The sequence below is a fragment of the Azolla caroliniana genome, unplaced genomic scaffold, assembly GCF_043228905.1.
Source record: "Azolla caroliniana isolate FFs.n. ecotype wild unplaced genomic scaffold, voAzoCaro1.0.p SCAF_8, whole genome shotgun sequence".
NCBI classification, from domain to species: Eukaryota; Viridiplantae; Streptophyta; class Polypodiopsida; order Salviniales; family Salviniaceae; genus Azolla; species Azolla caroliniana.
In genome coordinates this window covers 4,398,301-4,542,479 of record NW_028230443.1, presented here as the reverse complement: position 1 = coordinate 4,542,479, position 144,179 = coordinate 4,398,301, and the positions used below count along the sequence as shown (strand labels likewise).

The 144,179-nt window shown below is 41.9% G+C and overlaps 3 protein-coding genes and 2 long non-coding RNA genes across 5 annotated transcripts; 4 read left to right on the top strand and 1 right to left on the bottom strand.

Moving 5' to 3' along the window:
• Positions 1 to 29,386: 29,386 nt before the first annotated feature.
• CCR3 (CRINKLY4 related 3) lies at positions 29,387 to 32,299 on the top strand. The gene is made up of 2 exons (XM_087323885.1): positions 29,387 to 30,209; positions 30,294 to 32,299. Exons 1-2 carry the CDS (start codon positions 29,387 to 29,389, stop codon positions 32,039 to 32,041), a joined length of 2,571 nt encoding a protein of 856 aa, XP_087180011.1. The 3' UTR covers positions 32,042 to 32,299.
• Positions 32,300 to 50,441: 18,142 nt separating this feature from the next.
• LOC147860865 (uncharacterized) lies at positions 50,442 to 51,243 on the top strand. The gene is made up of 2 exons (XM_087323849.1): positions 50,442 to 50,445; positions 50,510 to 51,243. The coding sequence occupies exons 1-2, from the start codon at positions 50,442 to 50,444 to the stop codon at positions 51,136 to 51,138; spliced, it is 633 nt and encodes a 210-aa protein (XP_087179975.1). The 3' UTR covers positions 51,139 to 51,243.
• A 7,698-nt stretch (positions 51,244 to 58,941) lies between these two features.
• LOC147860862 (uncharacterized) lies at positions 58,942 to 134,044 on the bottom strand. The gene is made up of 2 exons (XR_015530154.1): positions 133,886 to 134,044; positions 58,942 to 59,424 (listed from the first exon to the last, which is right to left on the bottom strand). It is a non-coding gene; the product is annotated as an uncharacterized LOC147860862 (long non-coding RNA).
• Positions 123,590 to 124,947, top strand: LOC147860864 (uncharacterized). The gene has a single exon (XM_087323862.1). It carries the CDS (start codon positions 123,779 to 123,781, stop codon positions 124,568 to 124,570), a length of 792 nt encoding a protein of 263 aa, XP_087179988.1. The 5' UTR covers positions 123,590 to 123,778; the 3' UTR covers positions 124,571 to 124,947.
• On the top strand, positions 133,265 to 134,010 carry LOC147860863 (uncharacterized). Its single transcript, XR_015530153.1, has 2 exons — positions 133,265 to 133,420; positions 133,525 to 134,010. It is a non-coding gene; the product is annotated as an uncharacterized LOC147860863 (long non-coding RNA).
• Positions 134,045 to 144,179: the final 10,135 nt, after the last annotated feature.

The window sequence follows — 144,179 nt, the reverse complement described above, 5'->3', positions numbered from 1 at the left end:
TAGAACGAAGAGTCCAAGAAATGACAAGATGGGAGAACCCTATGGAGGAGAAGTCTAGCTTCGTCGAGGCCATGTGTCAAAATTACGACGTCCTAGTTGAAGAGAAATGAAAAAGAACAGATGACCAATCAAGCCCTTCAAAGAAACATGACACAAGAGAAGTTGTTCGAAGAAGGGAGGAATCATCACTGCCCCAAACGATAACCGAAAGAGGGAAGGAAAGAATCGGACCAACGTTCAAACTACGCTCGAAGATAGAGCAATCCACCGACCTTAAGCGTGTGATGGAAGAAAGAATCCTGGATAGCCGAATCGAGTTCACACTACGAGAGGTCTTAGGAATTGCAAAGAAAGAATTTCATGATGTCATCATTGACTTAATAAAAAGGAAGAGACTAATGACAAGTGAAGAAGGGACTAGACCAACAAATGTCTCGAAGAGCGCTATCACAACGGAAGGTCTCGAAATTGAACAAGAATTTGTCGATAGCCATTTTGCAAGGCCGCATTGGGCTAGGGCTACTACCGAGACACTGATGCAGATGGGTGATTTGAAAGATTCGGTGGTGGCGCTCATTGATCATGGCTCGGAGATCAACCTCATGTCTCTTGACTTCTATCGAAAGGGTCATTGGCCCATTAATACTAAGCATGGGTGGAAGATTCGAGCGGCAACTAGGGTGATGGAAGAGCTTCATGGGGCTTGCCCTAACGTTAAGGTAACTATTGGTGACATTGAGCACGATCAACACTTTTTTGTACAGGAATCGGCATCACATCCTGTCATCCTTGGCAAGCCTTACATAACAACATCCCGAATGGAGACAAATGTACTTGGTAATGGTTCAGCATATGTTGGGACAAGCTCAGTTCAATTCCTCACGGTGTCGCGAAAATACGACAAGGATACGTGAACGTTGAGGCAAGACCCCGGGGCCTTTGACTAGAGGATATCAAATTCATGTATTTATGTACTAAGAATTAACCGAAATGAGAAAGATTAACAAATTTCATTAACAAGTGGAAAGAAAAATTACAATCAATCCCAAGATTGGGATTACAAAAGTTTTATTTTAAGGAGATTACTAGAATAATAGATTAGAGGAAATTAAGATATGGATTCCATAGAGATTTAGGGTTCTTGGCTTTCATAAGAGATCATGGTTATATGAGTATTATGGCTTCCGTAGGGAAGATTAACGTTTTTGAGTGTTATGGCTTCCGTAGGGAAGATTAGGGTTTATGACAGATATGGCTTCCCTAAGATAAGGGAGTTGAGAAGGAAAAGAAAATTAAGATAATATAGAGAGTTTTTTATGTAAGAAAAAAAAATGGAATATATATAGAGTTCTCCCTTGATCATAGCCTTTCCACTTTTTATTGCATGGGCTCTACTTTTAGTTGCCTAGTTTTTTCTTTTAGTTGCATGTGACCATCCACATGACCTTTACTTTTTGCATGCACTCCAACTTTAGTTGCTTGCGTCCACATGGCCTTTACTTTAGTTCTCTTCACTTTACTTTAGTTTGTTGCTTGATCCCATCTTCCGTCCGTCCGCGTCCAACCTCGTCCGGTAGCCGGTTCCGCCCGATCGCCGAATCCCTCGCCGGCCGGTTCCTTTTTGCTTGTCGGTTCCGGTTCCGGTTTTACTTACCGTCAGTTTCCAGTTTTGCTTGCCGGACGGTTGCGGTTCCGGTTTTGCTTGCCAGCCGATTCCGGTTTGCTTGCCGGTTTCGGTTCCAGTTTTGCTTGCTGGCCGATTCCAGTTTTGCTTACCGGCCAATTTCCGGTTTGCTTGTCGATTCTGGTTCCGGTTTTGCTTGCCAACCGGTTCCGATTTGCTTGCCGGTTCTAGTTCCAGTTTTGCTTGCCGACCGGTTCCAGTGCCGGTCTTACCGGACTGGTTTCCGGATTTGCTTACCGGCCGGTTTCCGGATTTGTTTACCAGCCAGTTTCCGGTTTTAGGGAATTTGGCCACCATCATCCATTAAGACAAAGTGGCCAAAGTGCTCTTAGCACAAATGAAAAATGAGGGAGCTCAAGGTGCTTATATAGCTAGGGCCTTAACTTTCCTATCTATGTGGGATAGTTCTAATTTCCCTATCTTCTCAAAACTTTATTTTCACATAACTTGATATGTTTTCTCCATTTTGTATATTGTAAAATACATTTTGAAGCTCTTGAGTATATCCATCTTTCTACAGTAAGCTACTAATCTAATCTATAATAATTATTTCATTATTTTTTTACATAGTGTGTGAAGATTCACACGACAACGGTACGACCAAACCATGAAAGGAATAGGCATAGCTTAGGCAAAGAAGTTAGGGAGGATTTTTAATTCAGGCTATTAGGGAGAGGGACAACAATAGTTCGGGACATTTAACTATGTCCCCAATTCAGTGTAATAAAAGTTGTCACCCCATTAATGAAAATGAAGTCTTGTTTTCTGAAAATGGGGTGTGTAAATTTAACAACATAAATAGAGGAGATATTGAAATAGGAATCCTAGAGGAACAACTTAGAGAAATCGAGATTATGAGCGAGGAATAGGTAATAAACGAGTACATGGAGATGATATCAATTGATGATACTCTTGGGGAAATGGAGAAATTCATCATTGAATCGAAACTGCAAGTCAACAAAATGATTCCAATCAACTTTGTCGCCTTATACACCACCATTAACGAATACGAACAAGGTGTCACGACGGATGAAGTCAAAGTTAATACCAAATACAAGACTGTGGATAAGAAGGTCAAACCTATGGCTACTCCCTTGCCTGAAGACAATTGGCTGCGAATAAAGGAGGTAGCACGAGATCCGTGCCTTAGAGACCCAAAAGGAGTAGGGCATGTCTTCACAGACGAAACTCGACGGAAGCTCAAAGTTGGTGGGGGTGAGTTTTTGCTTCCCAAAGAAGAGTCCAAGTTCCGGGAAATTTTGGAGCAACACGGGAAAGCATTTACCTTTTCCCCGCAAGAAATTGGATATGTTGACCCAACGCTTGTGGAACCAATGGTTATCTTTACAATACCCCATGTGCCATGGAACTTGAAGCCAATTCCCGTTCCAAGAGCTCACATTCCAAGATTGTTGGAGTTGTTAAAAGAAAAGATTAGAATGGGAATCATTGAGCCATCTAATGCGCCTTATGCAAATAGGTGGTTCACAGTGCCGAAAAAGAATGGAGCGCTTCGATTTATCCAAGATCTGCAACCGGTAAACAAGATCATCATTCGTAATGTTGGTATTGGACCTAGTGTTGATGAGTTTGTTGAAGCTTTTGCAGGAAGGTCGATTTACTCGATTGGAGACTTGTATTCTGGATACGACCAAGACATCACAACGATACGGACTCCCATCTGGCTAGTAAGGATGTGTACATTACCGCAAGGGGTAACTAACTCAGTGGCCCACATGATGAATGCCATGAACAAAGTACTAATAGACTACATCCCATATATTACGATGCCTTTCCTCAATGATATCCCTATAAAGGGGTGCCCCGAATCAGAGAAGGATGAGTCTTTTGATCAAGATGGATGTCGAAGATTTGTCTCAAACCATATTAAAGACTGTGGAAGAGTGCTAGAAAGACTAGAAGGTGCAGGGCTCACATTCTCCGGAGAAAAATTAGCATTTGGCCAACGCGAGATCTTAGTGGTGGGACATCTTTGTGGACCATACGGACGAAAACCCTCTCCCGAGAAGGTGAATGCGATTCAAGAGATACGAGAGGAATGTGGAACGCAAACAGAGGTCCGAAGATTCTTAGGAGCATGTGCATTCTACCACATTTGGATTCCGCACTATGCTCATGTAGCTCAACCCTTGTATAGTTTACTGAAAAAAGGGAGAAAATTCAAATGGGAATCGATACACACAGAGGCGATGAAGAGATTAAAAGGGTTGCTAGTGGTAGCACCAACTTTAAGGAAAGTCGTCTATAAAGAAGGGATTCCCATCTACATCACGGTAGATACGAGTCCAACGGAAATTGGATGGGTCATCAACCAAGAAGGAGAAGATAGCACACGGTATGCCATCCGGTTCAGAGCAAAGGTCCTTAGCGAACGATAACGAGGATACACCCAAGTAAAGCGGGAACTCTAGGGTATTGTGTCTGCGGTGAAGGTAGACAAGGACTACTTGATCGGGTCAGAGGTGGTAATTAAAACGGATTGCCTCCCAATCCTTGTGATGATCTCCGGATGTGCGACACCAGATCTAGCTATGCTGAGGTGGATCACGTATATCAAGTCTTTCAACCCAGAGATCCGCCACATTGCTGGGAAGAACAACGTCGTGGTTGACATGATATCAAGAGCAAGATTCGAGGATGAAGGTGACATGATTTTGGAAGATGAAGACGTCGCCCTAGACTTCTTCAAGGCAGCCCGACTGTCAGCAGAAGACAGAGGCACGCCAACCCTCCACGCTTTCAACGAGAACGAGAATGAAGGGGAGTGGTTACTAATCAGCAAATTCTTGAGAACGATGATGGCAAATGCTTCATGGATGAAGGAGGAGGCTCTACAAATACGAAAGAAAGCTTACCAGTACTTTCTGAAGGGAGGATTCCTCTGGCAGCATCCAAAGAGAAGGACAGGGATGCCACGATGAGTAGTGGTGAAGAAAGATGATCAAACAACGTTGATGTCTAAATTCCACGAAAGTCCATGGGCAGGTCATAGAGGAATGTGGGCAACGTTTGAAAAACTAAATGAAAAGTACTAATGGCCGAGCATGTATAAAGATGTACTACATTTCGTGTCCACATGCGAAAGTTGTCAAGTACATTCGAACGTACATCACCGTGATGGGTTGCGACCAACATACCCACTCACCATACACTTTAAATGGATGGTGGATCTGGTGTTGATGCCAATGGGAGTGGAACAGATGAAGTACTTGGTACTAGCGAGGGAAGATCTGACAAACCAGGTAGAAGGACGAGCCTTAGCAAATAAGACGATGACAACTGTATGCAAATTTCTACTCGAAGAGGTCGTCTGCCGGTACGGATGTGTGGGAAAGATAGTGGCCGACCGAGGGGAGCTAGATGCACACGAAGCAATGGAGCTCTTCGAGAGACTAGGCGTAAACCTCTCCCTCACAACTGCCTATAATCCAGAAGCAAATGGGAAGATTGAGCAAGGGCATGGGCCGATAGTCAAAGCCATCGTACAAGCATGCGATGGTCGAGTTGGGAATTGGCCGCAATTATTTCCCTATGCATTGTGGGCCGATAGAACTACACACAGTTCCGTGACAGGATATATGCCAGCAGAGCTCATGTATGGACAGAAACCAGTAATGCCCATCAAGAGGACGATCACCTCATGGGTAGCAATACCATGGGAGAATGAGATGAACCGGGAAGAATTATTGGCGGCACGAATAAGGCAACTCGAAAGAAGACCCGAAGACCTAGAGAACGAACGAAAGATAATGGAGACAGACCGCGTGAAGAATAAGGTTCGGTTTGATAAGACACACCGACTGCGTCCCAAGAAGATCGAAGAAGGAGATTGGGTATTGGTCTACAACAACAACCTAGACAACCAACACAGGACAACAAGGAAGTTCGCAAGAAAACACCGGGTCATTTGAAACAGGTAATATGTCGCATTATGAGAACACTACGTCGAAAAAGGGCACAAAAGCACACAGTTTTCAAAAAGACACGACGCATGCGTAAAGCTTTTCAGAAAAGGTGGCAAAATATATTGAATTTCAACATGACTACCACTTTGAGGCATAAGTAAAATGCCTCCAAAAATACATCACCAAAATTACAAAATAATGTACAACATGTCTACCAGTTACAATTATACATATTCGTGAGTTTACATCCAAAACAAATTTACAAAGTTTCCGATCATGTAGTAAAACAATCCCCAGCTTGAACCAAACCAATATGTTAAGACATGTCTGATGGACTAGAAGAGCATTTTGACATCTCATCCTCATCATCAGTGGCAATCAAAGCATTATCCTCATCCAATTCCAACCCAACATCTTTGTGGTTATGAGAATTGCTTCCGGTTATTCTCTGTATTTTGTTTGACACCATGTTTGGGATTTTCTCCTTTATTATCTTGATAGTTGCTTGTCTTAGATGACCTGATTTTGTCAATGAGAAGTCATATACTAGTATGTCAACATGGTCTAGTGCGAGAGTAGCCGTGCTCGGTATATTCTTTCTTCTTCTCTTTCTGCTTGAACATCCGACATCCTTAACCATCTCTAAAGAATACTTTCCTGTAAATGCATCAGGTGAAGTTGTCTGATACCAGTGGACTACTATTGACTTTGTCTTACTACTTTCTTCATCCCTTACTAATTCAATAACTTTTGCAATCCAAAATGGATGGCCCAAGGTATCGTCCCTTGCTAATGTTGCAACCAACATTCCCACTTGTAGTTCTTGCAAATTACCTTGCCATCTTGCCTCAACAGTACGTGACTTTCTTGGTCCCACATAAATATCTCTTTGCAGTGGCTGAACTAAATCACGAAGCTCCATATTATTCGATTGTTGGTGATGAGTCTGCGATATCATTGATGTCATCCCAATGTTCCATGTGAATGGGATACGGATTGGCCATAAACCGGCGATGTATTTATCTAAAATGGTGCGTTGATGGGTGAAGAAAATCTCCCACCATTCAACATCCTCATCACCGGCATACTTCTTAGTCCGATCAATATTATTTTGTTTCTCTGCTAGACATCTCAACCAATATGCCCTTTGTTCATCAATAGTACTATTTGGTGCTACATTTTTACGATCATCATATGGCATTTGTTGTGCACCATGTAGAGGTTCATCTGGGATATGAAGAAGGAGCCTACAACCTTCTTGGGGCTCCCATTGTGCACTAGATGAGTATTGTTTCGCAAACAACACCGTCATCTTGAGGTGGGCCGATCTTTGTTTTATGAGGAAGACATGGTTGAAACTTATATTATTAAGAGGTGCAAGCACCCTACCTTTAGTCCCGTCACTATCCATGTAGAAACGTTTAAAGTCGTATACTTCTTCCAAGTGTTGTACTTCAAGCTTTGGTGTATATGCTTCACTAATCAATTTGGATAGCGTGGGAAGTGTGAAAGCATTACAGCGAGCAAGTTTCTTTGAGAACCTACTAAACATTTGATCTATGTGATCATGGGTATGACCAACCAACAAGAAGTTAACCTTTATCTTTTTAAATATGCCCCTCTCTACTAGCATGCTTAGATAGCCGAAGACAGTTGAACTCTTATTCTCTCTTGCTGTGTTGTCTAGTTGCACATATAGAACTGGCGGGAGTATACCTGACCATGATTGCAATACCCTGTGCATGACAGTGACAGTAAGATTAGGGTCGTTGTGGATATTGGGATAAGTTAAGAACAATTGCGGTCTTATAGTTTGACAATATGTCAAACAACCCACTAGATGCATTTGCACGAGACACTCATCTCCAATATCCTTGGGGAGTCTTTGAAAATGCGGCAAACAAGTTTTCTTTTGATCCATGCCGTCAATAATCATGCACATATACTTTTCGGGAGATTGAAACGCTTTTTGTCGGTGATGCATAGCCTTAGTACGTTCCAATGCCTGACTTTCACGATGTTCTTTTAACAGGTTCTTGTAATTCTTGATCTCTACATCTAATTTTCCACCCTTGGCCATACTTTTTAAACTCGCACATATTGAGCAGACTCCCATTCGCACCTTTCGTGGGATAACCACGTTGTCGTGAAGAAAACCGTCCACAAGCAGAATCGGTGCACCGGAGCGTAGGAACCGGCTCTTCATGCACGTACGTCTTATGTTGTACATAAGAGAGAATTAGGTACATAGAAGATCCTAGGTAGGTAGATTCGGTAGGTAGGAAGTTAATGGGAAACGGCTCCTTTCTTGCCTATAAAAGGAGGGAAACGGGGAAGAGGAAAGGGATCACGGATAGAGAGGACGAAGTGCTGTCGGGTTGTTGGCTGAAGGCTTCTCTCTCTTCCAAGCTCTGTAGCTTCGTTCTGTGCAGGTTTCGGGAGGCTCGCGCTGCTCTGAGGAATGCCCGAGTGCTTCCGGCAGCACCTCCAACCTACTTCTTCCTTTCCGTGCGTTTACGAACAGGCATCGGCATCTGTTCGCCGGCCTGTTCGGTCGTAACCAACGTCGTGCTTCTTATTGTTTGTCTTGTTAACATATATATATACATACATTCGCATCTCTCTGTGTCGGTGTCCCACTCGCGTCTTTGTGTTGAAGGGTCGTGTCCTTGTGAATCTACGCTCGCACGTAGTTGGTCCCTTCCCTTCTCCTTTCTCTCTTGCTCTTTGGTACAAGACCCCCGAGGTCTCGCCTCATTCCACGCATCCGCGAGGAATACCTCGACAACGTTATTAAATTGTAACCTCCATAGTCGATTAAAATGCCTGTACTGTAAGGCTCAACATCGGAAGACATGTCGTCCTTGTACGATTGGTAAACTTCCCTTCGAGTAAAGTTATCTGACAAATGAAGTCTTCCTGTCGTTGGCATAACTTCGCACTGTTTTGAGAAATATACCTCCATCCACCTAATTGCATGTTGCCCAATTTGACCCTTACATCCAGAACCATTTTGATCGAACTGTACCCAGGAGCCCTTCAGAAGTCGCTCTTGAACTCGTTGCAGCCGCATATTTCCAATGCTATGAGTGATTTTAAAAGCTACTCGACAACACTTGGTATTTAGTCCAAGGAAATATTCAACTTGCGTTGAATTAGGCCCTGCTTTGTGATCCAATTTAAGTTGCATATGCGAAAGAAGAAATGTATCTTGCTCTTCCCCATTAAGCGACAAGTATTTTTGTCGTGTTTCACGTAACCTTGACTTTCCATAAGTTGATAGATAGAGATTCGCACAACACGATTTTTTCAAGTCGCATAGAAGTTGACGATCAGAACATAAGAAATTAAATCTCTTTTCACTAACTTGCCGAGGAACTCTTTTAAATGCTAGAGGTTTAGTAATGCTATTGTTATCTATCGACGAAGAATCGTCCGCTTGTAAGCTTGCATGAAGAGGGCCATCAACAAGATCAATTGAAAACAAAGAATTTGAAGTACTAGGAGCCACACTTTTCTGTTTAAGCCGCGAATGTTTTTTGTGGTCGTACTCTTCTATTGAGAAATACGAGTTGTCTGACAATGAAAAGGGGGCAATAGAAAAAAGAGATGTTCTACTTGTAGAAGAAGACATTTGAGGGAGTCTAACTGTATTATAAAACCTTCTTTTGAGAAAATTAAGGAATGCTAAAGCCTAACTATATAACTACCCGAACACTTAGATTAACTATATTATTTTCCGACATTTTTCTAAAAAAAATTATTAAAAATTATTTTTTATTTTAAAAGGAATGCTAAAGTCTTCTATATAAGGAGGTTAGAAATTTCATTTTCATTATCACGTGAAAGAATCCATCGAGCTCAGAGCACAGGCCAATTTTCGAGCACTCAGAAGCACATCGTCGACAGCACTACCTCCGGCACGAATCATGAACAAGGGAAAGAAAATCGTCAGGTTAGTAATATTCTTTACAGTTTTTAAGATTCCTAAAGATTCCTTAAAGATTCCTTTCCTCAACACATAGAAATTTTATTTTTTTTTGTACAACGAACTTGGAAAGCAATTTTGAAAGGCAGGACCTTCAACGAAAATCCGTTGCACTGCATAGGATTTTGGTTGAAGGCAGGACCTTTCAACCAAAATCCGATGCAGTGCATCAGATTTTCGCTAAAGGTCCTGCCTTTCAACGAAAATCCGATGCACTGCATTGGATTTTGGTTGAAAGGCATGACTTTCAACGCAAATCCGATGCAGTGCAATGGATTTGCGTTGAAAAAAATGTTGTTTTTGCGATAAAAAACTATCGCATGGGACCATAAAATTGACGTAATTTAGATTATAATTTGCGTGATTTAGATAAAATTGTACATTGTTTCTATGTTTTCCCCAATGTTTTTAATTTCAGTGAACCCAGACAAAAAGTTCCTTCATTTAGATTGAAGATTTGATCTCCGACAAAACGAGATTCTGGCTCCTTCATCAAGGACACGAATAAAAAGATTTTATTTGACTCAACGGGGAAAGGAGGATCCAAGTCATCTGTGGCTACTACCAAAATCAACAAAGGTAGTACGCAAGAGGAGAAAACGGTTGAGGTGAAATATAAGGATTACCCCGAACTTGAATGGTGTCTCTCCTATGTCGAGGAGGATGGGGTGTTGTTATTGATAACAGCAAAATCGGACGGGGAAGGGAAACTTCAGCTTGGAAAAACATTTAATTACGGGCATGTAACCAAGCTAGAGTACAAAGACATTGACTCTACAAGTATTTTAATCGATATCTCGAGGTCATTTGGCAACAGGCGATTGCGACTTGACGAGGGAAACCTAGTACCCGAATCTTGCAATCCCAAGGCTTTGCGTAAAGACCTGCAAACGAAAAATAACTTGTTGGTAGCTCTTCGGCCATACGTGACAAGAGAGATGATGACCGGTGAAGTAGAAACTCCACCGAAAAAGTCTAGGAAGACAAATCCTGTTCAAAAGAAATATACTAAACGACCACGACCCGAAGAAGAAGAAGAAGAAATATTAGAGTTCGTGGAAGAAGAAGAAGACGACCAACAAGTCGACGTCGTGGCTCCAGGCGGACAACTATCTTCTGGTGTCCTGACGTCAGAACAAAGTAAAATAAGAGAAAATATTGTGAAGACTAAACTTGTGCGCAGAGGCCAGCTATTTCATTTGCCCATTACTTCTATCCAAAGGCCCCCCATTGACCCCATGACTGGAAGACGTCCCCTGGAAATTAGGGAGCCGCACTCCGTCCATGTGCAAAACCTAAAAAGCAAAATGAAAATCAATCCTCACGCTACTGTGGTGCCATTTTTGGTAATGGTTGATCAAGAACAATGCCCAACAGTAGCAGATTTCAAGTATAGCTCTACAGACGATTACACATACTATGTAATCGGAGGATCACATTCGGCCGAAGCTCGACGACAGCTTGTCAAAGAATATCCTCTCACGCCGTTCTTCAAGTACGCCGAATGTAAGGTATATGCAGGACTAACTCACGAGGAGGCGAAGCTGCTCGCATGGGACCATAACAATGACAACGATTATAGGCAAAAGATGTCATGTATAGAGAGGATAAGATTTTTTCATCATGAATACTTGGATGCCTTGAATCGTTTTGGTCCAAGATTGTGGCTTGGATTGCGACGCCAATGTTTATTGGAAGTAGGGATTGCAGTGGATGAGAGTACCAAATCCGAAGGTCTCCGAAAATATGATTCTTGGTTTCAACTACCTTTTCAGACCGGAGAGGTGTGGGATCTCCAAGACAAAATATTCTCTATGTGGGAGCGGAAAGAAGTCAAGGGGCAAAGATCAAAAAAGGGAAGAATTGATCCACAAGTTGAGATCAAATCAAAGACCAAGGGAAAAAGAGACTTGGTAATCGAGGAGTTAGCAGAGGACATGAAACTTTTACCGTGGAGATCATTACAAGGTATCAAAGATGATAGATTGTTAATATCTGTGCTATCTCGAGTGGTCGCCAAGGAATTTAGTTTGGACGAGATGGGAAGAAGTTGAACAAGCCTGCCCGATAACTTCTTCCTACAAGGCATTGGAGGAATATTTTATTGTATTTAGAGAATGGGTATGTGTATTTTGAATGTTGATATGTTAGAAACTAATGTTCCTTGCTAACAACATTGACACTTGCAGAAACCATCAAAATCGAAAAAGAACAACGACAATAATAACGGTATTCCAGCGGCCTTCATCACGCACTTAGAACGTGCGAAATATGAGAAGAGAATGACCAAAGGGAAGGAAATGGAACTGCCCGAGGATTCGGAGACTGTAAAGAGTTTTTTGCATAGGTCTGATCCTTTCAAACAGCTTCATTATAGTGTTTTCAATGGCGAAGTATCCCAGATGCTCGAACTGTTACCGAGAAGGCACTACACTTTGCTGATAGCTGACATACCATATGGTTTCCGTATTGCGGGATCAACATATGATGATGTGCCTTTCAAGTACCCTCAGATCGAGAAAATGGTAAAGGATTTCGCAGAACTGACATTGGCCCCCTTGTGGAGTCATATTTCATAGCATGGGGCAATCACTGTCAGTCACAACAGCTTTGAAGTCCCGTTGTCATGCCACTGAACACATGCATTGGTGCGTTATAGTTCACTTTTACTCATTACAGTACTTCTTATTATATGTACACATTTACACCTCTAATACTTGATTTTCTTTCTCTATAGGATCAAAACAAATATTACACGTAGCCCTGGCGATCGAATGGTTAGTGCGGTCGAACATTTTTGTGTGGGCTACTATGATTCAATTACAAAGAAGAAGGCTAGAGCACATGTCAATGACCGTAACGTGGTTAACTACATCATGTGCCCAGTTGTAACCAAAAAATTAAGACATGTGTTAGGGGATAAAAGTATGGTGAACCCTTATCAAAAACCTCAAAGATTGATCAACCGCCTCATAGAGCTCTTCTCGAATCCAGATGATTGGGTCCTAGACTTGTTCTCTGGCACAGGTATAATATATATATTTAATTTCAATCCTGTCGATCAAGTTTAAGACGGTACTTCTTATATATACTTGTTTGTGTTCATGCGACCATTAGGTACAACAACAGCTTGTGCATTGAAGATGTTTAGAAACTCTGTTGCATTGGAGAAGGACCCTGCTCAAGTTAACTTCATCAAAATGAGGATCACAGGAATCTGGGACTGTCCAGATCAGGATCAAGAAGTCGGAGCAAAACACATCAACGAGACAGAGATGTTCCAGATGACTTCACAAGAACCAATGGAACCAATTGATGAAGAAGCAAGGGAGCTGGTGGACCTGGAAGATGTAGCACAGTTTGACCATACATCAGATTCGGGAGAGCTTGGAGATGACACAAATGAAAACAGTCTAGAACAATCAGCGCCAGAGGAGCATGCTCTGCCTGATTTGCTTATAGATTGATGTAGATGGCGTAATGTAAAAATTGAGGATTTTGAGGCATAATGTTCACCATCACTTCATATTATATTTGTATATGAGAACATCTGTAATTGTTTATCGTTTAATTAAATTCACCTGTTCATAATTTCCCTTTTTAATCATTATTGGAACCGTAGTTTGTATTTACATATAATTGGCCACCATGCTCTTCTTCAGTTTAAGATATTAACATGATATTGTAATTTCTCATTTCCGTTAGCATGATTGTATATGAAAAGGCGAATGTTTTTTATAATAAGAGGTTTTTAGTTACCTACGGTTCAAGTCTACTGGTTCCACATAGTATAAATGAATGCCGTACGTAATTGTTACTCTTACCAATTACATTGTCATGAACTATATGACATTATACGATGAAACTATCGATATACCCGTCCAACAAGTGGGGTACTACTTTATTCCTAAACCCAAAACCACATATTTATAATTACGGTTTATGTAGTTTTACTCTACAATTTGAATATGGATACCAATTTTAGAACTTTATATTGAACCAAGTCTTCAATTGTGCTCCATGATATGCAAATTGACACGAATGTGGACACATATACAATTTAGTAATTGCTAGGTTTTTTTTGTTATATATTTAACCATCAAGTCGCAAAAGGGGTACGCATGCATCGTATATTTTCGATATCAGGCTAAAATAGGGTACTTTTCTACATCTGGCCAACTTTGCCAAAAGAGAATACGACATATTACCTGTTTCAAATGACACGGTGTTAGAAGGTGGTTCAGTCCGTATGTGGTGATGAGTGCCAACGACAATGCCACCTACAACCTCGCGGAGCTAGACGGATCAAGGTTGGCCATACCCATTGCGGGGAAAAGAGTAAAGATATTCAAGATGAGGGTCCTAACCTAGATGACCTCAACAATGAAGATAGTACGACGAGACTGACAAATGTGAGCGAGGTTGATGAGGACATGGAGGAAATTGATCGATCACCGTGGCCGAAATCTCACACTCACTTCTTGGCACGTATCGGAGGATGTGCAGTTTGGTGGGGGTGGATGTCGTGAAGATTTTCGGCAACAGTGTGAAAATCGTGTGGAACGAGGGAAATCGAGAAGATGCAATATGCACACGTATGGAAGGAGTGATGGTTAGACGCATATGTTAACACATGAATGTGCACGTGTAATGTGTGTTTTCATTACACAAATATATAAAATAAGCCTAACGCATACAATGAGGTGCAAGTAAGGGTTTGAACCTTACACCTCCAAGATAGGAGGCATTTGACATACCATTAAACTAGGTTATTTCCTTTAAAACTTATTTTCTTCATTATACTTTTCACACGAACTGTTGGTACATGAGAGCTTGGATGAGGTACATGGTCACCATGCATTGCATGCATTGTATGCATGTACTATACCCTCACATGCACATATGCATGGGGACATCTATATAAGGAGAGGAAGCGAAAGAAATCAAGTAATGTATGCAATCAATAATTAATAAATCCTAGTTATCTCCTTGGCAATGGGTCTTGTATCTCAACTTTGAAGTTAAAAGTTCAAACCGGGAATTGGAATTCTTGTCCATATCTATCTATCAATCTATCTTTAATACTTCTCGCATGCACTAGTCCTTCCACCGTTCCATTATCTTGAATGATCCTTTCGCTCCTCCATCACCACTTGCGGATAGAGGCTGGTGCTTGTCTGCGCACCTATAACGCGCACATCGCAACGTTTGGCACATGTGTCGTTTGCTTCACGACATCTTTGTGGTGCGGTAAATATTTTCACAATCTCTTTATTCTCTCTTTCTCTCTCTCTCTCAACCCACACAAGCATCTTAGACAACAAGAACGACCCGATTGTAAACCTAAACAATGGTCGATTCCTTACAAGCACAAGTCACCCGATCCATCCTCCTTGGTCAAAGACCCCAGTGGTCCCGTTCGACTAACCCGCAGGTGCAGATTTCCGTGACAGTGTGCACTACACAAGAACAAGACATGGGATCTCATTCCCCACTCACCGCATAAGAAGGCAATTGGTTGTAGATGGATCTACAATGTGAAGTATAATGTTGACGGCTCCGTCAACCACTACAAATCTTGACTCGTAGCGAAAGGATACACACAAACACATGGAGTCGACTATGAAGAAACCTTTGCCCCGGAGGCAAAAATGACGACAGTGCGGACCGTGATCGCACTTGCAACGGAAAAAGGGTGGCACCTCCACCAAATGGACATCAAGAACGCCTTTCTTCAAGGTGAATTAGAAGAGGAAGTGTACATGGTACAACCACCCAGCTTTGAATCGCGTACTCATCCGAAAGTCGTGTGCCGACTCAAGAAGCCACTCTACGGCTCAAGCAAGCACCGCATGCTTGGCATTCGAAGATTACGCAATATCTTCATCAAATCGACTTTCAAATGTCGAAATCTGACAACTCCCTCTACGTACGACATGACTCTAGACGCCTAATTGTCATCATCCTATACGTGGATGATCTGGTCATTGGAGGTGAAAGTCTAGTCAACATCAACAAGGTCAAGTCCCTCCTCTCCAGAAAATTCGAGATGACGGACATGAAGGAGCTCCATTACTTCGTTGGCATTGAAGTAATTCGGATTCCGACCAGCATTATGATCTTTCAACAACACTACATCCTCAACTTGTTATACAAGTTCGGGATGACTAAGTGAAAATCGGTCGCTACGCCTCTCAATCGAAACCTCAAACTAGATGCTGACTCTGGCACAGACGAGTGCGAGCCAACCCAATATCGTCAACTGATTGGGAGCCTCATCTATCTCACGATCACTCGACCCAACCTTAGCTATCCAGTCGGACTCCTTAGCCAATTCATGAAAACTCCGCGAGATATCCATTTCGATTGCGCTAAGCGAGTATTACGATACGTGAGCGGCACAATGGATTACGGCGTTCTCTACGCATCGGCCACACCAATACGACTCGAAGGGTACACAGATGCGGACTGGGCAGGCTACAAAGTTGATCGACGATCGACCTCCAGATTTGTCTTCTCGCTCGATAGTGGAGCAATATCTTGGAGTAGTAAGAAGCAACCTACCGTCACACTTTTGAGTACGGAGGCCGAATACAGGGGTGCAACTGTAGCTACATGTGAAGCCGTATGGCTCAAGAGTATTTTGAAGGATCTAGACATCCCCATCAAGGATCCGACTCCCATTTACTGTGACAACATGAGCAATATATATCTGGCTCGTAACCCGGTGTTCCACGCGCACACAAAGCACATCGAAGTGCACTATCACTTCATTCAAGAACGCGTACATGCCGGAGATGTCGACCTTCAACACATCAACACGAATCTTCAGGCGGTCGACATCTTCACCAAAGCCTTAGGAGCTGACAAGCTTTGGCAATTCATGTCAGACCTGGGATTGACAATCCCTGACTTGCCAAGCTTGAGGGGGAGTACACGCGAGAACCGGATACCGTTCGAACCGGGTACGAGCCGAAGCGGACACCGGAGATCGTCCGAACCGGATACCAACCGAAGCGGACATCAATCGAAAGGAACCAACCCAAGTTGAGCTTGAGGGGGCGTGTTGAGAATCAAGCTCAACATAGTACAATGTGTGAACACACCTTTGAGAATCTATGTGCACTCAAAGGTCAAGAGTCATACCACTCTCTACACATTAAACTATGTGTCATAGAATCATATTCTATGACACATAACTAATGAATTACATATTCCCCATGACTATGACTCTTCACATTCCCCAAGAGAGAGAGTGGTTGTTGTAGTTAGTTAATGAAGAGAGAGGGTGACTATATATAAAGCACTCCCCTGACACTTCATACTAAGTCGGTTGTGACTCCTTGTAATGCTACAGTTTTGTATCTCTATTCTACTTGGGAAATATACACCTTGTTCTTGAGTATTTTATTTCTCTTGCTTATCTATCTTGTGTTCTCTTCTCTCCTCTATTTTTCTCACACACAAACACACATATCTATTCCGTTGAACAAGAATCACCATCGATTCTTTACAGAAAGCGTCAGAGAAGTACTCTTTGACATTATCCGATTGAAGGCACTATACATGACGTATGGTTCCCTTTTCGACTTGGTTTTTGAATTTCTTGAAGTGCGAGAACACTTCACTCTTTTGTCGCATAGGGAATATCCAGGTGTGCCTGGAGAAGTTGTCGATGAACGTCACATAGTATTGATAACCACCGAATGTTGCCGTTTGGGATGGTCCCCATACGTCTGAATGTATTACATCTAGAGTTCCTTTGCCCACATTTGTCTCCTTTGGGAACAGTTGTCGGCGTTGTTTACTAAATTGGCAAGATTCGCATACGCTAGCAACCTCCTTCTCAGTAAGCCCAAAAATCTAATGACGACTCCTTTTGATTGCATTCCTTTGAGCTTCTAGAGATTTATGTGGCCTATTCTTTTGTGCCACAACTCTGTGTCGGTGTTGGCATTATAGCCCTTGGCAAACATTGCCGATTTCATCTCGTGAGAATCGAGGATGAATATCCAACCTTCCCTTCGACCGCAAGTGATAATTCAGCCTTCTTTTTCTATGAAGCATCTAAGTCCATCGTTGAGCTGAACTTGCATGCTCTGTTCCACAATTTGGACGACAGAGACCAGATTCTTCATTATTGTCGAAACATGCAAGACATTCTTGATGTAGGTCTGGTTGCCCTTTTCGCCGAATGGGACATTACCAACATGCTAAATGGGGTGAATTGTGTCATCCCTAGTTTCCACATAGCTGGGTCGTTTAGGCTTTCCTAGCTCTCGGAACCAATCTTCATGAGATGTCATTGTTGTCTCCTCCCTCAGAGATATACCTTTGATTACTCCCTGAGTAATCAGGTCAAGGAATCGTGGTTAGGTAGGAGAGTACGGTAGGACCAAACAGGCTGATTAACTATGAAATGGTCAGCCACAACCGGTCGTATGACTTATGTTTTATGAATAGGAATAGAACTCAATGTAAATATGAATATTGAAATGACACCAGAAATTGACTCGAACAAATTATGTATTATAGGATTACTGCATATATCGATTACACGACTACCCACCTAGGTAAGTATTGTCAATCTCTCTCTCTCTCTCTCTCTCTCTCTTATAACAGAAAATAGATATGCATCTAGGTCCTTTTCTCTCATATAGCAAGCACAAATATATTTCTCTCCTCCATGCTCTCTTTTCTATTGTTGCACCTTGCTTTATATAGCTATTGTGTCCCCTCGGCACACTCCAACCACTCCTCTGATTTTTGGCCCCTATTTTCGATTACGCATATTTCGCTCAGCTACTTCCTTCACGCTTGGGTCGATTCTACTTTTCACACTCGCCTATTTGTTTCCTTTATATGATTTTTTTCACACTGCTTGTTCTTTTGTCCCATGGCTAACACATGGCATGCTTGTGGGACAATGCCTTGCACGTCGAACCCAAAGCCAAAACTTCCAAAAAAAATCGAAATGATAGTTAGCCAAAAAATTTGTGATGGTACACTTAGTCTTCTTCCAAAATTGTGAGGATATTCTCTAGTTGTGATGATGTCGTTTCTTCGACTGTTGGCACTGTACTCACCGGTAGGTGGTTGTGTCGGCACTAGAGGTGGCTCTTCATTTGTGAGCTCATCAACTTGTAACTGAACCGATACATCGAGCTGTTGATCACGAGTCTCCGCCATGCAGACTGGATCCATGCCTCCTGTTGGGGGTCTGAGGTTTGTTCAGCACTTGCACCGTTTCTAGTCACGATCGTGTCTCCTCTTCTTCTGTTCGCGCTTGGGTTGTTTCCTCGGTTATGTGGGTTGTTGATGCTTGTGTGGTGGCTTCTACTTCCTTTTTAGCTCGGATGCGCTCTCATTCATAGCCTTCTATTTCTAGCATGAGCAACAGCTAATCATCGTTGAATTCTTCGAGGAGATTTCCGATGGTGGTGGTGTGGGTGCTAGCCAAGGTTTGGAATTCCTCGGTGAGGTCTTCACGGAGGATCTAAATGTTGTTCTGATCCATTTTGTAGAACCCGCGACCCTCTTTTTTCTGATTTTCCGCGTCTACTCGGAAGATCTGTAATTCAGCTACATGAGTTGACCATTCATCCATCCGTGAGCGAGTGCCAATGCTTTGCAACTATTTCCTTTACGTGGGTTTCTCCCATTTCATATTTGGCACGGATGGTATCCGGTTCGTCTTTATCTTTCGTGGCGTCCCTTTGGAATTTGACCTTGAGGATCTTGCACAACGTGGTAACTCCGAAGAGCTTTGCCTCCATCTCCTTCATATGTTGGTTGTAGCATCAGAGGAGGCAATCTGAATTTTCGGCTAATTCCTTCATATATTGATCGCGTTGCCGTTCGAGTTCTAAGGTCGTGGCGATTTCCAGATGGTGAAGGGACTCCATCAATTTGAATCTCTCTTGCTCAGTTTCTTCCCACATGTGAAGGTGTCGACTTGAGCAGACTTGGAGTTCCGTGAGTTCATTCTATGCCTGGGGGTGGGGAAGTGCATCCACAATGTGGTGATAACCACCCAGGCCATGCCTGTTTAACCAGGTGCTTTGGACACTTCAAGCGGCATGATTGCTTCGAAAGATGAAGAGAAATAGTGGGTATGGGGGTGAGGAGATAGGAAACGAGAGGAAGCTTCTGTGCAAAGAGTTTGAGAGCAGGAGAGCATTTGTGTGGAAGGTGAGAGAGATTGAGGGCTTTGTGTGTCTGTGCATGAGTTAGTGTTATGTGTTGACCGGCAAATACTTAAAAGCCGGATAAAGTCCAGAATGGGAAAGGGATAATTATTTTAGAACCAGGAGTTGTTATCTATAATTATTATATTTTGAGAAGTGAACGGACGGACCCGGAATCGGTATGCCGATTCAGATCCGGACCGGTTTGTGGCCGGTTGCCAGTTGGCACCGGTTTGTAACCCAGAGCCGGTGACCTATAAAAGGACCCGATTAGATTGTAATCAGATAGCGGTTTATTAATGAAAGTGTTGTTGTTCTACATCTTGTTTAATCTGTGAAGCTTTAGTTAATTACCGTTCTGTGCTTAATAGAATCTATCTTATGCGTGTATTACGATCATTAACCACACCGGTTAGTAGCCGGTTAGGAATATGTTGGTATCATGGTCTACGCCTACCCCACTTGCACCACCCCTTTGGTGAAGTGTCCTAGAGGGATACCCTGTGTTAAGGCTAGTCCTGCCCCAAGGAGTAACATTATGCATGTGGTGCCCTCCTTTTTGTAGGTACCTTGGTTCTCGAGATGTGGCCTTGTGCCCTAGATTCATAATCTTTCCTACCGTTATAAGGTTTTAAGACCACTGTCTCAAAACCGTTTGTACTTTCTTTTCTTATGGGGCGTGCATGCCCTTTAAATACTCCAGTTCGTTGTTCTCTCTTCTTCTTCTTCTTCTTTTTCATATATGGTGTCCCCCTAGAAAACACGGCCTACCCTCAGTCCTTCAGGGTACGGCTCAAGGGGATTGTGGTACAAGGAATAGAGAGCGCAGTATGCCTAGTCTTAGACAATTGCAAATAGGCGGTACGTCATGAGGTGCCCTCTGAGGTAGGGTGCTTAACATGAGATAGCTACAACCAAGCTCCTTCTTGTCGTGCATCGCTTTTTACACAGATGCGCTTACTTACCATATGTAACAAATACACTTCTGAATAAACACAGAGTTTAGAAAGACAGTACGATTATATTAAACGGGTTATAGAAAAACTACGCTAGCTCTTTACAATGTTCCTATGCCCTTTATATATATAGGGCATAGACGGTTACGCTTAGTGCGTGAACCATTACATGCATTTCTACTTTCTAACATTTCCATCATTACGAGGTTACGCTTATACACTAGTTCGCCTTAATTCCCGCCTTGTTTCTCACTAGTCTGTCTCCGGTGGACAACAATATAGTATACGATTTCGGGCGGTAGGTAGAGTAATTACCGGGATTGGGGCGAGTGACCCCCAAAATCCTCTATTTCACCTACCATGGCCAAGTCGCAACTGTGTTGTTGACCAATGAAAGGGTTGGATGGGGTATGGCCGAGGTATGGTTATAACCGAAACCCATTGACCCACTTTCTCAAGACGTCGCCGGCTAATGTACCGAGCTGGAATGTTCCGTTAAATTTGTCGATAATCCAGAAGGGCCTTGTCCACCGAAAACAGAGCTTTCGAAGCATCGAGCCAAACCAAGTTTGAAACACGAGGACTGGTTTGCCTATTTCAAATGATTTCTCTGAGCCTTTCTGATGGCGATCGACGAAGGCTTTCCATTGCCGTTGATCGTATTTTAATCGGCCCAGACTAGCGATCTGATGTTCGCCGAGTTCAAGTAATTGTTCGAGTCGTTTCTGCTCTGACTCGGACTCGAAAAGTCGTGCAGTGATCTGGACTTGTAAACTTGGTACTTGGAATTCAATAGGCATTACTGCCTCCAAACCGTAAGCCAGGCGAAAAGGGGTGGATTTGATGTTGATCTTGAACGTCATTCAATATGCCCATAGTGCATTGTGGAGCTTGTCATCCCAATTGCTCCTTGCCCATAGTTAAAGATGTCATCGTGCTTTTAAACCATGGAAGTAATTGTAGAAGCTTATGTAAGGGCATGGATATCTGGCAGCTTGTGAGTGCTTGCCAAATAGGTTCATCACCCGGTGACCCGATGAGCTGTGAGGAGGCCAAAGTGCCAACCATGATATCTTGCATCTCGGTATGCATGCGGTCGACGTTTGCGTTATTTGCTTCCTCGATCCATGCCTTGACGGACTTCATCCTAAATTTCCCATTGCGTATGCTAGGCCTTGCTTTGTGTCGTGACTTGTTGGACTTTGGCGATCATTGGTGGACAATGGGTGGCATAATGCCCCGGTTGATTATTGCCCAATTGTCGAAAACCTCGATTATTATGGGGAGGCCGCCGATCGTGTTGTTGATATCGTGACTCATGATGGTCGTCCCGATCGTAGTTGTATTGGTAGTAGTCATCGATTGGGCGATAGTGGTCGTCTCTATATCGGTAGCGGTTGTCCTCAGGTTGAGGCCTATTGTCCACAATAGTGATCTTCCTCGGGTCGTTATCGTAGACGCATGAACAAAACGAAACACACAATGGAGAGAACAAAGAACATTGTAGATTGCCTACCAATAATGAAATTATATTGAGTTGGGTGTATCAATTTAGGCAAATAATTTTGTATATTTGTCATGAACTTTGTAAATATAACAGCCCCCCATGAAAGGACTAGGTTGCAATAGATTACTTGGATGATGCCATCTTTGGGACGAATTTGTTGAAACCAACCTTCCATGCTTAAGGCTACAAGGAGGTCCAATAACATTAAAACTTGGCTTTAATATAAGTGTAAACTGTTTCTCTCTCTCTCTCTCTAAGTCATATTTGACCTCCAAAAGGTATAGTAAATCTATCTATTTATCCTATCTATCTATCTATCTAAATAGAAGAGAGTATCATGAAAACGAAGAAAATGATGATCATTAACAAAGATTGGTGTGGTTGTGCGCTAAGGCATGTCCTCCCAATCCATAGGACATGTCATTATTTAGTAGCCCCCATGCATAAGGACTATTATGCTTGCCCATCCCCTCATCCTCTCAACATTAAGGTTGTAGATCCACTCTCACACTCACAAACATCCAAGAATGGCCCCATGATAGTTTTGGTCACGAGAATGCTAGTGGCATAATGATCGAGTGAGGTTATAGTATTCTAAGACAAAATTTATTAGAGTGTGACTATATGTAGTATTATGAGATGCACATGTTCGACACTTAAGTGGTCATATCAATGCTAATATGAAACACAACATAAATTTTAAAGGAGAAATTGAGGCCAGAGGAGATATCAAGAAAGGGAAATTTTGTGCACATCATCATGACCTACGAACGTTATAACCCTCACAAACAAAGAAACACTAATATCATCATGAATCAATCATCTTATTAAAACACACACCAACACCAAGAACGACAAACATGACAAATTTTCTCTATTTTTGGAGAGCTAGAAATAATATGATGTTGGAAGTCTTTACATTGCTTTGCAACCATTGGTCTCATGATAGGGATAATTTTTGGATGTAACCACTCCTCTCAAAATGGTTTCCTAAATGCATACCTTCCTCAATTATTCTCAAAGTCTTTGACACTTGCATTTTCTTGTACTTTACCTTGATTTCACACATTGGACTCTTTTGCCCATTAGAGGAATACATTAATGAGAATAGAGAGAATGGTGCTCATCCTCGAGTTGGTGCCTCTCGTTCATACTCAACAAGAAGTGGTTTGGGAGACTCAATGCCCAATATTATATTGGTTGCGCCAACTCAATTGAAGGGAACTCAGATGAAGCAGAAAGGGCTCAGTCAAAGTTTTTGCTGAAATGGGGTCATTCTCCTATGATGGTAAAATCATCGCCAGGGCCCAAATGGAACTACCAAACACCGAGATGGTTGTTTCCGCCTATGGCTTCCATTAGTGGACAAGAGATGTAAATATGTGGTTACCATGTAAAAAGAGTTAGTGAGATACTTTGGTTGTAAATATCATGGTGGGGATTATGCTTAGTTTTGTGTGGAGTAATGTGAGTTTTGCAGATTATGGTTGAATTTGATGTACTTCGTTTGCTAACTATTGGGAAGTAGTGTTTTTTTTGGAATATATATATATATATATTATATGAAAATTCCAATAAGAAGGTGGATTGAAAGGCATCTCGAGACATTTTCAAATAATCACGATCATCTAAATCATATAAGAATATCTTGAGAGTAAATCACTAGTATACAACTTCTATGGTGAATGAAATACTTTGAATATTTCAAAACAACCTTCGGGTAATAATTTGAGTTAGGACTTTGTAATCAAACACTTTTTGAGGGATTAAAGTCATGTTCTTTTAGCATTGCAATTGTGGTATTTGTGTATTCAAGTGAGGTCATACTTTCAATGAAACATCCTCAATATTATTTCACATGTGTGGCAATTTTGGACTTCCATATTGTTCGTTGATGTCAAATGAGATTGGAGTTCTGATCCAAAAAAAATGTTTTCAATATTGTTGCACACACACATGTACCACAAAAACACATGCATAATGCAAATATGCAAAATTATATACTATAATGTTCAAAGATAAGTTTCATTGAATTGCTACATGAGATGGACAATCAAGGATAACCCAATGTGTGTGTATATGTGTTTATGTTTCTTTATAATTATGTATACTTAAATATAAAAGATATTGTTTTCTTTTTTCCAAAAACAAATTCCTTCCATTAGTTATAAAATTTTACAAATGAGAGCGTTATATACAAATCCATGTAGGGACGTGATAGTTCCATCTTATGTGGATGCCCACTTACTCAAGGGAGAGGATGTCCATTGTTGGATGAAGGCTAGTTGTTGTCTTTCAACTCTATCGAATCCGCCCTTCAGGCCATCGTATTGGCTCTTTAGAGTGGCTACAACGTCACTCCATATCTCTTGCAATAACATTATTTTATGCGTTGTTTGGTTGGAGAAGACCCGTCTACACATTTGTTTCCATAGAATCCAAAGAGTTATTAGGCTAACCAAATCCAACACAATTTAAAACTTGACATTATGAAATAAAAAAATAAATCACATTGAGCATTGAAATTTGAGAAAAATTAGTGTAATTTAAAATGCTCATAAGATATAAGTTAGATATATCATGTATAAGTTCTTGAGTTCGGATTTTGGATGACTTGTCATATTATGTTCGATTGTAATTAATTTGAATTATTCACATGTTATTAGCTAGAATGCAAGTAGTATCATGCATAACCATGGTTAAGCATATGAATCGAATCTTAGAATTATTGTACCACGAATTGGAATAGTCGTTGCAAATGCATGGAAAAATTTCGGTTTCGATACATGCACTCCATTAACAATGGCGATCTCAAAACATTATAAGTGTAATCATTAGCTCTTACCTTTGCTACAACAAATGGTGCCTTTTACGGGTTCATTGTTCACATTTACATCATCATCTTCTAACATTTCATTTACATTTTCAATTAAGGCATTCACATACAGCATCCTCGTCGGGTATAACATGAATGGGAATTGCCTCTCTTGCCAAATCAATTACATGTGCTCTTCGATGAACGGGTAAATATCCCATTTTTTGTTGTAAACCATTTGTCTCATGGGCCAATTTTGGCCTTAGTAGACGTTAATATATCTTTCTTTCTTTCTTCTTACCATGTCGACAATACCTAAAACTGAAATTTCACACATGTATCATGCACTACATCAATCTTGCCTACACCTAAAATACTTCTCCAAGTTACTGAAATGTGTACCTTGTTTGAAAATTCACATTATGTTTTAGCAATTTAGGCATACCATTGTAAATGCTGGAACTTCTAGCATATTTATGCTTATGTTGCGTTTTCAAATATAGTAACAAATTTTTATTGGCCCCTAAATTCTGATTTAAGGGTTGAACGTTGCCCAAATCTTTTTATATTGATTGTGATTTAATTTGGACCCTTGACATGTTATGAATTGGATTTTAGCTAATTCAAAAGTTAACATGTTTAAGTATGTGTATTGGATCCTAACATGCATGATTAGTAGGTTTGAATTATATGGAAATTAATTTGAATTATTCGAAAGGTTTCTACCACAATAGTGATGAGAAAAAAACCATAATGTCCATCAATCTAGTGTGAATCCAACCTAAGCCATGATGAACCCTTCCTACATATAGTATAGCTTCTAATTCTTGGTACATTTCATCAAGTCTTGTTAATTATGTCGAGGTTCTACTGTTAAACCTATATTTGAAACGCTCGTTGGATCCTTTCTTAGTATTATGTCATGTAAATTGTGACCCCTTCAACATTTCACAAAGACATTTCTAAGTAGAACACAGAAGTTACACATATTTGGTTGGTTTTGAGGTGAATGTCCCATCAAAGACTTTGAAACACGCTCATTGCTCACTATTCTAGAGTAAATGGCAAGACCTAAGTTTGCTTTGAAAGAAGGAAATATCCTGTCTATATAGCCTCATGTCCTCTATTTACATTTTTTAGGGATCACGGGGAATATCGATAGATTTTCATACTATTGAAAGTACATCTCTGAAGTTAGTAAGCTATTTTTAATTTGCAAATAACCTTAAACAAATCAAGATGTGACAGTTAATCACTACAACTGATAATAAACTATTTAGTTAAGCTATCAAATCTAAATGCATGTAATGTAAATAAAGGGTCTTTTATTAGGCTTTGAGAAATTCATTGATGTGTTATTTACTACTTCATCAAGCTATTTGGAAACCCTCAAAATTTAAACCTCGAGGTTCTGAAAGTGGGATTGTACTTTTGGAAACTTTGGCTTTGATTCTGAGCATGAAAGCATCGATGATGTGTTGAATTTTGTTTCATTTGTTGGGTGAAGTACAATATGAATGAATCTCCGAGGATATCTTCAATACTTGACAATGCTAATACTTGATTATACATTTGGGGTACATTTAGAAAAAACATATAGTGATTTAACGACGAAATCATTTTATGAATATTTGTGAGCTTTGTAAGGTAGTTGCCATGCTCTTGCTTGCGACAAGTTATGAAGAATTATGTGAAAAACTATGAATATGAACAAACAACAAACAACAAACTACACATTTTATGATTTAAATGAGATGTTTCACATGATGTGCAACTGTTGTTCATACTTTTATAATTGCAATTTGCTATTTGTCGATGGGGCAACTGGCACATGCTTGTTGAATGCATGTTTCTTGAGTAGAGGGTGTTTGAGAGAGAAATATTTCGTGTTTACACATATGTATCTAAAATATAGACGATGCTATGTGTATCATTGATCTTCGTATATAAAATAGACGAATGGCAAAGGTAAGTAGCATAGTAGCTGGCATGGTTTGTCAAAAAGTGCTCATAACCCATCATTGATCTTATAAGGATGAGGTACTACCTAACAGCTTGGAATGTGGATTGAGGGTTACTCATACAAGGTCATATGAAAATAAGATAGGAAATGAATTCAAGACATAAGAAAGAAAGGACACAATAAACAAATGCTAGATTACCATGGTATTGACAATGTAGGGCATGAATTGATTTTGTCTTCTTTGCATCTTGTATCCTTTCAATTAAAATGATATGAATGTTCTGAAACAACACGTATAATTCGTTGCACAAATCATTGACCTTCACAAACAATGCATGTCTTGTTTATGAAAACAGTGCATTGACCTTAACCAAAAAAACAATAACCAAAAAGGTTTCGTACTCAATTAGGACCTCCAACAAATGTGATTAACATTGTCATTTATCTTACATACATATATTCGAGTTTGTGTTGACATATGCTTGAGGCATGTCCACAAATTTTTGATGAGTGGTCCACCAAATAGTTGCCAACTAAGGCAAAAAAATGACGTACACATTGGGGGGGATATGTATTGTCTAGGATGAATGTGAGATATAACATTCTTGTACTCCATGGTGAATAAAATCAATCAAATTTGTGATATTTCATGTGCCCAAGGTAATAATAGATCATTTTATTAAATGATTATATATGTATTATATTGTTTATCTTGTGTTCATGCTTAGCAATCTATCTAGGAAAGAAAAAAATCACTATGATGGAAAGCAATGCCAATCGTATACACCTACCAAAGGGGCATCATGTTTGTATCGGTAAGTGCACACGTGTGTGAGAGGGAGATTAGATTGAGGTAATGGTGACATGCAAGATCCACTTTGTGACATTGATTATGATCCTTCGACTGATTTTTTCTCATATGTTGACATCACATAAGTAGACTAGTGATAATAACTAGGAAATAAGTGTGATTCATTTGAATGTGAACGATTACGAGTGTAGAATCGAGAGAAAATTTTCAAACTTACAATTCAACAATTCATGCAATAAGAGATGAACTTCAATCATAAGACACAATCACAAATCATGACACATTGCATCCTAGTTGATCCAGTTTGTGAAGGGACTCATATCAAGACATTGAAGCTACGCCCAACATAATAGTGTGAGTACATAAATATAGCGATGCTCTTGTAGATAGACAATCCCAATCTAATCACAAACACAACAACAACTTTGTGGGATGGGCAAGAATACCACGAAATCCATAATTGTGCATGTGATTCTGTCATGGACAATCCCAATCCCAATTCGTAGGAAAAATGAGCAACAACATATAGAAATCGAGGTTTTTTCTACAAGGTTACCGTACGGAACACATAGTGTTGGGGTTCTTTTGCAATCTAGCCTCAGAGATAAACAAAAGATCAAAGTTCCTACATCTCGAGGTCATCGAAAGTTTTAATCGAGAGCAACGATGTGAAACATCCGAATCACGGGATCGGTTCCATACTTGGATAGATTGTGGTATGTGGTGTTCGGAAGTATTGTTTCTCTTATTCTTCTTCTTCGAGAGTTGAATCGATCAGACACTCAAGAAATGGTCTGGTAAGAAGGCGAGAGAGGGAGGAGCAGGTGGCGAGAGAGGCAGGGGTCCTACAACACAGAGAGACTAGGCTATGAAATGAAGTGTTCTCATAGATAGATAGATAGAAGACCCATAAGGACCTTTCTTCCTTATACACACACACAAGAAAAGATTTGGTAGACCCAACACACACACACACACACACACACACACACATGTTAAGAAGTCCTTAATCACATGCAAAATCAAAGCCCAAGGAAATCTCTAATTTTCAAAACATTTAAAGAGAATAAAAAAACAAAAAAATAATAATAATAGAGGAAAAAAGAAAACAATGGAATTCAAATTTAAGATCACAATTTGTGTTGTTTTGTTTTGTTTTTTTATCTCATTCCAATTACAATTCTTCTTCTAATGTGATTCACAATCTTTCTCTCTCTCTCTCTGTCTTGTCTGTGTTTTTTTTTTGTTTTTGTTTTTAACCTTCAATATTTCCTCTGTTTTTCCTTTATATACATAATTCCTCTGTTTTTCCTTCATATTTTGCTCTGTTTTTCCCCTGTTTTTGCTCTGTTTCCCCCCTAGTTCCCCTGCTCCCCCTACCCACTCCTCAACCTTGAGTAATCCTTTTTGCCCATGGAATTAACACACACCACAATAGCTTTTGTTGGGCTCATCCCAAAAGCCTAATCTCTTCAAGGAGATAGGTAGCCTTAGCTATGCCCTCCCCTTGCTTCACCCCACCCATCTTCACTATTCCTCTGTTTTGCTCATGGAATTAACTCCCCACATTAGGTTTCTCTTCTGGATATGCATTTACTTTGCCTGTGCCCTCAATGTAGCAAGTGGGTTGGGATCCATGGCGACCATAGCCACAAGCTATGATGGGAATGGAGGAGCTTTTGTATGTGTGATAATCCAAGGTTCTATACAGAGAATACAATGTTGGAATTCATATGACATTTCATCATCATCATCATCATCATCATCATCATCATATGCATTGACACCATATAGTGAAGCATTTGGATCTCTTCCATTCATGGGCATTTCAGGTGGAAAAGGTTTTGTTGTATGTGGTCTTCAGCAGGTCTCTGGCAGGCCCTTGTGTTGGGATAACACCACATTAGGTGAAGAGCTCAACCCAAGGAGGCTAAGGGATGAAGCTTTCATGGATATAGTTGTGGGCTCATCACACATATGTGGTCTATCAACAGATGGCCTAGTGACATGTTGGAGGGATGAGGCCATACAGAGAGGGGCACCATCAGAGGAGAGGTTCTTGTTCCTTGCTTCAGGAAGTGATTTTGTGTGTGGGTTGAGGGCCTATGACAGAAGGGTGGAGTGTTGGGGTAACCCTAAAGTGGCCTTCCAAGTGCCTAATGCAACCTTTCAATCCATTCAAGCAGGTTCTTCTCATGCTTGTGGAATCACACTCACATTCAATGTGCAATGCTGGGGGGATGACACATACAATCAATTGGGTGTCCCTTCAGGGAAGCAGTTCTTGTCTCTCGCGCTCGGGGATCGCCATAGCTGCGGTATCGAAGCTTTTCTTCGGAATGTGGCATGCTGGGGTCATGGCGCGAAAAGAGATGGCACTATGAAATATGATGGCATTACAGAAGGTGGATTTAGAGATGATGATGATGATGATGATGATGATGATGGTGCTAGACCCATTTCTCCTTCTTCGGACCTCGCCTTCTCGACCATTGTTGCCGGGGATGCTTTCACATGTGGTGTCTTGTTCGACAACTTCTCGGTTGTTTGCTGGGGCGGGCCACAATTCGGGCACCTCAATCACAATAAGGGAGATGTGGTCATTTTGCCCATGAATGCTAGCCTTCCAAGCCCTTGCATTGCCACACCTTGTGCTAATGGAAGCTTCAAATCGAGCTCTAGAATGAGATCCTTTTGTTCTCGGGTTTCTTATCATGTGTGCACAAAATGCCGGATCGGATGCCAAGGTCTTTCTATTCAAACAACCCAATGTGAAGGCGAGAATGACCTTACTTGCAGCCCAATATTGGATACCCCTACATCTACTCAACTTACTCCATCTATTGCACCCTCTCCATCCATTGGAGATCAGTTAATGCCAACCAAAAGCATCACTAGGCCTAGCAAAGGCCACATTTCTCTCATTGTATTGAGCTCTTCGGGATTGCTTTCCGGCTTTCTAGCTCTTGCTTGGTGCGCGTGGATGAGATTCAGACACCTCTGTATCGAGTATCTCGGGTCCGAAAGGCAGGTCCGAGGTTCGATCTCGACCGTCGCTAAGCCGATATGCCGGCAAAGGAGCTCGGTGATCCGACGGCAACAACGAGAAGGCGGAGCGCAAGCATTCGGGATCACGGATCTTGAGGTGGCGACAAATGCGTTCTCGGAAGAGAAACGGATCGGCGCAGGAAGCTTCGGTATAGTTTATCGGGGTGTACTCATGGATGGAAGGGTTGTTGCCATCAAGAGGGGTGAGAAAGAGACCATCTTCAATGACAAGAAATTGAAGGAGAAGGAGAGTGCATTCCAATCTGAGCTAGAGTTCTTGTCTAGGCTTCACCACAAGCACTTGGTAAGCTTGGTGGGTTATTGTGATGAAGAAGATGAGAGAATGTTGGTCTATGATTATATGCCTAATGGGACTCTACATGATCATCTACATGGGAGAGGGAGAGTTAAAGGAGGTGGGCTTTTACCATGGTTAATGAGGATTAAAATAGCCTTAGAAGCTGCCAAAGGGGTGGAGTATCTACATAGCTATGTCTTCCCACCTATCATTCATAGAGACATTAAAAGCTCCAACATATTGCTAGATGCCCAATGGAATGCACGTGTCTCGGACTTCGGTCTATCCACGCATGGACCTATAGAGAGTTCTCATTTGTCTCTTATGGCTGCCGGAACATTAGGTTATATGGATCCCGAGTACTTCCGGTGCCAACACTTGACTATCAAGAGTGATGTCTATAGCTTCGGAGTTGTCCTCTTGGAGCTTCTCACAGGTGAGAGAGCCATCCACAAACAGAGCCATGGGCCAATCAATATCGTCGATTTCACACTACCCACCATACTTAACAATGGGCTAGCCACTTTGCTGGACCAAAGGCCTAACCCCCCTACTCCCCTTGAATTTAGAGCTTTGGACATGATTGCACAACTCGCGGTAAAATGTGTGAAGTTGGAGTTCAAGGAAAGACCCACTATGACTGAAATTGTCGTAGTTCTAGAAGAGGCCATGGTATGTGCCAAAAAAGGCCATGGCAATGATCTAGCATCAAGTGAATGTCCAAATGTAGCCATAGATATAGCCACACAAGCTTTTGGAGCTTTGGATACCGATGTTGATGCCGAGTCTGTGATTGATGAGACATCCCAAGCAATGAGTGTTATAGTTTCTCCAGCAGCTCCGGACTTGGAAGTATAATTCATTTTTTAGGTTAAAATCATTCAATATGCCATTCTCTCTTGATGACATCTTGCTTGTCATTGTATGCCCTTCATCATATACCTTCCTTTGCAAATGTATAGCAACCATAAATTAACAATTTGGTACCATGGCCTAGATTTAACATAACCAACAACATTCAAACATAGTGATTCTTATTATTCCTTCTCATAGATTTTGAGGGTTTGCCCAAAGATGACACTATCGTGAATAGAAGTTTTAGTCACATAGCTTTAGCAGTCCCTTGACATTTGATCCTTGTACAACAAAATCTTGATAATATCCTTGAAAGTTTAGTTATTATGAAGATGAAAGAAAGAGGTTATTTATTTTTACATTTGAATAAAGTCTAAATTGGACATGTTACAACTTACAACGGAGTTTCATAATATGTGATTGTAACAAAAAAGAGTATGCTTTTTCATTACTATTGATTGGGAGAAGCTTTGAAATTGTGATACATTTCATGTCATGTCGTAGAAGTGTTAGAGAAGTGCAAATTGTACTTTTGCCTTCTCTAGTTCATCACCTTCCACCCTAGTGATAAACACAATCTTATTCACATGATTAGTCATTGATATGGCCTCACAAATCACTCATTCACAAATTTGGAAGAATCATTCATTCACTTAATCCAAGGTCCCTTTGAATCATTTACATTTACATAATCTCACACGATCCTGTGAATCATTCAATCTAATCTCTCACAAAATCATTCATTTGCCATCTAGTCTCTTACACAATCACTCATTCGCATAATCCTCTAGTAGCCAATCATTCATGTACATGTTCTCTCTCATATAATCATTAGGAATGGGGCTAAATAGTTCATATCTTTAGTGCCTCTTATAAGTTCATGTACATTTTTATGAACCCAAATGCATGCACGCACATGAATGACTTTTGTAAATGGTTTTGTCGTGCACCTTGGCACACATGAGTGCACATGAACTCATCATCCAAGAAAGCACAAATAGTTTCTCGATGAGTTCACATCTGGGGTAGTAACTTGTTTTGCTAAAATTTTCAAACCGAAAAATCTAGCTCTTAGTTGTTTGACATGATTTAGGGCTTGTAACAAAGTAGGGATGATGAGGAACATGCATCCAAAATGCTAAGCACAATGCCAAGGATTGAATATTCGAATAGTGTGGAAATGTAGAATGACATGGAAGAGATGTGGAGGAACAAGGCTACTAGAACAACGATAAACGTTCACAGGAAAGACTTGGACGTCTAGAGAATCGAGGTTAGAAACATGGAGTGAGGACACCACAATCCAAACCTTAGCTCAGAATAAGGTTGCTTTCAACATGACCAGAAGACAAAGATATTACGCATCAACAAATGATGTGAAAGTGTTTCTTTATATGTTATAGTTTAAATGTTTATTAGCACTTATTAAAAATTTCAAATATGAAAAAATGATAGTGTGGCGGTAACTTGTAAGCCTTGTTCTATGGGGTCGTGTGAAGGTAAAACTTGTTCAATGCAACTTTAACGGTGTCAATCTATACCTTTGGCAATCATAGAGGGACCATAAAGAAAATGTCACAATAAGGAATACATAATCTAAAGTATCGCGAACATGGATATAAAGAACTATGGATGTATCATGTAGCCATTCTATTGGGAACTATGGATATAACCATTCAATAAGAGGTCACTTTCCTAAGGATTCTATGAAGAAATTTCCGTTTGGAAACATCTTTGAAGTGTCACTTCAAAAGAGTATTTAAGAAATAGAGTTCAAGACAAAGAAGAGTTGGTGGGGTTACCAATTGGGAAGCGAGAATTGTTGCAAATGAACTAATTCTCAAGACCCCGAGGGAATACAATTTTAAATCTTATCTAGTTTTAACTTTGGTAATTTGGTGCCTCGTATATGTACATATATTTATGTTGATGCAATGGAAAGTTTTCTTAATTAGATACATTTATTTAATTTAATACATTCAAGAGTTGATTTGTACAAGGGATTCACTTCATTAAGGGTTTTCTTTATTGTTGAACCAACGCCTGCATATTTTGTGCCATTTCAAGTTAAATTCCTACTCAAAATACATTTTGTTTGTTGAAGGGATTCATAACTAGCTTATGAGTTTCATTTGAGGGCAAGAACTTTGAGTAAGTTGTTCAAATTCAAATCATTCAAGGTTTAAATCCTCAAAATTTTAGAACTTTAACGCTTTGTCACTTTCTTGAAATATCATTATAAGGTTCTAAAACACTCAAGGATTTAATTATAAGCATAAGATATCATAGAAAACTCATCAACAAACTTGGTGCTTCTAAAGGCTCATCATTAATGGCGTAAAGTATTATCACAACATCATTACCACTTTGTCTTAAGATCAATTGCTATGCCGGTGTTTCGTGAAATTATGTCAAGTAAAAGTTGGCTCTCTAGCTTCTATTATTTCTCCTAGAATACATGCCACATCAATGTATCAAAGTAACATCCTTTGATTTGCAGCAGATTATCACAACCATCTCATACATGGCTTGATTGGCATAATCTTTTCAACAATTTTCGTGAGAAGAACAAAATCTCTCTCAGACAAGAGTAGCGAGTATCCAGTATCTTTTTAGAGCTCTCTTTTCTTGATCTATCTGTTTCGGAATAAGGAACCTTGTGTCGCCAATAAGATTAGTCCTCTATGACACCACCAGAAACAAGGAATCACCCTCATAACATACAAGCATGACCTAGCCTATCAAAATTGGATGTGCAAATGTCTAGCCAAAGACAACCATATTGTTTCAACAAGGATGAGGAACATTCCATCACATGTATTGATATAAGGGAATGATTATTGCGAATAGCCACTCACTGCAATGACCATGATGAGTTGTTGGCTCTTTGAATCAAGGAAACTGTTGACAGATTCAAATATCTTGGGCATGAGGTTCCCTTTAATCATAGATACAAGAATGTGATATCTACCATGTCTTGCTCAGAGTTAGACAAAAGTTAAGAATATGCCAAATCATACATTTCCACTTTTCCTTGGAGTGTTGGATTTAAGCCACAAAGGAATCACAAAGCAAACTTATCACATACGGTTGGGTTGTTAAACATAAAGAAATGAGGCGTGGAAGATCTCTTAGAGAATTCAAGAGATGCTATGTAATATGTAATTATTGAGGAAGGTTAATGGAAATATGTAAGAGCCCTATCCTGTTTCACATTCGATCATACAAGGTAGGTATTGACATTGCATTATGGCCTTAAAACATGTCAAATATAAAGGCATGTAAGGTATGTGATGTGAGGAAGGCCTAGCCAAGGATAAAATTCACTTGCTTTTTTACATGCTTAAAATATACTAAAATTCATGAAAGTTATGGTGACATATTAAGAGGGGTGATAGCTTTAGCGTCATACTTAAGACACAACCGAGAAGGTTGTGCTTAGATGTGTATGGTGATGCCTTTTTTTTTTCCAAAAAAAACTCCTTCCATTAGCTATAAAGATTTTACAGATGAGATTATTATATACAAATCCCTATAGGGACACGATAGGTCCATTCTATGTGGATGCCCACTACCTCAAGAAAGGTTGTGCTTAGATGTGTATGGTGATGCCTTTTTGTTTTCCAAAAAAAACTCCTTCCATTAGTTATAAAGATTTTACAATGAGATTATTATATACAAATCCCTATAGGGACACGATAGGTCCATTCTATGTGGATGCCCACTACCTCAAGAAAGGGAGAGGATGACCATTGTTAGATAAAGGCTAGTTGTTGTCTTTCAACTCTATCGAAGTCGCCCTTGAGGCCATCATATTGGCTCTTTAGAGTGGCTACAACTTCACTCTATATCTCTTGCATTAACATTATTGGTTGCACGCTTTGGTTGGAGAAGACCCATCTACACCGTTGTTTCCATAAAATCCAAAGAGTTATTGGGTTGACCAAGTCTAACACAACTTGAGATTTGGCACTAATAGGAGTTGAGTGGATATTACCGATGGTGGAGAAAAAAACCTCTTGTGCTTTTATAACCAAAGTCATCCCCTCTTCCTGATGCTCATATCTGTCAACTAGGACCTGCCATGATAGCCAACATACATTCCCCCACTTTTAAGCCTTGCACCTGGCATAATTGAAATAAGCGGCCAACCCCCCACCATATTCGATGGGACTCTAGGCAGTCCCATAGAGCGTGTCGTATTGATTCTACTACAGTTGGACACGCTACACAATTAGGAGAGTTGAGGATCCCACGTTGCCATGCACCAACCGGTAGTGACCTATGTATTAATAGCCATTGGAAAGTGGTGATTCGCCTCGCGTGTTGTTGTTTCTAGAGTTTCTGCCAAAACTTGGTGATAATTGTGTAAGGAACATGATATGTTTTCCAGACCTTTGCAGCAACCAGATCTCGGGCAAATTGAGCGCCTATAATATGACGATCCAATCTAGTTGTGAATTGAAAGAAAGGGATGGGTTTGCTTCCTTGACCCGCGTAAGGATCACACCATGTCCATTGCAAAGGGTCCCAATTGACCTTACGTAGCCATGTGTTTTCATGAGTACATATGTGCCAATCTGGTTGTACTTTGACTGGATCAGGATCTACAATCCATTTATGCCCAGTATATGCTAGTACTCGAAACTCCTTATGTTGTGTTGATGTCTCGTTGTCCGCAGTTTAGAGCCTTCAATCCTGTTCGATGTGTCCCTACCTCTTGGGAGCAAAGAGCCCTCCTCCTTGTAACCTATCCATTTCTCCGTTGTCGTCCTTTGATGAGCATCTTCCCTAATCAGTAGAGCGTTAATGATTTCAGATCTCATAGCCCATCCACCCCTGATTCCATGGAGGATATTGGCTTGGTCTTGTATTGGCAATGACATAAACCATCTCCAACATTCTATACTTTTTCCTGGACCTTCCAACATGTATCTCCATGACAACCCCTTGCTTGATCCAATTAGTTGATTAGATTCATCCCTAATACATGGGTTCCAAAGGATATGTTTACTGAGCCAGGCAGGTTCGGAATTGGGTTGATCGCACTTGAGTCCTCATCTAATGTCACACCACGACTTCCACATGGATGCACTAAATTTATCCTCTAGTTGGCGGGAGAAACTAGTTTTGAGATCCATGTTTAGAATCCATCCAGTTTGGGGGGCCTAATTGGTCCCTTTTCGTGGCCTAAAGTAAGCAAAGCGTAACCGCAATAGCATTTTCCAGCAGCCATTCCCTGGTTGGAGTCCTCGCACCACAAATTTGGCGAGTAGGGCTTTTGATTGTGAGAGGGGATCAATAAGACCCAATCCTCCTCTTGACTTAGGTGATGTGAGTATAGGCCACGCCACCTTGGCCCGAGCTGCATGATCTTCCTTACCAGACCAAATGTATGGTGATGCCTTATTCACACATAGAGATTGTGTGCTTTGATCTGTAGATATCCCTTTGTAGGAAGGATATGCACATCAAGGAAACTTGCATCCTCAAGGTCCCATGAGTCAATATTTGCCTCTTTATGGATGCTTAACACACACATTCTCTTTCTTTCTCTTTCTCTCTCTCTCTAACAAAATAAAGACCAATACCTCATGTGCTAGTGATTACAACAAGAATGCACATGTCCCCTCAAGGTTTCTGTTGAATACGGGCTTCTAATGGATGTATCCACACAGTCTCCTTTGTACACACTAGGCTTAGGCTACTTAAGTAAATAGTGAGAAGGGCAGTTGCCCTAAGTTAGTTAGTATATAAACTGACTCTGTAACCTAGTTATACGTTGGTTGTTCCTTGTGGCAATTGCAATATATTCCGACCTGTGCCTAGCTATTTCTCTCCCTCTAACGCACCAGTTGCATTTCTATTTTTCTGACTTGTTGCCATCAATCCATTGTGATCTTGTATCTACTCAAGATCTTCCACTTGAGGATTGTTGATCGTGTTCCGCATTAGATGATAACGCTCCCAACAATTTCTACATATACATTTGTTCCACATTCTACTAGGCTAAGATCCTCACCATCATTAAAGGATATGCCACAACTAACACTTTATTTGTGCCTCTATTACATGGTTAATGGCTTTGGATTGGATACTAAATGTGGTAAGAGGAATTTTGAGGAATCATGCCTTTACTTGATTTTGTAAGCAACAATCGGCAATGGTTCGGTTTGAACCGAACCGAACCGTGAAACCGCAACTTAACGGTTTAAATGGTTAGGATCAGTTTCAACTGTTAAAAACCGTGGTTTAAACAGTTTAATAGGTTTTCTTTTTAAAATTTAAAAAAAATCTAAAAAAATTTTAAAAAATTGCTTTTAAATAATCTTTTCATTTTCATGCCTTATTCTCACATTTTCTGAAAATTTTTAAAATTTAAAATTTGACCCAAGTTGAAAACCGAAACCAAACCACAAAACCGCGGCTTTGCCGGTTTAATGGCTTAACAGTTTGAATTTTTTTAATGGTTTGGTTTAATGGTTTCATGGTTCGGTTTGGACCCTCTCAAACCGGACCGAACCGTTGCTAATTGTTGTTTGTAAGTGCTTCTTGTATATTCTCTAGGATTCTTTAGGCACAAAAACAAAACAAACTATGAATGCGAAGGACCATTTACCATAATATTATCATCATACGTTTTAATCATATATAACTAGTCTAGTGGTCATGTAAGAGAATGTCATGATGATGGCTTCCACACACTTATGATTAACTTGATGTTCAAACACTCAATTTGGCAATATTTTGCGCATTCCCAAATTAATTGAGATCATATACTGACCAACTTTGAATATGAACAAAGGTTTCACTAGTACATAAAATACTCAAGATTGAACATGGAGCTAATGATATGTTTTTTACAATAACATTCTCTTAACACAATACATCGAAGCCAATAAATTGAATTTTATTTCCAAGTAATATTTTTTTTCTTGGGTTCTTCAAGGGTTTCTTTTACCAACATCAATAATATATGTACACGTAAGGTAGCAGTAAAAGCTTTTTAATATCTAAATAATACATCTTTTCAATCTAGACTTAGGTTTTTACTATTATATCTACTAGTTAGCTCTACCTTTCCTAACGAAAAGGATGATATTGTGGATGATTCCCGAACTTGTCTTTCTAGAACTTTTGAAGGCCCAAAACTCCAATAATCAAATTGTGTTGTCCAAAGCTCTTTAAAAAAGTTCATCACACTAAAGTATAGTGTAAGTGGATTGTTGATTATTATTGATGGACATAGTAACTACTCTTTCTTCAAATGATTATCATTAAGAAATAAAAACATTTTTTTTACATGAAAAGTAAAGTTATATAAAGACATTAGCTAGAAAATAACATGAAAGTTATGTACAAAAGATTAATTTTATGGTAGTGACGAAGTTTATGTCTTCGGCTAAATGCGAGCTACGTTGTTGCACAATTATATAATTTGTTGACACACTTTGATTTGGACAAGTAAATACTTATCTTAGTTAAAACATCCATATTATATTTCTCTTCATATATAGGAATTAAAATGTTAATATTGTTTTACATGTTTCAATTGATCCAACCAAATCCTTATTCACTTTCTATATTGCATTTATGAATGATCTCATATACCTAATTCACATTTTAAGTGTAAAAACAATCAATTAATATTCTTCTTTTTTTCATACGCATCATATTCCTATGGCATCTTCATAGGAAAAATTGTTGATGCCTCTATATAGCAGAGTAAAAAAATTCTAGACTAAATAAAGTTTAAATTTGATTAAAGATCACTTATCGTTCCCGTTGAACTTTTAGTGTTTAAATATTGAACTTTTAGTGTTTAAACATTGAAATGTTTAACTATTGAACTTTTGTTAATTACAAATTGTTGTCATCCTAAACTTTCTAAGTCCGTTTAAGGACAAGAGATAACACAACTCTTCCTCTAATTTATATGCAACCGCAAAAACAATGCATATTTATTCCACGCTTGGATACTCTTTTCAAGATTTTCTTTTGATGGTTTGAAAAAAAACATAATGGAATCATCGACCAAGGCTTGTGCCACTACTTATATTCTAGAAGGAAGATTCAAACTCATAATATCACTACATTTTGCAACATACGATATTGTTAACAAAGGATGAGAGACAATATAAAGTAACAATGGACTAACTGGGCATCCTTGTTGCATTAATGTAATGAGTGGGTATTCTTCCGTGCCTCTACTATTAAGCATCACATGAGATGTTGCATGATAAGTCTAGACATGTGAGTTCCAAAACTCATACTATGCACATATGTTCTTTGCTTAACTTGCACAACATTAGAATGAGGATAAGATGGTTTTAAGGCTTGAAAAATCATGTATGATTGAGATTGATTATTTATAAGCCCGTATTGTCATTGCTATACCTTTGAACTTTGATAACTATGATCGTGTAATTGCTTGATAATGTCTTGGAACTAACTTTGTACATCCAAATGCTTTTCATCATGTGCTAAATCCATAAATAATGAATTACATCTTATAAGGACATTTGAAAAATTAACCAATCAAATATCTATGTGTTTGAGCATTAGACAATCCGTACATACAATGAATATATTTAATGTTATTTAAACTAACTTTCCATGCCTCCCATCCTTGCGTACTCAACAGACACATGTTTTAAAACGGTAACTCAAATTTGTTCCATACAGGAACCAAAGGATGGAGAAGAATTCAGGAACCCTTTAAAACAATGTTTCATAAGTATCTATCGCACAAGAGAGTAATGCAGTATGTGAGTGCCACTGCAAATCGGAGCATCTTCTATGAATTTGAAGTTGTCATTGAGCTAGAGGCTACATGGATGCCAATTGGGTTGGTAGATCAATAGATGGACAAGCAACACCATCCATTGGAGTAGTAAGAAACAACCTTTGTTGGCTATATTGAGCAAATTGGTGGTCGTTGTTGCTTCCAAAGACTTGTAGCTCAAGTGGATCCACAAATACCTCAACATCCCAATCAACACATAATATGATTCTATTAGGATAATCTTAGTAACATCCCATTGGCACTAGACCTAGTCCCATGTTAACACAAAACTTATTGAGGTGCATTACCCAATGCTTCCAAAAGTGGACTATAGAAAAAGACATCAATCTTCAACATATCCAAAACGACAGGCAAACAACACAATTTTTTACCACAACTTTTGGAGTGGACAAACTAAGACACTTTTTGACTGTCCTCAACTTACGTTCACTTTTTCCCCCCAAAAAAGAATATCCTTCCATTAAATAAGAAAAACCAAATTGGCTACAAGATACAAGTTATATGGAAAGGAAACCAAAAACCTTCCAAAACCATCACGTGAATGCCAGTGACCAACCACATATCCTTCCCTTAATCGATGGAAGGAGATGACTCTATATTCATCCAAAGTAGTGGAGAACAACCAACAAGGGGTACACAATTGCCAAGTCATCCTATGCCAATCTTCCATTGTTTTTTTTTCCTTAGCTTGTTATAGATGAACCACATACCACTTGTTGGAGTAAGGGTAACCTTTAGTTTGATTTGATCCCTCAAGAGCTAACGATCATACATCACCACTAAAAGAAAGAAGAGAAACAATGTCAACATCACAACACCAAAACACACAAAAGTAATAGGTGGTTCGAAGGCCCGAGGAATGGCATGAATTACTATAAACAATAATGAGATAATGAAGAAATTCATCAAAATACCGGAGATGGCAGCTTCACTATTCACAATAATAGACCTATACAAGATCATGTGTAAGATTCTCTGTCAATATACAAGGCTCCCAAAACATTATTCCTACCAACACAATGCCCTAAATGTCTTTGCTATATACTTGGGCGTGGAGTAGGTTGTTCATATTAGCTTTTCCCTCAAGAATTTCCTTAGATATGTGAACATGGATCTCCAATATCTACTCTCTTATGATCATGTATTCCATCACTCCATGCTTCCAATGTATTTTGCTTAGTTATTTTATGATCATCTCAATCTTCAACATTCCCTATATTAAAAGGCACATTGTAGAAATTTTCTACTATTTTCCCTTAATACATTTTTCTTCTTTGATTTCAACCGGTTTGAGATGTTCCAGTATTGTTAGTTGGCTTCAATGAACTCTCTTATGACACTTAAATCATGAGACCTTGCACTTCTAAGGAGTTTTCTTTAAGGTGGATGGGGCGTTTAGCATTCCAAAGGGGGATTTGTGAGGTACACACTTGTCATATCATTCCAAATAGGCTCTACAAGGGTTCTAAGTAACCTGATTACAAATATTGTATACACGAGGAATATGTGGTAGGAGTTTTGATACATATTGGTAGAGAATCCCAGTGTCACGATCATATATGACAATTATAGATTGGCATGTTCAAAGTCTTTGAGGAGACAGCCACAAGTTCTTAATTCATGGTCTTTTGAGCAGCACACCCACAAGTTCATATGTGACAATTATAAGTTGGCATGTTCAAGGTCTTTGAGGAGGCCCACGAGCTGGTGGACGGACGGACGCTTCGTGGGGGATTGGGCAGTGCAAAGGTAGGCCATGTGCAAAAGGTGAAGGGCATACCCATGACAAGAGGTTGGGAGGGAGGCATCAATAGGGCACACATGAAGGCTTTTGTCTTTCATCACATGGTGTACCCATCCCACAAGGCTAGTGAAAGGTTGTGGGTATGTCCCACCCAATGATGGGGTCCCAGACACAAGCTCCATCATGATTACCCCAATGCTATACACATCACACTTGTCGGTACACGTGGCGGTACCGTGGGTCTCGTGCCCACGGGATTGGGGGCCGGGGTCGGACCCGCCGCGTCCCCGGCACTCGGGTGCCACGTAAGCCGATCGGGAGCTCTTCCTAGCTGAAGTGTCGGGCCCGCCACCAATACCTCGGCCACCGTAGCCAGCCACCTGGACATTGACCACCAATGTTTGTTTGGGCACGGCTTCCGTTTCACACCCGGCCATTGCATCGGCACAGGCGGGTGGAGGTTCCCGCATTACGATGATCACGCACCTCGAGCTCAACGTGCCATGCGTGTCCCGCCTCGCGTGCAAATACGCCGCAGCCCGTGCCACTCCGAGAGCTATCTTCACCCTCTCATCCCACCCAAGCTGGCTTATCTTCCTCCTCCTCCTCCTCCTCCTCATGTCATCATTATGAATTAGATCTTGTGGCCTCCATGTGTCCATGGTGCTCCAATCGTCGAGATTCGAATCATCATAAACTCCATTCGCCTTCTTCTTCGATTCAATCATCAACATGTCAAGGATCCCGCCTCCGCCTTCGCCTCCACCTTCTTCTTCTTCTTCTTCGCCGGGTTCCTCTTCCTCTACTTCTTCTTCTAGGAGATCTTCCAAGCTCCTCCCCCCATCTATATACCTATATATCAAGAGCTTGATGTCTCCCCCAACTAAGCAGTACCCAAGCAATGGCACCAAATTCTCATGCCTCACCTCAGCCATGGCAGTAAGGAGTTTGACAACAGTCTCCTCCTCCTCCTCTTCGTCCTCCTCCCGATCCGAAGAAGCTGCCTGCGATGCCGATGCCGATGTCTTCATGAATCCTCGATTCACCAGGACCTCGATCGCCAGTTCCGCGGATCCATCTTCCGAAACTCCGGGAAGAAGGCATTTGTACGTGGCGGCGCACCACCACCGGCAATCTGATCCGGGGCCCGAGATCCGGATCGAATCGATCTCGTACTCTTGGCCGAACGATTCGGTTGCTTGGAGGAGATCGGCGAGCGAGAGATCTAGGAGGGGCTTCCGGAAGATTACGACCGGAATGGATGCCGGATCCTTGGACATGACCACATCCGGAAGAGATGCCGCCGGATCCTTCTTCGCGGCGGCCACATTCGGTTCGGGCATCCACATCATCGTGGCGGTCGATCCTCCATCAAAAGAAGATCCTCCGAGATTCCCTAGATTCCTCGATACATTATAATAGAAGGGAATAAGTGTCGACGATGGCATCGACGATGCCGCCATTGTTGTCTTCTTCTTCTTCTTCTTCTTCTTCTTGGCCGAAGAAACACTGGCGAATGTCGGCCTGCTCGATCGGTGTTTCCTGCGAAGGAGAAGGAGATGAAGAAGGAGAATGGCTATGGCTATGAGCACGAGCACGGAGACGGCTCCGATGATGCCCAAGATCATGGCGCCAGAGCGATGGAGAAGTATGAAGTGGTCGAATCGGGGCTTCCTTGGTGCGGCGGGATAGTAGTGGCTATAATGGGGACTGCTTGGGGCCATGCCAAGCCCTTCTAGCTTGGGGTTATGGTGATTCTGAGGAGCAGGAGATGGCGATGGCGATGGTGTAATGGTGTCATTGGCACCACACCAGCCTGTGCAATTGAGATTTGGCAAGAAAGAAGAGAGGCCATTGAATCTAATCACAAGGGACTGGTTCAGATTCATCAGTTGAAGCCCATTGTGGGACACATTCAGCTCTTTCAAATGCATCTGAACAGCTTCATCATCCCTCATATGGAATGGCCCACTCAAGTTATTGCTAGAAAGGTCTAGAGATTCAAGCCTGTTATAGTTATAGCTAGAATTAGAAGAAGATTGCCTCCCACTACTACTAGAATTAGTAAGATTACTATTTTGGGAAACCTTATCATCATCATCATCATCATAAGGTTCAATGGTACCTTGCAATCTATTTGATGAAAGATTGAGATATGTGAGGCTTTGCATGCTGCTCCACATCTGGGCAGGGATTTGGCCAACGAATTTGTTCTGAGAGAGATCAATGTAAACCAAATCATTCATGAAATTGCTGCTGGTGATCATCCATGTTAGGTTGCCACTCAAATTCTTGTTATTCATATGGAGCTCTTTTATATAAACTCCATAACCAAGTCTACCACTAATCCTCCTGCTACTACACTTCACATTGTAGCTAGAATTAGATGTGGTTATGTTGAGATGGTGTAGAGTGTTTGGTTGGTGATCCTGATTAGGGTTCTTCTTGTAAGTGCAGTTACAATTGGTGGTGAGGTTTATGTTAGAATTTGAATGGAGGAGGGCTTGAAAGGGAGAGCAATCTACACTTTGCTCCACATGGTTAGCACTAATGGCATAACAGACATCATTAGAGATGTGATTAGTGAGGCTAATCATGAGGATTAGGAGTAGGGCATATCGATGATCAAAACTAGGCTTAATTCTTTTCATCATCATCGTGAGGATCATGAGAGTGAAGCCCAATAACTCATGCATGGTGGTGAAAATGATTCTAGGATTAAGTTGATGATTAAGAAAATGATCAAGGGTGAAGCTTGTGATTAGGAAAATGATGCATGATTAAGTAAAACTTGATTAGGGCAATCTAATTACATCCTATTAAGATGAGAAAGAGACACACAAGAGATTTAGAGATGTTTGTGTGTGATTTTTTATAAGGGACTTTTTTACTTGTCAACTTTAGTTGCAATGTGCACTACCTACATAAAGTGTGGGTTTGAACTTTGTATTCAACTCTTGAAGAAAATTCATCTATATTATAAAGGTAAGTGGAAATCCATATAAACACATGTCTTACCATATCCTCATATGCAATCATGTGTGCGTGTTGGTGCCGGTGCTCATGTGTGTGCGTGCGTGCTGGTGCCAATGTTGGTGCCAATTCTGGCGCCTATGCCCTATTACATGAGTCCGTGTCTCTAAATATGTAGCTTTAGACACTCAGATATACATCAACAAGGGCATTGCTTGCTCTAGATGTATATATCGACAATGGTAATACATGTATATCTACATACGCACCACCTCTGCTTATGCGTCCTGTTTACATGTGTTATTGTATGTGTTAGTCTAGATGTATATTTACTAGGACATTACATGATCTAGATATATATTTACTAGGACAATGGTAATACATGTATATCTACGTACGTGCCTCTGCCTATGCGTGATGTTTACATGTGTTATTATTGTATGTGTTAGTCTAGATGTATATTTACTAGGACATTACATGATCTAGATATATATTTACTAGGACATTACATGATCTAGATATATATTTACTAGGACATTACATGATGTAGATGTATTTTCAACAAGGGCATTTTATGTAGATAAAATATGTAACCACGTTGTGGAAAGACACGATAACATGTATCTTCAAAGTATTAAATGTTGTTTTGAGCTAGGACTCGAGCTTCTGCCAACAATTAACTACCACTATGACGATTGGGCAATGCTTAGCAGATATTATGCATCATGAAGATTGATTTAAAGACATAGAGGGCACATATGAGCTTTGATGAGGCCAGCCATGTATTCATGAAGGATTTATGTCTATGAACACTATATCCATGTCAATACGAATTATACATATGAGTAAGTTTGGGTATATGTGATGTGTGATGTATACACAGGGTATTTGTATGAGATTGACTGATTGATCATTATTACACGCACTAACCAATGAATTCATATGCTCGTGGCCTATCCCCGGGCCCACTAGATTCGCTTCCCAATTTCACTTTGTTTTGTCATGTGTCCCCACATATAATCGAGAGTATACCTTGTTTTGACATGTATTAATCCCCATACATAATGGAAGTAGGCCTAGCAGTATTACTTTTCCTAAGAACTTTTTCGGAATCCCACCATCAAAGGAAGTCTTTTGATCATCACCATCTTCTTCTTGCGCCCCCCCCCCCCACCCCCCCCCCCCCCCATATCACATGGCCCCATTTAATCTAATGGTCACATTCTTCCTTTTCGTACGATTCATAAGAGGTGAGACGATTCTTGCGCATGTTTTCACATGCAATGCAAGTGTAATACTGTCGGAAAGCATTAAGACTTTTCATGTAAGTTAATTATTCTTTTTCGGATTTAATGGGTATTATATAATTGAGAATGCATTTTCTTTTGTCAATATTATCTTTTCCAAGACTAGGTGCTCTATACTCCTTGTCATGATATGAGTTTCTATCAAGTGATTTAAAGTTATTGGATAACTCACGCTCATGGTCACATTAATCACAATATAGATTATCTTGAAAATTGAGAACATAGTACACTTTGTAAGTATTGATCTTTGTCCTCATGGTTAGATTAACTGTAGCTTATGTATTATCTCAAAAAAAGAGAAAACAAACTTTGTAAGTACATATTCACCTTCACATGTATGATGGCTCTGTATAAAAGTAGTAACTTATTTAATGTGAGATCTGTATTAACCCCTAATGTGTGATTCATGTAAAAATGCCATCAAAAGGAAGCATTGCATATAGATTGTATACAATATCTTGAAATGAGGTACTCAGGTATAACTTTGTCATGAATAAGCATATTGTTACAAAAATATCTTTCGCATAATGAAAATATGACATCCATGATGGATTAAAAAAACGTAACAAAATGACTCTCTTGTTCCTAAAGGCCCAATGCGCACAAATAATCACATAATGAAAACAACCAAACGTTGCAACAATTTACATTTGTAAATTAGTGTTGTGCATTCACACCCTTTGAGTTAAACCATATTGCATTCAAAGGTTAAACAATGTCTATGGAAAGTAATTTTATCGATTTATATGTACTGTACAAGTTTCTTAAGCTGTACAATATGGTATGCTAGGCAAGTTTAAGACTTATATGAATAAACATGTTGAAACATAATCTAGTCCCTACTATCCCAAACATTAAGATGCAATCAATGTGGAAGAGAGAGAAATTATGAGGTGATATATTAACACCATTGCAAGACCAAAAGGACTAATAAGTAGACTAGCCAGAGTGTGAGAAATGAAATATTAACATATTAAAAAGGAGAAATGTGACATTAAAGAAAGGCAAAAATGATCCGCACCACAAGAAAACAAGTGTGGAATTACGAGGGGAAAATTATGTATGATATCAATATGTATGTAGAGAGAGAGAGAGAGAGAGAGAGAGAGAGAGAGAGAGAGAGAACATTATTATGTACCCATGCACATTGAGTAAGTATATGCATGAACAATGTTGTGTCGAAAATGGTATGTACCATGCACAATGAGGAAGTATATGTATGAATTGGTTACTGTGAGAGAGAGAGAGAGAGAGAGAGAGAGAGAGAGAGAGAGAGAGAGAGAGAGATACTTCATGCATATGATGGTGGTGTCCAATTGTGGATGTAGGACATCAATATCATCTTCCATTCTGTTTGAAAGTGTTTGAAAGGCCTTAAAATGATGACTCATTTTAGATGGGACATATTTTTTCAAAATAAGTATTCAAGAGGACACTAGACATAGATTAACCTACATTTTGGTTGCTACCTCACAACTTTGGGCATTATGTTAACAAGGAAAACTCTGCCGACCTTTCAATGGGTTCTCATATAAGAATCTATAACTTTACCCACCCCAATCGTATAATGAGGGATTTGGTGATGTGGTGTAGTTGTGGTGTGAGATGAATTACTATATGGTTGTCTCTTTACAATACCACAACAATTATATAGGTTGAAAGGAAGATTAATTTTGCAATTATCGCAACCAAGTTCTCTAGGCACCGTCTCTTCGGAAGGGAGTTGCCTTTATGTCACTTTGTCCTGAAATAGGTTTAATAGGTTTACCTTACCATATAGCCCTACAGTAGTAAACTAGTAATCATAGTGATATAATGGAGTAAGATTACAATGATAAGAAAATCATAATCAAAATTTAATGATCTATATATAATAAACACTTGGGGGGCTTGGTTTATATAGAATTACTATGCAAGTACATATAGATGTTAGACTATTTAAGAAGTCCACATATCTGAGAATTGAGAGTGATTGGGATATCTAAGGTATTCACTTCATTCAATGCAAAGGATCTTTTATTCATTAAGACAATGTTGGAATTACACGTGGCCCAAGGAATGTGTGATTGAGGAGTTATCTCATCTTGTCCCTTCAAGCTCAAACGAGTTGTACTATAAAGTGAATAAATGGTTATAATTTACACCCTCCATCAAGCTTGGAGGATCAAGTGGAGATAGAATAGGCCCACGATGAACAAGGCACCAAGGCCTATGGTCGACTTGCTATGTCCCCTTGGGGATTTCTCCAACTTTATTTTTTCTTTGTTTCTTTCCCTCAAATCATGCTAAATGTAGGTTGATTGTAAATACACATTTTATAATAGCATGCTTCTTTAATTTTCCTTTCTACAATTACTTCTTTGATCGCTTCATGTAATTGCTCCACCAATATATAAACCATTGCTTGACACTTAGCATGGGTCCTAATTCCTTTTTTAAAATAACTAAACTATTTGTAATCACGCTTGATGAGAAATCTTGCACTTCTCCCTGCAAACATTCCATGAGCGTGTGCATATGACCCAAAAATTTAAGTAGTTAGCTCACGATAGCAAATCTAGACTCTTATAGGAGCTCAACTACAAAGCCATCATTACTTACAAAGTGTGCAATGAAATCATGGAAATTGTGAATGTGTGCATGAAACCTATGCTCAACGTCAACAACAAAAAGGGTTTGTGTGATGCTTCTACAAATGAGGCATCTTAGAATGAAGCATATGAGCTAACGAGGCTTAAACAAGTACACATTCAAGCTATTTGTGAAGGCTCCATGCAAATGGAGGTCATCTAGGAGGCATACTATGAATGAACCTTTGCTTCATGCATACCATGCCTCACACATAGCTAGCTAAGAACAAAGCCTTGTTTCATAACATATCGTAATAAATCAGATGATTACAAGGAGCAATGAAGAAATGACACACACACACACACGCACGCACGCACACACACACTCACTCACACACACAACTCTCTCTCTCTCTCTCTCTCTTGTCGTTGTAACCGTTGCCGTTGCGTGTAACGGGTCTCTCTACCGTTGCCATTGCCGTCGCTTGTTGTCACCGCCGTCTGCTACCACTGTCACTACTGCTATCGCCGCCGTCTGCTACCACTGTCGCTGCTGCTATTGCCGCCATCTGCTGTCGCTGTCGCCGCTGTCGCTATCGCTGTCACCGTCGTCGTTGTCGTCGAACGTTTGTTGCCGTCGCCGTCTACCACCGTCGCCGTAGTCTTCGTTTACTGTTGTTGGTTCTTGGCCGTCGCCGTTGTCATTGTTGTCGTGTGTAGTCAGTCGTTGCCACTGTCGTTGTTGTCGGTCGCCACTATTACCTACGCTTCTGACGATGTCATCGGTTGAGTAAACGAGAGAGCACACATGTGCTTCTACACTCGTACCTAGCGCGCAAGGCATCGATGCTCGGCTAAGTTTTTCTGTCCTTTTTGTCTTTTCTTTCTTCTGTCTTTTGAATTACAACATGACTTCTAAACGAAACCATAAGGAAACACACGAAGAAATTATAAGTAAGGAAGAATTTTTAGATGTCCTTAATCGATTAGTTAAAATAGAAAAATGGGCGAAAGAGATTGAAACCGAAAAACAAAAAGATAAGGAAGAAAGAGAATTGCTTGTTGCTGAAGTAGCGAAACTTAAAGTAGCCAATGAGAACCTTCAAAAACAAATTAAGGACCTTGAGACATCTAGGGAAGATGGTGAAATATCTTCCCTAGAGGATATTAAGGACGAGATCAAAAAGTATAAGGAAGAGGTTAAAAGCGATATGGAATTAGCAAAAACTGGGTGGGTTGATGTAGTAAAACGCAACATTAAAAAAGAACTAAAGGATGAAAACATTGTAAACACTACCCTTGAGGAGGAAAAAATGCGTCAAGCTCGACGCCTAAATGTACGAGTTACTGGGCTCAAGGAAGGGGCATCTCCCAACGCAGATGCACAAACATTAGGGAAAATGTTGGGGTACGAAACCCTACCAATCACTAAAACTTGGAGGGTAGGACGTGACACCACTAGGAAAAGAGCTTTAGTCCTTCAGTTTAAGGACTCAGAATCTAGAATTGCCTTTTTTAAAAAGAGGCCAATTCTTCGAGGATTGGGCGGGGACCCTATCTACCTCGATGAAGACCTGACCAAGATGCAAATTGAGCATTGTAAAACTTGTATGCCACGAGTCATACAAGCTCGTAAAGAGGGGCATCGTGCTTTCTATCAAGACGGACGCGTGATAATAAATGATCGCACCGCCAATTGACGGCATGTGGCCCATGTGATAGATAATAAACTTAGGATGACTTTATGGAACTGTAACGGTGCACTTTGGACACACCCTGGCCGTCTAGAGGAGATTTTGAAGGTATCTGATATATATTTTTTAGTAGAAACACCCATTGAGGATCCCAATATTTGGCACACATATATCGAGAGACTCTACCATGTCCCGGACCAACCACCCATTCCAATGCCATCCACACCTCGACCATGGGGACACTTATCACGACCTCTAGGGTCACAAAGGTCATAAAAAAATTACAACATAGGAAATCCATGAACCACACAAGATTGCAAGCCGAGCACATCATATATGCTCGAGAATGCCTAGCCCCCTTCTCACTCTAATCTTCAACCGCGCCCTCGCCGAGGGTTTTCCACCACAATGGGCCATGAACATAACTGTGGCCCCTATACATAAAGGAGGGGACCCAATGGACCCAAATACATATAGGACCATTATGATAGGTCATACGCGCACTAAACTATATGGTGCAGTATTGGAAGTGGAGCTCAATGATTATATGGAAACATTAAGCCTTTGGGCACTTGAGCAGACTGGCTTCAGACGAGCCTTCTCCACTATTGACCATATCTTCACACTTAGGTGCTTAATTGACCAGACGAAGGCTCATAAGAAGAAACTATATTGTTGCTTTGTGGACTTCCATAAAGCCTTTGACACAGTTCCTAGGGAGAGGTTTTTTGATAGACTTAAGAGCTTGGAGATACCAAATGACATGATCTGGGCCATTTATGCCCTATATGAGCAAGTCTCTGGGTGCGTAAGATGCCTAGGTGGCCTATCTGATTGTTTCACTAGCACCATTGGTGTAAAATAGGGTTGCCCCCTATCACCGACTCTTTTTGGGATCTACATTGATGAAATCACTGATTTTATTGCTCGTAAGGGAGGCAAGGGAGTAGCTATTGGGGATACGCAAGTTAGTCTCTTACTCTACGCAGACGACATTGTCTTGCTCTCGGAGTCGGAACACGACCTGCAAAAGCATCTTAATGCCCTAGATTACTTTTGTACACAACGAGGACTAGTAGTGAATCTAACGAAAACTAAAGTCCTTGTCTTTCATACATCATCCCGAGTTAGGAGTAAATGTCACCTAATCCTCTCTCATAAACTAGTTGAGGTCGTGGGATCATATGTATACTTGGGAGTCACTTTTAGTGCTCGCTCAGGTAAATTCTCGATGACCCAGGCAACCAAAGATAGGCTAACAAGAGGGTATGCACCCCTCTCACTCTTAGAGAGACAATGCCACTAGGCATACTTTCAAGAACCACAGACTAAGGGATGGCTCTTTGACTAATTAGTGACCCCTTCCCTCATGTATGCATCAATAGTATGGGCTCCAGGTCTACCATCTTTCATGTGGACACAATTAGAGAGACCTTTGGTGATGATGTTATTGACGGGAACTTGTCGTTCCTTATGCGCAAGACTCGGCCACAGCCGAGATTCTTTTCATACACAGAAAACGGGAAGTAGAACACGACACAAAGAAGAGAAATGGTACACAGGAGGTTAATGTGGAAAACCCCAAACTAGGGGAAAAAACCACGGCAGCCCACAGGCTGCAAACTGTCACTATGTATGAATGTACAAAACAGTGAGTACACGGAGGCAATGACCTCGGACTCACAATCTTCGCCACAGGCGGCGGTTACAACAGAGGCAACGACCTCGTCTCTCTCTCTCTCTCTGTACAGTTACGCACTCTCTCTTTTTCTTGCACCAACAAGAAAAATGACAACAACAACAGTTAAAAGTTTGCCCTAAGTCATATTTATACTAATATGACTTTTCGGCTATTTACAAATGTAGCCTCGATGGGCTCTCAGAAACATATTTACGAATATGTCTCTTCCTCCGGTTCACACCGGGCCTGTATCATCCGGCTCTCCGTAGCCGGGTACTCCTCATCCGGTTCACACCGGGCCTGTATCATCCGGCTCTCCGTAGCCGGGTACTCCTCATCCGGTTCACACCGGGCCTGTATCATCCGGCTCTCCGTAGCCGGGTACTCCTCATCCGGTTCACACCAGGCTTGTATCATCCGGCTCTCCGTAGCCGGGTACTCATCATACCGTTTTGGCCTCGGCCTATCGGCCTCAGCCAAGTTTGTTCGTCGGCATTGTTCTTCTCCCTTCCCATCCGGAGGGACCTGTCTCCCAACAAACTCCCCCTTCACTCCGGCATGGGGTGTCTTACCAGCCCGATCTTCTTACGACATGCGTTCAGCTTGTCGGGTGTCAACACTTTGGTCAGCATATCTGACCCGTTCTTGGTCGTGTGGATCTTCGTCAGTGCGAACTCCTGGTCATCTACTCTTTCCCGGATCCAGTGATACCTCCGCTGGATATGCTTCCTCCGGGAATGGTAGGCCGCATTCTTAGCAAGGTTGATGGCACTTTGACTATCGCAGTAGAGTCGATATTCCTCTTGCCGGATACCGAGCTCTCCGATGAAGTCCTCCATCCATAATATTTCCTTGCCGGCTTCCACAACCGCCATGTACTCCGCCTCTGTGGTTGACAATGCAACCGTCTTCTGCAGCCTCGACTGCCACGAAACAGCTCCCCCTGCATATGTCATCACATACCCGGATGTAGACCGGCTGGTATCCACATCAGCCGACATGTCCAAATCGGTGAAACCGTCCAGTTGAGGTTTTCCGGAGCCGAATCGGAGACACATATTTGAAGTGCCCTTCAAATACCGGAGTATCCATTTGACTGCGTTCCAGTGCTCCTTGTTGGGATTACTCATGAACCGGCTCACCACTCCGACTGCGTGTCCAATATCCGGTCGAGTACAAACCATTGCGTACATCAAGCTCCCAACGGCAGAGGCATATGGGATCTTCATCATATCCGCCTTCTCTGCTTTCGTCTTCGGGCTTTGCTTGCCGGATAGCCTGCAGTTTGCCAGAAGTGTCGATCCGACTGGTTTCGCTTCTGACATGTTGAACCGGTGAAGCACCTTTGTCACATACTTCTCCTGTGACAGCCATAGTTGCTTCTTTAACCGGTCCCGAATGATGTGCATCCCCAACATCTGTCTTTCCGGACCCAAGTCTTTCATTGAGAAGGTCCGGTTGAGAGCCTTCTTCAACATCCGTATTTTGACTTGGTCACGTCCGACGATCAACATGTCATCCACGTATAGGAGGAGTATCAAGAAGTCGCCTCCTTCGAACTTCTTCACAAACACGCAGTGATCAGCCTGTGTCTTGTGGTACCCTTGATCGGTCATGAAGGAGTCGAACTTCCGGTACCATTGCCGGGGAGCCTGCTTAAGTTCGTACAGGCTCTTCTTCAACCGACATACCAGGTGCTCCTTCCCTTTCTCCACAAATCCTTCCGGTTGCTGCATGTAGATCTCCTCTTCGAGGTCGCCGTGAAGGAATGCCGTCTTCACGTCCAACTGCTCTACCTCGAGGTCCATGCTTGCTGCTATACTCAGCACTGTCCGGATGGAGGTCATCTTTACTACCGGGGCAAATATCTCGTCGAAGTCCACGCCCTTCTTCTGCTGGAACCCCTTCACCACGATCTTGGCTTTGTATCTCGGGGGGTTTCCGGCATCTCCCGGTTTCAACTTGTACACCCACTTATTTCGGAGTGCCCGCTTTCCTTTCGGCAACTCCACTAATTCGTATGTATGGTTCTCATGCAGGGAATCCATCTCGTCCTGCATGGCACTTAACCATTTTTGTCTGTGGGTGTCATCCTTCACTTCTTCGAAGCTTTCCGGCTCCCCCTCATCGGTCAGCAGAACATGCTCTGCATCCGGAAATCTCCGGGCAGCCCTTCTCTCTCTGAGAGGATATCTCCGTCTTCGGGCTTTGGTAACCAGCTCCTCCATTTGCTCTTCATCCGAATCCGATTCGGAGTCTTGGCCGGTTCCGGTCTCAGCTTCCTCTACCTCTTCATCTGCCGGTTCGGTATACTCACCGTAACCGGTTGGTTCCTCGAGTTCTAACCGGTGTCTTGCCGGTTGGGTCTGCTCATCGTAGAGTCTATCCTTACCGGTCGACTCGGAGTTCATTATCTTCTTCTCCGACTCCCAGTCGGCGAGCGTCTTGTCCTCCATGAAGATAATATCTCGACTCCGGAATACCTTCTTGTCGATCGGGTCCCACACTCGGTAGCCGAACTCATCGTCACCGTAACCGAGGAATATGCATGGCCGGGTCTTTGGATCTAGCTTTCCTCTCCGGTCCTTAGCTACATGCACGTACGCAAGACACCCGAACACCTTCAGATGCCGGTAGGATACTTCCTTACCGGTCCACACTCTCTGTGGCGTGTCTCCGTCCAAGGGTACTGAGGGTGATCTATTTATCACGTATGTCGCCGTCGACAGTGCCTCAGCCCAAAACTTCTTGGGTAGTTTTGCATGCGCTAGCATACTCCGGACCCTCTCCATTATGGTCCGGTTCATCCTCTCGGCCATTCCGTTTAGTTCCGGTGTCTTCGGCATGGTAAATTCGAGCCGGATTCCCTTCGAGCGACAGTACTCCTCGAACTACCCCCGGTATTCTCCTCCGTTGTTTGCTCGAACCGCCTTCAGCTACCGGCCGATTTCTCTTTCCACTCTCGCGTGGAGCTCTTTGAAGAAGGATAACACCTGATCCTTCGTCTTCAGCGGTGTGGCCCACAGCTTCCGGCTGTGGTCATCTATGAACGTCACGAAGTACTGCGCTCCGGCATGTGACTTCGTGTCTACTTGACACACATCCGTATGCACCAACTCCAGTGGTGCATTACGTCTCATTGGTGGCCTTGGTCGGAAGGAGGTTCGGTTCTGCTTACCGGCCAGACAATCAGTGCACTTCTCTAAGTGCGCGTTCTTCACTGGAATGAGGTTGTCGTCTGCAAGCCTCTTCATCCCCTTCTGGCTCATATGACACAACCTCTTGTGCCACAACTCACCGGCAGTGTCGGATGCTACGTTCACTTCTTCTGGACATAACCGGGCATTCATCAGGTACAACGTGTTTACCTTCCGGGCCCGAGCCACAATCAGGCTCCCTTTGCTGAACTTCATGACACCGTTCCGGATGCTACCCGTGTAGCCTTCATCATCTAGCCGACCGGCTGATATCAGGTTCAGACGAACTTCCGGAACGTGTCGGACATCCTTCAGCAGCAACTTGCATCCGGTTGGTGTTGTCAGCCACACGTCTCCTATGCCGACAATTCGGCATGTACCTTCGTTCCCCATCCGGACACAGCCGTGATCACCAGCTGAGTAGGATGAGAAGCATTTCCGGTCTGGGGTAAGGTGGAACGATGCTCCAGAGTCTACCACCCAGGTCATCTCGTCGCCGGCAAGGTTTATCTCACACTCCTCGGTGATGAGCATCAACTCTTCTTCACTTGCCGCGATTGCCGTCGTTCCCTTCCGGTCCGGCCCCCTCCGGTCTTTACCGTTTCGGTCTTTACCATTCCGGTCCGGGGTTTGCTTCGAATCGGTACCGTCGGTTTCCTTGTCTTTACGGAAATGCCGATAGTTCTTTTGGAAGTGTCCCGGCTTGCCGCAATAGAAGCAAGTAGGCCTCCCCCTTGACTTTGACCGTGTCCCCGACTTCTCCCGGTTCTGAGGACTACGGTTTCTATGTCTTCCGCGTTCCGATTCGGTAAGGAGCGCTTTGGAGTTGGAGCTCGTATCTTTATCCTTCCGACGCGCCTCCTCATCTAGCAAGCTCGACTTTACTCTTGCTAGGGATAACCGTTTTCCTTCCGGCCCGACGTTGCCCAAAGTGACAACCAACGTCTCCCAGCTATCCGGGAGGGAACCGAGCAGGAGTAGCGCTAGTACCTCGTCGGCAAGAGGTACTTCCAATGATGTTGCCTGGTGTATCAGCCCCTAGAAGGCATTCATGTGCTCCGCCATGCTGGAGCCATCTTGGTACCGGAGTCTTACTAGCTTCCGGAATACCGACACCTGATTGACAACATTTTTGTTCTGGAACATTATGCCGATCTTCTCCCAGAGCTCATGAGCCTTGCTCTCTTCATTGAAGTTGTTGTATAGGCTCATGTCGATGAAGCACCGTATGTACGCTGTTGTCTTCATGTGCATCACCTCCCATATCGCGGCGTCGATTTTGTCCGGTCTCTTGTCCCCGAACTGAACCGGCAGCCAGAGGTCTTTAACCACGAGCATGTCCCTCATCTTCGACTTCCACACTGAATAGTTGGAGCCGGTGAGCTTGAACATGCCGCCAAACGATTCGTCCATTTTCTGTGTCGATTTCGCTCTGATACCACTTGACGGGAACTTTTCATTCCTTATGCGCAAGACTCGGCCACAGCCGAGATTCTTTTCATACACAGAAAACGGGAAGTTGAACACGACACAAAGAAGAGAAATGGTACACAGGAGGTTAACGTGGAAAACCCCAAACTAGGGGAAAAAACTATGGCAACCCACAGGCTGCAAACTGTCACTATGTATGAATGTACAAAACAGTGAGTACACGGAGGCAACGACCTCGGACTCACGATCTTCGCCATAGGCGGCGGTTACAACAGAGGCAACAACCTCGTCTCTCTCTCTCTCTCTGTACAGTTACGCACTCTCTCTTTTCTTGCACCAACAAGAAAAATGACAACAACCTACTACTTAGTTTGCCCTAAGTCATATTTATACTAATATGACTTTTCGGCTATTTACAAATGTAGCCTCGATGGACTCTCAGAAACATATTTACGAATATGTCTCTTCCTCCGGTTCATACTGGGCCTGTATCATCCGGCTCTCCGTAGCCGGGTACTCCTCATCCGGTTCACACCGGGCCTGTATCATCCGGCTCTCCGTAGTCGGGTACTCATCATACCGTTTCGGCCTCGGCCGAGTTTGTTCGTCGGCACTGTTCTTCTCCCTTCCCATCCGGAGGGACCTGTCTCCCAATAGTTATCACGTCAACTCTGAAGCAAATTGACAGTACCACATGACATTATTAGAGCAGAGTTCAGTCTACCCCCGATGTTAGTAGAAGCACTCTTTCAAGTGGTAGTTTTTATTCATAGGATACATAGTCAACTACAAGATAGGATATCCCATCGAGCCTTTGAGGCATCCCGATCCCTACATGCGTCTAGAGACACTAGCTCTTGGTATAGCATTGTGGTGAGTTGGTTACTTGCAAATGGCATAGACAATAATAACCAACCTCCTCTTAAGTACAACCATGGGACTGGTCAAACTCTAATCTCTCATGAAGATCGTAATAAAGTGATACGCCAAGAAATATGGCAAATTTACACTCGATATAAATGGATCACCTCACGAGAGCCACTCCCATCGAAAATGTTGTACTATAAGGAACACTTCTTGCACTTCTCTAAGTTAGGTTTTATTACACGACCAAGATATCTAGATACATTCTTATCAAATGCACTAAGGGTGGCCATTGGACAACTTAGGATATCATCTCACCAACTTGAGATTGAGAATGGTTGGGCTAATAGAGTCCCTAGAGAGGAAAGGCTATGTAGGTTATGCCATATAGAGATAGATGATGAGTATCACTTCACATGCAAGTGCCCAACTTATGCCGAGATACAGGCGGAATACCAAGACATATTAGGACCCTCTCCCACCCTCTCCAAACTATTAGATACCCTGAGTGTAAAGAGACTAGGTAGGTATATCTTAGAACTAAAACAATATAGGGAGAATAAATTACAAAGTGTTAACCATAACCCTTTTACTATTCATCAACATGTAACTAGTGTAATTTTTTAGGAACAAGGGGAGCCGATGAATGTGGATACACTTACGCCGCTCGGTCTCTCCCTTGAGGAAGCAGAAATGCAAAGAACAACCAAATGCCCTCGGATGTTGGGCTTCAAAACAAGTCGACGTGGAGTAGAAAAGATTAAGAAGATAAGGGAATGTGAGCTACGTCGACTAGAAGCTATGGTTGGGGTATCTTTTACATTGGGACCACGGGCCACATTCACATCACAACCCTTTGACCTCTCGCTTCTCTTCGAGAGACTTGGATGGAAATGAAATTAGGCCTAGTTTAACATCATTTTCATTGTAGAACATGTTTTTTTATATAGAACAGTTTTGTTATTTTCTTAGAACTATTTAGCTTAAACTCTATTTTTATCTTATTTTTATTTTTACTTTCGGTGAATGGGTAAATATCCCATTTTTTTGTAAACCATTTGTCTTATGGGCCAATTTTGGCCTTAGAAGACGTTAATATATCTTTCTTTCTCTCTCTCTCTCTTGGTAAAAGCACACAATTATATTAATTGTATGTAAAATCCACTTAGTTACAACACTTCTTAGTCTCCTCTACCTAGCATATGCATATGTAGGGAGAGGGACGTTCTGTAATGCTATTAAAAAACCTGAATATGCATTTGAGGAAATGATCCCCACACGCTCTAACATCCAAAAATTCCACATGAGAATACCTTTAAGCTTCTTTATATAGGCTTTCACCCCATGTCTATTATCAAACATGAAAGCATTACGCATATTCCAATTGTGTTGTAGACCCCAATAACGTAAAAATTGGAACAATATCTCCATCTCATCATTTGAACCATTTTGAACATATTGAGAAAAAACCCATTGTTGAGGTCTCAAACAACAACGGGTTAAAACTTGCCAAATGTCTGATAAGTAATTCCAAATGGTACATGCTATAGGACATTTAATGAACCTATGTGTACTATCCTCTAATGGAACGGTGCAAAAGAAACAAGTGCCGGACCCTAGTCCTTGTCTCTTTAAGGCTGAACGTAATGGGAGCCCACCAATCATGACTCTCCATATGAATACCTTTGCACAAAATGGTAGATGGGAATGCCAACTATGTTGTAATATTTTCTACCACCTTGCATCTGACTTACATACATTCCACAACTTTGTTGCTTTTGGAAATAGCCAAGGTAATGATGCCATCACATGATGATACAATATATTTGTAGTGACCTGTAACAAGGGTGTACCATCTTGTAACCACCAATCCACCCAAGGTGCAAAATTTGTTTTCAATGGCAAAGATCCTTGCAACAATGGTATATCTTGTAATTTCTCCTAAATAAATCCATAATTTGGGAGAATACATAACCATCGCTTGACATCTTCAAAATCTGACCACCATTGAGATTCGTTATCAACCACATCTTCCAAATGTACAATCCCCAATCAAAATAAACGATTGAATTGGGATCTCAACTTCTCTTTCCCATGCCAAAACAACACTCGAGAAGAAACAAGCAATTCATTTTGTAATGAATTACAATATTCTCGATCACTTGATGGTCCCCATTCAAAAAGAGATAATGCAACTTGCCACGATCTTACCAAATGTTTCCCACATACAGAATGTTGAATCTTTAGAGGAATACTTCCATTGACTAATGACCACCAGGATGCTTGAATCTTTGGTTTCCCGTGCACTAATCCTTCATGCTCAATAAAATATTGCATCATACATATCCATGGTTGATCTTGTTGACATACATCTTGTAATAATGCAAATTTACGAGCCATCAAATGTCTTTCCAAATCCAATATTGCTGCACCACCGAACCTTTTAAGAGTAGCCAAACGGTCCCATGAAATCCATGTAACTCCCATCATTTATCCCTTCCGCCATAACATGAACTGAATAGGTTGTAAAATGTTTTGTACTGCCTTTTTAGTCCAAGGTAGTAAAGACAAAAAATATAATAACATGGGTATTGTTACCGTACGAGATGTACGGGTGATTGATAATTGTGATAAGTGAGAGTGAAAGATGTAATGTGTTGATATGTAATGCTTCTCAATGCACATCCCGCACCGATCACCATCTCCATTGCTATCATCACACTCACCATGTCTATCTTTATAATAATTATCACTAACCCTAACCCTAAAACCTACAACAGGTATCAAGATACATTGCACCACTTTGAGTCGTACATGAAAGGGCCATAATTGAGACTTCCAATACATAAATTTGTCCTTCAATTTAATACCAATCCAATCAATCAATTGAACATTTGTAACATCAACACACAATGGATAACCCAAATGTCGATAAATTGATCCTCGTGTAATCACTAACCCTCGCCATCCCAAACATTTCAAATCACTCTCTGTACAAGAAATAAGGCGAGACTTCCTCCAATTTATATACGACCCTGAAGCCAAAGTAAATTGATCCAAACTCGCATACTCCTTTCAAGATTTCCTTTTGAGGCTTGTAAAAACATAAAAGAATCATCAGCCAATGCTTGTGCCACCAATTGTCTACCAGAAGGAAGATGCAAACCCACAATATCACCATTAGCCGCAAGATTTGACAACATTACTAACAAAGGATGTGTAACAATAGCAAATAACAATGGGCTTCGTGGACATTCTTGCCGCACGGATCTAGTAAGAAACACTTTTGGAGTAACTCCGCCATTAAGCATCACACGCGAGGTCGCATTTGGCCCTAGCAAAAAGATAAGTCGACACATACGAGGACCAAACCCCATATTATACATCACACCTGAGAGGAAAGACCAATTAACATGATCATATGCTTTTTCCAAATCTAATTGCACCATAACCATTTCTTGATGTGTATGTCGAGCATAATCGGTAGCCATTTGATCATTCAAAACTGTTACCGTATGAGATGTACGGGTGATTGATAACTGTGATAAGTGAGTGTGAAAGATGTAATGTGTTGATATGTATGTGTAATGTTATACGATTATGAGTGTGAATGTAAGTGTGCGTGTGGTGGATACAAAGAGGTGTGAGTGAGTGGTTAGGTGTGAAGGCCAAAGGTCTTACACCCTTGTGTATCTAACCCTTTGTACCTATTTAAGTTCCCCTTATGGGGAATGAATGAATACAATGATCATTTCTCTCTCCTTACGTTGAACCCCCTTGGGAGGGGGGTGGAGCCATTCTAGGCACAACCCCCTACCCCACAATGCTTCTCAATGCACATTCCGCACCGATCACCATCTCCATTGCTATCATCACACTCACCATGTCTATCTTTATCATAAATATTAACCCTAACCCTAAAAACGTATAACACCTTTTGGTGACCACTAAGGCGATCCCCCTTTGGAGATGGAGTTGATGAATGATCCATGGCAGTATGATGTGCGAGAGGAACTCACGGAATGATATGCGGTAGAAGTATGTGCGAGAGAGCAATAAATAAAACCGACAATGTACAAGAAATGTGCGAGAAATGATGAAAATGGTAGATTGATGATGTCTCCGAGCATTATCATCATCATTATCATCATTTTTTGTCTTTGGATAATCACTACTCCTGTAACCCTAAACCCATTTTTTGTTCATGTTTTCCTAACCCTAACTCCTCTACCATTCCTTGCACTAGATACCCTAGCCCTAGTTTCTCCTACACCCATGGGCCTTATAAGTTTAGCCCAAACTCTTTGTGTACTAACCCCAAGTGCGTGCCTCTGGCCCTTATACTAACCCTGATACTAACACCTACATTAACCGCCATAACGCATGTGAGCATGATTCATATCATGGTGGCACTCATAATAAACATCGTTTGTTCATAAACCATGATCTCCAAGATGATGCATATGAAGGAATTAGAATGTGCGGTCATTCTTCATTGTAATCATAATCATTAGGGTCACCATTGCTAAAATCATCAACAACAAATAGAAGGAGATGGGAGAACACCAAAGAAGAACAAGGAGCATCAGACAACAAGACGGAAAAACGAAGGGTTCGCCAGAGATGATGGTGACAAAGAGAAAGGGCGGTAGATAGAATGACCAATGGCCAGAAAAATGAACCAACAGTGGGAGCGGTCGGAGTGCGGTTGGAATGGCCAGATAACAACTGAAGAGCGGCCGAAATGGCTGGACAACGGTTGAAGAGTAGCCGGACAACAGTTAGAGCGGTTGGAGTGGCTAGATAGTGTGGCTAAACAAAAACCGACGGCCAGACAAATGCTAGTACAAAAGCCGGACAACGATGGAGATGACAGCCGAAATGCACAGTCATGGAAAACAGAGACGGCCAGACAAGGACGACAACAGCGGTCGGAGTGGCTAGACGGGCTGGACAGAGAACTGCCTAATGATGAACGGAATGAACCCAACAGAGAAGGACGACGACGACCGTAACAACAGCCAAAACAGACGAATCAAAACGACCATATAGGATGGCCGAAGAGACATCTGAATAGGCGAATGGAAGACAACACACAATGTCAAACAAGGGGAGCAGAAGAAGAAAGAAGATGGAGATGGAGACGATAATGGCGCCGGAGACAGAGATGGAGTGGTAGGAGGAACTGAACAGAGAGACAGAGACCATGGACAGAGGCGACAACCACCAAAGGCGGACTTAGAAAAGAAAGAAGAAGAAAATAAGAAAATAAGAAGAAACTGATAGAGGAGGAAGAACGACCGAAGAAGAGAAGAAAGACAAGGCGTAAGAAGAAAGCAAGGAGAAGAAAGAAAGGAATATGAAAGAACAGAGATGGAAGGAGAGAGATAGACAGACAAGAAGATGGAGTCAAAGAGAAAGACAGAGGAAAAGAAGAAGAAAACACAATTTGACACAAGCAGGTAGAAAAAGACCAACAGACACGAAAAGAAAAGAAATGAGGAAAGAGAGGAAGATGAAATAGAAAAGAGAGAGGGAAAAAGAGAACCATACGGAGCATCCTAGGAATTTGGAAACTAAGGACATCCAAGAAATTTTGAAAAACAAACCTAAGGGCACTGTTGGAATTCTAGATACATGAGGGTATAACGAGCAGATTTCATAAACATAAGGGTACATAATTAAAAATTTAAAAATCAAAGGGCACCTACGGAATTTCAAAAATGCATGAATCTAAAAGAAATGAACGCGATCCACACACGACTCACAAGATACAAAGAAGAACACGCATACATACAAATGATGTTACCGAAGTTCGTGAACCGACAGAACGGGAATGTTTGTGTCAATGAAGATTCGCTGACCGACGGAGATGTTCGAGTCAAGTGCTCCGATCGAGGGAGTCGATCATTGATGTTACTGAAGTTTGTGAACGACAAAACGAGAATGTTCGTGTCGATGAAGATTCGCTGACCAACACAGATGTTTGAGTCAAGCGCTCCGATCGAGGGAGTCGATCGTTGAGAGGACCAATGGAAGTTCCGGTCAAAGAAAGATTATGATCATAGATTGACACATGCGTGATATTCGTGATATTCTCCATGCGCAATATTCGAGAATACAAAATGGCCCCAAGAATATTAAAAAACCATTCGTTTTGTAAAATAAATATAAAAAATTATTTATTTATTTAAATAAATGTATTTAACTAAAAAAAAACAATTATTCATTAATAGATTATAGTGTCAAGAGAGTTTATGAAACTTATTTTAATTAATTAATTTTTTTAAAACGAATACTTTTATATTTATTATACAAATATGATTAGTATGAACTTTGAAGATATGATTAGTTTGAAGTACCATTTTTAATGTCAAGATAAAATTATCCATAAATTTTGAGGAAATAAAAAGTGAGAGATTAATGAGCCTTTATTTTATTTTATTTATTTATTTATTAAAAATAAAACGACTATACATTTATTATAAAAATTTAGTAGTGTCAAGTTCCCAAAGTCCCTCTTTTATTATACCTATTTATTGTTAAGTTCCTTTTTTTTATCTTAGTAATTTTTTTAAAAAAATCGTTTTTTTTGGGGGGGGAGGGGGTAAAACGAATACTTGATTACCCATTCGTATTCGTATTCGTTTGCATTTGAATGGGAATCCCCATGAATGCGAATATGTCAATCTATGATTATGATTAAGGCATGTGGGATTGATGTGCAAGGCACTCTCCCACGGGCGTGCCATATTGTGTTACTGTACAAGATGTACGAGTGATTGATAACTATGATAAGTGAGGGTGAAAGATGTAACGTGTTGATATGTATGTGTAATGTTATATGATTATGAGTGTGAATGTAAGTGTGAGTGTAGTGGATACAAAGAGGTGTGAGTGAGTGGTTAGGTGTGAAGGCCAAAGGTCTTACACCCTTGTGTATCTAACCCTTTGTACCTATTTAACCCCTTATGGGGAATGAATGAATACAATGATCATTTCTCTCTCTCTCTCTCTCTCTCTCTCTCTCTCTCTCTCTCTCCCCTTACGTTGAACCCCCTTCGGAGGGGGTGGAGCCTGCACCGATCACCATCTCCATTGCTATCATCACACTCACCATGTCTATCTTTATCATAATTATCACTAAGGTCCTAACCCTAAAACCTACAACAAAAACATTATGCAATATATTTTTACCTGTAATAAAACCATATTGAGATGGATGAATAAGTTGCGGTAAGAACTTCTGAAGTCTGTTGGATAATATCTTTGTAAACACTTTGTATAACCCTTCCATCAATGAAATAGGCCTCCATTGATGAAATGACTCCGGAGATGGTACCTTTGGTATCAATTTGATTAAGCCCACCTTCTAGCTCTCAAGCATGAAACTAGAATCCCAACATTGTTGAAACATTTGTGTGAATGGACTCTTAAGCATGCCAACATACTTCTTAAAAACTTCATTTGTAACACCATCCCAACCAGGGCTTTTACCATTTGGAAGGTGTAACAATACCTTTTCCACCTCAGCTTCTTCAAAATCAACATCCAATTCTTGACAAATATTTGTATTCACGACACTCCCAATTACATTATAAAACTCTTGTCGTGCTTTCAACACATCCTCATTAATAATCAACTCTAGCCTAATCAAATTCTTAAAATGTGTAATACATAACTCAATAACCTTGATTGGGTCTACAACAACGTCATCCCCTATCTTAATTTGTACCACATTTGAAGGAGCATATGGTGATCTTAATCCTTGAAAAAATATATGAGATTGTGATTGATTATCTATAAATCTCTCCTTTAATTGACATACTCTTGTCTGTTGATAACTTTGACAAGAAAAGTTCTTCACAATGTCCTGTACTTGAACTTGAACACCCAAAAACTCTTCATCATGCGGATTATTCATCAATAGTACATTGTATCGCGTAAGAATATATGAAAACTTATCAATCAATTTCTTACGTCTTTTAGCATTAGCCATACCATACAGACGGTGAATATCATTGATGTTTTGTAGTGTTGTATCCCATGCATGCCATCCTTTTGAAATAACTTGTTCTGAAAACATGCCAAAATTTTGTTGCACATAGGCACTAAATAAGGAATGTAATAATAAAGAAGAATTAAACCTCAAAGGAACTCAATCACGCAATGTTTTGTACATATCTACCCCATGTTTATTGAACTCAAAACATATGGGAAAATGATTCGATGCCACAACCTCTTGCATAATTGACATATTAAGAATCTTTGGCAAAAAGGACTCATCATGCATAACGTACATTCTATCTAACCTACTCCATGTTTCCTTATATTGCATAGACTGAAATGTAAACCCAACCACATCTTGATGCAACCATTTCCATACATCCAACTTCAAAACCTCTGATGCCAATTTGTCCCAGGAGAATCCATCAATGAGAATCGTGAAGTAGATTGTGAAGCATCAACACACATATTAAAATCACCCATTAACAAACCAACACGACCCATTAATAATCGTGAATACATTGAATACATTTCTACCAACCATATCAAATCCTAAAAATACTTGACTTCCATCACCAAAAAACATCCATATGGATCATTATAGAGTATATGTGGACAAAATAAATCATGAATAATCATGACAACCCTTGAGTAATGATGTGATACTTGTCCTGCATAATATGCGGAATATCCACGCAAATGTAACACAGATCCTGCTAAATCATGACACTTATGTTCAAATGCACATAGAATATCCCATTCTTTATCAAATAAAGTTTTCCATGATATATAGTTCTTATGAGGAGAAGACGCCCCTCGCACATTCCATGATACCACTTTCATTTAACACCTTTGGTAAGAACTTACTCTTTATGAGCAAGTGTATTCATGAATGTACTAACTACTTGTTCAAGAGCTGCATGAGGATTCATGTGTACTATATCCCCTCCAACAATATTAGGTTTTTGTTGTCTGGCTCCACGAGAACGAAGTCCTTGATTTAATTGAGGTCGTACCACCCTTCCTGAAGAATCAAAATTTAATTGGTTGGATAATCTCTGATTTCGCACTTGTTTTTGCCAAGGATTTTTCTTAAACCCCTCATTCAATCTCAAATTATCTTTTGGTAATGCCTTACCATTAGTATTTTTTATGTCCCTTTGTATGGCAACACCCTTCCCTCTTATCTTATGCTTCACTTGATGCCACTCTCTATCTTCAACATCTGGGTCATCATTAATGCATACTCCATTCTCCTCCCCAACACCTCTAACATGACCATGAACTTTAAGATCTCGCTCTAACCCATGAGATGTTCCCTCATCCATGACCATATCAACCATTGAGACAATATCTTTCTCAACATCTTCCGTATTTTTCCCTTTGACATTATTTTCTGGGGATAGTTCACCATGAGATTGGCATTCTGCCATAAAATGCCCCAGTTTACCACATTTAAAACAATGTCCTACAAAGGTCTCCCATTGAAGCTTAAAACGAAATTGACCAAATCAGGATGTATCTATACTCAACCATCCTGGAAGTTTACAACCTGTATCCCATAACATGCAAAATCTACATTTGTTCAACGAATTAACATGAGGAGCAACCAAAACTTTACCAATTTGAGACATCAATCCTGGTAGTAAATCTCAAAAGAATGAGTTACTGCAATCAACGGTCACCCAAATTGGACATTGTTGTTTTAATAAATCTTTATAATCCACCACCGGAACCCATTCCATCACATGCACTAATCTTTTATAAAAAAAGATCGGTACCTTTGCCATCAAAGTCATACAATGTTCTGACGATCGAAAAACCACATCATAGAAACCTCTTGGACCCACATAGACATCCTCAACACAATTAGGCATTATGAATGAATTCAACCACTGCTTAATCCATGATACCAAAGGAATTTTGCTAGTGAAATACCAGATAACACCACAATCATAGAACTTGTGAAAAGTTGCTAAACATAGACTTGGTCTCCATCACCACCTCTACAACATCCTCCTCCACACAATCTTTAGCATCTTTCTCATTTTTTCCATAAAATCTAAAAGCAAATCACAATGACTGTCAATATTATAATCATGTCCAACAACATCTTTCCCACCAAGAATAGCAACATATGATGTTTTTTCATGTTCTGTAGAATCGATACACTTTTTCCTCTTGTAATTTTCACAATCATCATTACTACCACATCCATCAACAATCATCAACTCACTTCCTGTTATTGTGTCAACCCTCCTAACAGAGATTGAGAGAACTAACTTGAGACGATGCCGATTTTTCTTGTAGCTTCTTGTAACGATAACGAAACTTAGTATCCAAATAATCCCTGTAAAGCACTCTAAAAGAGCTTCGCAATGAACCCACAATCATAAAATTCGGAGTTCTAAGTACAAAGTTACATCAGAAACATGTTTTAACACTATTCTTGGAACGCCATCGCTTTTTTTCCTCTCTCTCTCTCTCCTAACTCTTATTTCCATAATGTTCATGCTTCTGATTTCCAAAAGTCCAAAAGTTTTATTTCCTATGATTAATTCCCTCAACATCCAAAGTACACACAATTAATCTTACATACAAAACTACATATACATAAGTATATCTAGATACACCTAGACACACTTTTGGATAGACTTGGTACATACTCATATTTTATGGCCTCATTTATTTAAAAATATTACGAGCTTATTGTAAATAGCTAGATAATAAATTATATGAGTAATTAATACTATCTGGTTAATTAGGCAATTGCAACACTTAGTGTATGTAGATATGTATACGTGAGATCAAGTACGTAAAATTTGTGTTCGTCTGCCATATCGTTCGCTTTCATATGTTGGAAAACGAACACAAATATTATTCAAATATTTGTGTTTTTTTTTTATAGTTTCCCCCCCCTCTTTTTTCCATTTTTCCTCTACACATCAACGCTACGCTCTCCTCTCCTCTCCCATCTAGCGTTGAACGATATGTTGTTTGAGCCTTGAGCCTACATAGTGCTGCCACACTAGTGAGTCAGTGACTATACATCTTCTCACGACCATTAATTTCTACATAGCAAGTTTCACTCCTCTCGCATTCAGGTATGTTTAAGGTTAGTAATAAGGTTTAAAGTTCTTTAAACTTTAGGTCATAGTATGTAGTATGTGCTATGTAATACAAATTGTTTTGTAATTTTTCAAGATTTTTTGTAATTTAAATAATTTTTCTGTAATTTCTGTCATTTTTTTTGTTATTAATAAGGCAATGTGTTTTTTGAAATTTTCTTAAATTTTTTACCTTGAAAAACTATTTATCACCATTCTCGAATGATTAAAACATTCTCGAACACGAACGCACGTATGGTATGTATGGTTCATACTATGCGTAACATAGACTAAGAGAAGGGGTGTGAATATAAATATAATAAACACTTGAGAGAGTAAGAGAAGTGGATAAACATAATAGTAATAAGATATGGTTAAATTAACATGTACGTAGTCTCATATTCTTGAACTCGGTCAGAGGGTGATTCCCCGATTTATGTATAAGCCACATTGTATAGTCTTTCTATAATAATCTTTCCTAACTAATGGGAAAGTAGCTTCTTTTTGGAAAAAAAACATTAATGCACCATTATAACATGTAAATAAATTAATCATGATGGATGATGGAGCATAATGATAACACTATTCCATTATGCCCAACAACTTTAACATTAGGAAGGAGGGGCTTTATATAGCCTCCTACAAGTAGTGGTCCATCCATCTACTTCGTACACCAATTTTTACAATATCTATGAACTTCAAAATTCTATTACACATATTCTAGAGTGAACTCATAAAGAGTAGTGTTACACTTCCTAATCAATAGAATAGCCAAATTTGATCTATGGGACCAAATCAACATATTATCTTGTATGTAATTGCTTCGTAATAAAGTTTTTTTTAAAGAGACGCCTTGGTATTATAAGATCACAAGGAACATGTACAGATGTTGGAGAAATGGACATAATAACATTCGATTCCCATAGACCCATATCATGGCCAATTTGATCTATATATGCAACAACCAAACAAATTTGTATTTTTTACTCTATAGTAAAAACTAATGCATGCATCTATATTCTCCCCCTTCTTGGTGGACATTTGAGTATGACACTTAAATTATCATGCATCCTCCACCATGTTTTCATTGCATACTTTGTAGATTTTCCTGATACCATGATGCTACCTCAACAACTAACTTGTTTGAGTGAGTTCCAAGATGTGTTAACGGCTTTTCGAGAGCTACATCTCATGGGGGTAGAGAGATGTGATTGGATACATTTTGGCATTTTTACTTCATATGGGGCTAAAGTTGGGGGTTAATATTTGCAATATAATATTCCAATTTTGGACATTTTAGCATCTTTCCACTTTATCCTTAGTGTCACTAGTAATATTTCCTCAATGTACACATGCTTCAATAACGTCACCTACGAATGCAATAGATCTTTTACTCCCCATCTCTTAAACTATTTGTAATGTCAAGCACCCAACTAGATGATAGGAATTTACTCTTAGTTTTTTGTACCTTGCATCCTATGTTCCAAGATTGTTTTGGCAATCTATTATCAAACATATTCTTGACTTTTGTGACATACTAGTATAGTCTTTGCAAGGCAAATCCCTCTACAGGCTAAGCAACTGTTTCTAATAGCATGATAGGATAGGGTGTTAAAACTTTTACCCCCAATTTCTACGTAACTTTTTTTTGGGTCCAATTTTCTCTATTTCATTCCATGCAGTAAATGAGATGATGCCACAAAGCAACACAACCACGGTCATAACATCAAATAATATCAATCACTTCCCATCCTCGAGTATCACTTTAGTTGCTTTGATTCTCAAGTATATAATAACTATTCTAACTTGCATGAAGTTTAGACTCATACCATATGTTCCACCTATTTGTTGATGGGATATTAATACCAAGATATTTAAAGCTTTGCACAACTTGTCTTGATTCCTACTTATACGTAAAAGTGGGCGTAGTATCTTGGTTGATTGCCTTTATTGCCACCATTTTTGTTTTGTCCATGTTGACAATTAGCTCATTGATTTTATAGAATAAGTCTAATACATGAAGTAAGTGTTGCATGCCATCGAAATTTTAAGATAAAACAACATAATTGGCATATAGTAGGATAAAATAAGCTTATTTATGAGTTTTGAGCCATCCAATTGTTCCTCTTTTAGCAATCGGCTCGGTTTGGTTTGGTTTCTTTGCCTTAAAACCAAACCAAACCAAACCATTTATATAAAACAAAAATTAAACCAAACCGTTTAGGAACTCTCAAGCGATTTAAACCAAACCATTTAAACCAAAACTGTTTATATAAAAGTTGAAACCAAACTAAACCATTGAATAAAAAATTTAAACCTAACCACTTAAGCCAAACTAATAAAAAACTAAATAAACATTTAAGTTAAATTTATTAAATCAATAAAAAAGCATTGTTAAAAACCATTAAATGAAATGATCATTTAAGTTAAATTAATTAAATCAATAAAAAAACACTAATTAAACCATTAAATTAATAAACCATTATGGGGGAAAAAAAGTTCACCAAAAACCTATAAACTAAACCAAACTAAAGCCGAATCATTTATTTATAACCCAAACCAAACCATTCCACATTTTTGGAACCAATAAACCATTAAACCATGGCCTAACGGTTTGGTTTGGTTTGAGCCGAAACCGGGCCCATTGCTATCCTCTTTTGCAACCTTGTTTACTATTTCTTCAAGTTTATCATCACATAGGCCAAAGAGTATGGGAGAGAGTGGGAACCCTTGTTTGAACCCCATGTTACTTAAAAAGTAATTCAAGAAACCACTATCCAATTTCCATTGGCACCTAACTTAATTTAACAATCATGCTACAATTGCTCTATATCCTAATGGCATTCCAATCTCTATTATTCTTTTCCAAAGATCACTGCTTGATATAGTGTCAAATGCTTTCTTGAAGTCCACAAACAACAACATAGTGTAATCCCTTGAAATTGACTTTCTTCCATAACTCTTAGTGTAACCAAATGATCTATAGTTCAATGTTGTGTTCAGATAAAGTCTTCTTGACCAAGTGCTAGTTTTTGATGATCATCAGCCCATGACCTAAACTTTTGTTCCATGATAATACTATATACCTTAACCATAACTTAGCTAAACCATGATAGTTTGATAATTGGATAGCAATTTTTAATCTCCTTCTTTATGGATTGGTTTAAACAAATTCATGAGCAAATCTTTTGGGAAACCTTGCTTGATAGCTTGATCCATAAATACAATTGTTATCCATTGTCCATTTCAAGATCTTCTTCCTTCCCACCGTTCTTTGATGTTGATACAATGATAGAGCTCTCATGTTTATCTTTTCCAACTTGAACATTTTGAGATGAGCCTTACATTCTTCATCAAACCAAGAATTGCATAGGAAACTAAGGATTCAATGTCCACCTACACATGCACAAAAATATTTATACCCTATTGAATAAGTGTTGCAGAATTTTGTTGAGGACCTGTATAATTGTGTATAGTAAACAACACAGATGAGTCGAAGAAGAAAGTTGTAAGCAAGAATCAAGTTACACAATTGAAGCTCTAATGGAAACTATATTTCTCTTCTATAAAACTCTGTGTGTGTGTGTAAGACTAACTATACAATGTTAGGGTTGAGCATATATACTCAAGCCCTAACTTGAGAAGGTGTTCACACTTAAGGTTACAATGTGGAAGGAGTTGGCCTGTTATGCCAACAAACTCCCCCGTAAAAGGACTACTTTGTGTGGGAACAATCTGTTGGGATTATCTCCCTCGTAAACCTAGGATTACAATTCATATCTACATTACAATTGTATGAATACAAGTTGATTGGTCTCATGGCCAAATCGGCATATTTCGGTTAATTTCCCGGATCATGTGTTGTCCGGATGGCTTTCTCTGGGTTGGCCGGATTGGCTAGTTCATCTGGATCGGATCGAATATGATTCGGCTTTTGGCATCTAGTCGTCCTTTGACTTCTCGTTTGCGCTCACTCTTGTGCTCCTTCCTGAATCCTTGATCGATCTTTGGCTCTGCTTACCCCTCGATCACCTCCTTTCCAGTCACCTTCTTTGCACTCGGTTGTGTCATTAGCCTCTCGACTTTCCTGCTCTTTTGATTTTGCCTTTTCGACCACCTTGGTTGGGTCGACCTTGACTAGCTTGCTGCATCTATTCGTTTGGCACTTTTCTACTCGGTCTCTTGTTGTAGTCTCATCGTGTTCCGTAGTGCTCCGAAGCGTTGTTCTGGGAGTGGCTTGTTCACATCGGTATCAATGTTCCAGACTTCAAGCTTCTTCTCCATCACAAGCTCCCAGATATGATGAAACCGCAACTCAATATGTTTTGTCTTCACATGATAGACTAGGTTCTGAATGAGGTGTATTGCACTCTGTGAGTCGCAATAGATGTTTGGCGCTGGATGATCGATTCAGCTTGTCACCGAAAATTCGGTGGAAAGTCGATGCAACCAAATGAACACCGGGTCATTTGAAACAGGTAATATGTCGCATTCTCTTTTTCATATCTTAGTGAGATGTTAAAAAATGTCTTATTTAAGCAGAATTTCAACAAGGCACGACGCATGTGTATGTGGTTTATGAAAACATAGCGAAAAAAAGAACTAACTAATATCACGTCAACAAAATTATCCGACGTATATTCTATCTACCATGTTTTTGTCCAAATCTTAGACAGGGGTGTATTTGTCAACACAAGTATAATAGTAACACGGGTCCTTGTGCATATTCTAAAAAGCATGCCCCATTGAATAAGTGACTTCTTCTAATTATGTGTGTATATTTAAATATAATACATCTTAAAGCAAATTGTCAACCTTGCAATTAAGAGATACTACTATGTCAAGAGAAAATTTCCATTGACACGTGATACATGACACTGTCAATGTATAAATAAACTAGTCTACAATAACATTCCAATCATACGAGTAAATGATAGAGTATAAACTTATCTCCGATATACCCCAAATGATAAAGGAGAGTTTAGATAACATGTACACATACAAGTATACTTAATTTCTAAGTTCAATGATTGTTACACGAAAATGATAAGTAAGCTCAACTTATATATTACGTCAAAATTTAACAATTCATATTGTTCAAAATTTACAATAAGCCATAACCATTCAATCGAATAATAAGTCTGGTAAAGCCGTCTACTTAGGATTAGCTCTTTCATCAGGATTTTCCTCATTGGCTTCGTCAGTACGCTAAGTTGAATTGTTAGTATGTGCAGACTCTGAAACGTCTTCTAATTCAACAAGTTGCCCTGCGTCTTCATCTATAGTTCCACAAGTTTTCTAAAAGTCATCTGGAACATCTAAGTTTTATTGATATCCTTTGCCCCAACTTCTTGGTCTTGATCAGGACAACCCCAGATACCTTGGATCCTCATTTTGATGACATTAACTTGCTCAAGGTCCTTCTCTAATGCAACAGAGTTCCTGATAATCTTTAAGGCGTATGTTTTAGTAGTACATGACAGTAGAATGAAATTGCACACGTAACATCAAATTGAAGAATAGAATATAACGTTAATCTAAATTGATGTAAGTTTTATATTATATACCTGTGTCAGAAAACTAATCTAAAACCCATTGAAAATTTGAAACAATAAAATTTGAAAAAATAAAAAATCTTGGATTTTTAATTGGAATCCAATACGATGCACTAGATTTCACTTGAAAATCCAAGTTTTTTTTTTTTGTAATTTTTAAAATTTTTTCCATTAAAAAATAAAAAATGGATTTTCAGCTAAAATACTATGCACTACATTATATTTTAGTATATATAGCTAGAATCTAATGCAATGCGTTGGATTAGAGTCGAAAATCCATTTTTCTTTTTTCTTTTTCCAATGTTATTTATTTAGTTATTTTCCATATAAAAAAATAATAAACGGCTTTTCAATTGAAATCCGATACATTACATCAGATCGTAGTCTATACAGCTAGACATTGATGCATTGCATCAGATTTTAGCTGGCAATCCTCTTTCTTTTCAATTGTTTTTCATTTTTTCAAAAAATAAATAAAAATATATTAAAAAAGTGGATTTCGAACTGAAATCTAATGCACTACATCGAATTTCAATTAAAAATCCAAATTTCTTTTAGGTTTTTCATAAAACAATGAGATAATAAAAAAATATTACATTTTCAACAAAATCTGAACCATTGAGTCGGATTTCAATTGCAAATTAATGTTTTATGAAAAAACATAAGAAAAATATTGGACTTTCAACGGAAATCCGATGCACTGCATCGGATTTCTGTTGAAACTCAGTGATTTTGAACGGAAATCTGATGTAGTGCATCGGATTTCCATTGAAAATCTTGTTGAAAATGATCTGTTTTCCATCGGATTCCCGTTGAAAACACATCATTTAAATGGAGAAAATCACAATTTGTTTATTTTTAACACTTTTTTAGAGAAAAATATAAACAAATAAGAAAATTTGTAAACAAACAAGAAAAAGTGGACTTTCAATGGAAATCCGATGTAGTGCATCGGATTTCCGTTGAAAATCCATTTTTTTCAATTCCTATATATTTATTTATGATAAAAACAAAAACAATTAAAAAAAAATACAAAAACAAATTCAAAATATCTGAAAAATTGGAAACAAATAAGACAATTGAAAACCCATTTTTTGCAATTTTTATTTATTTATTTATGGGAAAAAATTTAAAAAATACAAAAAAATATTTTAAAATATGAAAATTTGGTAACAAATAGCAAAAAGTGGAGTTTCAATAGAAATCCAATGCATTGCATCGGATTTCCTTTGAAAATTCATTTTTTCAATTTCTATATAGTTATTTATGAGAAAATAGACAAAAAAAATACCAAAAAAATTCTAAAAACTATGAAAATTTAGAAAAAAATAAGAAAAAGTGGATTTTCTACGGAAATCCGATGCAGTGCATCGGATTTCGATTGAAAATCTATTTTTTCAATATTTATTTATTTTTTATAGAAAAAATTCAAAAAAATTCAAAAAAATTAGCAAATTTGGAAAAAAATACGTAAAAGTGGAATTTCAACCAAAATCCAATGCAGTGCATTGGATTTCCGTTGAAAATCCATTTTTTCAATTATTATTTATTTTTTTATGGGGAAAATAAAAAAAAATTCAAAAACAATTCAAAAAATAAGAAAATTTTCAAAAAAATAAGAGAAATTGGATTTTTAATTGAATCCGATGCACGGAATTGGATTTCCATTGAAATCTAATTTTTCAATTTTTATTTATTTATTTACGAGTAAAATAAAAAAATGTTTATTTATTTATTTATGGGAAAATGTTTTATTTTTTCAATTTGTATTTATTTATGTATTTTCGGGAAATCCATGCAATGTATCATATTTTAGTCTATGTAGCTAGAATTCAATGCAATGCATTAAAATGCAAGAGTATTTTTCTAATGGAAATTTTAAAAAAAATTCCAAGACTTACAGGAATCTGATGCATTATATCCAATTCTAGATGTATAGAGTAAAATTCGACATGTTGCGTCAAATCTAGATGGAATGAATCGGATTTCTCTACGACGTCAAAGGCTTACTATGAGAATCTAAGAAAAATGGAAAACATCTTTAAGACATTTTTTAGATTCTAATGATTTTGGTAGAAAGCTTCTCTCACATAATCTAATCTTGTAAATGGAAAGTACATAATGAAATATCATAACCAAAAAGTGAGGAGGAAAGATGCATCAAGCACATGTACTCTTACATTGGATAATGTTTATATATTAGTGTATGACTTATATTTGACCAAAACAAGTTATCTGTGACAGACCACAATGAAGATACTAAAAGAGGATCTGGAATGTGGCTTCAGACACAACACAAAGACAAACAAGAAGCATGACTCATAAACTCGATGAGGTTGGATTGCAATTGGATCAACACAATGCATTAGTTGCCATTGATGATGAGGATGAGACCTCATAAACTCGTACTAGTTCATCTAATGGGTATGAAGATGATGACATAAACTTGAAAAATGATTGTCCTGATACGTTAACTATAAATATTGTATTGCACATCAAGATTTGGATTCAGAATTTCTGTAAATATTGGGGTTAGTCATTTTGGACATTCATTTGTAAGTTTGGCATGTCCATTATTTAGGCATTTTTTTGAACACCTAAATTTCCGTACATGTTAAAAATCAATATATTTTTGGGTCATTTTTAAAATTCCTTTACGCATGCAGCACCCCTTTTTGTGAATCACCCTAATTTGTGTCATTTTTTGATGGACAATTCTCAAAATGCGACATATTACCTGTTTCAAATGTCCCGGTGTTAATGGCTTCCTTGGTTGCTTCCAATTGGGTTATGTACTCGGCCTCTATTGTCGAGAGTGTAGTGCACTCTTGCAATTTCGACCTCCATGATATGACACCGCCGCCATAGGTGAATATGTAGCCAGATGTCGACTTCTGATTGTCCGGTTGTCGGCATAGTCGAAGTCTGTATAGCCTTCGACTTCGGTTAGATTTGCAGATTTGAAAGTCAACTGTACATCTTTGGTTCCTCTTAGATACCCGAAGATGTGCTTGCCGGTCTCCCAATGCTTCCATCTTGGGTTTGACATGTACCGGTTGACAACCCCTACGGCATATGCAAGGTCAGGTCGGGTCACCACCATTGTGTACATGATATTTCCTACAACCGATGCATAGGGTATCTTCCCATTGGGCTCTTTCTCCTTGTTGGTCGAAGGAGAGTCCTTATCTGTTAGTCGTGTTGACATTAGGTGCGGAGTTGGTGCCCACTTAGCGTTCTCCATGTTGAACCTTATAAGCATCTTTCAGATATAATCGGACTGGGAGAGCTGGAGAGTCTTCGTCATCTGATTTCGCTCGATCCTCATGCCCAAGATATGTCGGGTTTGTTCGAGTTCCTTCATCAAAAATTTATTGTGAAGGTTCCGCTTTAGTCTTCTTATTTCGGCTTCATTGCTTCTTGCAACCAACACATTGTCGACATATATGATCAAGTTGATCAGGGACTCCTTGGCCAATTGCCGGATGTATATGCATGGGTCGGAATCTGATTGGCTGTAGCCGAGCTGCCGGATGTTGGTATCGAACTTTTGATACCACTTTCGCGACGCTTGCTTGAGGCCATATAGACTCAAATGAGGTGACCTTGCTCCCCCGTCGCCGTGAAGCTTGCTAGTTGAGACATGTAAATGTCTTCGTCGAGATCTCCATGTAGGAAGGCCGTTTTGACGTCTTGTTGTTCAAACTCTACGTCTCTTGTCGCCACAACCCCGAGAAGGAGCCAAAGAGTGGTCATTTTGACTACGGTGAGAAGATCTCATCGTAGTCGACCCCATGTTACTGTTTGAAATCTATTGTGATGAGCCGAGCTTTTTATTTGCACTTCTCCGAATTGGGTATATATTTGTATCCCAAGACCCATTTGCAGGGTAGTGGCTTCCTTCCAACTGGTAGTTCGACGAGCTCCCATGTCTTCTTCGCATGTATTGAGTCCATTTTGGATCTCATGGCTTGTAGCCATGTTTTGGTATCTAGTGCGGCTATAGTTTCCTCGTAAGAGCTTGGTTCGCCTGCATCCATGTAGTTGATGTAGTCGAGGACCGGTTTATAAAACTCTGTTAGCCTTCGAAATCGTCCAGATCTCTTGGGTGCCAAGTTGATTGCTTTGGATCCTTCGATTAACGTTGTCACTTTATCGACATTACTTGAACCATTTTCAGGAGTCTTTTTGGATGACTCACCCTTGCAATAAGATTTCAGCGACGTCGAATCATCCTCCCCTTCTTCGAGATCGATTGACAAAGGGGTTCGTGTCTTGGCCGGTTCGGCTCGGTCTTTTGGCACCTTAACTTGTTTGGGATATTTGGTCATTTCGACTCTTGTCTTTTCCGACTCTGCCCTTTTTGGCTTTGCCTTGGTTGAACGATTTGGCTCTTCCCAATCATCGCCCTTTGGTGTTGTTGGCTCTTGCTGATTTTCCCTCTTTTGCCCTTTTGGCTATCTTTGTCGATTTGGCTCGTGCCAATCTTTTAGTTGAATCAAAGTCCATTGATGAACCATTTGTTGATTCGGATTTGACAAGGGGTTCATTGGCTCGGTCGATTGGACTGGATGTCGAATTTCTGATTTGGCTTGTTTAGTCGGCTCTTCTATGACCAATCTATCAAGGTCAAATGAGACCTTTTTGCAGACTTTCATAGGCTGAGTCGGGTTGGAGAGTATTGAGTCTTCATTGAACCTTGCTGCTCCGGATCAATTACCGGTTCTCTGGATCCCATAGTTGATAACCGAAGTCCCGATCGGTTCCATAACTGAGAAATATATAGTTGAGTGCACGGGGTGCCAACTTGGCCCATTTATCCGTAGGTATGAAGGCATAGGCTTCACATTCGAATGTATGGAGCTTGTCATAGGTCGGTGTTTTGCCGGATCATAGTGCTTGTGGCACTTCAAGTTGTATTGCTCTCAATGGTGACAGATTTATCAAGTATACTACTATCTGCAATGTTTTTGATAGGAATACGGTCTCCTAAGCTATGCTCGGCCACAACCAAGACGTTGGATCAATCACAAAAAATAGCGATGTGGTGAGATGTATCTACACACGAAACAATAAAGAAGAGAGTGCACAGGATGTTAAAGTGGAAAACCCAAATCTGGGAAAAAACCACGGCAGCCCTCAGATTGCAAAATATCACTATATTAAGATTACAATGATGGGGCACAGAGGCAACGGCCTCTTGCTTCCTCGCTTTGCCACCAAGTGGTTACGACAGAGGCAACAACCTCTTCCTCTCTCTCTCTCTTCTTTGTACGCAGTTGTGCTTTGAATTATCGCCACAACGATAATCACACAACCAACTCTACATCATCACTATTAAGTTTGCCCTAGGTCATATTTATATTAATATGAATTTCGGGCTATTTACAAATATAGCCCCGGTGGGCTCTCTAGAACATATTTACATATATGTCCCTTCCATCCGATGAGAGGTTCTCACCGGGCCTGCAACATCCGGTTCTCGTTGTGTCTTCCTTGCCGGGTACTCGTCATCTGGTTCTCATTGGGTCTTCCTTGCCGGGTACTCCACATCTGGATTTGGCCTCGGCCGAGTTGCTCATCAACACGGTTCTTCTCACTTCCCATCCAGAGGGACTTATTTCCTAACAAACTCCCCCTTCACTCCGGCATGGGATGTCTTACTAGTCCGATCCGCTTCCGACATGCATCCAGCTTGTCGATTATCAGAACTTTGGTCAACATATCTAACCCGTTCTCGGCCGTGTGGATCTTCGTCAGCGCGAACTCTCGATCTTCTACTCGCTCGCGGATCCAGTGATACCTACGTTGGATGTGCTTCGTCCTGGAATGGTACGCTGCGTTCTTAGCAAGGTGGATGGCACTTTGACTGTCGCAATAGAGCCGGTATTCATCTTTCCGGATACCGAGCTCTCTGATGAAGTCCTTCATCCATAATATTTCCTTGCCGGCTTCAACAGCCGCCATGTAGTCCGCCTCTGTGGTTGACAACGCAACCGTCTTCTACAGCCTTGATTGCCACGAAATAGCTCCCCCTGCATATGTCATTACATACCTGGATGTAGACCGGCTAGTATCCACATCAGCCGACATATCCGAATCGGAAAAACCGTCAAGTTGAGGTTTACCATAGCCGAATCAGAGACACATATTCGAAGTGCCCTTCAAGTACCGGAGTATCCATTTGACCGCGTTCCAATGCTCCTTGTCGGGATTGCTCATAAACCGGTTCACCACTCCGACTGCGTATCCAATATCCGGTCGAGTCCACACCATTGCGTACATTAAGCTCCCGACGGTAGAGACATATGGAACCTTCATCATATCCGCTTTCTCTGCTTTCGTCTTCGGGCTTTGCTTACCGGATAATCTGCAGTTTGCAGGGAGTGTCGATCCGACCAGTTTTGCTTCTAACATGTTGAACCGCTGAAGCACCTTTGTTACGTATTTCTCCTGTGACAACCACAATCGCTTCTTTGACCGGTCCCGGATGATGTGCATCCCTAGTATCTGTCTTGCCGGGCCCAAGTCTTTCATTGAGAAAGTTCGATTGAGAGACTTCTTCAACATCCATATTTTGGCTTGGTCTCGTCCGACGATCAACATGTTGTCCACGTACAGAAGGAGTATCAGGAAGTCGCCTCCTTCGAACTTCTTCACAAACACGCAGTGATGGGTTTGCGTTTTGTGATACCCTTGGTCGGTCATGAAGGAGTCGAACTTCCGGTACCATTGTCGGGGAGCCTGCTTCAGTCTATACAGGCTCTTCTTCAACCGGCAAACCAAGTGCTCCTTCCCTTTCTCCACGAATCCTTCCGGTTGCTACATGTAGATCTCCTCTTCGAGGTCATCGTGAAGGAATGCCGTCTTCACGTCCAGCTGCTCTACCTCAAGGTCCATGCTTGCCGCTATACTCAGCACCATCCAGATGGAAGTCATCTTTACTACCGGGGCAAATATCTCGTCGAAGTCCACGCCCTTCTTCTGCTGAAACCCCTTCACCACGATCCTGGCTTTGTATCTCGGGGGTTTGCTGGCATCTCCCGGTTTCAACTTGTACACCCACTTGTTTCGGAGAGCCCGTTTTCCTTTTCGGCAACTCCACCAATTCGTACATATGGTTCTCATGCAGGGAATCCATCTCATCCTGCATGGCACTTAACCATTTGCGGCTACGGGTGTCACTTTTAGCTTCCTCGAAGCTTTCTGGCTCCCCCTCATCGGTTAGTAGCACATGCTCTACATTTGGAAATCTCATGGGGGCCTTCTCTCTGAGAGGATATCTACGTCCTTGGGCTTCGGTAACCGGCTCCTCCATTTGTTCTTCATCCAAATCCGATTCAAGGTTTTGGCCGATTCCGGTTTAAGCTTCCTCTACTTCTTCTTCTGCCGGTTCGGTATCCACACCGTAACCGGCTGGTTCATCGAGTGCTAACCGGCTTCTTGCCGGTTGGAACTGCATTTCATCAAATCGGAATTTTTCCTTACCGGTCGACTTAGAGTTCATTATCTTCTTCTCCAACTCCCAGTCGGCGAGCGTCTTGTCCTCCATGAAGATAATATCTCGACTCCAGAATACTTTCTGGTCGACCGGGTCCCAGACTTGGTAGCCGAACTCATTGTCGCCGTAACCGAGGAATATGCATGGCCGGGTCTTCAGATCTAACTTTCCTCTCTAGTCCTTAGCTACATGCACATACGCAAGACACCCGAATACCTTCAGATGCCGGTAGGACACTTCCTTACCAGTCCAGACTCTCTGTGGCGTGTCTCCGTCCAAGGGTATTGAGGGTGATCTGTTTATCACATATGTCGCTGTCGATAGTGCCTCAGCCCAAAACTTCTTGGGTAATTTTGCATGCGCCAACATACTCCGAACCCTGTCCATTATGGTCTGGTTCATCCTCTCAGCTAGCCCGTTTAGTTTCGGCGTCTTCGGCACGGTAAATTCGAGCCGGATTCCCTTCGAGCGACAGTACTCCTCAAACTGCCCCTGATATTCTCCTTCGTTATTTGCTCGAACCGCCTTCCGATTCCAGCCGGTTTCTCTTTCAACTCTTGCGTGGAGCTCCTTCAAGACTGATAACACCTGATCCTTCGTCTGCAACAGTGTGGCCCACAGCCTCCTGCTATGGTCATCTATGAACGTCACGAAGTACAACGCTCCGGCATGGGACTTCGTGTCCACTTGACACACATCTGTATGCACCAACTCCAATGGTGCAATACGTCTCATCGGTGGCCTTGATCGGAAAGAGGTCCGGTTTTGCTTACCGGTTAGGCAATCGGTGCACCTCTCAAGATGCACGTTCTTCACCGGAATGAGGTTGTCATCGGCAAGCCTTTTCATCCCCTTCTCGCTCATGTGACACAGTCTCTTGTGCCACACCTCACTGGTAGTGTCAGAAACGACGTTCACTTCTTCTGGGCATAACCGGGCATTCATTAGGTACAACGTGTTGACCTTCCGGGCCCGAGCCACTATCAGGCTCCATTTGCTGAATTTCATGACTCCGTTCTGGATGCTACCCATGTAGCCTTCATCATCTAGCCGACCGACTGATATCAGGTTCAGTTGAACCTCCGGAACGTGTGAGACATCCTTCAACAGCTGCTTGCATCCGGTTGGTGTTGTCAACCACACGTTTCCTATGCCGACAATTCGGCATATACCTTCATTCCCCATCCAGACACTACCATGATCACCGGCTATGTAGGATGAGAAGTATTTACGGTCCGGGGTAAGGTGGAATGACGCTCCGGAATCAACAACCCACGTTGTCTCGTCGTCAACAAGGTTCAAATCACTCTCCTCGGTGATGAACATCAACTCTTCTTCACTTGCCGCAATTGCCGTCGTTCCCTTCCGGTCCGTTCCCCTCTGGTCTTTACCGTTCCGGTCCGATTTCCGCTTCGAATCAATACCATCTGTTTCCTTTCTTTTCGGAAGTGTCGACAGTTCTTCTGGAAGTGTCCCGGCTTGCCACAATAGAAGCAGGTAGGCCTCACCCTTGACTTTGACCGTGTCCCCGACTTCTCCCGGTTCTGGGGACTACGGTTCCTTTGTCTTCCGCGTTCCGATTCGGTAATGAGCACTTTGGAGTCGGAGTTCGTATCGTTGTCTTTCCGACACGCATCCTCATCTAGCAAGCTCGACTTCTCTCTTGCTAGGGATAACCGTTTCCCTTCTGTTGGCCGGTCAGAGAAGGCAAATGGGAAAGCAAGGTCGGATCGGATAAATATAGAAATAGGAATAGAATTATTAGGAGGGACGGATTCGGTAGTGTAACCGATCCGGATCCGAACCGATTCGGTTTCGGTTAATGGTTGCCTAAGAGCACCGATTGTAATCTGGCCGGATGCCTATAAAAGGATCCGATGTTTTGTAATGAAGGGACGAAGAATGAATATAGTCTTGCTTAAGTTTATTGATCTTGTCTTCGTCTGTGCTTAAGTGTAATTATCATACGCGTGTATTAACATCCTATCCCTACCACCCCTTTGGAGAAGTGTCGGATAGACACATGTGTTGTGGCTAGTCCAGCCAGACATACAACACTATTTTGGCGACCACGATTCCTGCAGACTGCAGAGGACAACCGGGGGATGGATGTCTAGACAAAACAACGACCACATCACCGAAAGAGGGAGACGCCACGCCGAACGGCAGCGACGACGGGAAGCCCTGCAGCAAGCCGTCGACGAAATCCGGCGCGATCGGTCATTCTCAAAAACGCTTCGGCAAATCGCAGAAGAAGCACTGCAGTTCCAGGTTCTACAAGCTTCCGACGAAGGCAGTAGCATAACCAGCCTCCAAGAAGCGGAGACACTACTACAGACTCTCGCCGGCGGCGACGGGGACGCAGCGGCATTTGCAACATTAGAGGCGGATTCGGATAGCGGGGAAAGCGTGGGATCCCGTTATAAAAGCAGCCACGAGAACAACCCCTTGGAGTCGGATTACTCAGCAACATCGGAGCCAGAGGAGGAAATAACTCTGGAGTCCGGTGACCGGCAATCGCCGAGGAGGGAGGAGCGGTTATCAACACCACCCGCGGAGGACCCGCAGGACCGGATATCAATACCACCCGCGGAGGAACCGCAGGAGCGGATACCAATACCACCCGCGAAGGAACCGCAGGAGCGGATACCAACACCACCCGCGGAGGAACCGCAGGAGCGGTTATCAACACCACCCGCGGAGGAACCGCAAGAACGGATACCGACTTCGGAGGAACCAGCGCAGGAGAATCAGTGGGACGACACGATGCCGTATCCGTACCCAAAGTATCGGGATGACCCCGACGGAGAGGCACATGTGTATGCATTCCTGCGAACATGGGAAGCCAACCACGTGTCCCAGAGACTGACGGAGCCCGAGGCCGACCGATCCAAAGTCGCCGAATTCGGCATGACATTAGAAGGACCGGCGGCCCGGTGGCACGCAAAGCACTTACCAGGCAGCTTCACCACGTTCGAGGCATTGAAAACCCAGTTTTTACGCCTGTTTCATAGACGAGTGGAACAAAGGGAATTGGTCGGACAATTCTACACCACCCGGCAGGGAGAAAACGAGACGGTCCCACAATTTATCATTCGTTTCCAGACCTTGCACAGTCAATTAGCAAGAGCACCACCCGAAGAGGAGGCCAAAGCAGTCTTTTTGGCTGCGTTGAAAGAGCCACTTCGAGCGATGTGTGGAATCCTCGATTTCAGCACCAGCACAATGGACCAAGTTATTGATCGGGTCCTGGAAATGGACAAGACGAGCCCCTTCTTGCCGATGGGGGCGTTACACCAGGCGCTTCCGAAGGAGGAGGACCTCCGGTTCCGACAAGCCCTACAATGCACAACATGCCTAAATTCGGGGCACTCGACCGTCGACTGCACCCTGCGTACACAGTGCATGATATGCAATTCTCGCGCCCACACAACGAACCGATGCGAGTATAACCTGTTAACTCGACAAGCGGCACCGGTCCGACACATAGAACCGCGCAATCGGGACCCGGAAGAGGATCGATTCCGGAGGGACGACCGCTACCGACGAGAACGCGGCGACAGATACCCCGATAGAAGACGCGACAGCTATGACCGAGAGGAGAACCGCAGGGATAGCTACCCCCGGGACCTGTACGACCGAGACGAATCCCCGGAATACGAGCGACGCAGAGAAGAAAGGCGGCCAGGGAACCGGAATTTCCGACGGAACCAAAGGCGTGGATTCTTCCGTAGAGAGGAGCGCCGGGAGGCAGCAAGGAATGACAAACCAGTAGCGGCACCGGAGAACCGACAAACCAAGGACAACCGCCAGGGAATGCCCCTTCCCCAAACAGGGGAAAAAGGAGAATCCAGCAACACGCACAGGGTGTACTGTTATTACTGCCGAAAAGAGGGGCATTACAGTAATCAATGCCCAAGCAAAACAGCCGACAAGCAGCCGGCAGTCAACATGGTGACAACCGAAGTACAGCAGGTTACCACGCGATCGAAGGGGAAGGCCGCCGAATGGGAAGCCCAGGAAGCAATCAGAAAACAAGCGGCACAATGGATCAAAGAAGCCAACGAACAAGGTGCGGCGGAAGTAAGAGACCAAAATAGGCCAAGGGATGAGGAAATCGTACAGCAAGGAGAAAACCCGACATGGCAAGCACTACAAGATTGTCAGATCGTGCTGCCGTTGGCACGGTTACTACAGTTGGTACCGCGGTTTACAGCAGACTTACAAGCCGCCGTGAGCAAACCGACGCCGACGCCAGCACCGGCATTTTTCTCCAACCCGGAGGAAGGCCCAGCGGTGGTCGATACCAGTAGCCCAGCAATCACAACAATCGTCAAAGGAAAGGAGATTCCAGGAACAATTATTGACGGAGGCTCCGGGGTGAACGTCATTAGTCGACAGACATGCGACGACCTAGGCATCCAGGAGTGGGAACCATGCCCCTTCTGGTTACGCATGGCGGATACAAGCTCAGTCCGACCAACCGGTCTTATCCGGGACTTGGAAGTAACAATAGGAGGCCACGTATTCCGGATATCGGCCGTGGTACTAGAGCTGAATGTACAAGGTGCATATCCCCTACTGTTAGGACGACCATGGCTGCGAACGGCGCATATCAAGCAAAACTGGCAAAAGAATATGATCACGTTCCGACGAGGGAAAACAAAGGTACGGGTAGCCACGCAACCACGGGTGCTCACTAGCAAGGAGGCAACCCCTTTATATGCCGAAAGCATCAACATGTTGGAGGGCTTACCGGATGAGGAAGTTGATCGGTACCTCGAGGAACACCCACAGATCGTCCCACTTTTTGAGGTGGATATCACGGCAGCAGTAGAGCCGTACATCACAATGCCGGACGAGCCGGACAAAGTGGCGATCCGGGAACTACGCCAAGCACAGGAAGCCCTAGAAAGAGAAATGACGATATCCCAAAGGGTGAAAGCATCCCAGCTGGAAGAGGTGGACCTCGGCACAACAGAACAACCCCGACCGGTAAAAGTCGCGAAGGAATTGCCGAAGGAGGAAAAACAGGCAATGGTAGCACTGTTAACGGATTTCAAGGACGTGTTCGCATGGTCATACGAGGACATGCGAGGGTTGGACCCCTAGCTCTACCAGCACCAAATTCATCTAAGTACTGACGCGAAACCCATCGCTCAACGTCGGTACCGGATGAATCCAAACTATGCGGCAAAGGTGAAGGAGGAAATTGACAAGCTTCTCCGGGTCGGATTTATCCGACCAGTCAAGCAGGCAACCTGGCTAAGCCCGATAGTGGTGGTCCCGGAAAAGAACGGCAAAATCCGGGTATGTGTGGATTACAGGAAACTAAATGCCGCGACAGTGACCGACGCTTTTCCACTACCATTCACGGACGGAGTGCTAGATGCGGTGGCCGGCCACGAAGTTTACAGCTTCCTGGATGGATTCAGCGGCTACAACCAAATCCGAATGAACCCGGCCGACCAAGAGAAAACAGCGTTCGTAACGGAATGGGGAGTGTTCGTCGCGGTCGTAATGATGTTCGGATTAAAGACAGCCCCTGCAACATTTCAAAGGATAATTATGGAAATCTTCGGAGATTTTATTCCCGGTTTTATGCAGGTTTTCCTAGACGATTTCGCCGTCTACAGCCGACACGGAGAGCATCTCGATCACCTACGACTATGCTTAGAAAAGTGCCGCGAGTACCGATTAAGTCTGAACCCGGCTAAGTGCGTCTTTGGAGTCGCAAGCGGCAACTTGTTAGGCCACGTGGTGAGTCGGGAAGGAATCGCGGTAGATCCGGATAAGGTAAAAGCAATTCTCGACGCACCGGCACCGAATAGCGCAAAGGCTTTAAGCCGATTCCTTGGTCAAATAAGGTGGCATAGTCGGATGATACGGCACCTTGCCGACTTTGCTACACCATTGCACGCTGCTGTACATAGAGTACCTTTCCAATGGACAGAAACGGAGGAGAAAGCCTACCAAGCGTTGAAGGTAATGCTGTCACAAGCTCCGGTGGTGCCGCCGCCGGACTGGAGTAAAAGCTTTCACGTGTTCGTCGACGCGTCGGACGTAGCAATCGGCAGCGTTTTGATGCAACTCACGGAACCGAAATGGTATCGGCCGGTGTACTACGCAAGCAGGAAACTCTCGAAAGCCGAACGGAACTACTCTACAACGGAATGAGAGGCATTAGGAATGGTGTACAGTGTCACAAAGTACAGGCACTATCTGCTCGGACGAAAGTTCTCCTTCCACGTTGACCACTCGGCACTACTCTACCTGGTCTCAAAGGCAGCCCTGACAGGAAAACTCGCACGGTGGACGCTGCTATTACAGGAATTCGAATTCGACATTTTCCACCGACCCGGGGTGCAGCATGCGGTAGCAGACTACCTGAGCAGACTAGAATCCGGAAAATCAGGGGACGGCATACAGGACGAATTTCCCGACGCCGAGCTGTTTAGGGTCACGACGGCACCGGCAACGGAGGCCATTATAGCGGACGAAGACAAATGGTTAACCGAAATGCATCAGTTCCTGAGCACCGGAGTTCCCCCGGAAAACCTGGACCGAGACGAACGGAAAAGGATGGCAGTACGGAGCAGACATTTCTGCTTGGTAGGAGACACCCTCTATCACAAGGGGGCAGATGGCGTATGGAGGCGAGCAGTGCGGAGCGATGAAAAGGATCTGATCCTGAGGGAAGCCCACTGTGGAATTGCAGGCGGGCATTATGCCGGCGAAACAACAGCCCGGAAGATATGGCAGAGCGGACTATGGTGGCCGACTACCATGAGAGATGCCGTTAAGTATAGCAGGGAATGCGACCTGTGTCAACGACTGGGCCAACCCACGGAGCAGGCCCGGATGCCACATCACCCGGTCTTGCCATTAGAACCATTCCAAAAGTGGGGCTTGGACTTTGTCGGTCCATTCAAGCCACCGGCAATGCGGACCGGAAATCGGTACATAATAGTGGCTACCGACTACTGCACGAAATGGGTAGAAGCAAAGGCATTACGGGACAACACGGCGGCGTCCACGGCCAAATTTTTATACGAATGCATATGGTGTCGGTACGGATGCCCGATTGAGCTGATCAGTGACCAGGGAGGACATTTCCTCGGGCAGGTGGTGGAAAGTTTGACATCATTCTATGCGGTAGTACACAAACGAAGCACTCCCTACTACCCTCAAGCCAACGGATTAGCGGAATCAACAAACAAAACGCTACAGAACATCCTTAGAAAAATCGTCAATGAGAACCGGACCGACTGGGACACGAAGTTGCAGAGCGTGCTGTGGGCGTACCGAACGGCGTACAAGACTAGCATCCGGACGACCCCGTTCCGACTGGCATTCGGCTTGGAAGCAGTCATGCCAGTAGAATTCCAAATTCCTAGCTTAAGAATACAAGTTAAGGAGCGGATAAGCGAGAAGGAATCTGAACGAATCCGGATGGAGATGCTGTTGGAACTGGAGGAAAACCGAATGACCAGCCTGCTACAGCTAGAACTAGAGCAAAGGAGGAGGAAAGCCTTTGTAGACCGACACCGGCGCGGTAACGAAAAGGAATTCGAGGTCAGGAAACCTGTATTACTGTTCCAGACAAGGATGGGGAGCATGCCAGGGAAATTGCGATTTCGGTGGACCGGACCATTCTGGATCACAAAGGAGTACAATGGGTCTTACCAGCTCGGGACGTTGTCAGGAGAAGTTGTGGGCAAATGGGCAAATGGGTTTCGCCTAAAACCGTATAAGGGGCACATGCCAGCTAACCCCTTCAAGCAAGACCCGGACATCCTGAATGGCGAGGAACCGACACAGATCCAGAGGACCGAGGAGCCAACACCGAGGCGGAACAACGAGGAACCGACAACAGTACGCACCGACCCGAACACATCGGGGGAAACCGAACAATGATGAGGCACATGTTAAAAAAAAAAAAAAAAAAAAAAAAAAAAAAAAGATGACGTGGTGCTACGGTTAGAAATCAATGTAATGAAGGAAGTAGTTACAACCGTCACACGGGTGCACGAGCTATTTAAAGCGCAGAACGTGGGTGGCCGGTGTACAAGATTTAACACGCGCGGCAATCAAGGAGTCATAATGACAGACACGTAGGAGATTCGACACACGCGGCAAAGAAGCGCAGGCATGACACGCGGCAGCAAAGGACAGACATGCTATTCATGACAGAGCATGCGCAGGCGCCAAAAATAGGACATGCTATTCATGACAGAGCATGCGCAGGCGCCAAAAATAGGACATGCTATTCGAGGCAGAGGACGTGCAGACGCCAAAATTAAAGAGTGACATGCTAATTATGGCAGAAGATACGCACGCGCGAAAAAGAGGAAAAGGCGGCTCCAGGGAAACGCCACTATATAAAGGAAGAACCGGAGAAGGGTTCACTTTTTACGAATTTTCTCACAAGCAAACGCAGGCTCAAGACAGCGAGATCCGACGCGCAGAACACCCACACCCCGACCTCAGACCACAGGCAGCAGCAGAGGAAGAAGAAGCGATGGCACTGTCGGAAGGAGCGCGCCAATGGCTGACAGAGAACGGATTAGGAGGGCTGCTGCGGGTCGCTGACGCTCCACCGCACAAGGAACCAGAGCAGGCGGCAACAGCAGTGGACCTGGCAGAAGTCACCGAGGGAGTGGTACATGCGCTCACCGGGATTGCGGAGGGTGGACTTCAAACAATAGAGCTACCCTCGAGCCAAATATTCTTCGAGTATTTCGGCGAATATTCCCTCAGCAGCAAGGCGTATCGCACACAGGGCGGAGAGAACCTGCTGTTCGGAGAGGTGGCCCGCGCCCTGATGGAGTATGGGTTCGTGAACCCTCGTCCGGCAGCCATAGCCAAATACCGAGCAGCGATCGTCATCGCGACATTCGAAGGCCTGCAGGTGGACTGGCTCCACTTCATCACCGAAGGACTGAAAGAGGCGATCAAGCACTTGGTGGAAGGGAAGAAGCCATGGTCCGGAATATCCCAATGGTTAACAGTGTTGGTCCCACCGGTGTCCCCCATCAAGCACAAGCAAAGAAGTCGGCAGGAGACTACCCCGAAGCAAACCATGAAACGCCGACGAATCCTAGAGAAACACACTCCAGGATGGACACAGGAAGAAGAAGCGCCGCGGGAAGAGGGATTATCCCGACAGCCGCGGAAAGAAGGCTCATCTCGACAACCGCGGGAAGAGGGATTATCCCGACAGCCGCGGAAAGAAGGCTCATCTCGACAACCGCGGGAAGAAGACTCCTCCCGACAGCAACGGGAGGAAGGCCCATCACGACAGCCACAGAAACAGCAACAGCAACCGACCACGAAGAAGAAAAAGGCGGAAAAAGGCAAGGAGAAGCTGGCGAAGAAAACCAGCAAGAGGCAAACCGACACCGAACCAGTAACGCTCGAATCGGAACCGGTACCAGTAAAGGAACCGATAGTCGCAGCGACGGAGGACGCTGAAACAGAGGAAGACTCATCCGAACCGATGTTAATACTACCACCCAGGCAAGGAAAGGAGAAACGGGCGACAAGACCGACCCCAACAGCGGTCGGAACTCAACAACGGGCGGAAGAACCAGTAACCGGAACAGAAGCAACACAGGATGAAGGTCCGTCTGCACCGAAGACGGCAGTACCGGAACCGACGGCGGCGGAGTTCGAAGAACCAAGAAAGGAACAAGCGCCGGAGCAAGATAAGAGGCCGGAGAAACAGCCGGAAAAACAGTCGGAGCTAGGTACGCCGGCTCACACCAACGAAGGCAGAACAAAGACACAATGGCTAAGGTGGGTGTCAGGGCAGTTGTCGGGAGTGGCAGACCAGATGGAGAAAGAGGAGGAGCAAAGGGAACAAGTGACTAGGACGACGACTAACGATATGGTCATGCTCCGGGCACAATTACATGAGCTGCAAGAAGAGCTAGCACAGGCAAAAGAAGGCAGCCGACAAGCGCAAGATGGCACCGAGCCGGTCGGGACATCAGAAAAGCAAGCCGAACCAGAAACGGAGAAGGCCTTGCAAACCGGCCCTGAGACCGAGAAGTTAATAGCAACTTTGAAAGAAGAATTACAGGCTCAGGAGGCATTGAGAGATAACGAAAGAGAGCAGCGGAAGTTGGTAGAAGACGACAGACGGCGAATGGAGGAAGGCCTTCGCCGAAGCAAAGCCACCAATGACCGACTACAAGAAGAAAACGGGACACTGCAAAAGGAAAAAGATAGGCTGCGCCGACGAATGGAGCAGGAAATCGAGCGGTTGCGAGAGGAACTCCGACAACAAAAGGACCGGGATGATCGGTTGCGAGATCAGGCGAACTGACGCCTAAAACAGAAGACGGAGGAATTCGACCGACTATGTAAGGATTATAAACAGGCCACGTCGGACATCAAGAATCAGGCAGCAACGTACGACCGACAGATAGAAAAGCTGAAAGAGCAGCTCAAGGAAAACCGCTTGGAATTGTCCAAAGCAAGGGAGGAAGTATCGGTGGAGAAGACCTTGACGTCGGAACAAAGAAAAGAGATGGAAGTACTTCGGCAGAAAGTAGGGGAGCTGACAAAGAGTTGGAACGAGGAAAAAGTGAAGTCGACTTTCGAAATCAACAAATGGCGGAGTACCTGTGACAAGCAAAAAGTCGACTCTGAAGCTCAAGCTCAGTTAATGGCCGACATCATCAAACGGATAAGGAAGGAAAAACAAGCAGCTTCGGAACAGGCTAAAGCAGGGGTTGGCCGAATTAAGTTCATCATGTCAAGTTGGAGTACCCGAGCTCAGGCCAGCATAAATGAAAGCACGGAGAAGCTCTGGAGGGAATGGGCACAACAGGCAGCTGAACTGCAGATACTCCGAGCTGACGCAGAGAATCAGAAGAAAACCGGAGATGGGTTCTATAAAATGGACGAAGAAAGTATCGTCAACATCCGGGAAGAACTGTCGGAGGATTTCTATGCTCTAGCAGAAGAGCATCTCAAGGAAATCCGAGGGTTAGTAGAGAGGTTGGATGACGGACAACTCGAAACCCAACTAGAATTGGAAGGGTACGAGAAGGACCGACTGCGACAGGAAGTCGAGGGACACACAACGCCGATCTCCATCAGTGAGGGCGAGCGATCGGCTGAAGAGGACCCAACCGACAACGCACCCCGACAAGAATTACCCGAGGAAGAACTTCCGGAGCAAGAACAGGTTGATGCCGGGGATGATGCAGAGTGGAGACTGGGAAGTACCGAATCCGGGGAGGAAAGGACACAACCAGTGGAAACCGGAGAAAGCGATACCGGGAACAGAACGGAGGTAGAGCAGGACAGACCCGGACAGGATACAGAAGAAACACCGGTACCACCGGTACAAGCAGAGTCGGAGCAGCAAGATGCGAAAAGGCAGCCAATCCAATCGGAAGTCAGAGACGGCACAGGCGAGACAACACTTGAAACCTCTGAGCGGAGTTAGCTGGATAATTTGGAGGAAGACTGAAGCCGGCTGTGGGTTCGAAGTGCAATGCACTTTCCCACGGGCGTGCCATGTGTTGGCCGGTCAGAGAAGGCAAATGGGAAAGCAAGGTCGGATCGGATAAATATAGAAATAGGAATAGAATTATTAGGAGGGACGGATTCGGTAGTGTAACCGATCCGGATCCGAACCGATTCGGTTTCGGTTAATGGTTGCCTAAGAGCACCGATTGTAATCTGGTCGGATGCCTATAAAAGGATCCGATGTTTTGTAATGAAGGGACGAAGAATGAATATAGTCTTGCTTATGTTTATTGATCTTGTCTTCGTCTGTGCTTAAGTGTAATTATCATACGCGTGTATTAACATCCTATCCCTACCACCCCTTTGGAGAAGTGTCGGATAGACACATGTGTTGTGGCTAGTCCAGCCAGACATACAACACCTTCCGGCCCGGCGTTGCCCAAAGTGACAACCAATGTCTCCCAACTATCTGGGAGGGAACCGAGCAGGAGTAGTGCTAGTACCTCATCGGCGAGAGGTACTTCCATTGATGTTGCCTGGTGGATCAGCCCCTGGAAGGCATTCATGTGCTCTGCCATGCTGGAGCCATCTTGGTACCAGAGTCTTACTAGCTTCCAAAATACTGAAACCTGATTAACAACATTTTTGTTTTGAAACATAATGTCGATCTTCTCCCAGAGCTCATGAGCCTTGCTCTCTTCATTGAAGTTGTTGTATAGACTCATGTTGATGAAGCACCGTATGTACGCCGTCGTCTTCATGTGCATCACCTCCCATATCGTGGCATCGATTCTATCCAGTCTCTTGTCCCCGAACTGAACCGGCAACCAAAGATCTTTAACCACGAGCATGTCCCTCATCTTCGACTTCCACACTGAATAGTTGGAGCCGGTGAGCTTGAACATGCCTCCCAACGAATCGTACATTTTTCTGTGTCGTTTCGCTCTGATACCACTTTGATAGGATACTTGTCTCCACCTATGCTCGGCCGCAATAGAGACGTCGGATCAATCACAGAAAACAGGGATGTGGAGAGATGTATCTACGCACGAAAGAGTAAAGAAGAGAGTGCACAGGATGTTAACGTGGAAAACCCAAATATGGGAAAAAACCACGGCAGCCCTCAGACTGCAAAATAGCACTATATCAAGATTACAACAATGGGGCACAGAGGCAACGACCTCTTGCTCCCTCGCTTCACCACCAGGCGGTTACGATAGAGGCAACAACCTCTTCCTCTCTCTCTCTCTTCTCTGTATGCAATTGCGCTCTGAATTATCGCCACAACGATAATCACACAACCAACTCTACATCATCACTATTAAGTTTGCCCTAGGTCATATTTATATTAATATGAATTTCGGGCTATTTACAAATATAGCCCCGTTAGGCTCTCTGGAACATATTTACATATATGTCCCTTCCATCCGATGAGAGGTTCTCACCAGGCTTGCAACATCCGGTTCTCACCGGGTCTTCCTTGCCGGGTACTCCACATCTGGATTCGACCTTGGTCGAGTTGCTCATCAACAGTTTTGGCCCAGAATTCTAGCTTTAGTCTGCATTGTTGGAGCATTGCCGTTGTCATGAAAATACGACGAAGACATGTGAACATGAGGCAGGACCCCGGGGCCTCCAACCAGAGGATATCAATTTCGTGCGTTTTTGTATTAAGAATTAACCGATATGACAAAGTTTGATAATTTTTATCAGTAAAGAAAGAGAAACATTACAATCTATCCCGAGATTGGGATTATAAAAGTTAAGGAATTATGAGGCTTCGATAAGAAAAACAAAATAGGGTTAGGGTTTTCCAAGATATGGCTTAGATAAGAAATTTAGGGCTTTTGAGAGATATAGCTTCCACATGGAAAATTAGGGTTATACATGAGATATGGCTTCTGTTGAGAATCAAGCTCAACTTGGTCTAGTGTGTGAACTCACCTTGAGAGTGAATAGACACTCCAACGATCAAGAGTTACCATTAAGTCACCTCTTTGTATTCTAGCATTTAGTATGAGTCATAGAATCATATTCTATGACACATAACTTATGAGCTTTCACATTCCCCATGCTACATGAGCCTTGTAGTTAATGAAGAGAGAGGGTGACTACATAAAGCACCCTCCTCCCACCTTGTATAATGTTGTGTCTTTCTCCTTTGCTAATATACTTAACCTTGCATATACTCAGTCTCAGTCTCAGTCTCTCTATCTCATACACACACACACACACACACACACACACACACATACACACACACACACACACACACAGTTCACACCTATTCCGCTTCACAAGAATCCATCTCTTGATTCTTTACATGGTATCAGAGCAATTTGGTAGCTCGATCTAGCCCATTCGCCTCATCATGATCGTGTGTTGAGCTCTACGCCGACAATCAAGAACTGGCTCATAGCTATCGTAGCTTCGCTACATAGCTCACAATCGAAGAGAGAAGAAGAAGAAGAAGAATCGACATAATGAATACTCAAATGGGGAGTGCTCTCCCTACCGAGAAGTTGGATCGAAACAACTTCGCATCTTGGGAGTACAAAATGCACCAATACCTTGTCGGACAAGGCTATTGGAGCTACATCAAAGGAGCACATGAAGAACAACCCGCCGAAGCGGCTCCCGGATACGTGACATGGGAGCAAGCCGCAAGCCGCGTGATGTATTGTTTGGTGACATGTGTTCACGATCACATGCTCGGTTACATTCGAGAAGCCAAGACGCTGAAGGAAGCGTGGGAAAATCTACAAAAGATTTTCGCCGCCAACAAGACCACGAGGAAGCTTCAACTTTCGCCAAGAGTTGAACAACATTCAACAAAGGGACATGTCCATCATGACATACACCTTGAAGATCAAGGAGCTTTGCAACTCGCTCGGCTCAATAAACGTAAGTATAGATGATGATGAGATGGTGCAAATATGCCTCGGCAGCCTCGCACCACGGTTTGGCGCGATGCGAACCGCCGTTCTAGCACGGGAGAAATCTCCCTCCTTCGTCGAGCTCCAATCAATGCTATTGGTCGAAGAAAACCACGTGCGTACAAGGAGCAATGGGTCAGAAGGCCACATACTCTACACGCACTCTAATGGAGGAAGAGGACGCGGACGAGCGAGAGGCCGATTCGGCCAAGGACAAGGCGGACAAGGTCCGACCTACGACAACAACTCCCAATTTCGGCCGCAAAACGGAGGCCAACGAGGAACCTTCGCAAGAAGGGGGAGCTTCCACTCCGGCCCGAGCCGTCAAAACGCAACTGAATGCGGATATTGCGGAAAGCTCGACCACCATGAAGAAGAGTGCCGAAAGAAGATGCGTGAATCGGCTTCCACAAGCCAACAACTCACGAATTACGCTGTCATATTGTATTTCGTACACTACGTGAAAAACTTATAAAGTACCGATTTAATAAATATGAATAAATAGTAGAAAATATTAAAAAATATATAATATGCATAGGGCAAGATTCAAACCTTGCACCTCTATGTTAATAATGTAACATCTTACCATTACACTAACATTTCATTTGTGTTAAAAAGTAGATGTCCCACATAAAAAAGGTAAGTTCACGTAGGATAAACTTTAGTTAAAAGAAAAACGCATGCTAAAAGAAAAAGCTACGCATGCACATCTAGCGTGCATGAACGCTATAGTTGATAAAAAACGCACAAGTTAGAAAAAGCATAATCACTTTAGATAAAGCATATAGTCTATCTATAGGAAAAGCATGGAGTCTATAGTTAGAGAAGAAAAAGCATGGATTGCTAAGACTCCCTCATCACTACATAATGATGGGGAGCACAATGTAGTGGCGGGTGTAAAAAATATTTGGGGAAATTGGATATATTTCCTAAAACACCAATTAATATAATCATGGGATTCACGAAGTTTTATATAATCTATCTCTTTCAATCTAAATTCATATTCTTACATAAATATTGATTAATGTAATACTTGTGGGATTCACAAGGTTTGATCTCTTTTCTATTTCTACTCTAAACTATTCTAAACTATTTCAATTTATTACTATGATTAAGACAAACTAAAACAACTCTACTTGTGGGATTCACAAGCTTCCAATAATCTATACATAATTAAAATCGCCTCAAATTCTTCCTCTTCCTAGTCCATAACCCCAGTGGTTCCCACCCGACTCACGCAAACGATCTGGCGTCGAAAGGCACGACAACGCACACAACTCCGACTACGAAGATCGTGGCGGAATGTATGCACACAACTCCGACCGTGGCGAAATGTACGAGCACAACTCCGACTACGAAGATCGTGGCAAAATGTATGCGCACAACTCCGACTGTGGCGGAATGTTCATGATGAAACATAGAGCAAACTCTATGTCGGCCGCTACCTCAACTAATGCCTCCGGTTCGGAAGACGTATGGTTCGTCGATTCCGGTGCCTCGAACCATATGACATCGCATCAAGAATGGTTCCGAGAACTTCGAGATCCGGACCGACCCGGCTATGTCGAAACCGGAGACGACACTACGCACCTGATTCGGCACATTGGCAATGTTCCGTTCGAAAAAGAAGGTAAGCAAAATTACATTAAAAATGTCTTGCATGTACCAACCATGACGAAGAATTTGGTCTCCGTCGGCCAAATTGTAGAGCAAGGGATGCAAGTTTGATTTAATCAAGGCGGTTGCTTCATCGAAAAAGAGGTCCGACTCATCGCACGCGGACGAAGAGAGGGCCGGATGTTCATTCTCGATTCACGCGAGATGAAATCCGCCATGTTCGCGAAAAACACGAAAGCCGACTCCGACATAGAGCTATGGCACAAGGGAATCGGCCACATCAATCTCAACAAACTCAAAGCAATGAAATCGAAAGGAGTCGTCATCGGACTCCCGACATTCAAAGAGCAGGAGATTGAAGGTGTATGCAAAGCGTGCCAATTCGGCAAGCAACACCGACACCCATTCTCGAAAGAGCGGAACGTGAGCAAAGGTCTACTTGACGTAGTCCATTCCGACGTATGGGGACCGGCGCAGACAGCTACATTCGGCGGATGCCGATATTACGTGCTCTTCATCGACGACTTCTCTAGGCACACTTGGATCTACCCGATGAGGCAAAAGAGCGAAGTGTTCGGACACTTCCAAAATTTCAAGAATGAAGTCGAGAAAGCCACGGGCCGACATGTACGATGCCTACGATCAGATGACGACAAGGAGTACTTCTTGGACGATTTCACGGCGTATCTCCAAAAGGAAGGAATTCGGCGAGAATTCACTTGCCAACACACTCCGCAACAAAACGGAGTAGCCAAGTGCAAAAATCGGCACATCCTCGAAGTAGCGCGGGCCATGATGAACGAGAAGCATATGCCCAAGTCATATTGGGCCGAAGCTGCAAATACGGTTGTCTACCTAATGAACCAGTGCACAACATCCGGCGTGCACGAGGTCACTCCGCATGAAAAATACTTCGGAAAGATGTCGGACTTATCGCACATCCGGATATTCGGCGCGATAGTGTACGTGCACATCCCCGACGAGAAGCATCAAAAGCTTGACCCAAAGTCGGAGAAATGTATCCTCGTAGGATACTCATTGGAGCGAAAGGGGTACAAGTGCTACAACCCCTCAACTTGAAAATCTCGAGTAAGTCGAGACGTCGTTTTTTATGAGTCCGCATCCTGGTACGCACCAGAGACAACTCCAACTCCGACTCCGCTCAACCCAGAATTCATCGAACAAGAGATCTAGGATGAAGATCTCCTTATGCTCATATTCGAAGAAAGTCCGATCACGATCCGATTGAGCGAACCACCAGAGCCTTTGAGTGATCAAAGCACATAACGGCCTAGCCCGAAGATGGAAAAAGGCAAGGCGAAAATGTTGGAATACGAACACGATCACTTCAACGACGATGAGTCGACTCACTCATTCGACAGTGAGTTCGGCGGTTTCGAGGTACCAATCGGAGCTAAGAAAGCCCTCATCTCTGCAAATGAAAAGCTCCGCCGATCCACCCGTGAAAAAAACCCCGTAAGCCGATTCGGCTACAACGATTATATGGCGTACCATTACGCCTTTATGATGAAGGTAGCAATAGTACGGGAGCCGGAAACCTTTTCGGAAGCCGTGAAGGACCCGCGATGGATCGAAGCAATGAACGAGGAGATGCAGGCACTACGGAAGAACGGGACGTGGGATCTCGTTTCCACCTCACCACACAAAGAGGCGATCGGATGCAGATGGATCTACAAGGTGAACTATAATGCCGATGGCTCCGTAAACCGCTACAAATCTCGACTCGTAGCAAAAGGATACGCTCAGACGCATGGCGTCGACTACGAAGAGACCTTTGCCCCGGTGGCAAAGATGACGACGGTGCGGACCGTAATTGCGCTTGCCGCGGCGAAAGGGTGGCACCTCCATCAAATGGACGTCAAGAACACCTTTCTGAAAGGTGATTTAGAAGAGGAGGTGTACATGATCCAACCACCTGGCTTCAACTCGAGCACCCATCCGAAAGCTATATGCTGACTCAAGAAGCCTCTCTACGGCCTCAAGCAAGCACCGCGTGCTTGGCATTCGAAGATAACGTAATATCTTCATCAAATCGGCTTCCATATGTCAAAATCGAACAACTCCCTCTACATACAAAGCAATTCCACAAGTCGTATCGTCATCATTTTATATGTTGATGACCTAGTCATTGGAGGTGAGCATCTCGTCGAAATCAATAAAGTCAAATCCCTCCTTTTCGACAAGTTCAAGATGACGGACATGAAGGAGCTCCACTACTTCCTCGGCATCAAGGTAATTCGGACTCCGGACGGAATCATGATCTCTCAACGGCACTACATCCTCAATTTGTTATACAAGTTCGGGATGGCTGAGTGCAAATCCGCAGCAACCCCGCTTGATCGCAACCTCAAACTAGATGCGAACTCCGGCACCAAAGCGTGTGAGCCAACTCAGTATCGGCAACTCATCGGGAGTCTCATCTACCTCACGATCACACGACCCGATCTCAGTTATCCAGTCGATCTCCTTAGCCAATTCATGCAAACACCGCGTGATACTCACTTGGATTGCGCTAAGTGAGTTCTACGATACGTGAGCGGCACAATGGATTGCGGCATCCTCTACAAGACCACGATGCCAATACGACTCGAGGGGTACTGCGACGCCGATTGGGTCGGCTACAAAGTCGATAGAAGATCAACCTCTGGATTTGTTTTCTACCTCGGCAGCGGCGCAATATCCTGGAGTAGCAAGAAGCAGCCTATCGTCGCTCTTTCGAGTACGGAGGCGGAATACAGGGGCGCAATCATAGCTGCATGTGAAGCCGTATGGCTCAAGAGGATTTTGAAGGATCTGGGCGTACCCGTCAAGGATCCGACTTCCCTTTACTGCGACAACATGAGCAATATCTATCTGGCTTGGAACCCGGTGTTCCACGTGCGAACAAAGCACATCGAAGTGCACTATCACTTCATCCGAGAGCGCGTTCTGGCTGGCGATGTCGACCTACAACACATTAGCACCAATCTTCAAACGGTCGACATCTTCACTAAAGCCTTAGGAGCCGACAAGCTATGGCAATTCATGACCGATCTCGGATTGACCATCCTTGACCTGCCAAGCTTGAGGGGGAGTATTGAAGACATTACGCAATAACGCGTGGATTCCGCAAGCCGCGCACACTACGCAAGCCGCGAAGAAAGACGCAAGGCGAAGCACAGACTTCGCAACTATGCACAATGCAAGCTGGAGCATGGATTCCGCAACTCCGCATAAAGCGAATCAACACGAGTCGACGCGGACTCCGGAACGCGAGTCGAAGCGGATTTCGAATACCGTCTGAAATCGACCCGACTTGAGCTTGAGGGGGCGTGTTGAGAATCAAGCTCAACTGGGTCTAGTGTGTGAACTCGCCTTGAGAGTGAATAGACACTCCAACGGTCAAGAGTCACCATTAAGTCACCTCTTTGTATTCTAGCATTTAGTATATGAGTCATAGAATCATATTCTATGACACATAACTTATGAGCTTTCACATTCCCCATGCTACATGAGCCTTGTAGTTAATGAAGAGAGAGGGTGACTACATAAAGCACCCTCCTCCCACCTTGTATAATGTTGTGTCTTTCTCCTTTGCTAATATACTTAACCTTGCGTATACTCTGTGTGTGTGTGTGTCTCTCTCTCTATCTCATACACACACACACACACAATTCACACCTATTCCGCTTCACAAGAATCCATCTCTTGATTCTTTACAACTTCCGTAAGGAAAATTAGGGTTATACGAGAGATATGGCTTTGATCCAAAAATTAAGGACTTTGGATTCGATAGGAAATTTAGGGTTTTTGGGTGATATCTTTCATTGATGGATGGCTCCCCTTAAGAAAATTAGGATTCCTAGTTTTGTCCCTGCAAATACACTTGCATGAAGGAACTTCAGTTTACATCTCCAGTTCCCTTGCATGCGTTGTTGTGAAGAATGTGCTTCATGATATGAAAATGAGCTTAAAAATTGTATTTAAGAGACTTGAACCCACATCCATATATACAAAGTACAATGTATATACCACTAAGCTAAGTTATTTATTTGTAAGAGTTTGTAAAAACTGTGCTTCATGATATAAGAATGAAGCTATATATTATATTGAGTAAAATTGAGAGACTTGAACTCTCAACCTTCTATACCAAACCCAAAGTATACACCATTAAGCTGTGTTAGTTATTTTAGTATCCATTTTCATCATTATACTTATCCCATATCTATTTTCATACATGGGAGCTCAAGTGAGCATGATGGCTATCATGCATCACGTGCAATGCATGTGCGCCAAATGGCGATCATGCATTACATGTAACTCATGCATTGCATGCATGCCATGCTCCCATACATTACCATATGCATGGCAACACTTAAATAAAGAGGGGCAAGGAAAACAAGAGGAATCAATCAAGAAGAGAAATTTAGAGAATAATATAATCAAATAAATAAGTTAGCTTGTGGGTGAAGAGGCTCGTGGTTTAAAGTTGGATTCAAGGGTTCAAATCTAGAATTCAGCGAAAGAAAAGTCGCATCTTGTGATCAACAGTGTAACTTTGTTAATTTTGGTAATATAAAGCTTGTTCTTATAATACATTTTCACTTCTTAAATCATACATTGTCTCTTATCTCTTATCTATGGTCATATGTCGCTCGCACATTACTTCTAACTTTTGTTCTTCCTATCCTTAATCTTTCTAACATTGTGCACAAGCCTTATAAAATATATAGCCAACTCCTTTTAACCTTAGTCCCTGCGACTTCGCTGCATGAACCACAACTACCCCGACACATTTGGTGAACCTGACGTGAAGGAAAAATGGAGGAGCAAATGAGGCTTATGTGTACAATGATGGAACGAATGATGCGGGAGCAAGGGATGATGGCAAGCATCGACAAAGACGTCGACAATATTCTCGCACGAGTAGGAATCTTCGAAGGTATAAATTTAACAAGACTTTTGAAGATTTATAATGAAGAAATGCTTAAACATGGTGTTGACGAAGCTGCCAAAATTAATAGCTTTAGTCGAGTCACTGCGATAGGGCCACAACAAAGGATTTAGGAGCTAGAAAGGGAACATCATACATGGGCAATTTTCGAAAGAGCATTGTTGAATGAATACAATCTCAACGATATGTCAAGGATGACAAGGCGAGCTTTCATGGATTGGGTAGATTCTAATAAGCATTTAAGTATTTTGGAAGTGTTAAAAGAGTTTTTAGAAAGATTTGAGCAATTAATTATTAGGGATAGAAATATAATAATGCCAGATAAAGTAATATTGTTTCTACAAGCTACTAATATTAAAGACAGGAAGGATTTCGGAATGCTTCTAGAAGATCATACTAGTCCGAATGGACTTACCGACAATTGGGAGGAGGTGAAAAGGGCTTGGACCCATTTCTGTAAAAGAAAGTTGTGGTTTATGGAGTTTCTGGATAGAAATGAAGAAGAAACGAGGAACGAACCGGGAGAAAAGAAAGTAGAAGAGTCACTCTTGCACGAATTGGTGAAAGGCATGAAAGACTTGTCGATCAAAGTGACGAAGTTGGAATCAGGACAAAGCTCAACTTCGTCACGGCAAGGAGGTGGCATTGTCTGAAGGTGTATGTGGTGCGACAGTGTCGACCACCAGAAGAAAGATTGTCAAGAACATAGGGATGCTCTTAGTCATAATAAAATCTACTATCAAGATGGCAAGATTCACTCGACAGAGACTCGACAACCACTTCAACTCAACTTCGGGCGAGGTTGAATGAAAAAGCTAATGGAAGACGTCGAGAGAAAAATGACTCAAGCGATACAATCAGTGGCAACCTTAGGGTTGCGCGTAGAAGACTCATATGGTGGATCTGGCTTTTGGCAAGATGTGATGGATTATGCAAGAAAAGGGAAGGTTCGAGTAGATGAATTAAAAAGAGCGGGAGATGAAATACGAAACTTCACTGGATGGAATGATCTAGTGGATGCACTATCAGCATTCGCCCAAGTGAATGCACAAGATGTGCTAGTGGAAGAGAAGCGGAAGAGATCTGAAGAAGCTGATCCGACAAAGAGGCATGAGACACGAGAACAGAAGAGAAGGGAGATGGAAAAGGGTTCTACTGAGCCGAAGGAAGCTGATGAAGTAAAAGGGAAGACAAGCCCATCTTTCAAGCTTGCCTCAGACATAGAAACAACGACAGATATAAAAAATGTACTAGAAACAAGAATATTAAATACTAAGGTAGAATTTACTTTAAGAGAAGTGTTGGGTATAGCAAAGAAAGAATTTCATGAAGTTATCATAGATATTATAAGAAGGAAGAGACAAGTGACGGAGGAAATTACGGGAGGGTGTGCACCAACACTCCAAGATTTGTATGGTGGCACCATCAACGTTGCAATGTAAAAAACAAGAATGAAGTTGATGTTCATGAAGGGGATAGGAGTCACTTTACAAGGGACCATTGGGCTCGTGCAACAACGGAAGCACTTGCAAAAATTGGGGAGCAACTAATTCCATGTATTGCTTTGATCGATCATGGATCAGAGATTAACATGATGTCATCAGAATTTTACGCTCGAGGATGGTGGCTGATTGACAAGAATCATGGGTGGAAGATAAGAACTGCCACAGAGACCACAGAAGATTTATTCGGAGTATGTCCCAGTGTGAAGGTAACAATTGGTGATGTGTTGGTGAATAAAAATTTCTTTGTGCAGGATCGAACAAACTACCCCATCATCCTTGATCAGCCTTACATCACCGTAGTAAGGATGGAGACAAAGGTGATTGATGATGGTTCGGCTTTCGCAAGAATCAAAAGTCAAGATGGACGAAAGACTGTCCAATTCTTAACCGTGAGGCCCAACCATGAAAGAAACAAAGAATGCTTGAGGGAACATCCAATTCAAGAGATGGATGAAGAGTTTTCCCAGGATTTTTAGATACGGCTTTTATAGGTAGGGGCTGTGATAGCCCGAACATAAAAGAAAACCCCATGAATAATACTGTAAATAAAGATATTCCTTGTACAATCTCATCTAGTGGTGCTACTTTTATACTAAAAGTAAATAGTAATAAAATACAAAATGCTTTTGAGTACTTTAAGTGTTCTGGATTAATAGATGATGATGAAGAAATTCAGGATATGTTTGAAGAATTAAGTTTTGAAGATACAATAACTCATTTAGAAGCAATGGAAGACGACAACGAAATCCAAGTTCTTGTCCATTCAATCAAGATGTATGAGGTCATTGAAGAAGTTGCTCGAAAGGATCATGAAGCACATGCACTGACAAAGTACAAGACAGTGGAGAAGAAGGTTCGTCCTATTGCTGCTCCACTTCCAGGGGATAGTGAAAAGGCAATCAAAGAAGCAGCCACACAACCAATGATCAGAGACCCACGAAAGGTGGGACATGTGTTTACTCCGGAAACAATACAAGGGATGAAAATAGGAGGGGGTGACTTCCTATTACTTGCTGAAGAAAAGCAATTTAGGGAGATGTTAAAAAGGCATGGAAAGGCGTCTGTATTCCAACCTGAGGAAATAGGGTGTGTGGATCCAGAAATTGTGGAGCCCATGGTTATATTCACTATCCCTCATATTCCATGGAACTTTAAGCCAATACCCATGCCTAGGGCTAGAATCCCTCAACTATTAGAACTTTTGAAAGAAAAGATAAGGATGGGTATCTTGGAACCATCGAATGCTCCTTACTCGAGTCGATGGTTCACTATGTTAAAGAAAGATGGGTGACTCTCATTTATCCAAGATATGCAACCCGTGAATAAGGTAATAATTCGAAACTCGGGAGTAGAGCCAATTGTGGATGAGTTTGCTGAGATGTTTGCAGGAAAAGCTATATATTCAATGGGAGACCTTTATTCCGGGTATGATCAATTTCAACTTGCTATCAAAAGTCAAGATATAACTTCTATCAAGACACCTATAGGGTTAGTACAGATATGTACTGTGAAAGTGTTTTTAGAGTCTAAGCCATTGAACATTAGGAGAATATAAAGTATAGATAATTCACCTTTTGAGGATAAGAACACGAACTAAGACCTTAGGGAAGAAGTCAAAAGTAAAAGTACGAGACCAAGAGAAAAGTAAAAAGAGAAAACGCAGACTATAAAAAACAGTAAAAATAGAATGGTCATAACTCCCTCGTTGTTTATCCAAATATCACGTTTAAATATGGATTAGAAAGCTTGTAAAAAGAGCTTTCTATAGCTTTTTAAATCGCTTAATTTGGATATCGGATGAGGGAGATATGACGATTAGAAGGTCGATGTGTCATAGCTAAAAATAGGGAGATAAAAAGCTTCTAAAAATAACATGAACGTGGATAAGAAGAGGAAGGTTATAAAAGAAGAAGTGATATTAGTGAGGAAGGGGGCTAAGAGTGAAGGCCAAAGAGTGGATGAGGAGTGTTAGGAAGAAGTGTCTTTGTGGAAGAGGAAGTGTCTTAGAAGAGGAAGGTCTTTGGTTTTAGTTCAATGTGGAGTTTGTCTCCTTTGTATTCTCTTGATGTTGGAATATCAGAACATTCTTATTTCTTGCTCGCTTTCTCTATCTTTTTTCTTAGTTTCTTGAGTTATACTCTCTAATCATAATTACCTAGAGCTATATAATATATTATGATTTTCAACTCCATCTAATCGGTTTGGTCAAGCCCTCATATAGTGTATAACTATCTATTATCTTATACACCCTATCATTTTGGCGCTCCAGGGAGGGTGGATCCTTTCCGTATAGGAGGGAGAACTTATCATTTAATTGTGTTACTATATTACATTAACTTAGCTATGCAATTTGCATTTTCAGGTGAAAGAACACAAGATGCGGGTGCCTTTTTGGCATCTTTTGAGCATCATGCTGTCTCTATTGGACGCGTCACCGACAATGAGAAGTTACCTTTATTAGTAGCTACATTCTATGGTCGAGCTCGAGATTGGTATGACTCTCTTCCTCCAAACCAACAGGGAGCATATCAATTGTTGGTGCACCAGTTTCGTGCCAAATATATTCAACGACGAAGTGCAACCGAAGTAAGGGAAGAGCTATTTCGACTAAAGATGGAATCACCAATTGGTTTCACTGAGTATGAAAGAAATTTCAAGGATTTGTGGACTACATGGATTCGTCTTCGTGGCGGCACTGAAGACGAGTGGTTTAAAATGGAACGATTCAAGATGGGTCTTGATATGTATTTCCGTTTGGAAGCAAACTTGAAGGATCCCACATCGTTTCAAGCTCTTATCCAAGTTTGTCAAGCTTATGATCGACAAGTGAAGATGATGAGCTCCTTGGGGGATCCCCAAATGACGGCTTTGGGTGCAAATTTGATGCCTCGTGCCAACTTTCAAGCCTCATCTTCAATTGTGCATGGGGGACAAGTGTTTCCAAATGTGTATACCACCACAACAATAAACCCAACAAGTATATCCCAAGAAGTTGAACAAGTGAGGAGTGAACAAGATACCATGGCATTGGTAAATCGGCGCTTTGATGAAGTGATGACCCACTTGCGACAATCCCAAGCAATTCACAACACTATTCCCGATGGTGGTGGCTCTAGAGGGCATCACGGTGTAATTTGTTATTCTTGTCAAGAGGAGGGACACATCTCAACAAGATGTCCTCATCGACAACAAAGAGGCATGGGAAGAGGCATTTATCAAGTGCAAAGGAATGGACAACGACCTAACAACAATGAAGTCGAAGGAAACGTAACACTCCCTATGGCTCAGGTTCCTACAATTCCTCATAATGTGAATCTTCTTAATTTTATTGATGATAGTGATAATTCTTTTGAAGTAGCTCCTGTGAAAAGGACAAGGTCCTCGCAAAAGGAGAAAGAAGTTGAAGGAGAATCTAGTGCCTCAAGACAAAAGAAGAAGTCTAAGGAGAATGAGAAAGAGGAAAAATTGAGAAGGAGACACTCTAGAAGAAAGATCAAGATGGAGGACATTCCTATGGGTGAAGGTGTAGAAGCTTTCAATTTGAAGCATGAGTTGATTTCAAGTGGACCAAGGATAACATGGCCGCAACTTCTCCAATTATCTCCCACATTACGAAAGGAGTGGGGGCGACTTGCAAGTATTCGCCAAAGTCGGAAGACTGTGCATTATGTGGGAATCGTGCGAGTAGAAGATCGAAAGGACATACGACCCACCATCCCCGTCTCCATCAAAGGGTTTCACATCAAAGATGCGTTGGTTGATAGTGGTGCTAGAGTAAGCTTGATTTCTGAATTTGTGGTAAACAAAGTGGGAATTCCTATAAGTAGGTCATCTTCGGCAAGAGTGGCTGTAGCCGATGGTGGAGTGGTCCATTGCATTGGCATAGTGGAGGATGTTGTCATCAAGTGTTTTGGGGTAAGCATTTCCATGGATTTTCATGTAATACCACTAAAAGGACCGTCATATTCTTTGGTACTAGGACGACCATGGATGCAAGAACTCAATGTTGTCCAAGATTGGAGCAAAGGTTTGATGACCATAACGCCATCAAAAGGAGTGAGCATACATTATGATATGCGGCAACAAAGACTTATTGAGAAAGAAGAAGATGGAATAACTGAATATGATAGTGGGTCCGCATATGAAAGTGATGAAAGTGAAGATTCCTCGTCAGAATGGGAAATGACCACATCATATGCCGTTTTGAAGGAAGAAGATGATGAAGGAGGTTTAATTACTATGGAGCAAAAAGAGAAGATGATTTCTAAAGATCTTAAAGGGCAAGAGAGGCAACAATTTCTTAATTTGATTTCTGAATTTCCTAACCTTTTCATTAGTGATTATGCTCATATTAGGGGTGTAGATGTCATCCAACATCACATAAATCTAAAGGAGGGTACAACTCCCGTTGCGCAAAAGTTGCGAAGGCTAGGTCACGTGCAAAAGGAGGCCTTATTAAAGGAAGTCAAAGCTTTGTTGCGTGCACAATTCATTTACCCAGTGGAAGATTCTGAATGGGTTTCGCCCATTGTGGTGGTACCTAAAAAGAATGGAAAATGGAGGGTTTGTGTTGATTACAAACCTCTAAATGCGGCTACCAAGAGGGATCACTTTCCTCTCCCTTTCCAAGATGAAATATTAGATGAAATTGCGGGTCATGAAATGTACTCTGTTTGTGATGGCTATTCAGGTTATTTTCAAATTCGTATTGCGGAAGAGGATCAAAAGAAGACGACATTCATCACTCCATGGGGATGCTTTGCATATCGATGCATGCCCTTTGGACTCACAAATGCTGTTTTTACATTTAATCGTCTTGCTATTCATGTATTCCAACCATTCTTTGGAAAGTTTGTTAGAGTCTTTATGGATGACTTTGCAATTTATAGTAGCAGGAAAGACCATTTGGAAAAGGTTCGCTTGGCATTCAAAAGATTGGATGAATGCAAAATGCAACTCAACCCAGAGAAGTGTCACATAGGTGAAAAGGAGGTGGTGATGCTTGGTCATGTGGTGTCTCAAGAAGGAATCAAAGTTGATAGCTCAAAGATTGAAGCAATTCAAAAGATGACAACACCCACGAGTATCAAAGATTTGGAGGTATTTGTTCAAAAAGTTCGTTACTTTGAACGATTCATTCATATGTTGGCCCAAATTCTCTATCCTTTTCGCATTATTCTTCGCACCAACAACTTCTTGTGGACATCTACAACTGAAGAGCAATATGTAAGAATAAAAGAACTATTATGTAATGCTCCTATTCTAAAGCCACCTGATAGAACATCTACCTTCTTTCTTTCTCTTAGTGTTGGATCTCATGCTATAGGAGCCATTCTTATGCAACAAGATTCTGAAAATAGGCTTATGCATCCTATATATTTTATTAGTAAAGCCATGTCTGATGTAGAGAAAGAATTCTTAGAAGTAGAAAAGTGGATGTTAGCTCTTATATATGCTTGTAAAAAGTTTAGAAGCTTTCTACTACCTCATCATTTTGTAATAATCACTAGCATGTCATTACTCCCATATGTACTCCAACATGTGAGCATTTCAGCACGAATTGCTAAATGGGCTCTACTATTGGCGGAGTTTGATTTTGAAGTCAAATTGGAATCAACTATGCGTGCCGAATTGGCGGATCTTCTCACCTTTAGAGAAACCTTTCATGAAGAAGACTTGGTAAAGCTACGAAAGGCACTTCCCGAGCCGGATATGGAGGATGCATTCACCTTATTCTTTGATGGGGCATTTCGCAAAGCCACAAACATAGCCGTGGGTGGGATTATTCTCAAGGATCCTCAAGGAGACAGAGTAAAAAGTGAAGGTATTACATTAAGTGGTGTGAATTCAAATAATGAAGCGGAGTATGCTACCTTGTGTTATGGTCTTCGTCTATGTAAAGCTATGAAGATAAAAAGATTAATTCTTAAGGGTGATTCCTTATTGGTAATTAAACAAATTCAAGGCAATTGGAAATGTCAAAGTGATGGGCTTAGAAATTTTTATAAAGAAGCAATGAGTCTACTAAGGTCTTTTGAAAAGATACAGGTTAAGCATGTGGGGAGATTATACAATAAAGAAGCGGATGCATTAGCTCAAGCCCAATTAGATAAGATCAAGGAAGGTTTCGTTGGTGTTTTGGAGACGTGCAAAGATGTAGACTCCCTAGAGGAAGTACATAATTTTCTTAATAAAGGAGAGTTTCCAAATAACCTCAATGCTTTGCAAAGAAAGCGTTTGGTGGCGAAGGCTTCACAATATCATTTGGTGGGTGAAGATTTGTACAACAAAGGGAAAGATGGAGTTTTACGAAGAGTTCCTAACAAAAGCGAGATTATAAAGATACTCTTTAAGTTGCATGAAGAAGTTTGTGGTGGGCATTTAGCCCATGATATAATGATAAGAAAGATTTTACTAATTGGTTTTACATGGCCTACTATCCATAGGGATGTGCATGATTGGTGTAGATCTTGTGATGCATGTCAAAAAGCGGGAATAAGACATCTACAAAGTGGACCTTTACAACCCATTGTGGTGTTTGCTCCATTCGAGAAATGGGGAATTGATGCAGTAGGACCTCTTCCGAAAACTCAACATGGTAAAGAGTTTATTTTGGTGGCCATTGACTACATGACAAAGTGGGTGGAAGCTATAACAACTTCCTCGATTAAAGCCAAAGATGTAGCCCAATTTGTGTATAAGAATATTTGTACTAGATTTGGAGTTCCCATGGAGATTGTATCCGATCATGGACCCGGTTTTAGGAGTGAAATGTTAGCTTGTCTATTAAGCAAGTTGAAGATTAAGCATCGATATTCAACGCCTTATTATCCTCAAGCAAATGGTGCAGTTGAGAAAGTGAATGGGCTTATAGTGAAGAATTTGACAAAGTTAGTGCAAGACAAAGTAAGAACATGGGATAGGTATTTGGATGATACTCTTTGGGCTTATAGAGTTTCTTATAAATCCTCCACAGGTTTTACTCCTTTTTATTTGGTTTATGGAAAAGAAGTGTTACTTCCGATCGAACTTGAGATCAAAAGTAATAGACTAATGGGGGCATCGCATCGCTCAAAAGGAAATGATGTGATGAGTCGTTTAGCGAGCAACCATCTACTACAATATTCAAGAGAAGAAGCTGTGGAGCATTACTTAAATCAAGCAATGAAGAGAAAGGAGGCATATGACAAAAAACACAAGGGCAACCACATTGAAGAAGGATCATTGGTTCTTAGGTATGATAATAGATATGATTATATTCAAGGACAAAAGCTTGATAATAAGTGGGAAGGACCCTTTGTGGTTCACAAAAAGTATGACAACGGAAGTTACCAATTGAAAGATGTGGATGGAGCACTTCATTCTTATCGAGTGAACGGATGGCGCCTTAAAAAGTATGTAACTCGGGGACCTACTTATATTCCCCAAGTTACTAATGATATTGTTGATACGGATGGATGGGAGCAAGAAGTGGACTTGTTTCCCCATACGTTATTTTCTTAATAGTCCATATTGTAGACCCATCTTTCTCTCTATTAACAAAGAGGAAGATGGTAATAGTGATTATCTTTTTTATTTGTAGAGAATGTGAGGTTTTTCCTACCGATTAGCGGGGGTTTTACTCACATCTTTTTATTTTCTTTTTATTATATCTCTCTCATTGTCTATAGCCAAGAGATTGGCGAGAGAGCTTTTGTTTGTTAAGTACTGCCAATAAGTGCTTCGCCATAAATGGCTTAGCCTCTAACAAGGGGGAGGGCTAAATGTGAAAGTGTTTTTAGAGTCTAAGCCATTGAACATTAGGAGAATATAAAGTATAGATAATTCACCTTTTGAGGATAAGAACACGAACTAAGACCTTAGGGAAGAAGTCAAAAGTAAAAGTACGAGACCAAGAGAAAAGTAAAAAGAGAAAACGCAGACTATAAAAAACAGTAAAAATAGAATGGTCATAACTCCCTCGTTGTTTATCCAAATATCACGTTTAAATATGGATTAGAAAGCTTGTAAAAAGAGCTTTCTATAGCTTTTTAAATCGCTTAATTTGGATATCGGATGAGGGAGATATGACGATTAGAAGGTCGATGTGTCATAGCTAAAAATAGGGAGATAAAAAGCTTCTAAAAATAACATGAACGTGGATAAGAAGAGGAAGGTTATAAAAGAAGAAGTGATATTAGTGAGGAAGGGGGCTAAGAGTGAAGGCCAAAGAGTGGATGAGGAGTGTTAGGAAGAAGTGTCTTTGTGGAAGAGGAAGTGTCTTAGAAGAGGAAGGTCTTTGGTTTTAGTTCAATGTGGAGTTTGTCTCCTTTGTATTCTCTTGATGTTGGAATATCAGAACATTCTTATTTCTTGCTCGCTTTCTCTATCTTTTTTCTTAGTTTCTTGAGTTATACTCTCTAATCATAATTACCTAGAGCTATATAATATATTATGATTTTCAACTCCATCTAATCGGTTTGGTCAAGCCCTCATATAGTGTATAACTATCTATTATCTTATACACCCTATCATGTACCTTGCCACAAGGAGTGACCAACTCAGTGGCGCATATGATGAATGGAATGAACAAGGTACTTTGTGATTTTATTCCTCATATTACAATGCCTTTTTTGGATGATGTTCCAATTAAGGGATGCAAGGAGGAAGAGAAGAACGAGGAATTGGACGAAAGTGGTTGCCGTCAATTCGTTGCTGACCATATCAAGGATTGCGAGAAGGTACTATCAAGGATGGAAGAAGTGCATTTGACCTTATCAAGGGCGAAGTCAATATTTGGGGCAAAAGAGATATTAATAGTTGGTCATATGTGTGGCCCGTACGGGAGAAAGCCATCCCCAACCAAGGTCAATGCAATTCAAAATATGCGAGAGGAATGTACATCCATCTTAGAAGTACGAAGGTTTCTAGGGGTATGTGTTTTTTACTATAGATGGACTCCGCATTATGCCCATTTATCGGAACCTTTATACAGACTCCTAAGAAAAGGAGAAACATTTGAATGGATTGAAGAGCATTCAGAGGCAATGAGGAAATTGAAGTCTTACTTGGCACAAGCTCCACCATTAAAGCAACCTGACTACACCCGACCCATATATCTCACAGTAGACTCCAGTCCCATTGGAATTGGATGGGTGATAAGCCAACAAGATGGGGAAGAAAGGTATCCAGTCCGATTCAGAGCGAAGGTTCTTAGTGGTCGATAAAGAAAATATGCACAGGTCAAAAGAGAGTTATGGGGGGTAGTAACAACAGTTAAGACAAATAGAGATTACTTAATTGGTGGTGAAGTAATAATAGAAACAAATTGTTTGCCTATTCTTGGTATCATAGCTAATTGTGATATTCCAAATCAAGCCATGTTAAGATGGTGTATCTATATTAGATCAATCAACCCTGAAGTTCGACATATCTCTGGGAATAGAAATGCAATAGCAGATATGTTATCAAGAGCAAGGTATGATGAAGAGGAGATTCCAGACTCAGACGATGAGGACAAAGAACAAACAGTCCTTACCACAAGCATTACCCGAGAAGGAGGAAATGCAGTTTCTAGAAGGGGAGTATGAAGAAGAATTCAAGGAAATAGGGAAATACCTACCAACCCCTGACAAGTACAAAGGTCGATTTGGAAAAGAGTTCGCACAATTTTGCAAGAAAGCCCATAAGTTCTTCCTGCATGAAGGATATTTGTGGCAACATCCGAAAACCAAGACTGGAAACCCGGTAAGAGTAATAGGTTTTGAATGGCAAAGAAAGGAGATAATCAGAGAGCTGCATGACAAAGAATGGGCTGGTCATCGAGGAGTGTGGGCCATTTTCAGTAAGATTAAAGAACGGTTTTGGTGGCCTCGATACTATGAGGAAATAAAGAAGTATGTGGAAACTTTTCCCACTTGCCAATATTATTCAAATATAAAATTTTGTGATGAGTTACACCCAACATACTCACCGGGGGTACATTACAAGTGGATGATAGATTTGGTAACAATGCCACTTGGAGTAGGACAAAAGAGATATTTGGTTCTTGCAAGAGAAGATCTAACAAATCAAGTGGAAGGACATGCACTGCGAACGAAAGGGACATTAGGAGTATGTCAATTCATCTTGGAGGACATTGTTTGTAGATATGGATGTATTGGGAAGACAGTGGCAGATAGGGGAGAGCTCAATTCTACGGAAGCTCAAGATTTTTTTGACAAAGTAGGAATTCAGCTTTCTTTGACAACGGCGTACAATCCGGAAGCTAATGGGAAGATAGAAAGGGGACATGGGCCAATAGTCAAAGTTTTGGCAAAGGCATGTAAAGGATGGGATAGTGATTGGCCAAAAATCTTACCCTATGTGCTCTAGGCTGATAAGGCAACTCACAGCACTATTACTGGAAATATGCCTGCATAATTAATCACAGGACAGAAGCCGATAATGCCAATTGAAGAAAAGATAACTACATGGGCTATGTTGCCTTGGGAATTAGAAATGAATAGGGAAGATTTACTTGCGATTCGGATACGACAACTTCAATCAAGGACAGAAGACATAGAAAAAGTAGCTACTAGATTGAAAGAGGCAAGAATCAAGAATAAGGATAGATTTGACAAGATGAAAAGATTACGACCAAGACGGGTGCAAGAGGGAGATTGGGTATTAGTATATGATAACAACCTAGATAATCAATACAATACTATTCGGAAGTTCGCAAAAAGATGGTTTGGACCTTATGAAGTTAGGAAAATAACAGATAAGGCCACATATTTCCTCAATGAATTAGATGGGACAGAAATTTGTATCCCAATTACATGAAAAAGGATTAAAATATTTAAAAGGAGGGAGTCATTACAACCCGAATGTTATGAAGAAGTAGAAGAACTAAAAGAATCGGAAGAAGCGTTGGATGAACTCTGCACAACCAATGTGCAAGTTCAGAGGGGGTGGGTGTCGTGAAGAATGTGCTTCACGATATGAAAATGAGCTTAAATATTGTATTTAAGAGACTTGAACCCACATCCATATATCCAAAGTACAATGTATATACCACTAAGCTAAGTTATTTATTTGTAAGAGTTTGTAAAAACTGTGCTTCATGATATAAGAATGAAGCTATATATTATATTGAGTAAAATTGAGAGACTTGAACTCTCAACCTTCTATACCAAACCCAAAGTATACACCATTAAGCTGTGTTAGTTATTTTAGTATCCATTTTCATCATTATACTTATCCCATATCTATTTTCATACATGGGAGCTCAAGTGAGCATGATGGCTATCATGCATCACGTGCAATGCATGTGCGCCAAATGGCGATCATGCATTACATGTAACTCATGCATTGCATGCATGCCATGCTCCCATACATTACCATATGCATGGCAACACTTAAATAAAGAGGGGCAAGGAAAACAAGAGGAATCAAGAAGAGAAGAGAAATTTAGAGAATAATATAATCAAACAAATAAGTTAGCTTGTGGGTGAAGAGGCTCGTGGTTTAAAGTTGGATTCAAGGGTTCAAATCTAGAATTCAACGAAAGAAAAGTCGCATCTTGTGATCAACAGTGTAACTTGTTAAATTTTGGTAATATAAAGCTTGTTCTTATAATACATTTTCACTTCTTAAATCATACATTGTCTCTTATCTTTTATCTATGGTCATATGTCGCTCGCACATTACTTCTAACTTTTGTTCTTCCTATCCTTAATCTTTCTAACATTATGTGCAAGCCTTATAAAATATATAGCCAACTCCTTTTAACCTTAGTCCCTGCGATTTCGCCGCACTAACCACAACTACCCCGACAGCATCCCACATGGCGTTTACATTAGTTGCATGGCCTCCACCTTTCTTTTGCATGCCTTCCACATGAATTTTACTTTATGCATGCCCGCCAATTTCAGTTACATGCGTCCACATCGCCTTTACTTTACATTAAGTCGTCGCATGATCCTATCATCTATCCATCTCGACCGTCGCCCATCCGATCCGTCCGGTCTCCACCTAATTGGTTTTGTTGTCGGTCCCATCGCCGGTTCCGTTCGGTTGTAGGCTCCATCCGGTTGCCACTTCCCGGTTCGTTGCCGGTTCTGCCCAATTCCCAATTGCCGGCTCCGTCCGGTCGCCGGTTGCTGGGTATACCCAGTCGTCGGTTGCTAGATCCGCCTGGTCACCAATTCCATCCAATTGCCAGCTCCATCTGGTTGCCAGTTGTTGGTTCTGTTCGGTTTCCAGTTGCCAGCTCCATCCAATTTTCGGTTGCCGGCTCCACCCGGTCACCAATTGCCGGCTCCATCCAGTCACCGGTTGTTGGCCCCATCCAATTTCCGGTTGCCGGCTCCATCCAGTTTGTAATTGCCAATTCCTTAGCCACATTTGTCCATGTAGACAAATTGGTCCAAGTCCAACCATTCCTTTTGTGCTCTCAACACATAGATAAAAACTAATGGTTCTCAATCTACTTATATAGCTGGATCCTAAAGTTTCTTATGTATGTGAGATATCTTACAATTTTGTTTTTCTCTTCTTCTCAAACTTCACACACACATAACTTGATACTTGTTTATCCGTTTCATGTGTAGTAAAATGCGTTATGAAGCTCTTGAAGACATCTATCTTTCCATATCAAACTATTAAGCTAATCTTAAATAATTATTTTACTAGTTTTCATATCGTGTGTGAAAAACCACACGACATTCACCCCCACCAAACTTGCACATCCACCGGTATGTGCCAATTTTGGTGAGGCTCCTCTTTTGATTACTCTACTTCATGGATGTTTCTTCTTTATACCTGAACCGCCATTGCCATCCGATCCACCATATTCTTTGTTCACTCTTTGCATTTCCGTGGCCGGTTGTCATCGTTCCCTTTTCTCTTGTAGAGCATAATGCTTCATGCTTTGTGCATGTGCCACCTTCATCTTGACCATCTCCTTGGTCATCTAACTTTCTTTTATCATCCTTTCTTATTCCATGCATTGTGTTTCATTTGGTCTCTTCATCGTGCACTATTGTGCTTTGTTTGACCTCTTCATCATATGTATTATCTTTGGCCTTGGCTTCCTCGTCGCCACCTTCCATCTCTCCGGTCTTATGTTGGCTCTCTGGAACAACTACCGAAGTCTCCGGAACAGGTGTGGAGGGATTCTCATCATTATCGGTTTTTGCCTTTGTCATGTTGTCCATAGCCATCTCTTTGGCTATCTCTCTATCACACGCATTTGCTTCGGCCCTTGCTTCCTCGTTGCCACTGTCCTTCTCGTGGGTCTTACATTGGTTAATGCCCAAGTCTCTCGAATCAGTGTGGAGGGATCCATACGTTATCGTAGTCTGTCTTTGTCGTACTACCCTTCACCGCTTCCACCTTGAGGTTATTCGTATCAACTTTGACCTTTGTTTCTTTGCCGCCACCTTCCGTCTCTTGGGTCTTACATCAGTTAATGCCCAAGTCTCTAGAACCATTGTGGGGAAAGTCTCTTCATGGTCGTCATGTACCCTCTTCGGCTTGACGTCTCCCTCTTCTCTGCATGTGTTAGCTTCGACCTTCACTTCCTCGCCGCCACCTTCCATCTCTTGGGTGTCACGTTTGCTCTCTGACGCATCTGCCCAAGTCTCTGGACCAAGTGTGGAGAAAGTCTCGACACGGCCATCCGTCATTCACTTGTCCATAGCCACCTTTGACTCGATGTCATTTTTCGTGGCTATCTCCTCAATCATGTCGGCCTCACACTTTTTATCTCCCTTGATCATGCAAGCTTTGCTCATTCTTTCACCTTCATCGCATGATGTTTCAGACATGATGCGTGTTCCGAAACATTTGTCCTCACTTGAAGTGGCATTCGCCACCCTTGATTCATTAGTTTCATTCTTCATCATTGTTTCTATGCAAGACGAGAAGGCGTCTTGTTCCACATCTTCTCCCGTGGTGCTGTTTTTCCGAACTTGGGCCTTTGTATTGTCCGTATCATTACTCCACCTTTGTTGGGAGGTCTCTTATTCCTTGATAACCATTTTAATCGGTTTTGGTTCTATTATAAGATTCTCTTTGGCCTCGACTTGCACCTTTAAATTCTCATATGCCTCATTTACGAAGGCCTCTATGTCTTATCGAGTACCATTAAACCTTCCCTCTTCAAGCTCTCTTCTTTAGGTGGTAGTTTGTAGTTGCTTCCTGTCCTCCTTTCACCATTCGCCGTGGGTTGTGTTGTTGTCGATGAAAATATTGTCTTCCTCTTATCGTGTAGTCGAAATTCTCTTTCCACTTTCATCCAATCCTCAGTGAGCCCATTTGCACCATCATTATCCTCAAGTCGGATTCCAATGGCCTTCCTTTCCTTCAGATCTATTGATTTCACGAACATTAGGATTTTATCCACCCCCACCAAATTATCTTTGATCCTGCTCCAAGCGATACTCGAATTCAATGAAAGCATGCATGGCACTTCAGTGGGTCTTTAATGATGATACCCATTGGTCGAACTCGTATAGATTGCTTCTCTTCGGCTCTTTGTATCTATATGCCTCCATGAGATATCCTCTTGCCGCCTCGTTTCACGTGGGGTTCACCAAAGATGTCGCGAAAATACGACGAAGACACGTGAACTTGAGGTAGGACCCTGGGGCCTCCTACCCAAGGATATCAAATTCGTGCGTTTTTGTATTAAGAATTAACCGATATGACAAAGTTTGATAAATTTTATTAGTAAAGAACGAGAAAAATTACAATCTATCCCGAGATTGGGATTATAAAAGTTAAGGAATTATGAGGCTTCGATGAAAAAAAAAATAGGGTTAAGGTTTTCCAAGATATGGCTTAGATAAGAAATTTAGGGCTTTTGAGAGATATAGCTTCCGTATGGAAAATTAGGGTTATACATGAGATATGGCTTCTATAAGGAAAATTAGGGTTATGCGAGAGATATGGCTTTGATCCGAAAATTAGGGACTTTGGATTCGATAGGAGATTTAGGGTTTTTGGATTTAATAGGAAATTTAGGGTTTTTGGGTGATATCTTTCATTGATGGATGGCTCCCCTTAAGAAAATTAGGATTCCTAATTTTGTCCCCGCAAATACACTGCATGAAGGGACTTCAGTTTGCATCTCCAGTTCCCTTGCATGCGTCTCGCATGGCATTTACTTTAGTTGCATGGCCTTTACCTTTCTTTTGCATGCCTTCCACATGACCTTTACTTTATGCATGCCCTCTAATTTCAGTTACTTGCATCCACATCGCCTTCACTTTACTTTACTTTACTTTAAGTCGTTGCATGATCCTATCATCCATCCATCTCGATCGTTGCCCATCTGATGCGTCCACATTGCCTTCACTTTACTTTACTTTACTTTAAGTCGCTACATGATCCTATCATCCGTCCATCTCAATCGTTGCCCATCCGATCCGTCTAGTCTTCACCTGATTGGTTTCGTTGTTGGTCCCGTCGTCAGTTCTGTTCGGTTGCCGTCTCCATCCGATTGCCAGTTCCCTGTTTCGTTGCAGCTCCGTCCAATTCCTAGTTGCCGGCTCCATCCGATCGTCGGTTCTATCCGGTTGCCAGCTCCGCCTGGTCGTCGGTCGTCGGTTGCCAAATATACCCAGTCGCTAGTTCCATCCAGTTGCCAGCTCCATCCGGTTGCTAATTGCTAGTTACGTCCGGTTGTCAATTGATGGTTCCGTCCGATTGCCAACTCCATCCAATTTCCGATTGTCGGCTCCATCCAATCGCCAATTGTCAGTTCCATCCGGTCGCCGGTTATTGGCTCCACCCGATCACCGATTGCCGGGTTTGTCCAATTTTCGGTTATCGGCTCCATCCGGTTTCCGATTGCCAGTTCCTTAGCCACAGTTGTCCATGGAGACAAATTGGTCCAAGTCCAACCATTCCTTTTTGCTCTCAACACATAGATAAAATCTAATGGTTCTCAATCTACTTATATAGCTGGACCCCTAAAGTTTATTATCTATGTGGGATATCTTATAATTTTGTTTTCCTCTTCGTCTCAAACTCTACACACACATAACTTGATACTTGTTTATCCGTTTCATGTGTAGTAAATGTGTTATGAAGTTCTTGAAGACATCTATCTTTCCATATCAAACCATTAAGCTAATCTTAAATAATTATTTTACTAGTTTTCATATCGTGTGTGAAAAACCACACGACACCGTCACTCTCTCTTGGATCGTGCGAGTCTGTTGTAAAATTGATTCTTATTATATAACAAAATCTATTATATTGAAATAAAATAATGTTTGGTTTCACCTATGTATCTTATATGTTATCGTCATTTTTTCTTATTTGTTTGTGTGCCTAGTGACAATGGAGCGTTTCAGGCTTGCCCATGCACCTCTCCTTTCACGAATACATTCAAATTTACGATTCTCATATGTTATTTTCGTATGTACTTATTTTTTTGTGTGTCTTGTGACAAGGGAGCATTTCGGGCTTGCCCATGCACCTCTTCTTTCACAAAGGCATTCAAACTTACGTGTCTTATATGTTATTGTCATTTGTGCTTATCTGTTTGTATGTCTTTTGACAAGGGAGCGTTTCGGGTTTGCCCATGCACCTCTCCTTTCACAAAGGCAATCAAACTTTCGTGTCTTGCGTGTTAGTGTAAATCTTGCTTGTGTGTTTGTGTGACTTGTGGCAAGGGAGCGTTCGGGCTTGCCCATGCACCTCTCCTTTCACAAAGGCGTTCAAAATTGTATCTCCCGTGTGTAAAACTTGCTTGTGTGTCCGTGTGTCTTGTAACGAGGGAGCGTTCGGGCTTCCCCATGCACCTCTCTTTTCTCAAAGGCATTCGAAACTTTGTCTCTCGTGTGTGTAAGTAAGCCTTTTCCTTGTGTGTCCGTGTGTAAGCCTTCCTCACGTGCATTTGCTCGCCTTGTGACTAGGGGTTGATTCGGGCTTGCCCATGCACCTCTCCTTTTCACAAACATGTTCGAATACTCGTGCCTTGTTTGTGTAAGCCTTCCTTGTGTTGTGCGTGTGAGCCCTATTTCCTTCCCATCCATAACTTTGGCGGTTTCGCCGAACGATCCGCACATAATGACGGATTTTCACGACAAGGGTCACGATGAGGCAAGTATGCTAGATCGAGCTACCAAATCACTTTGATACCATGTAAAGAATCGGTTATGATTCTTGTGCAACAGAAGAGATGTGTGTTATATTTATGTGTGAGAGGAAAGAAAATGAGAGAAGAGAAAACACAAGATAGCCTAGATAGAATGGAAAAAGGAATACTCTAGAAGTAGGTGTATATTGACAAGTAGAATAGCAAATACAAAATGTCACATTACAAGGAGTCATAACCGACTTGATATGAAGTAGGAGCAGGGTGCTTTATATAGTAACCCTCTCTCTTCCTTAACTAACTACAACAACCACTCTGTTGGGGAATGTGGAGACCCATTAGTCATGGGGAATATGAAACTCATTAGTTATGTGTTATAGAATATGACTCTATGACACATAGTTAATGTGTAGAGAGTAGTGGTGTGACTCTTGACCTTTGAGTAATCATAGATTCTCAAAAGGTGTGTTCACACGTTGCACTATATTGAGCTTGATTCTCAACAATATGGAACAGTCTTTTGATGTTGGATCCCTTATTCCGACAGGTATTGTTCGAAGGCTCAAGAGGTGTATTCAAATCCTTATCAGACCGGAGTGTCTTCACTCGGTGTCTTGATCGGTTCTCCACTTCGGTCAACCACCGAGAGAAGACCTAAAGCGTTTCGTCTTTTGACCTAATCGAGTAGGCCTAGACCTTCCGTGTACTGTCATCTACGAATGTGATGAAGTACCGGGAGCCTCCTAGTGACCTTTCGGGCATCGACCCACATATATCTTGAGGAGATGGAAGACGACCACAACTAGTTTCAGACTCACGTCTAAGAGATCCAAAAGATTTAACCAACAGAAACCAGAAAAACAGAAATACAGAGACAATATATTTTAATGTGGAAACCCTAATAGGAAAAAACCACAGGAGTCCCCAAACCTAGAACTATTTCACTATGAAAGAGGAAATACATGGAGACTTGTAGGCAACAACCTAGAGCTCGTCTTCTTCGCTTGAGGGTAGCTACAACAGAGATGCAACAACTCTCTCTCTCTCTCTCTTTCATAGGGTTTAGGGTTTAGGGTTTAGGGTTTAGGGTTTAGGGTTTAGGGTTTAGGGTTTAGGGTTTAGGGAACCCTAAACCCTAAACCCTAAACCCTAAACCCTCTTATCTCTCGGCTCTTATCTTTAACTTTCTCTCTCTCTCTCTCTCTCTCTCTCTCTCTCTCTCTCGGCTCTTTATGCCCTCTCTCTAACGGCTCTTTCTGCCGTTGTCGCCGCCGTCGTCTGCAGCCGCCATCGTTGCCTGCTGTTGCCTCCGTTTTCTGCCGCTAACGTCTGCAGACTGTCGCCGTCGCCGTCGTCTGCAACTGCTGTCTGCTGCCGTCGTCGTCTGCAACTGCTGTCAGCCGCCGTCTGCCGACTGTCGTCGTCCGCCGTCGTCTGACGTTTAACGTTTGCCGCCGTCGCCGTCGTCTGACGTCTAACGTTTGCCGCCGTCGCCGTCGTCGTCGGTTCTTGGCCATCGTCGTCACCCGTCGCTGTTGTGGGTAATCGGTGCCCTTGTCGCCGTCGTTGTTGTCATCGTTGTCGACCGTCGCTATCACCTACACCTCTTATGGCCTCGTGACGAGAGAGTACAAATGTGCTTCTACACTTGTACCTAGCGCGCAAGACATCGATGCTCGGCTAAGTTTTTTCTGCCCTTTTTGACTTTTTCTTTCGTTTATTCTTTGAATTACAACATGACTTCTCGACGAAACCATAAGGAAACACACGACGAAATGATAAGTAAGGAAGAATTTTTAGATGTCCTTAACCGGTTAGTAAAATTTGAAAAATGGGCGAAAGAAATTGAAGCTGAAAAACAAAAAGATAAGGAAGAAAAAGAACTACTTTTTGCGGAAATAGCAAAACTTAAGGTAGACAATGTGAACCTCCGAAAACAAGTTAAGGACCTCGAGATATCTAGGGAAGATGGTGAAATATCTTCCCTAGAGGATATTAAGGACGAGATAAAAAAGGTTAAAGAAGAGGTTAAAAGTGATATGGAATTAGCTAAAACTGGGTGGGTTGATGTAGTAAAACGTAATATTAAAAAAGAACTAAAGGATGAAAACATTGTAAACACTACCCTCGAGGAAGAAAAAATGCGTCAAGCTCGACGCCTAAATGTACGAGTTACTGGGCTCAAGGAAGGGGCATCTCCGGATGAAGATGCACAAACATTAGGGAAAATGTTAGGGTACGAAGCCCTACCAATCACTAAAACCTGGAGGGTAGGGCGTGACACAACTAGGAAAAGAGCTTTAGTCCTTCAGTTTAAGGACTCAGAATCTAGAATCGCCTTTTTTAAAAAGAGACCAATTCTTCGAGGCTTGGGCGGGGAGCCTATCTACCTCGATGAAGACTTGACCAAGATGCAAATTGAGCATCGTAAAACTTGTATGCCGCGAGTCATACAAGCTCGTAAAGAGGGGCATCGTGCTTTCTACCGGGACGGACGTGTCATAATAAATGATCGTGCCGCCAATTGACGGCGTGTGGCCCATGTGACAGATAATAAACTTAGGATCACTTTATGGAACTGTAACGGCGCACTTTGGACACATCCTGGCCGTCTAGAGGAGATTTTGAAAGTATCTGATATACTTTTTGTAGTAGAAACACATCAAAGCCCAAATCGAGGACTGCCACGAGTTGACGGTTTTCGTTGGGAATTTGTCTTTAGACAAACCTCACGTCGACACACTACTAGAGGGTCTGGGGGGGTTGCGATATTATTTCGGAAAGAGATAAATAATAGGATAGAAATACTAAAGTCAGACCCAGAAGCCCGTTTTATGTGGGTGAAAGTCCTCACTAGTAAGGATCAGGTGATATTTATCGCAGTTTGTTACTTCCCCCCGAAAGGGTCCCGCTACAATATGGCTGGAGAGGCGAGTATAGTTGATGAAGGAACGCCACATGGGCCTTCTCCATACGAACCTTTGTCGGATGACATAATCCGATATTCTTCTCAAGGGGAAGTTTTTGTTGGGATTTACGGTCCCTCCGGATGGGATGTCCGGAGATGAATGACGGCAAGCCGGATGACGAAGACCCGGCTACGGAGCCGGATGATGAAGACCCGGCTACGGAGCCGGATGATGAAGACCCGGCTACGGAGCCGGATGACGAAGACCCGGCTACGGAACCGGATGACGAAGACCCCGGCTACGGAGCCGGATGATGTATGTACCCGGAGAGAGATCCGGATGCGGGGACATATTTGTGAATATGTTTGCCAAGGGCCCTTGTGGCTATATTTGTAAATAGCCTGAAAGTCATATGTGTATAAATATGACTTAGGGCAAACTGTTTGTGGGTGCTTTAAGTTGTTGCTCATTTTTTATGCCAAGTGAGAGCAGCCGAGAGAGAGAGAGAGAGAGAGAGACGAAGAGGTCGTTGCCTCTGTGTATTACCGCCGCCTGTGGCGAAGACAGTGAGCTCAAGGTTGTTGCCTTGAAGCCTCACCATTGTACATCTCTGTTCATAGTGATAGTTGGAGTTTGAGGACTCCTGTGGTTTTTTCCCATAAAGGGTTTTCCACGTTAATCCCTGTGTAATCGTGTTCTTTCTCTGTGTTTCCTATTTTCTGCTGCATTGATTCGTGATTTCTCGGTTGTGGCCGAACGGTGAAGGTGAATCGGAGCGTGGATTCATAACAAAGTGGTATCAGAGCGACGGCAGTGCAGAAAATGGAAGGCGGCAGCAGCGGGCAGCCGGGGATGATGGTGCTGAATGCGCAGAACTACGCCGACTGGAAGATCAAGATGGAGGATCTTGTGATTGTTCGGGACCTGTACGAACCGATTGACAGGTCGGAAATACCGAAGGGGGTACTTGAGACGGAATGGAGGCTTCTGAACCGGAAAGCCGTTGCAACCATTCGGCAATACGTAGACGTGAGCGTTCTACAACATGTGGCGAACGACACCAACGCATACGAGATGTGGCGGAAGCTGTCGGGCCTCTACGAGAGGAAGAATGCGTTGAACCGGACCTCCCTGATGAGGAAGATAGTGAACCTCAAGTACCGTGACGGCGAGAGTATGGTGGAACACGTAAGCACGTTCATGGGATTCGTGAACCAGCTTGCGGCGATCAAGTTCCCGCTGGAGGATGCAATGCAAGCCATCATTCTGATGTGTACGTTGCCGGAAAGCTGGGAGAACCTGGTGGTGACTCTCAGCACCTCCTGCACTGAAGATAACTTGTCTCTACAAACGGTAAAGACAAGTATTTTGAACGAAGAAGCGCGTCGGAGAGATAAAGAACCGGCCTCCGACCCGAAGGCGCTGCTTACCGAATCGGATCGGGGAAGACAATGGAACCGGAGTCCGCAAAGACGGGAGAAGTCGGGGACCCAGTCGCAGTCAAGAGGAAGACCCACATGCTTCCACTGTGGGAAGCCGGGGCACTTCCGGAAGAATTGTCGGCATTACCGTAAGGACAACGGAGCCGACGACACCGATTCGAAGAAGTCACCGGAGAGAAACGGTGCATACCGGGGAGCCACGGACCGGAGAGGTCCGGATCGGCGAGGGCAGGACCGGAAAGGAACGACGGCACTCGCGGCAAGTGAAGAAGAGATAATGCTCATTACCGAAGAGAGGGAGCTGAACCTTGCCGGTGTAGAGATGACCTGGGTGGTCGATTCCGGAGCGTCGTTCCACCTGACCCCGGAGAAGAAATACTTCTCATCCTACACAGCCGGTGAGCACGGCTGTGTCCGGATGGGAAATGAAGGCACATGCCGGATTGCCGGCATAGGAGACGTGTGGCTGATGACATCAACCGGATGCAAGATGCTGCTGAAGGATGTTCGACACGTTCTGGAGGTCTGATTGAACCTGATCTCAGCCGGGAGGCTAGATGATGAAGGCTACACGGGTAGCATCCGGAACGGTGTCATGAAGTTCAGCAAAGGGAGCCTGATAGTGGCTCGGGCCCGGAAGATCAACACACTGTACCTGATGAATTCCCGGCTATGTCCGGAGGAGCTGAACGTGGCAGCCGACACTGCCGGTGAGCTGTGGCACAAGAGACTGTGCCACATGAGTGAGAAGGGGATGAAGAGGCTTGCAGAAGACAACCTTATTCCAGTGAAGCATGTGCATCTGGAGAAGTGCACCGATTGCCTGGCCGGTAAGCAGAACCGAGCCTCCTTCCACTCAAGGCCACCGACGAGACGCAGCGCACCATTGGAGTTGGTGCACACTGATGTGTGTCAGGTAGAAACGAAGTCACATGGCGGAGCCCAGTACTTCGTAACATTCATTGATGATCACAGCCGGAAGCTGTGGACGGCACCGTTGAAGACAAAGGACCAAGTATTGTCCGTCTTCAAAGAACTCCACGCGAGAGTGGAAAGAGAATCCGGCAAGAAGCTGAAAGCGATACGAGCGGATAACGGAGGGGAATACCGGGGGCAGTTCGCGGAGTACTATCGCTCGAAGGGAATCCGGCTCGAGTTTACTGTGCCGAAGACGCCGGAACTGAACGGGCTGGCCGAGAGGATGAACCGGACCATAATGGAAAGGGTCCGGAGTATGCTGGCGCATGCGAAATTACCCAAGGGATTTTGGGCTGAGGCAATGTCGACGGCGACATACGTGATAAACAGATCACCCTCAGTACCTTTGGATGGAGACACGCCGCAGAGAGTGTGGACCGGTAGGGAAGTATCCTACCGGCATCTGAAGGTGTTCGGGTGTCTCGCATATGTGCATGTGGCAAAGGACCGGAGAGGAAAGCTAGATCCAAAGACCCGGCCATGCATATTCCTCGGTTACGGCAACGACGAGTTCGGCTACCGAGTATGGGACCCGGTCGATAAGAAGATATTCAGGAGTCGTGATATCCACTCGCCGACTGGGAGTCGAAGAAGAACATGAAGAGCTCAAAGCCGACCGGTGAGAATCAACTCTAGGAAGAGCAGTCCCGACCGGCAAGGGACCGGTTAGCACTCGAGGATCCGGCCGAAGACGGTGAAGAAACAGAACCGGCCGAGGAAGATGAAACTGATACCGGAACCGGCCCCGATCCCGAAATGGATTCGGATGAAGAGGAAACGGAGGAGCCGGTTACCGAAGCTCCGGAACGGAGATATCCTCTAAGAGAGAGAAGGGCCCCCCGGAGATTTCCAGAACCAGAGCACGTGCTGCTAACCGACGAGGGGGAGCCGGAGAGCTTTGAAGAAGCAAAGCACGACACCCAGAGCCGCAGGTGGTTGAGTGCCATGCAGGACGAGATGGATTCCCTGCATGAGAACCACACATATGAACTAGTGGAGTTGCCGAAAGGAAAGCGGGCACTTCGAAACAAGTGGGTGTTCAAGCTGAAACCGGGAGATACCGGAAACCCCCCGAGATACAAAGCCAGGATCGTGGTGAAGGGGTCTCAGCAGAAGAAGGGCGTCGACTTCGATGAGATATTTGCCCCGGTTGTGAAGATGACCTCCATCCGGACGGTGCTGAGCATAGCGGCAAGCATGGACCTCGAGGTAGAACAGATGGACGTGAAGACGGCATTCCTTCACGGTGACCTCGAAGAAGAGATCTACATGCAGCAACCGGAAGGATTCGAGAAGAAAGGGAAGGAGCACCTGGTATGCCGGTTGAAGAAGAGCCTTTACGGACTGAAGCAGGCTCCCCGGCAGTGGTACCGGAAGTTCGACTCCTTCATGACCGACGAAGGGTACCACAAAACGCAGTCCGATCACTGCGTGTTTGTGAAGAAGTTCGAAGGAGGAGACTTTCTAATACTCCTCCTGTACGTGGACGACATGTTGATCGTCGGACGGGACCAGGTCAAGATACGGATGCTGAAGAAGGCTCTTCACCGAACCTTCTCAATGAAGGACCTGGGTCCGGCGAGGCAAATACTAGGGATGCACATCATCCGGGACCGGAAGAAGAAGCAGTTGTGGTTGTCACAGGAGAAGTACGTGACAAAGGTGCTTCACCGGTTCAACATGTCGGAAGCAAGACCGGTGGGATCAACACTCCCAGCAAACTGCAAGCTGTCCAGCAAGCAAAGCCCCAAGACAAAGGCTGAGAAGGAGGACATGATGAAAGTACCATATGCCTCTGCCGTCGGGAGCTTGATGTACGCGATGGTGTGTACCCGACCGGACATAGGATATGCAGTCGGAGTGGTGAGCCGGTACATGAGCAATCCCGGCAAAGAGCATTGGAACGCGGTCAAATGGATACTCCGATACCTGAAGGGCACGGCAAACATGTGCCTCCGATTCGGCTCCGGTAAGCCCGAACTCGATGGATTTACCGATTCGGATATGTCAGCTGATACAGATACCAGCCGGTCCACATCAGGGTATGTGATGACGTATGCAGGGGGAGCTGTTTCATGGCAGTCGAGGCTGCAGAAGACGGTTGCACTGTCAACCACGGAGGCGGAGTACATGGCGGCTGTTGAAGCCGGCAAGGAAATAATATGGATGAAGGACTTCATTAAAGAGCTCGGTATCCGGCAGGAGGAGTATCGACTCTACTGCGACAGTCAGAGTGCCATCCACCTTGCGAAGAATGCGGCCTATCACTCCCGGACGAAGCACATCCAGCGTAGATACCACTGGATCCGGGAAAGGATAGAAGACAAGGAGTTCGTGCTGACGAAGATCCACACGGACGAGAACGGGTCGGATATGCTGACCAAGGTACTTACACCCGACAAGCTAGAAGCATGCCGGAAGAGGATCGGATTGGAGAGACATCCCATGCCGAAGTGAAGGGGGAGTTTGTTGGGATTTACGGTCCCTCCGGATGGGATGTCCGGAGATGAATGACGGCAAGCCGGATGACGAAGACCCGGCTACGGAGCCGGATGATGAAGACCCGGCTACGGAGCCGGATGACGAAGACCCGGCTACGGAGCCGGATGACGAAGACCCGGCTACGGAGCCGGATGACGAAGACCCGGCTACGGAACCGGATGACGAAGACCCCGGCTACGGAGCCGGATGATGTATGTACCCGGAGAGAGATCCGGATGCGGGGACATATTTGTGAATATGTTTGCCAAGGGCCCTTGTGGCTATATTTGTAAATAGCCTGAAAGTCATATGTGTATAAATATGACTTAGGGCAAACTGTTTGTGGGTGCTGTAAGTTGTTGCTCATTTTTTATGCCAAGTGAGAGCAGCCGAGAGAGAGAGAGAGAGAGAGAGACGAAGAGGTCGTTGCCTCTGTGTATTACCGCCGCCTGTGGCGAAGACAGTGAGCTCAAGGTTGTTGCCTTGAAGCCTCACCATTGTACATCTCTGTTCATAGTGATAGTTGGAGTTTGAGGACTCCCGTGGTTTTTTCCCATAAAGGGTTTTCCACGTTAATCCCTGTGTAATCGTGTTCTTTCTCTGTGTTTCCTATTTTCTGCTGCATTGATTCGTGATTTCTCGGTTGTGGCCGAACGGTGAAGGTGAATCGGAGCGTGGATTCATAACATTCCTGGTAGGAGATTTCAATGCGAGAACCCAGTCCCGACAATGCACAATATTTCAGATGGATAGAAACCTAGAAATGGTGAATGTCGACCCTTTAGCCTTAGGCATAACACGTACATCGAAGGATCAAGGTGCGGATGCCACAAGCTTTGGCCATCATCTGCTTGAACTTGGAAGCCGACACCAGATGATCATATATAATGGCTTAGCCAAGTGGCCGGGCTCGGAAGAGCTCACATGTTTCCCACATGGAGGAGGGGAAAGCACCGTTGATTATCTAATAGGACGCCCTGAAGCTACCCACATGGTTAGCTCCTTCCGGGTGGCCCCATGCCCCATTGGGGCAGACCATACCTTCCTATACTTTGAGCTAAAATGTGACACCTCCCACACCACCAACTCTAGTAAACCAACCCATCACACTATAATACATTTCACGCATGAGCTCGCGGACATCTACTCTCGACATGTTCAAGCCCATCTTTCCTCGTTTGATTCTTCCTTGCCTTTAGAGAACCTCACTACAGAACTCACACACATCCTTCACTCAGCCGCCACTAGTAGCTTCCCATACACGAAAGACTCCAATCATAGTAGAATAGGGTCTATGCCACAAAACAAGTGGTATGACGAGGATTGTAGAGAGTTGTATAGACAACTTAAAGTATCGCGACTCAGTGGTACTATCTCCTTAGTACAGGCTCGCAAAGAGATGCGCAAGATGACACGTCGTAAAAGACGAGCTTGGGAAGCATCTCAATATTGGGAACTCTACCATATGCTCATGAGTAGGGATTGTGCCCTTGCATGGAAGAGACTACGGGAACCGAGACCACAAACACCCATCGAGGATCCCAATATTTGGCACACATATACCGAGAGACTCTACCATGTCCCGAACCAACCACCCATTCCAATGCCCTCCACACCTCGACCTACCATGGGGACACTTTTCACGACCTCTAGGGTCATGAAGGTCATAAAAAAATTACAACATAGGAAATCCATGGACCACACAGGATTGCGAGCCGAGCACATCATATATGCTTGAGAGTGCCTAGCTCCCCTTCTCACTCTAATCTTCAACCGCGCCCTCGCCGAGGGTTTTCCACCACAATGGGCCATGAACACTGTGGCCCCTATACATAAAGGAGGGGACCCAATGGACCCAAATACATATAGGACCATTATGATAGGTCATACGCTTGCTAAACTATATGGTGCAGTAATGGAAGCGGAGCTCAGTGATTATATGGAAACATTAAGTCTTCGAGCACCTGAGCAGGCTGGCTTTAGACGAGCCTTCTCCACTATTGACCACATCTTCACACTTAGGTGCTTAATTGACCAAACAAAGGCTCGTAAGAAGAAACTATATTGTTGCTTTGTGGACTTTCGCAAAGCCTTTGATACAGTTCCTAGGGAGAGGTTGTTTGATAGACTTAAGAGCTTGGAGATACCAAATGACATGATTTGGGCCATTTATGCCCTATATGAGCAAGTCTGTGGGCGCGTAAGATGCCCAGGTGGCCTATCCGATTGTTTCACTAGCACCATTGGTGTAAAACAGGGTTGCCCCCTATCACCGACTCTTTTTGGGATCTACATTGATGAGATCACTGATTTTATTGCTCGTAAGGGAGGCAAAGGAGTGGCTATTGGGGATACGCAAGTTAGTCTCTTACTCTACGCAGACGACATTGTCTTGCTCTCGGAGTCGGAACACGACCTACAAAAGCATCTTAATGCCCTAGATGACTTTTGTACACAACGAGGACTGGTAGTGAATCTAGCGAAAACTAAAGTCCTTATCTTTCATACATCGTCCAGAGTTAGGAGTAAATGTCACCTCATCCTCTCTCATAAACTAGTTGAGGTGGTGGATCTTATGTATACTTGGGAGTCACTTTTAGTGCTCGCTCAGGTAAATTCTCGATGACCCAGGCAGCCAAAGATAGGCTAACGAGAGGATATGCATCCCTCTCACTCTTAGAGAGACAATGCCACCAAGCATACTTTCAAGAGCCACGGACTAAGGGATGGCTTTTCGACTCATTAGTGACCCCGTCCCTCATGTATGCATCAGTAGTATGGGCTCCAGGTCTACCATCTTTCATGTGGACGCAATTGGAGAGACCTTTAGTGGTGATGTTATCACGTCAACTCCGAAGCAAATCGACAGTACCACATGACATTATTAGAGCGGAGTTTAGCCTACCCCCGATGTTAGTAGAAGCACTCTTTCAAGTGGTAGCTTTTATTCATCGGATACATAGTCAACCACAAGATAGGATATCCCGTCGAGCCTTTGAGGCATCCCGATCCTTACATGTGTCTGGAGACACTAACTCTTGGTATAGCATTGTGGTGAGTTGGTTATTTGCAAATGGCATAGACATTAATAACCTACCTCCCCTTAAGTACAACCATGGGACTGATCAAACTTTAATCTCTCGGGAAGATCGTAATAAAGTGATACGCCAAGAAATATGGCAAATCTACACTCGATACAAATGGATCACCCCACGAGAGCCACTCCCATCTAAAATGGTGTACTATAAGGAACACTTCTTGCACTTCTCTAAGTTAGGGTTTATTACACGACCAAGATACCTAGATACTTTCTTATCAAATGCACTAAGGGTGGCCATTGGACAACTTAGGATATCATCTCACCAACTTGAGATTGAGAATGGTCGAGCTAATAGAGTCCCGAGAGAGGAAAGGCTATGTAGGTTATGCCACATAGAGATAGAGGATGAGTATCACTTCACATGCAAGTGCCCAACTTATGCCGAGATACGGGCGGAATACCAAGACATACTAGGACCCTCTCCCACCCTCTCCAAACTATTAGATACCCCGAGTGTAAAGAGACTAGGTAGGTATATCTTAGAGCTAAAACAACATAGGGAGGATAAATTACAAAGTGTTAATCATAACCCTTTTACTACTCATCAACATGTACCTAGTGTAATTTTTCAGGAACATGGGGAGACGATGAATGTGGATACACTTATGCCGCTCGGCCTCTCCCTTGAGGAAGCAGAAATACAAAGAGCAACCAAACGTCCTCGGATGTTGGGCTTCAACACAAGTCAACGTGGAGTAGAAAAGATTAAGAAGATAAGGGAACGTGAGCTACGTCGACTCGAAGCTATGGTTGGGGTACCTCTTACATGGGGACCACGGGCCACATCCACATGGCAACCCTTTGACCCCCCGCTTCTCTTCGAGAGACTTGGATGGAAATGAAATTAGGCCTAGTATAGAATCATTCTCATTGTAGAACATGTTTTTTATATAGAACATGTTTGTTGTTTTCTTAGAACTATTTAGCTTAAACTCTATTTTATCTTATTTTTATTTTTACTTTCGATGAATGGGTAAATATCCCATTTTTGTTGTACACCATTTGTCTCATGGGCCAATTTTGGCCTTAGAAGACGTTAATATATCTTTCTTTCTTTCTTTCTTTCTCTCTCTCTCTCTCTCTCTCTCTCTCTATCTCTCTTTCTATATGTATGTGTTACATATTCAAGAACACTATACACATACACTACGAACACACACCATAAAGTTTTTTCCTAGTTACCTTTATACTTAGATAACTTAGGACTATTTACAAAGTTGTCCCAAGTAGGCGCAACCGAAACATATTTACACATGTATCCTTTTTTGGACACCGATCTTGACACTGATTCGGATCCGGTCTCTCTTTTACTTTGGATCCTACTGATACGGCTCGTGCTCTCCGTCCTATCCGAAAGGGCCTTTTTTCCCAACAAACTCCCCTTCACTCCGGCATGGGGTGTTTTGTCAACCCGACCCGACTTTGACACACATCCAACCTCTCCGCCGACAACAACTTCGTCAACATGTCCGACTTGTTCTCTGTTGTGTGTACCTTCACTAGAGCAAACTCTTTTTCTTCTATCCTCTCTCTAAGCCCATGGTATCTCCGCTGGATGTGCTTAGTCCTCAAGTGGTAGGTAGCATTCTTCACAAGATGGATGGCACTTTGGTTATCGCAGTAGAGTCAGAATTCATCCTGTTGAATTCCCAACTCCTCGATCAACTCCTTCATCCAGATTATCTCCTTTCCGGCTTCTACTGCAGCCATATACTTGGCTTCTGTGGTCGACAACACCTCGATTGCCATGAGATGGCTTCCCTCGCATAAGTCATCATATACTCCGACGTGGACCGACTAGTGTCTAGATCAACCGACATGTCGAGTCGATAAAACCTTCTAATGTGGGATTACTTGAGACCAATCGGAGGCACATGCTCAAGGTGCCTTTCAGGTACTGAAGTATCCACTTCATTGCTACCCAATGCTCTCTTCTTGAATTGCTCATGAATCGGCTGATGACTCCAACAACATATCTGATGTCCGGCCTGGTGCAAACCATCGCATACATAAGGCTTCCAAATACTAAGGCATAGGGAACCTTTTTCATCTTAGAATTTTCCACCTTCGTCTTCGAACTTTGTCTCCCAGACAACTTGTTGTTTGTCGGCAGTGTCGAACTGATCGGTTTCGCGTTTTGCCTGTTGAATCTCTGGAGTACCTTTGTCACATATGTTTCTTGTGATAGCCACAACAACTTCTTTGTTTGGTCCCGCACAATGTGCATTCCCAAGATTTGCCTTGCCAGTGTTATGTACACTTAACTTGGGTGAGGGTAGGTCACTAATATTTACCTAAGTGAAGGGTATGTTCCCTTTATTGAGCCATCACTTGGCCGACTCTATGGGATGTTGTGGCCTTGACGAGGTGTATGTCACTTATGTATGCCACTCTACTCTCTATTGAGCCATCACTTGATTGATTCTATGGAATGTGGTGGTCTTGAGGTGCATTCGATTACCCTAGGGTTTCTTACCTTATGGCATCTGGAATGTTTCATACACCTAATTGATTATTATTCTACTTATTTTCTAATTACACAAGTTATCTTCCCGCTTTCTTAAGATTTTATTGTGATTGTCATCTACCCACTCACACTTCACTCTATTTTTTACCCGTAATTTTCATGTTTAAAGTATTTACGTGCGTTTACCTATGATGTAACGCTTCCATGTAAACGATTTTTTTGTATTCAGTGGGCATTATGCCGCTTTTTTAGATGATTTTTTCCAACGGGTCATCTTGGTTTAACTCATATTATCGAGCCTTAGAACTCGAATAAAACCACATGAGTTCCCTTATTGATGTTTACTCATACATTTGAGTACTACATCTTTGCGCACAACACCACCACCACTTGTATCAACTTGTGGCTTATGTCACAATTGTTGAAATTACAACCACCATATTGGGATGGATATGTGCATACCTCGCACCATCCATTTATTTGTGGTATTTTTGTTTAGTAGACAATGCATGGTTTTTTAACCTTGTTTTCGTCACTTCTTGACTCTTATAGGTAGTGACTTATTTTTCTTTTTTTTTTCATAACATTTGCTTGCTACTCGCAAGACCAGAATATTACTTGAGAGTGCACTTGTTTTTGAACGTAATACACTTTCTTGACCATATCAATATATGATGAGTTGGCATTTTAATATAAGGCTAACTAGGAAATTACATTGATGCTAGAACCATGGTTGAGCCTCGGGGAGCCACCATGATTATTCAAGATAGAGATACGAGAAAGACATATTTGCTATGTTTTCCCCCATGGTTTTTAAAACACCATAGTGTTACCATAGTTATCGGATCTCGTACCACATCTCATATGTCTAGAGGGGTAAAGACGTGAGATGCTTTCTTGGATAAAGTTCTTCCAATCAAAATTTCAAGCATTCATTTTGCTTGTGTATTTTTTGAACCTCCTTATATATATTGCATACACATAGCTTGCATCATGGAACAAGTTTTGAACACTATTGGAGAGATCTCTCTGACCGAGACCTCTCAACTCCAATCCGCATCTCGCACACAAGCTGAGATCACTATTGAGAAATTGCTCACTACTACCTTGAATTAATTGGCCAAAATGAGGCAAACCAATATGGCTTTGGAAACGAAATTCTAAGGATTGACTATTGAGTCCATGAAAGAAGGTGAACCTTCTTTTGTAGTCACACCATTCAAGGGAGATAAGAAAGAAAGAACTGAGGAGGCCATTAGCACTTGGCTTGGTCGTTGGGAGTCTCACTTTCAACTCCATCCCAAGCCCGATGCTGAAAAAAATGGTTCTGTCGGTCATGAGTTAGGTGGCCGAGTTGTTGCTTACCCACAACTTGGGAAGGTTTCATCGATGTTTTAAAGAACAGTTCTTGCAGCCACCTTCTCAAACCGAACAAGCACAAAACTTGCTCACATTATCGAGCAAGCCATTTACCTCTCTCGAGGATTCTGTGCATCATGCTCGGTTCCAAGTCCAAAAATCGGGACTTATGCATTGTCGTGAAGATTTTCGGCAATAGTGTGAAAATCCCATAAAACGTACGAAATCGAGTATGAATCACATAATACAATAATTGTGAAGATAACATTTTTAATATCTAAGTACAAAATGATGGAGGTTTCGAATGCACTTTATTACACGAGAAATGGACAACTAAATGTCAAGATATGAGGGTATAAAGTTTGTAAAAGGAAAGGAGAAAATTGTGAGATATCCCACATAGGCACGACAAATACAGCTCTCATCATATATAATGTGGACCAAAAGATATTATCTTTGTGTCTATGTGTGGAGCATAGAGAGTTCAAGGTAACTTAAACTAAGAGTGGAGGTGGGCTAGCTACTCGTAAAGGGTTTTGGCCAACCAAAACCGGACCGGCGATGGAGCCGGTGATCCGACGGCATCCGACGACGGTGATCCGGCGGCATCCGGCGACGCACCGGTAACCGACGGCAACGGTAACCAACGGCATCCGGTGACGGTATCCGGCGAACCGGCATCCGGCGACTAGATAAATAAATATATAAATATATATACATATTTACATATACAAGGAGGGCAAGTAAGGATTCGAACCTTGCACCTCCAAGTTAGGAGTCAATTGGCTTATCATTAAGCCATGCTATTTAGTTGAAATTATATTTCTATCATTGTACTTTTACATGTAAATTCTCATACATGAGAACTAAAATGAGTGACATGGTTATCATGCACCACATGTAATACATAAGCGCCAAATGGCAAACATTCAATTTATGCATGTCTTGTACCCTCACATGCATCATATGCATGAGAGCATCTATAAAAGAGGGAAGGGGGAGGAGAAAAAAAGGACGGTTTTTTTTTAATGAAAATTAAGAGGAAGAAATTCGTTATCAAATTGATCGTGTAACTTGTTTCTTAAATCTAAAGTTAAAAGTTCAATCAATCTTTCTCAATCGTTTAATCTCAACTTCTCTCTTTCCCAATCTATCTTAAGTACTTTCTTGCCAAAGCTTGTATCGACTTTGAATCCTTCCGGTCCAGAACCCCGGCGGTTCCGCCTCACGATCCGCGCGTAGTGACGGATCTTCACGACATAATTAAGTGGTGAACCCGACGTGAACGAGGCGGTAGGAAGGATCAAGTCGAGATTAATACTTGGAGATGGCGTCCTCAAGCAACCAAGCAGGAGAGCTCGAAAGGATGATGCTAATCGTCGAGCAAATGATGAGATCTCGGGACAATGACGCGAGCGTGGAGAAGGCTGTCGATCGTGTCGTAGAGCTCGAGGGCCAATTCGATGGAAGGAACGTTACGAAGTTCCTTGATGCATATAAGAGGGAGATGAATCAGAGGGACGTGTCCAAGGCACGTCAAATCGCAAGCTTCAAGAGAGTTGTCGCCAACAACATCCAAAGACGCGTCATTGAGCTTCAAGAAGGTAAGACAACATGGTCCGAGTTCGAGAAAATGATACTAGCGGAGTTCGTGACTGAAGACTCAACGAGGATGACTCGACATGCCCTGATGAAGTGGATAGAGAAGAAGAATAAGAAGATGAGCGTCTCGAGGGTGTACGACGAATTCGACCAGATGTTTAGTCGTCTCCCCAATACGGACCAAGTGTTGCTTGAAGAGGACAAACACGTTTGCGTTCACAAGTGGAAGGATCGCCCACAAGTGGAAGGATAAGGAATATTCTGTTTGATTTTGGGGTTTTTTTTGCCATTTCACAAAACATCTTGATACTAGTATCACATGTTCTCCAAAACTTGATGAAAAAGTTGAAAATTTCACCATTTGGTAAAATTGAAAAATGCCAAATTTGGGTAAAATATGAAAAGTAACTTTGTGGATTTTTAAAGAAAAATGACAACTAATAAGTTTTTAGATCTTAAAGAAATCAAAGTAGAATATTTCAAAACAATGAACGTTTTTATTTCATTCGATAAAATGTTGTCTAAATTTGTTACATATAGTTGCACAACAAATACATTTGGGAGTTATTTGCATGACTATCATCATTCTTTTCATGATAATCACTACTATAGATAATATACAATTGTGACTCTTCCTCCTCATCTTCTAATGTACCAATCAAATCATTGTCTTCACCAAATGGTATCTCCAAATTTTGTGCAATAAATCTTCTTCGTCTTCAATCTAAGATATCTTCTAGACTTGCTAATATCTCTTTTATTATGCATATCGTTGTTGTCCTTATACATCCAACTTTTATTTGTGTAAAGTCATACATAATGATATCCACCTCATTAATGTCAATGATAGATGTATTACAAAGGTTTTATGCATCATCACGTCCAAAACTTTACCAATGCAGAATTGGTACCCTAGGTCATGGCCATCTACATGTGTAGCTATTAATATCCTCACCTTGACTTCTTGCAAGTTTCCTTGTTACCTGAGTTATGCTTGTGTTGTCATCATTCGTTCCAACTATAAAGATCAACATTAAGTAGTGATTGAGAACCACACGAACACTTTATGGACCGTGTAAATGGCATTTGCAAGGTTCAATTACCATCAACACAATTATTAATAGTTTTTTGTTAATCAATGATGCACATGTTTACCATAAAGTATCTTATTGTACAACATACTTGTTTGCACTATCAATATGCATCTTTTTCTCTTGTAAAAACAAAGATTTTAGTACGATTCAAGTTCATGTTTAAAAAACCTCTTTTATCTGAAAAACAACAAGATTTTAAACATTAAGTCGATATGTTATATCGAGTTGATGTAAAAAATAGAGTTTTCATCATAATTCCATACAATGTATTGAATTATTGCTCAAAGTTTTTTTTACTAGATTTAAAAAATAATAATAATAATAAATTGTGCTTGAGTTCATCTAGAAAACCATAATTTTCATCACAATTCGATATAATGTATTGAGTTCATGCTTAAAGTAATTTTTTCTAATTGTTTTCAATTTTGTTTCAATTTTTTTCAATTTTTTATAGTTTTTTATTGATTTTGTTTTATTTTTTAAACATCAATTTGATACATTGTATCGACTTGTGATAAAAGCTTTGGTTTTTTCATCACTTATTCAAGCTCAATTTTGTTTTAGAAAAAAAAACAAAGTACCAAAATAAAATAGAAAAAAATGTAATTATTTTAAATAAAAAAAATCTAAAATTAAACTTTTCATGTCATGATATGGTAGGACTCAAACCCATGACCTTATGTTACATGGGTCAAGCTCTTGACAATTAAACCATACATTGTAATACATAAAATATTATTTTTATCACTTCTTAAAGCTCAATTTTTTTTTAGAAAAAAAACAAAACACCATAATAAAATAGGAAAAAATGTAATTATTTAAATAAAAAAAATCCGAAATAAAACTTTAAACATGAACTCGATACACCGTGTCAGGTTCATGTAAAAAAGTTAGCTTTTCAACATGAACTCGATACGTCGTATCGGGTTCATGTAAAAAAGTTAGTATTGAGTTCTTGTAAAAAAGGTAACTTTTTTACATGTCATGATATGGTAGGATTCGAACCCATGACCTTCTGCTACATGGGTGGAGCTCTTGACCATTAGACCATGCATTGTAATACATAAATTATTATTTTTATCACTTATTAAAGCTTTATTTTATTTTAGAAAAACAACAAAACACCATAATAAAATAGGAAAAAATGTAATTATTTAAATAAAAAAATCTGAAATAAAACTTTAAACATGAACTCGATACGCCGTATCGAGTTCATGTAAAAAAGTTAGCTTTTCAACATTATCGAGTTCATGTAAAAAAGTTAGCTTTTCAACATGAACTCGATACGGCGTATCGAGTTCATGTTTAAAAGGGGTATCGAGTTCATGCAAAAGAGTTGGCTTAGTTCATGACATTATATAGTAGGACTCGAACCCATGACCTTCTGCTACATAGGTGAGGCTCTTAACCATTAGACCATACATTGTAATACATAAACTATTACTTTTATCACTTATTAGAGCTCAATTTGTTTTTAGAAAACAAAGAAAACACCATAATAAAATAGGAAAAAATGTAATTATTTAAAAAAAAAAATCCGAAATAAAACTTTAAACATGAATTCGATACGCCGTATCGAGTTCATGTAAAAAAGTTAGCTTTTAGCTTTTCAACATGAACTCGATACGGCGTATCGAGTTCATGTTTAAAAGGGGTATCGAGTTCATGCAAAAGAGTTAGCTTAGTTCATGACATGATATAGCAGGACTCAAACACATGACCTTCTGCTACATAGGTGAGGCTCTTAACCATTAGACCATACATTTTAATACATAAACTATTATTTTTATCACTTATTAGAGCTCAATTTGTTTTTAGAAAACAAACAAAACACCATAATAAAATAGGAAAAAATGTAATTATTTTAATAAAAAAATCCGAAATAAAACTTTAAACATGAATTCGATACGCCGTATCGAGTTCATGTAAAAAAGTTAGCTTTTCAACATGAACTCGATACGGCGTATCGAGTTCATGTTTAAAAGGGGTATCGAGTTCATGTAAAAGAGTTAGCTTAGTTCATGACATGATATAGCAGGACTCGAACCCATGACCTTCTGCTACATAGGTGAGGCTCTTAACCATTAGTCCATACATTGTAATACATAAACTGTTATTTTTATCACTTATTACAGCTTAATTTATTTTTAGAAAACAAACAAAACACCATAATAAAATAGGAAAAAATGTAATTATTTTTAAAAAAAATCCGAAAAAAGGGGTATCGAGTTCATGTAAAAGAGTTAGCTTAGTTCATGACATGATATAGCAGGACTCGAACCCATGACCTTCTGCTACATAGGTGAGGCTCTTAACCATTAGTCCATACATTGTAATACATAAACTATTATTTTTAACACTTATTACAGCTCAATTTGTTTTTAGAAAACAAACAAAACACCATAATAAAATAGGAAAAAATGTAATTATTTTTAAAAAAAATCCGAAATAAAACTTTAAACATGAATTCGATACGCCGTATCGAGTTCATGTAAAAAAGTTAGCTTTTCAACATGAACTCGATACGGCGTATCGAGTTCATGTTGAAAAGGGGTATCGAGTTCATGTAAAAATGTTAGCTTAGTTGATGATATGATATGCTAGGACATAAACCCTTGACCTTGTGCTGCATGGGTGGAGCTCTTAACCATTAGACCATACATTGTAATACATAAAATATTATTTTCATCACTTATTAAATCTTAAAGTTTTTTAGAAAAAAAAACAAAATACCAAAATAAAATAGGAAAAATGTAATTATTTAAAAAAATAAATCAGAAATAAAACTTTAAACATGAACTCGATACGCCGTATCGAGTTCATGTAAAAAAGTTAGACTTTAAACATGAACTCGATACGCCGTATCGAGTTCATGTTGAAAAGGCGTATCGAGTTCATGTAAAAAAGTTAAATTAGTTCATGTCGTGATATGTAGGACTTGAACCCATGACATTATGCTACATGGGTCAAGCTCTTGACCATTAGACGATACATTGTAATACATAAAATATTATTTTCCTCACTTATTAAAGCTCAAAGCCTTTTAGAGAAAAAAACAAAATACCAAAATAAAATAGAAAAAAATGTAATTATTTTAAAAAAAAAATCGGAAATAACACTTTCAACATGAACTCGATACGTCGTAGATTAACTCATGTCATCATCATTCCCTCTCAGTCCCTCTCTCTCTCTCACTCTCTCTCTCTCTTCTTTTCTCAAGTGTTCTACACCTTAAATTCTTCTTAGTACTAATATTTCTCTCTTAGTACTAATTTCGTCTCTGTCTTAGAATTTTGTTTTTGAGCTTTAATAAGTGATGAAAAAACCTGAGTTTTTATCACAAGTCGATACAATGTATCAAGTTCATGTTTAAAATTATTATTTTTTCCATAAAAAATAAAAAAATAAAAAAAATAAAAGAAATTAAAAGGAACAAAAAGAAACAAAAAAAATTGAAAAAAAATAAAAAAAATTGAAACAAATTGAAAATGTTTTTTTTTTTAATTAGAAAAAATTACTTTAAACATGAACTCGATACATTGTATTGAATTGTGATGAAAAATCTGGTTTTTCTATGAACTCAAGCTTAATTTATTATTATTATTATTTTTTAAATCCGGTAAAAAAACTTTGAACATGAATTTAATATATTGTATAGAGTTATGATGAAAACTCTATTTTTTACGTCAATTCAATACAACATATCGTGTTCATGTTTAAAACTCTTGTTGTTTTTCAAATAAAAGAGGTTTTTAAAGATGTATGTTGCACAACAAGATACCTTATGGTAAATATGTGCTTCATTTATTAGAAGAAAACCATTAATAATTGTGTTGATGGTAATTGAACTTTGCAAATGCCATTTACTTCACAAATTTTGAAGGGGAATTCTTATAAGGAAGGAGATTATAACATTGTAGATACCTTGATAACTATGTGTTATGTTCAAATTGATATATTAATGTTCACATCTAAAGTTTGACAATTTATGAATATCGTCTACATTTTAGGAGTTGTGGATTTATCAAAATTGTTTATGAATATTGTCTACATTTCTTGAGTTGTGAATTTATGGATGTTAATGAGCACTAATTTATAGATGATGACATTAAGGATTGCAATATTACCTTTTATACTTAAAACATTTTCAAGTCTAACAATAGATGTAACCTTAATCTTCTCAAGACGGTGAAACCATTAATCTTAACTTGTGCCTTGAGTTGACCATAATTGTGATTTTCTTTAAGTTAACTACATTTCATATCTGCAAACCATCAACATTTAAACATTATCCCTAAACTATTCAATTTTAGAAATTATCATTTAGAAATTTGTTAAATCTCAAAAAATTAGCAAAATTTACATGCTATTTAAAACATGTGATACTAGTGTATCAAGTTTTTGGAAATTGTCTAAAATCGCAAGATTATAAAAGGAATCTATAAGTGGAATGCGCAATCCTTCCACTTGTGAATGCAAAGGTGTTGACAAGACTTTGTACTTCTTGAAGGCCGTAGACATAAAGGATAGACGGGAGTTGGGGACTCTTCTCGAAGATGATACCCAAGCAAATGGGCTCGTAGCGGACTAGATCGCGGTGAAGCGGGGATGCAATAGGCTCGACAAGCGTCGCCAATGGGTTGATGACACCGACTTGACAGGATCGACTACCACGGAGAAAGCAAGACCGCCGAAAGTAGCTGAG

Excerpts from the sequence above, each read along its gene's own strand:
- CCR3 (XM_087323885.1), top strand. The coding sequence starts at position 29,387 with ATGGAATTAACTCCCCACATTAGGTTTCTCTTCTGGATATGCATTTAC. Across the intron at positions 30,210-30,293 it reads GGGTCATGGCGCGAAAAGAG|CCATTTCTCCTTCTTCGGAC; the intron begins ATGGCACTATGA and ends ATGGTGCTAGAC.
- LOC147860864 (XM_087323862.1), top strand. The coding sequence starts at position 123,779 with ATGACTTCTCGACGAAACCATAAGGAAACACACGACGAAATGATAAGT.